The sequence below is a fragment of the Rattus norvegicus genome, chromosome 10 (genome assembly GCF_036323735.1).
Source record: "Rattus norvegicus strain BN/NHsdMcwi chromosome 10, GRCr8, whole genome shotgun sequence".
Lineage (NCBI taxonomy): Eukaryota > Metazoa > Chordata > Mammalia > Rodentia > Muridae > Rattus > Rattus norvegicus.
This window is the reverse complement of record NC_086028.1, coordinates 95871846-96016024: the sequence shown is the minus strand read 5'-3', so window position 1 is coordinate 96016024 and position 144179 is coordinate 95871846. Positions and strand designations below refer to the sequence as shown.

The window sequence follows — 144179 nt, the reverse complement described above, 5'->3', positions numbered from 1 at the left end:
CTTTCCTCTCCCCCTGCCCTGGAACTCCGAAGTCACAGTGGATGACTAACATGGATCCTGTGTCCAGTGTATTGTGTGTGCAAACGAGCACGTGTAGACATCGCTTGTATCGAAACGATCCCAAGGAAAAGAGCAGAGGGCCAGTGTCAGAGTTAACTTCCAATCAGGATATCCCACCTGGAAGGAAGCCAGCTTCTGTGCCTTTGAATAAAGCAAGAAAGACATGACCTTTCTTTTAACTGAACAATACCGTTGGCATGACCGCTTCTGTGGGCTTCTTCTGCACTGCATCTGGCTTCAAGTCATTTGGGAATGAGTGAATTTAGCATTAGAGTCTTACTCTCTTTTGCTTTCTGTTGTGGGAGCTCAGGCAACAACAAAGGGGGCCAGGGCACTGCTTACTGGCTTGCTTGCTCCGCTAGCTTTCTCATCCAGTCCAGGCCCACCTGCCTAGGGGTGGTGCCACCCATGGTGGGCTGGACTCTCCTTCACCAATACATCAAGAGAATCCCACACAGGCAAATCCGATCCAGGCAGTTCTTCAGCTGAGACTCCTGTTCAGAGGTGACTCTAGACTGTAGTACCTTGACACCTGAAGCTAAGAAGAAACCCGGAAATTAGGAAAAGCTAGAGCACAGTAATTCATCACTTTTTGGTTTTAAATCCATGTTTGAGATGTTTCAGGAAGAGTAAGGACCTGAGCAGTTTATACGTTGCTGATTGGAAAATATGCAGTGAAGACCTTTTGGTATCTGGGTATATTTTAAAGGAAAAGCTTCCAAAATGTTCTGACACTTCCACACGGAGGCCCAGCTTCAAGTGTATCCTAAACGGACATTGGCACTGGTATAAAAACTGTCCCAGCCGAGACAAGTTGGCCCAGAGTCACTGTGGGGTTCTGTTGGGTCTTTCCTCTTCTCTCCTGTCTTTGCCGTTTAGATGCTGGCCAGAGCCTGAGTGTGCTTTCTCTGGTACTTTGGGCTTTCTCACCTTCTCTCCGATGCTCCCTTCCCAGCCATAGGGCTATCTCTCCCCACCTGACTCTCACCTCCATGCCTGACTCAAACAGCGCCGCTCCCTCTCTTTCTCTTCTCCTTCTTCCTCTTCTGGACAGCTGCTGGAGCTTACATCTTGCCGGCCCTGGGCTTTCTCCTTGAAACCCTAATAGAATAGTCCTAGAGCTTCCCAACAGTGAACGTAAGACCATTTTTAATGTTATTTATTTATTTATTTATTTATTTTGATTGGAATACAATTACATCATTTCCTTCTCCTGTCCCTTCCTCCAACTTCTCCCATATCTCTTCTCCTCATCTCCATGTCACTCCCTCCTATCAAATTGGTGGCCTCTTTTCCCTTGAACGTTATTGTTACATAACCCATATATATATAAAGCGAAAGAATTATAAAGTACCTCACATCCAATAACAGTCAATTAACACATACATGATGTCACAGACTTCCTGATTTGTTTGTACGTGTCTGTCACACGGTCTCACTGTGCAGTTGAAAGTGATCTTGATTTGTTATTTAGCCTAAGCTGACTTGAAGTTATGATTCTCCGGCCTTGGCCTCTTCCGTGCTGGCATTATAAACATACGGTGCTATGCCTGCCTACTTTCTAGTTCTTAAAAGATGATGGGTCTGCCGGGCACAGTGGCGCACACCTTTAATCCCAGCGCTCGGGAAGCAGGGATGGGCAAATCTCTGAGTTCTATGCCTCATCTAGAGAGTGAGTTTCAGGTTAGCAGGGAGCTACGAGGACGAACCCTGTCTCAGGGGCAAAGTGGGTGGTGGGCTGCCAAGATGGTTCAATAGCTAAAAAAAAAAAATCACTTAGGATGTGATGATGATGATGATGATGATGATGATATGATGATGATGATAATGGTGATGATGATGATGATGATGATATGATGATAATGATGGTGGTGATGATGATGATGATGGTGGTGGTGGTGATGATGATGATATGATGATAATGATGGTGGTGGTGATGATGATGGTGGTGGTGGTGGTGATGATGGTGATGGTGATGATGATGGTGGTGATGATGGTGATGATGGTGGTGATGGTGTGATGATGGTGGTGGTGATGATGATGGTGATGATGATGGTGATGATGATGATGGTGATGATGATGGTGATGGTGATAATTGTACTAGCATTAATAAATAATTTTAGAATAGTAAGGAATGCCTATTCAGAAGAACAAAAGCAAAAACCATTTCTATTCTGTAATTTGTATTCAATTACGTTGAATGTGTGTAGATGATAATAGCGCAGACAGACAGACGGACGGACATATATTGAACATCTACACCCCAAAATGTTCATAGCTAACCCTGAATGATAGAATTGAATGTGAGTTTCATTTTCTTCTCTTTGCTTCTCTGCATATTTTATATAGGTAGACTTCTTTTTTTTTTTTTTTTTTGGTTCTTTTTTTCGGAGCTGGGGACCGAACCCAGGGCCTTGCGCTTCCTAGGTAAGCGCTCTACCACTGAGCTAAATCCCCAGCCCCTATAGGTAGACTTCTTAAAGCCGTGCTAAGTCTTGCCTCCTGAGACACAGCGGCTGGTTTGGGATCTGGGTTGATTTGGCCGCCATCAACATTGATGGGGTTTTTTTTTCTTTGTCTTCCTGTCATTTACTTTTGTTTGATGTTCACAGGTCAGGCCTCAATGATATGTTCAACTCTTGGGCCAAAGGCGTTCCTCCCAGGACGTCCAGATTATCCTGTTGTGTATTTCTTCTCCGGTGGCCTGACGAGGTGCTCCTTGCCTTCGGTGAATACAGAAGGCCACCAAAGGAGGGAGAATCTAAGCAACACAGCCATGTCTGAAGCCTGAAGGTCTCGGCAAACTCGCTGACGTGCCAGGCTGCTGGGCAGTCACCATGCATCCCTCTGGTTCCATAATTACACCTCCTTATGCTGGTCCTTAAATCCAAGCAGGCCCATGCCATCCCCCATGATGTGCACACAACCATTAGTAACCTTCACCAGAGTCACTACTCAAAAACCCCGGCTCTCATCAAGTTGGAAGTGACCTATTCTAACCTTTCGCCTTCTTATTTCACCCCGTTTTTTTTTTCCTTTTACGTCATCCCCGAAGGAGAGGGTGAATGCATGTTTTGGATCACCTGTGGCCTTGTCTTAAATGAAATCATTTCTTAAAGAGGGGAGGAGGGGTTGGGGATTTAGCTCAGTGGTAGAGTGCTTGCCTAGCAAGTGCAAGGCCCTGGGTTTGGTCTCCAGCTCCAAAAAAAAAAGAAAAAAAAAGAGGGGAGGAGATGCAGCAGGTAGAGGAATGGTTGAAAAGAACAAGAGAAGATGACATGGAAAGACAACAGAAGAGGAAGAGGAGGGGAGGAAAGAACGTCTGAGCCTATTTTCTGGTTCTCTACCAACTGATGGTTCACTTGACAGGGGGACTTTACCATGTGGGACAGGCTAGTGTGTCCTTTCTGTAATTTTTTTAAAGATTTATTTTATTTATTCCATGTATGTAAGTATACTGTTGCTGTCTTCAGACACACCTGAAGGGGACATCAGATCCCATTACAGATGGTTGTGAGCCACCATGTGGTTGCTGGGATTTGAACTCAGGATCTCTGGAAGAGCAGTCAGTGCTCTTAACCACTGAACCATCTCTCCAGCCCATCATTCTAATAATTTGAGGGAGGGGATTATACAGGTAAATTTCCAATTGAACAAATAAATGCCTTTCTGGATTTATTCACTCTCCGTGAACATGTCCCTACATTGAATTTTCACCTAAGGATCTTGCTTATAAAAATGGAGTGATTGCTTCTCGGCCTTTTGGCTAAGATCAAGTGTGTAAAAATGGAGCGAGCTAGGAGCTGGAGAGATGGCTTAATGGATAAAAGTACTTGCTGCTTTCCCAGAGGAGATCTGGTGCCCTCTTCTGGCCTCCTCTGCACACACAGCCCGCACTTGGACACACATGCTCATAGATCAATAATAAAAATAAGTCTCACAGGCTGAAATAGCAAGCAGACGGTGGGGAGCAGGGGACGTTGGGGGGAAGGGGAGACGGTTCGATAAGTAAAATCACTTGCTGTGTAAGTGCAAGGACCTGAGTTTGGATTCCCCAGCACTCACATCAAAAAGCCAAGCACGGCCACACGTGTCTGTGATCTCAGGAGTGGGGGCAGAGATAGGCGGATCCCAGGAGCTCAGGGTCCAGCCAGTATTTGCCTCCTTCAACGAAGAGAAGAAGCTTACATCACACTACATCAAGACTGGGTGAAGCAAGCTCTATGCATCTACTGTGTAGACACCAAGACCCCAGGAACACACACTGATTCTAGACGCCCATGTAATGTCTTCACAGTAGATGACGAGCCTAGTGACTCCAACAGTCTCTTGTTCCTGTAGGCAAGGATTCCTGGGGTCAGGGAGAGGGGCTTGGAGGAGACATCTACATGAAGAGGCTTATCCACGTATAAAGTACATGGTCTGGGATTGTTTTCCAGTAGAGGCTGGTTTAGAATTGGAATACTTGAATAGCTCCTGCTTACTCCCAGTCGACAGAAAGCCCACCTCCTCCCTCCCTGCATCCTCTATTGAGTTTGGTAGGAGTGTAGGAAAAGCCATCGGATCGCATCCACTACTGTCCTTATCAAACTACAGAATCATTATTAAGGCTCATCATCAGGTTCAAACGACGTTAGAAGTTACCGGAAGTGTGTATGTTGAGGGAAGGGTGGCAGACGGTAGGCTATGTACCCAAATGTGGTTGAAAGAACACCAGGGAGCAGGCAGAAACCCACGGGTTCAAATCACGGCCTTTTTGAAATTCAATGTTCTTATCTATGAAAAGGGATGGAAATTTAAAAAAAAAAAATAAAGAAGATTAAAAAAAAAAAACTCTCACGCTGGCTATGAGGATTAAATGAAAGCACCCACTAGCCACCAAGAAATAATAGCTGAGATTACCTATGCCAGTTGGTTATTGTAACAGTTTAATGGCTGCCATGTTTGCTGAAGTCTTACCTAAAGAAAGACATTGAGTTAAGTCGGTGATGAACTATTGCTTCAGTTGACGTAAAAACAGCCTATTGTCTCCTTGCTAGGAGAACAGCTAAGGTTCCTAAGAGGTGAAGAGAGACTCTCAAGGCTGTGCAGCCTCGCAGCAGAAAGTCCAACAATATCGTCCAAGTCACCCAGTACCCTGGACTCTATCAGCATTTTTGTAATACTTCCTCTTTAAAAGTGACCCGTAGCTGTGATTCGTGAGTAACTGCAGCGTCTTGCTCAAGCCTGTTTCCTGTTTTTCGAACGTTAAATCTGATCGACTTTGACCCTGTTATTATTTCCCAGTAAATATACCGAAATTCTAACCGGAGGAGGAGGAAGAAGGACTTAAAATTTGATCCACTAGAAAACAGAACGATTAACGTCAAGTTTGAGCCCTCCTAGGGTATATAGATCCCTGGTGGACCTTCTTTTAAAGATTTATTTTTATTTCGCTAGCATGACTGGCTTTCTGAAAATAATGTAGGTGCACCAAACACACATGTCTGGTTTCAGACCCTCCCAGACTGGAGTTCTAGATACTTGTGAACCTCCATGTGAATGCTAGGAATAGAATCTGAAAGGCTAACTAATGCCAACTCTCCAGCCCCCAGTATCTCTGCCAAAGACACTTGAAAAGCTGGTGTCTCCCAGACTCAGTTATCTTAGGACATAAAGTGCGCGCGCGCGCGCGCGCGCGCACACACACACACACACACACACACACACACACACACACACACACACACACACACACACACACACACACACACACACACCACAGCCCCACTGTATTTGGCATTTCTGTTCCTTCATTAGCTGCCTTAGCCGGATTTTACCGAAGTTCTTGCCGAGACCCATAAAGAGAATCCAGTGTGTTTTGCTGCCCCCTTGTGGTCACTTTAAATGGGATTGAAATTTTCCAATTGAAACGCCTCCCGGTCAATGCATTCTGTTCAACTTTATCACCCATGGAAAATGTGTGTATACACTACCAGACTGTCACAATGAGCACTATGACACTCAAATAATTTCAAAAGACTAAATTCTTTTTTTTTTCGGAGCTGAAGACCGAACCCAGGGCCTTGCGCTTGCTAGGCAAGCGCTCTACCACTGAGCTAAATCCCCAACCCAAGACTAAATTCTTAACTGCATTTGAAAGAGGCCTTCTAATGGAAACTTCCAAAATAAAATGGCGCTTCATTTCTCCAAAATGTAGTATCAGACATGGCAGTATAATCACAGAATATGAGTTGTCGACATAAATTTGGCCTTATTTGGAAAACAGAGAACTGTAAATGTTTTCTTGTGTTACCTGCTACTTAAAGGAATTCAGATGGCACAGACATTTTGAATAAACGATTAAGATGTTCTACTTTTAAAAAGGGAGAGGCGGCCTATGAGAATCTAGGAGTCATTTTAAAAGAGCTCATTTATCCGCACGAAAGAAATGTTAGAGTTTGCAGCTGTAACTGAGATATTGATCAGAGAAAAAAGGAACCGAAAAGAAATAAAACCCCCACTAATTGTGTGGATTGATCAAAATACACATGGAAATGTCCAAGAGACATTTTTTTTAAAACTAGGAAGTTTAAAATAAAGTTAATGAATGTAAATGGTTTCTCAGCCTCTACTGTGCTAGCATTTGGGGCTTATTCCGATCTACAACCATACACAACATTAATATAAATTTTTTCAAAACTATAAAAATGATAAACGTTTTAAGATATAAATATAAAATAATAATAAATATTTGAAAACATGTCCTGCTGTTGGTTTTCTTTTTTTCCTCTTCTGTCAAATTTTACTCCTTGCAGCCCTGGAGAATTGGAGAGCTAAGTGGTCATGAGCACAGGCTGCTCTTCCAGAGGACCTGGGCTTCGTTCCCAGACTCTAGCTGGTGGTTTGCAACTGTAATTCCAGCCCAGAGGAATCTGATGTCCTCTTCTGGCCTGTTTGGGAACTGCATGCACATGGTGCAAAAAAAACACACTTGCAACCAAAACATCCATACACATAAAATAAAGATAAATAAATCTTTTCAAACTCCTAACTCTTCTCTACCTTCACTTACATCAGCATGCTATATATTATTACATATTAAGCAAATAGTGATACATCAGTATATACAATACAAGCCCTATGTGAACCACAGTAATATATTTATCATAAGGTACAATCTTATATAATATGAATTATGCGGGATGAATAGCGAGTATATAATTGTTGCATTATGTAATGCAAGCATTTTATAAAACAATTCCTGTTAATATAAATTACATATCAAACGTATTAAGTGTGTGAAACATTAAATTATCATGTGTTAGTATGCTATGTGAAAATACAGTATAAAATAGTAATAGGGACATAAGCCATAGGGACTATTTAGGCAGTGAGTAAAAATCTTTTTCTTTGTGGAGAAGTTGTTATAGATGCTTACATATTAGTAGGCCATGTAATCAGTATACAAGATCGAACATGTTAATAAAATGTATAAATAGTAAAAAAAAAAAAAGTCACGGATTTGAGCCTTTTAAATGAACTGCAAGATCTTACCCCCAACAGGTTCTCTAATAAAACAGCTGGACACACAAACTGCACAACATTCACTTAACTTTGTGAGGCCACAGCCCCTTTGAAGCTAGAGATGAGTCACAAGACTGTGGCAGCCCCCCTCATCTGAATGATCCCCAGGGCTGTGTACTCAACACCAGCCAGAACTCCCTTAGGGAATGAGCTTAGGGACACCAACGCTGAGGACAGCATATATCTCAGTGAGTGCCACATAACAGGGCATGCGCAAAGCTGGGAGCCTGCAAAAGGGCATGCGCAAAGACGGGGACCTGCAAAAGGGCATGCGCAAAGACGGGGACCTGCAAAAGGGCATGCGCAAAGATGGGGACCTGCAAAGTGATTCTATGGATGATGAATTTGAATATTCATTGTTGTTTGAGGTGAAGATGGTCCGAAAAAAATGGTGTATACAACTGTTCCATTGTATCCATGATCGCTAGCCCTGCTGCCTAGTTCCTACGGATGTGCTACACTCTCAGTGTGATTTCAATGAAAGGACAGCTTACAAGTGACAATTCTACAATCTGACGTGGAAGGAGCTGTTTAATAAACAAGATATAGAGGCGGCTGTCCATCTCCTATGAATTCAGGCATTTCTTTCCTCAAAACGTATAAGCCTCTGAGTGGCCGGGGGTTGGGGGACGCTTTGCCAAAGGGGCTGAATTGTTAGCAAAAGGGTAAGATTATCAACCATCTGATGTGCGACAGACCAGAACCTTGGAAATCTAACGAGAAGAGCCAAGGCACAGGAAATCAGGCAGCCGATTCTCGAGCTTCTAGAAAATGTCACATAAATGCCATTTCACCTTGCAATTTTTGCTGACCTAGGAAAGTTAACGCGGAAACCTGCATGTTTGCCCCTGTGCGGAAAGTGGAAATTCATGTTACAGGCCCACGTATTATATATCATAAAATATTTCCATCTGCTTCTGAACTTTCCATAGGAGAATGCCCAACCTCCTTTTATGGATTACCATGGAGTAAATGGAGAGTTTGTATGGAGTTTTGCCCATCCCCAGCTTCCCATCTCTCCCTGCCTTCAGCCCTCCCCCTACCCCACCCCCACCACATACACACACCCCTATGAACATTTGGCATCGTTTAACTCTGAATGAGCTGGCTACACACATGCAAAAGATATTAACTTTACATTTCCACTAACTTCCTCTGACCAGGAGAGATGTTTGTTAACTTACTGCCAGACCCGTCTGAGACTTCGAAACTGTCTCCCCTTGTTCCCCAGGACAAGACTGTGCCCTTAGCAGACCGAGCCCCACCTCCCACCACCACTGCCTCAGCCCCCAGATTTTCCAGTCAGCTGTTGGACAATTTGGATGCATCATGACAGCCATTGAAACGTGTTAAAGGAACTGAGAAGGCGCAGATGTCCCCATGCACATTTATATGTAGGGGAAACTCCAGTGAATGCCTGTTGCTGTAGTAGTATAGATCAAACCCTATATATAATGTTTCTTCCTACATCCGTATACACATAGTAAGCCTATCTTATAAATTAAATTTACAAAACATCAACTAGTTATTATTAATAACTTAGAATATAACACAGACAGCAATGTACTGTAATAAAAATGAAGCGAACATGCTCACATTCTCTTGAAATATAACACAATCCTACAGTAACTCTTCTTGTGCTGAAGCCTATCTTTGTAGGTCGTCAGGTGGCTAAGTTACAATGCCCCTATGACATCAGGCTACTTCTAAAGATGCAGACCCCGAGCTGAGCCTGATCCCTCAGGCAATTGCTAAATGCCTCCAAGTGGATCCACGCCACAGACGCGCACTGGATAAACTTCCAACTCGTGGATCCAACGGGACGGAAAACTGGAGTTTTATAATGCTACTTTGAAGAATAGCTTGGGGCATAAATGTGTTCCATTTTACTTCTGCGGGCTTCTGTGTGATGTTTGTAGGCCACCACGAATGGTGCGCAACTGGAACCACCAAAGAGAGTACGGGTAAGGGGGGCTACCATATCAAGTATCCTGATATTCAGTATACTTGCATTTCTGAATGCTGGTGAGTTGGTATTTGACATGTCCTTAAAGAATAAAGCTCCCTCCCATGACCACCGGGCCTGGTTCTTTCAGCTGCTGCTTCTCGGGCTTCACTTCATGTGGTCACTGTCTGATCCTGTCTCCCCAGCTCGGCAATAAAACCAATGCCTGTCTCTCTGTGTCTCTCTCTTGTCTGCCTGCCTGTGTATTGGCAGGCTCGCGCTCACTCTCTCTCTCTCCGTCTCCTTCCCCCTACCCCTACCCCTCTCCCCTCCCCTTCCCCCGCTTCCTCCCCCTCCCTCTCCCCCCTTTTGCCTCCCGCATGTGGATCAGTGCCATGCATGCCTCATGCCTACCTGTCTGCCTTCATGCACATTCACATGCTTCATTCACAACAATCATGGACTCGCCCTCTGTAAGCAAGCCCCCAATTAAATGCTTTCTTTTCTAAATTGCCACGGTCATGGTGTTTCTCCACAGTAATAAAACAGTAACTAAGACACCCACATTTTTGTTTTACCACAGTCCTCGAATAATACCAAGCATGCACAGGTACAGACAGGTTGCCGGAACTGCCTGCCCCTCCCCCTGCTCTCTTATTGGTCCACCATCCATGCCCTATTCGGACTCCGGTCATGACCAAGCCTCGATTCTTTCTGACCTTAACTGAGCAAAACGAGGTGCCACTCTAAAGCCTGCCCAGACCTGAAGCCCTGGTGATCTTCCCCCGTGGCCCCTAGAATGCACCTGACCATCACGTGACACTCAGAACCCCATGCCTGTACAGTTTTGCTGGTGAGGATAGGCCAGACCATCCTAGAATCTGCTGGGTGATTTACTCTGCAGCATGGGATCGCCCCAAAGTACCAGTACTCGGTGATCCCCTAAAACATCAGTTTCTGGGGCTAGAAATGGCTCAGTGGTTAAGACACTGACTGCTCTTCCAGAGGTCCTGAGTTCCCAGCAACCACATGGTGGCTCACAACCATCTGTAATAGGATCTGATGCCCTCTTCTAGTGTGTCTGAAGACAGAAGACAGCTACAGTATACTCATATAAATAAAAATAAATAATAATAAAAAAATAAGCCGAGACCCAGAAGATATGGAAAAATGTATCCACAACCCCAGAGACGAACAGGGAGTAAAACCGAGACACTTACCTATGTCTGATGGCACCAAACAGCCTCTGCTTCACTTGAACATATACTCACATCCTTCTCTTAAAGTAGAAAAACAACGGGAATATGGCTTTTTAAGTCTCAAATCCACGTGGCTTAGTTTCTCTAGCATTTGATAAATTAGAAGGATTTTTCATTTAAAATTGCTTGAGTGCTTGGAGAGATGGCTCGGCTGTTAAGGACGCTACTGTTCTTGCAATGAGCCACAGCTGGATCCCAGGAGCCACTGGGTGGCTCGCGACCACCTAACTCTAATTCCCAGAGATCTGTACCTTCTCCTGGCCTCAAATACTGAAAGATCGCCTTGGTTTCTGCAGCCCGGCCTAGTTAAAAGCCACGTCACCTGCCCTTTATTTGCCTCAAGTAGCATACTTCGAGCCCAACACACGTGATCGAAATGTTTGCACATGCGCGGTGTTTGCTGTTTTGTGGCGGCTGTGTCTTCAACTCCTAAAACAAGGTGTGCAGAGGTAAAATGTCGGCTTTTCCATTTACATGAATAAGAGAAGAAGACTTGTGGTCTAATACCCAACTGGAAACTAGAAGCACTGTGGACTTTAAGATTTGGTTCAATTTTACACTCCTACACATTCAGCCGATCAAAGGACAAGCTTTGCTGTGACACAAAGGGCTGGATGGTCTGAAGTGAAAAGCCTTCCTATCTGAAGCTGCTATTTGTACTTTATGTGCATTTTAAATCTAATTATAGCTGCTGGAAAAAGCATTCAAGTAACCGAAAGACAATATTTAGATAAGCACGTTGTCGTCGTATGGGATATTTATATTTATGGACATGTAATCTAATACAAGGTCTCTAAATAGCTATAGTATTATTATCCTGACACCCGGTGGTACGGTAACCCAATCCAGCAAATCCCTTTTGGTATGCGCTCGTGCTGAGTTCTGTTGCCCCGGAGAACCCTAGAGAACCCTAATACTGCGTGTGTCTGAGATCATGCTGCTGGTAGCTACTGGTGACAAAGAGTTTTGCCCAGCCTCCACGGCTCCGAAGTAGAACCTGTTTTCTGGTATCCATGCTGACACCTGCTCAGTTTATTTCATCTGCTTTCACTGTTTTGAAATAACTACCCATTTTTTTTTGTTACCATTACCAAGTTATATTTCAACTGATGTTATCCCACAATAGTGTGCAATGAATCATGGGTATTTTGTGTTCAAGCACAGATAAGCCAAAAATAAAACTCACGAGCTCTTTTTTTTTTTTTTTTTGCAAAATTTTTATTAATTCTTTGAGAATTTCATGTGATTTATTTTGAGCACACCCCACTCTCATTCCCACTTCTCTGGATCCTCCCACACTTTCCCATACCAACTTTGAGATTATTTTTTCCTTCTTTCTCCACAGGTTTCCTTGACCCTCTGTTTTGGGGACTGGGACCTCTGTTTTGGGGACTGGGACCTCTGTTTTGGGGATTGGGACCTACTGTAGTGTGTAGTCAGCCAATCAGTGTCACACCATGAAAGGAAGCTATCGAATGCTGATGGTTCCTTGGTAGTGGGGGGTGACTGACCACTTTCTCTGTTGTCTGTTGGAACTCTGGCTGGAGGTTGTGGAGATCTTGTGTGTACTACCACAAGCGTCGGGAGATCATGGTGCCCAGGAAACAGTGTTTCCTTAACATTACCAACCACCCCCTTTATTCTCAAAACATTACTTCCATAAATAAAGGGGATCCGTGTTCCTCTTCAGTAGCAAACTGACATCACCATTTGCCCTCGGGTTTGGTTGGAACCAACTACACTGCTTTCTGGGCTGCTTTAGGGAGCTCTAGGGTCTGTCAAGTCACTATTTCAAGTTCATCCCTGGCAGATGACTCACTGGATTCAGCAAAGGAGTCCTAAAAGCCAGTTGGTCAGCTCAAGGAGAGGATAAACATCCAAAGGCCATATCTGCCCAGTGAGACTGACTTAGTCACTTTATGGTAGAAGTTGTGAACTGGCGAGAGGTTTTCATCTAAAGCACACGGTGTTACCAGCTTGACATTCCTGGCTGCCAATTGGGGAGAGTGGGGGCAGGGGTGGGAGATCCAGAAAGATGCCTCACTCCCGATAAACATCTGTGCATCTGTTGAAAAGGTCAAGTGGTCAAGCAAGTTCTTGCCTAATTTTCTGCCTCCCTCTTGGCTGGTGTTTTTGGTCATAGGAAAACTGAGTGCTCTGAGATGGTTTGACTACTCTCGGGCAGATAGCGCTAGGCTCTGAGTCAACCCCTTGTCCCTCCTTGGATGACAGGGAGACTGCACTTGCCAAGGAGGTTTCTGGCCAAGGCAACATCCTTTGAGGTCTTGCTCTGAGCCACGTAGACACCCTCTCCTAGACCTCCTTTGCTTTGAGGCTGGCTCCATGTTCTGGATCCTTCACTAACTTTCCACTTGGAATCTGGGGAGTAACTTTCTTTACCTACAATGGGCACAACTATGTTTTCAAGAGGGGGGGTCTTTCTCCCTACCCCTTGTTTCTCAAGATTCCAAAATTTGTACCACATGGACTGGAGAAACACTTCAGTTGGAAAGATGCTTGCCTTGCAAAGATGGACACATACATTCATGTCCCAGAACTGCCATCTAAAAAGGCCTGGTGTGGTGATGCACGGTTATATTCCCAGAGCTGGAGGATTGGAGACAGAAGGAACACAGGGGCTCTCTGACCAGTCAGCCCAGCCAAACTGGCAATCCGAGGTCCCAGGAGGTGAGAGCCTGTCTCAAAACAAACTGAGGATGGCTACTGAGGCATGATACCTCTTCTTTAATCATCACATGCACAAACACACACACACACACACACACACACACACGACAACAAGAAGCCAAGAAGAAACTGTGTATAACCAGATCTAGGAGTACCAATAGATTTAAACATGCCTGAACACACATATCCCCTCTGTCTGATATACTTTACATCCATCTGACCAATATAGTTACTGTATTTTATGTCTCAGAATCATTCTAGAGGCATCTTCTTCTCTCTGTAGAGATCAAAAGCACTACAGTAACATTCTATATCGGACCTCTGCACTTTGGTCTGATAAACAGATGGATGCTTCTTCAACAATGATTCGGATAGGAATCCCTGCAGGATAGTGTTAACGCCACGGCCTTGAGTGTGTTGCTGACAGGCTCCCAGGTGATGGAGCAATCAGCTGATGAGCAGGGGCACAGAGGACAAACTCCAGGACAGTGCCCTTGGACACAGTTTCTACTGACACAGTCAAGGCAGACAACTGCAGGTGACCACTGACCACTCATTCATTGTGTCTGTAAGTGTTGTCCTAAGTGCAGGGTTTTATCTGTAGCATTATTAAGAGCTTTGTGGACTTGGAGCTGGGTAGATGGTTAAGTGGGTGAGACGTTTGCTGCACACACATGAGGAGCTGGGTTCGAATCCCCAGGACCCACCAAAAAAAACCAAAAAACAAAAAACAAAACAGCCCGATAACACACATCTGTAAGTCTATCATCCTGTGGTGAGAAGGAAAGTGGGAGACAGGACAAAGTTTGAAACAGGGTGCGTTTATCAGTATTAAAGTGACATTCATTATAAAAATCTTAAAAAAGCCTTTTCCTCTTAGAAGCAGACTTCAATTCCGTGTTTCTATGCCCTGTGCTTATTAAAAGGCTTTTCCTTAACAGTGTTCTCCTCTGAGGTGAACATTTTCCTGAACCCCATCCCACTTGTTCCATTTTGTTTTGGAGAGAGACCCATAGGACCACCAAGACATCATCAAGCAAGCAGGTTCCAGGAGCACAAAGCCCTAATTTTGGCAACTCTTAGCCTGGAGCTGGAGGTGGAGTCAAGGTGGGTGGGGATGTGACAAGAATGGAAAGAGAGGGCTGTGCTGAGACAAGTAAGTAAAACTATGCTGATGTTCAGCCCTGAAGAAAAGTGAGGAGATCCTTTGGGTCTTCCAAACATCTCTATAGCCCTATAAAATATAAGAATATGACCATTACAAAAATGGAATAGTCAAATTTTTCATTAATACAGGAATGGTTAAACATATATATGGACACATGTGTCTATTGGAATATTATTCAGCCACTAAAAATGACTTGACAAAAGCATATAATGTAATTAGGAATTCAAGGCAGGTGTGGTAGCTAATCTTTATTGTTAGGTTGGTAGAAGTTGATATAATTACGGAAGCAAACCTCTGGGTGTGCATTTCCCAAAGGCTTTAGCAGAGAAGAGAGGAGCCACCCACATTCAGGGCGGAGTCCTGGACTGAATTCCCATTCAGTAGAAAGAGAGCTGAGTACCTGCACCCTCCCCTCCCTCAGATTCCTAACAGAGGATACAATGTAACCAGCTGCCTCCTGTGCCTGCCGCCTTGACTTCCCTACCATGATGGATTGAACCCTCAAGCTGTGAGCCAAAATAAACCTTCCCGTGAGCTGTTCCCTCAGTTATCTTGTCACAGCAGTGAGGAAAAGTAGCTAATACAGCCAGCAACAACAATGTAAGTCCGCAAAGATTTGTAATACCCGTGGCTCTTCTGAGTGTGTAGGTGTGGAGGCCAATTGCAGAACAATGTACTTTTAAAATTCATGAACAATTAACTCAGAATAGGAGGTGGTATCTATTTTCCCCACGTGTGTTCTCAAACTCTTCTCAAAATATATTATTTTTAAAATACAAAATAAATAAATAAATAAATAAATAAATAAATAAAGCTATTTCCACTCGAGGAGAAAACGCCTACTCAGCAAGTATTTATGAACCCCGGCCATCTGGGGTGGTGGGGAAACACAGACAGTTATGTGAGTCACTCCTGTCGACGGTTCACTCTCTCCCCTGTCAGTTTAACTCCAGTTATGGCTTGACTTCACAAAGCGGTGGCTAACTCACCCTCAATCAGATCGCATTGTCTGGATTGTGTGAGGTCATGGATTATAATTAAATAGAAACTACTTTTATCACGCATTTTAATAAACTCTTCTCGGTGTCTTTTGGCTGGGGATTTAGCAAAAGAGAGACAGTAAGCGTCACAGAGAGCACTCGTTCAGAGGGGCATTTGCCTTGTCTGCACGAGGTCCTGCGTGTCCCTACCATCACCTGAGAACTCATGTAAGAAAGGCAGTCCCAACATGGCTCAGTGGGAAGATGCTTGCCTAGTAAGTGTCTGCCACCAAGCCTGAAGACAGTTCAATTCCCAGGCCACGAATGGTGGCTGGCAGGGGAGAACTAATTCATGCAGTTACCTGCTGTCCACGGGCATAGCATGGCACACCTGCCCACTGCCCTCAAAACAAATAAATAAAACACAATAAAAATATTGTTTTTAAGTCAGGAATAGTAGCACATGCTCTGGGGAGCCAGAAGTTGATGAATCCCTAGCACTCAGTGACTGATGAGTTCCAAGTCAATAAAAGACCCTGTCTCTGCCCCTCCTGGGGATCCATCCCATATGCAGCCACCAAACCCAGTCACTATTGCTGATGCCAAGAAGTGCTTACTGACAGGAGCCAGATACGGTTGTCTCCTGAGAGGCTCTGTCAGAGTCCTACTGGTACAGATGAGGATGGTTGCAGCTAACCATTGGACTGAACAAGGGGACCCCAATGGAGGAGTTAAAGACTGAAGGAGCTGAAGGGGAGAACAATAATATCAAACAACCAGACCCGACCAGAGCTCCCAGGGACTAAACCACCAACCCAATGAGTACACATGGAGGGACCCATGGCTCCAGCCACATATGTGGCATAGGATGGCTTTGTCCAGCATCAATGGGAGGAAAAGCCCTTGGTCCTATGAAGGTTTGTTTCCCCAATGTAAGGCAATGCCAGGGCATTGAGGTTGAAATGAGTGGGTGGGAGTGGGAGCACCCTCATAAAAGCAGGAGGAGGAGGAAGGGGGTATGGGAGAGAGGGGAAGGGGAAAACATTTGAAATGTAAATAAGGAAAATATCCAATAAAAGAAGAGGAAAAAAGGGGTTGGGGATTTAGCTCAGTGGTAGAGGGCTTGCCTAGGAAGCGCAAGGCCCTGGGTTCGGTCCCCAGCTCCGAAAAAAAGAAAAAGAAAAAAAAAAGAAGAGGAAAAAAAAAGAAGAAAGGTATGTTACACCCTTCAGAAGTAGTCTCAGATCTGAAGAGTTCTTAGTGTGAAGGTGAGGAAGGCTGTGAGTAAGGGATAAAATAGAGACCCTGGAAGATGGTGCCTGAGAATCTTAAGCTTGACTATGCCCTCAATGACACTCAAAGACAATCGTCAACTTGACTGGATGTATTAAAAAAAAAATCTCCAAGGAAAAAACCCTCATGGCTTGTCTGGGAGGGATTGTCTAGCTTAGATTATCTAAATTGGGGAAACCTACCCACTAAGTGAGTAGTACCTCTCCATGGACTGGGTCAGAGTGAAGAAAAAGGAGAAAGACAGCTGAGAACCAGTGTCCTTGATGGTAGGAAGGCAGCTGGGTGAATACCAGAAACATCTGAGGGTCTTCCTTGCTGTTTGCCTAGAGGCAGACATGATGGGACCAGGTACCTCCTGTTCTTGCCTTCATGTTTTCCTCTCCATGGTGGACTGTGTCTTGGGATTGTGACCCTAAACAAACCTTCCCTCCCTTAAATCTCCCCTTGATGGGTATTTAGTGATCACAATGAGAAAAGGAATCAAAACCCCTACCCCATCCACACATCTCTCTCTACTTCTGGAGTCGAAGGTCTATCTGGTAAGGATAACGGGTTCTATCTTAAAGCAGTCTGTTGGGAGAAAGATTGTAAAGTTTAGGTGGGTCATCAGAAAGTCATTTGGGCGACATGTGTGAGCACAGAGAACCCTCCACCTTGGAATCTAATTTCTGGAAGGATGTACTTCTACGGTTCAATTTGAAGTGCATTTAAGTCTGTCAACCCTGATTTCACATTGACACATTTAACCAAGAGACAAGTTAGAAGTGGATGTCTACTTACTGACACAGTGACCGGTTTGTTCTAACTGTTCATCCTGGCCATTCTCCTCAAACCACATTAAGGTGAATATAAATCAAATAGGGCTTAGACTCTAAGACCAATCAGAAAAGTTTGCAGACCCAACCAGTTATTATAAGTTAGTTACTTATACTAATGTTCTCTTCTTCGTCTCTCTGACCAGCTCACTCGTGGTACTGCCACATCTCACAACAGAAATATCCTAATACCAAAGGCATCAGGAACATGGAGAAAAGAAAAGAGAGTAGGTCTTAAGTCTTTTCATTGAAGCCGTTTGATTTTAATCATGAGATCATGGCCCTTTCTTCTAACCAAGGCTGTCTACAAGAATATTGAGCATGAAGTACATTATGAATGGAATGGGTTCTTTTTTCCCCCTCTATTGTGTAGTTTATGCTGTGTTCTGGTCTGCTTAGAGAGTGGGATGTGTCCTGGTTAATTTTTACTATCAACTTGACACAACCTAGAGTCACCAGGAAAGAGGTAACATTAATTGAATTACACAGATCAGATTGGTCTGTGTGAGAGGCCATCTTGATTTATGATTGATGTGAGAGAGCCTAGCTCACTGTGTTGATTTATGATTGATGTGGGAGAGCCCACCCCACCGTGGGTGGCACCATTCCCTAGGCAGGTGGTCTTAGGCTGTATAAGAAAGCCAACGGAGCATGGGCCAGTGAACAAGCCAGTCAGCAGAATCTCTCCATGTTTCTGCCTTGGATCCCAGCCCTGACTTCCTTCACTGAAGGACTCTGACCTGGAACTATGAGCCCAATGAGACTTTTCCTTCCTTACATCGCTTTTGGTTGTGGTAAAAATCAGAGAAAGAAAAATCAAAACGACAGCGGCATGGTAGGACCAGACGAAGGATGGGGGAGGGTGTTAAAGTACGCAGGCAATACTCTCACCTCAGGGTTTTGCTCGGTTTTGCTTCTTGTTGTGGTGGCTTACACCCAGAGCCTCGATCAGGCTACACAGGGGCCCTCACCCTGAGTTACATCTGCACTCCCCCAGGTCATTTCCTAAGGACCGCATTCCTAGAGCACATCTCATGAGCAATTCAAGGATTACACTGACCCACTGCACTTTTTTAAATGCCTTTTATTAGTTGTACATTTCCTTATGAGCTAACACACCATTTCGTTCCAGGGCATCCCTCCTGAACGCTGATATTATTCGTCCCAGCTTTGGAAGCACAGTTAGCACTGTGATAGAACAAAGTGGTTAGGCAGTTGCTTTCCGCCCTTCTCACTGTCTTCTCCACTGTTCGAGTCAGTTCACAAATTGACGAGACATTGAGCACAACACTCGGGGTGTGAAGTTTTACACACACATACACACACATACACACACACACACACACACACACACACACACACACTCATCCAGAGAAAAGTGACAATATCAGCAGCTCACACCATCCGCCATCCTCCTGGGCACCAGTGAGGAACTAAAGAACATCCTGAGATGGGAAATTAGAGAGACCACCATTCCTCCTTAGCACAAAAATTCAAGTTTGACTTCATCTCTCTGGTTTTTTTTTTTTTTTTGTTTTTGTTTTTGTTTTTTTTTTTTTTTTGAGGTGGTAAGAGAGGAGCTGGGAGAGCCACATAACTCCCACTGGCCTAACGTCGCTGCCATTCCCTTGGTCCAGTGCATGGATTCCAAGAAATTCTTCATAGCATATCACAAAAAAAAAAAAAAAAACAAAAAAAAACATACACTTCATGTGCTCTTAGATCAGAAAGAAAGGGGAAGATGATGTTCCACATTTTAGATCTGGCGATAGGAATTCCACCATACTATGACCTTTACACAAGACAAAACACCCAACTTTGGCAAATTATTCCTGTCTTGATGACTGACAGAAGCCAGTCAGTCACCTAGGCTATTACACAGCCCTTATCAATGGTATTTGCAGTGAAATATAGATTTCTCCAGAATACAACCCAGGCTATTTGGCTATTTCAAATGTTACAAACATACATGACGTCTTTAAGGCCACATCATCCTTCAAGTAGGTATACTCCTGGAAGTTTTGTAAGCATCTATCATCTATCAACATCAATGAATATATCTATATCTACCTCAGGTCCTACACATGAACTACTTATTGCCTTGATTTGGAGATAATATTACCAGTTTCAACAAGCTGTTAAATTAAAAAAAAAAAAGAACAAAAAAAAAAAACCCAACCACTATGTCCAACTTGGATGACAAGAAAGCTAAGCTAACACAAGAATATATTAGGCCACCTCGGACATGAGGCAAAGAAAAGAGTAATGGACTGTACAACAAAATGGCCATTTGTAACACACAATCCCAAGGCTATGCGGAAGTCATTACTTGATATTCCTACCTTCCTTTCCTTTCCCCATACATTAATGAGGGGCGGGGGAAATAATCAGCCCTGCCTGTTTCCACTGAGGAAAAAACAACGTGAAGCCTACACCCACAACTCCATCACTTTTGAAGATCATAGGTGAGAACAGAGGGCCCAGACTTAAATCGAACACTTACCTCAAAGGCATGAAACGTTCCAGGAGGCCCTTCCTGCAAAGAAACTCTTAGTGAATTCTATGTTCTATGATTCAGCCTGCCTCATGTAAAGAAAATGATCCTGGAACCCACAAAGAGAAAAAGGTGATTCTAGCCCAGGATAGTCAGCAGCGTAGGGAATGTGGCAGAAAGATGGGAGTCTACGTCGGGAGGCCAGCACGGTCTCATCTTCTAAACTCTCCACACACGAAATTTAAGGGGGCTGGAATTGGGAATTCAAAGGCAGGGGTGGACCTCTAGTATCTCCTGTCACTGTTTTTGGGTGGGTACCAAGAACAGTCGTCCACACGTAGGCATTCTTACACCAAGTCATGTTTGCTTTGGCCCCGAGAGCTTCCTCTAGAACACACACGCTTTGCAAATAAAGTTGGCTTCGTGACATAGGAAAAGAAACAATCGTAGTTATGGAACGAAATGCGCCGCCCATAAAATTCACAGGATGTAAGGACGGGTGCTGATACATAATACTTAAGGGGACTGAATGCCTAATCCGGTGGCTCCTTTTGAAAGAATGAGGGTGAGCAAAGGACTCTTCATCCCTCCACAGAGGCACCTGCCCATCCGTGCTAACTGCTGCTGGGATCACGGTAGTAAGGATCCGGAATCAGCCATCGACTAGTGAAGAAAAAATGAACGGTGGTACACATGTGAATGGGATTTGGGTCAGCCATAGTGAAAAACGAAATGTATAGGGAAATGGATGGAACTCGAAAACATTTAGTGAGAGAACCTGGGCAAATAAGTTGAGAGAGATATCTCACATTCCCTCTCCTGTGTGCACCCTGGTTCCTCGTTTTCTATACGTGTGAATGAGGGAGTGCGTGTAGATGCTAGGAAACTAGAAATGGGCACATGAGAGGACGAAAAAGAGGCTTTAGGGTAAGGGATGGAAATGATGATAGAAAACAAATAATACAAAAGTAAAAGGGGAAACACTGGGGGATAGAAGGGCTTAAGCAACAGTGGGGAACAGGGAGATGGGGGAGAGGAGGTTCAACCAGAACATAGCACATTTCAATACGGCAGAAGTCCACCCGCTCCTTTGAGAGCTAGCTAAAGATTCTCTGGGATACTTTTAAGAGCTTAGAGTGACGGGGCTCACTGCTGCAGAACTGTCCTGACTTATGGTATGTAAAAGCGCTCACACAAGAATGCAGCCAGCCTGGGTCATCTATGACACACCAAGGCAGAGTGACAAGAGACACATGAGGAAAGAAAGACATAGAACGTGGTCTCAGCCTTAATCTGCAGATGACACAGACGGCCGTGTCAGGGACAAGTTAGTACACGCACTTGTCCTTGCTCTCCATGCCACAAAAGGCTCGTCTGTGGAATGAGACCCTGAGCCTCAGACAGACACAAGTATCGACTACAGGAAGGGAAGGAGCATGATGGGCTTACTGCTCACAAAAGCAAGACTCTGCCCATACTGACAACTATAAGAACGAAAACCAGTGGGGATCTCTAAAATTATAATGATTAAGCACCCCTCAAAAGGGGGGCCCAATTGCCAAGTTCAAATGAAGACACCCATGGTCACGAATTTCTGAGAGTCCCAATAGTAGGCTATGTACATGTAAATTCTTTTAAAGAACTATTTTTTGAATGGGTACGTGTGTTTATTTGCGTAAGTTGTATGCACCACATGCATGCTCACGCTGGGGCCTGAGGAGTCTGAGAAAAGGCCTGAGAAAAGAACATCAGATTCCCTGCAAGGGGAGTTAGAGGCAGTTGTGAGCTCTCCATCCCATGTGGGTGTTGGGGACCTGATGTACTCTTCCTGTTGAGCCATCTCTCCGATCACTGAAATGTGCAAACTCCATCAGCACATTTGCATTAAAACACAAACAAAACACAACTTCCTTACTATAAAGTCCTTGAATTTGACTTCTGTATCTTTTTAAACTAGACCCCTCCTAGTTTTGAATAGGAAGATATTTCTATGGGAATTTTGCCTGAAGAGTGAAGTCTGGGTCAGGAACTGCAAAGAAAACCACCAACCAAGGCCCTGTCTCCAAAAATATGGCTGTGGGAGGAGGATATTTGCATAGCTGTTAAGAGCAGAGACTCAGAAAAGGTCCTCTCTGGATTCGGTGGAGAGATGCTTCCCATGAAAAGAGAGCTGTGCTCTGAAAGTTCTTGAAGACAGGTTTTGTTTTCCCAGTGTAACAAAAAAAGTTCTTTTCGATAGACTACCTGATCAAACATTTCAATAGGTCCTCTTAATGGGTCACTGAGATTTAGATGATACAGATAATGTAGATATCATGTAGATAATAAAGACACTATAACTTCCAAATGTGTCCAGTTCTGATGATGATAAAAGAAATAGCAAAGATCTCTGGATGACCACTGTCTTAGAGCAAATGGTAAAAAGACAGCGACAGACGATGACATAGCTTTCTGGGTACACAGGGACCCAACAGACTCTAAGGTTCAGAAATTCACTGGGGTTTGGGGGGGGCAACCCAAGAGAAATCACATCAGAAAGGTGGTATTTTGCACAGGTCCCTTGAATCAGCAATATACTAATGGGTCAGTAAGAAAAGTGCCCCACCCAAGTTCAGAGGCAGAACTCTGAAATGGTCAGCTCAAGTTTAATCACAGTGAAAACAGGAAGTCTCTAAGGTCACCACTCACGGGAGGACTTTAGACCCTAAGCTACCTCAGATTACGCTCAGGGAAACAGACAAACAAACCAGTATATGGGTGAGCTGGGCACACTTCTGAAGAGGTTGGACTGCTGATGTAGCCTAGTGGGTAAGAGTGGTAATGGCAATGTAACACAGCAGGTAAAGTGATTGTCTAATATGCATAGAGCTCTGGGTTCAATTCTCAGCACCACATAAAACCAGATGTGATAGTGTACTCCATAATCCCAGCACTTGGCAGATGGAGGAAATAGGGTTGTAAGTTCAAGGGCATCCTCAACTACATAACAAATTTGAGGTCAGTCTGGGATACATAAGTTCTGTCTCAAAAACACCAATAAAATAAAATAAAATAGGATCAAGAGATGACTTAGTAGTTAAGAGCACTTACAGATCTCCCAGAGGACGTTGAGTTTAGCTCCCAGCACCCACAACAACCAACTCATATTGCTTAGTATCTCAAGCTCCAGGAGATCCAATCCACACATACTTATACACATAGAGATGCATGTTCACAGACATAGACATAAATTTAAAGTAGAATAAAAGAATCATGTCTGCCTTCTATTTCTAACGCCAACTTTGGTCTCACGAGTCCACTGTAGTTCTGAAAACAAAAGAGAAACAAAAGAGCTAGCATCTGGGTTTATGATTTGTCTTGCTTGAACAGTCCACTGCAGAGAAAAAGAAAATGTAAAGAGGCTAAGAGACAAGGATACAAATAATATCTAAGAATGAGCCTTTCCCAAACTAACCTAAGTCATGATGTCAACTATGTAGTAATGAAGAGAGTATCACTTAACCTTGAGGAAACTGTTCCGTCGCCTTCTAGAATAATAAATACTTCCCTGGAGAAATGAACAGATAACATTCATAGTACTAAATAAAGTCCTCCCGTGTTTTCTGATTTTATTTTCCTGTATTTGTCTTCCTAACAGGCCTCAGGAGCTAGTCCAAATATGGAGCTGAAAACCCCAATCATACAGTTAATTAATTAGAATGTTGTGTTTGACCGTCTAAGACAGGCATTGGCAAACCATGGCCTGTGAGCTAAATACAACCCCTGGATTGGTTTTGTAAGGTTTAATTGTAGCACAGGCACCAGTTTTGCTCATTTAGGCATTTTCTGATGTCTTCAGATTTCAACAGAAGAGCTGAGAAGATACTACAATAACAACCAAAGAAACAGAAAGCCAAAAATATGTACTATCTGGGCCTTTATCGACACAGTCCTACATTCTATAACATTGATTGATCTACATTCTATAGTAGTCTACTGATTTATAAGGCCCATAAACTTCCATCCCTCCCCCAACAAAGAAGTGCTTTCAAAATTGATAGTTCTTACATGCCATATGTTGTCCTAGAGAAAAAGTTCTAGTTTTCAATATATTTCCAAGGTAATTATAATTCAACCAATTAAGGCCATAGAAAACTTCCAGGTACTGGTGCCACACACCTCAGATCCCAGCACTCAATAGACAGAGGTAGGTGGATCTCTGTGAGTTCATAGCCAGCCGGATCTACACTGTGAGTTCAAGGCCAGCCAGGTCTACAGGGCAAGTTCCAAACCAGCCAGGGCTACACAGAGAAACCCTGTCTCAAGAAAAGAAAAGGAGGGGAGTGGAAGAGAGGAAAGGGAGGGGAGGAGGGAGGAAAGGAAAGGAGGAAGAAGAGGGGAGGGGAGGGGAGGAGAGGAAAACCAAAGACTATCTTTGCCTGTCAGTACATTCAACAGTGTTTTAAATGAACAGAGATCCCAGGAAAGAGAACCATGGCATCTCCAGAATAAAACAAATGAAATGTTTGTCTGCTCATCTGGTGTGGTAACTGTTTCTTCAGAGATTCACTGTGTGGCATTCTTCAACCACAATGTCTATCTATCTTCAACAGCCTGACAGAAAAGTGTCTCTTCCTTTTTGAAAAGTTTGAAAAAAAAAAAAAAAGACCATGAAGGTGACATTTATCCAAGTATCATTTCACTTGCTACCTCCGTAAAAGTAGGAGATTCCTTGAACCAGCAAATCCCCTTAAACTCAGGCTTTCTGACAAACACTCAGTGTGTGGTGTAATAGAAACTCTCTTCAGTTGGCTAGCAGAATATCAACTCTGACGAATTGTGTGAATACACAAATCTGATTGTCAAAGTCAGAGAAAGTAACAACTACACCAAGCCCCAAAAAAGTAAAAAGGGAATTAAGAACTAGATATCCATTCTTTTAAAACAGAAGAAACTTGTTTTTCCTAAACACTCCTGGAAGTGATTACTCTGAACAGAGGTAATGAAACCCTGTGGTTAATGAAGACCTTTTGGGGTTTAAACCATGACATCCTAGCCCCTCTCCACGTCTTCTGTGATTATATAAGACACTAGGTCAAGTCTATTAGGAGAATGGAGAAAAGTGATTGTCTTGGTACCAGTCTCCTCTACTGCACAGACTGTTTCTGACTGTTGCATTAAAAAAATTGTGGGGGTTGGGGATTTAGCTCAGTGGTAGAGCACTTGCCTAGCATGTGCAAGGCCCTGGGTTCAGTCCCCAGCTCTGGAAGAAAAAAAATGTGTATGTGTGAAGTGTGTGTGTTGTGTGTGTATTGTATGTACTTTTTGGTGTGGGTATGAGCACATGTGTGTGAATGAGTGCATATGTATGTGGCTGTGTGGAAACTAAAGGTCAGTGTGAGGGGTCTCTCTTCAATCTCTCTCCAAGTTTGTATTTTGTTTTGTTGTTTTGTTTTGAGGTAAGTTCCTTCTTTGAACTTGAGACTAATAGCTTTGCTACAATGGTTGGCCAATGAGCTTCAGGGATCTTCCAGGCTGCCCTTACCTTCTAAGCATCTCCCTAGCTCTATCTGTTTTGTTTCTAGACTATGAAATCTATTAGCACACAGCTAAGGAACACCCAAGAATGGCTTCGATCTTTACCTTCATAAGTAAGGAGGCAGGCAAACGCAGATGACCAACAAGAAAGAGAAGGAAACAATACGGAGCGGAAGGGCTCGGTGACTGAGAACTCAGTTTTCAAAGTCGCTGGTCAAAGACTGAGCAAATCTCAGCATTGCATATGCCCAGCATCCACAAGCCTTGTGCTAAAATAACTCTGTAGGCTGGCTGATATAGTATGAGTTGTCAGGAGAAATACTGATGTCTGAGTGATAGTCTTCAAAGGACTGCTGCAAAGCATCTTGGGCCTAATTGTTTGATATGCTGAAGTATTCACTATCCTGGTCTACAGCATCACACACACACACACACACACACACACACACACACACACACACAAAAGGGGGAGGGGGTGCTAAGACAACCCATCAAAGGCACCATAAATAAGGAAACTTTGGCATAGGCAAATTCTTGTTAGGTTTAGAAGATAGACAAGGACTAGGAACAACGACCCATTTTGACTACATCTATCTGTACTCTCTTCTATCTCAGGGGACCATTTCAGTCTGACTTTTAATTAAGTGCCCTCAACCCTGGTGTGCATTAGGAACACATGAGGACCCTCCCTTTTCTTTCGCTCGCTCTTTCTTTCTTTCTTTCTTTCTTTCTTTCTTTCTTTCTTACCTTCAAGTACTACTTCCCCATCTCGACCTGGACCAATCAATTCCAAGTCTCTGTACCCACACAGGCACCTAAATGGCTCCAAAGTGTACCAAGCTTGAACTAGCAGCTCTTCCCACTACGGGTTCCTGCCCTGGGCTCCCGGACCTAACAGCCCAGGCACACAGGCACACAACCGGCTCTTGGTTAGAAGTGACTCAAAGTAGGCAAGTGATTAAGAGTAATCGGATCCAGACCAGAAAGACCAGAAGTTTCACTAGAAGTTGTAAGAAGGCTCCCCAGGGGGTTGGGGGATTTAGCTCAGTGGTAGAGCGCTTGCCTAGAAAGGGCAAGGCCCTGGGTTCAGTCCCCAGCTCCGGGAAAAAAAAGAAAAAAGAAAAAAAAAAGAAGGCGCCCCAGGCAGGAAGACAGATGTGACTTCTCTCTATGTCAAAGAAAGGAAACTGTCAGACTTAGAGAGGTGGGTGGGAAACTGGATGGGCAGTATCAAAAGGATAATAATACCACCTTTCTGGTAAGAAATAAATAAAACAGATGTGTCTTTAGAGCAGAGGAAGCTGTGCTTGGACCGGTACCAGGTGGAGGGGTGTTTGGAGGGATGGAGACACTGTAACCATTCACAACACACTTGGAAAGGTCATCTGTCATCAGGAGCGACCCACCTTTTGTTGGCGACAGGGTCTCCCACAGGCCTGGAATGTCAACATGTAGGCCAGGCTAACCCATCCATAGGCTTCCAGAGATCTCTCTGTCTCCCCCTCGGACCTCGCCATCACTGGTTTTATAGGCCTGCGCCACAAGGTCAGGCTTCTGTGGGTTCCAGGAATCTGAATGCAGGTCCTCACGCCTGAGACACCAGTGTTTTTGCTGACAGCCATCTCCTCAGCCCTGCCAATGGGTATCCCTCAAAACAGGCCATAAAAGAGATGCTGGAGTGTCCTGTGGAAGAGAGTCCTGAAGATACCAGTAACACAATGGAAACGGTACTGTTAATGCTTCCACAACCAGACGGGATGGAAGGGAGAATTCCAAGAGGTCAGGGAAGGGAATGGAAAAAAAAAAAAAGCAGTGTTATTTTTTTCCTCCCCCTTTTTAGCAAATATCTACCTTTTCCCTGCCACTCGGACCACATAATTTTAAACTAGAGAACTCACGATGCCTTGAATCACAAGAATTCGGTCAACCTGCAAGAGCTTGAGAGTGGAACGAGCTATTCCACATTGCTAGAAAAATACGTGGTCTGAGCCCACGCCAGCTCGGCAGTCTGTCGCAAGGCGCTGCTCTTCATTCAGTTTTCGTTTCATCAAAGACTGCTGCCCTTTCTCTTCTCGTATCACAGCCCTTCTAACAGGTAAGGCCTCTTTCTTCCTGGGACGTGAGAACGAACCAGCAAAGCAGGACAGTACGCGCATGACAGAAGCAGGCCTTGGGGCGTGTCCATTGAGGAGAAAGCTGAAAGCCTCATTTCCCTCTGCGAGCTTCCTCTCAGGACTCCTCTCAGGACTGACAGGTGACCTTCCAACTAATACAGGTGTTCCTAGACGCCACTCAGTAGGACTTGGTCTAACAAATGTACTCACACCCATAAAAATAGACACACACACACAACACACACACACACACACACACACACACACACACACACACACACACATACACAGAGAGAGATAGGTAAATAGAAAAAGCATATTACTTCTCATTAATTTCATTTTTCCACTAATACTATACCACGAATTTGAAGAGAACCATTGTTTTTTGTTTTTTTTTTTTTTTTACTCTTTGAGCCATGAAACAAGTGACTTTCAAATTTTCCAACGTTGGGGGAGGTGGGGTGAGGAGCATTAACTTTGACAGTTCATTCAAAAGATTCGGTGATCACCCACGGTGGAGTTGACGGTCGGGAGCAGCCGCCATGACAGCCGCAAGCCACAGTGCATAGGAAGAGCCCCTTTGCTTGAGATTTTTTTTTTATAATATTCTTAAAGATGCATATTAAATAACTTCCTCTGGACCACAGACATGATTGAACTTAAAAAATAAAAGCCCTATAAACACTGCCAAGTCAGCCTTGTCTCTGTATCTCCCTTCTTGCATAAAAATGGAATATTTCCAACCAAGCACTGAAACATAAATATTAAAATAAGTGGGATACGCTACGAACCTACTTTACAATCTCGTCAACTACTGTAGCACCTTGTTACCAGGGCCAATGCATTCATTTTGTAAAGAACACGAGAGATCCCAGAGGCTTGAGGACTCCTCGTATGCCTCGCCATTAAATATTTTATCACCTTTTCGAGTCCTAAGCCTCTATCATATTTCATCCATATAGAGAGCTCAGCCTACGCTAGAGATTCCAAGGCCCCCTTCGGAGAGGAAAAAGAAAAACAGGGAGAGGAAGCCCCTCAGAGAGGCAGGGTTCAATGATCTCAAGATGACTTTCTGTTGGCGCTGTGGTGAACTCACTTCGCCCTGTAAACCCACCAATCCACAGTAGGGTCAACCAGTCAAGTCCGTGGCTTTTTAGTCCCCGAGTATCAGTTTTACGAAAGACGCCACATCTGCTGCTTTGGCTTCATGGACGGTGAAAAATGGATGTTGCTAGGGAAGAGAAGACAAATACGTGTCGTCAATTCTGGGCACTGATAATATATAAAATTAGCAAATTAATATATCTGTTTAGTAAAGGGGTTAATAGGTCTATCAAGGCAAACTGGATTTCTCATAGTCCTTGTGAAATCAAGTGCACGTTTATTGACGGGCTTACCTCAAGGCTATCTCTTTATTGTCTCCTATTTTGATAAGTCTAGGTTTCCAATACAAAGAAATCTATAGTTTAAGTAACATAGGCCAAGTATGCTACATAATTCCACCCATAGGGAAACACAAAGATCGGCTAAGACCATTTCTCTAAAAAATTATCTCAGACAGCTGCAGTGGTAAAATGATTAAAACGCGACAGACTTAGCTTCCTCCACATCATGGGACAAGGAGCGTGGTGGCAGAACAAGATACCAACGTAAATAAATGAGCAGGGGAGGCATCCGGGCCCTTGACATTGGAAAACTGGTTTGAACTAAAACAGCCTAGGCCATTTTCCAAGGCCACGTTCCCAGTGAAGACTAAGACTACATCTGTCCTGAAGAGTTTGAGCCATTTATAGACTATAAAGTAGACTGCCAGGCTATACTGGTCAATTCAGAAGAAAACTCCACTCAAAGATTAAAGGTTGAAAAAAGAAAAAAGAAAAGTTCTTTGTGTGTCGGGTTAAGTCAACTTAACGAGGTCATGTCTTACACCTTGTAGAGAAAAGGTAAGGCACGCCTCGAGAGCCCCCCATGTTCCAAAGCAAGTCCAACGACCAAGCCATTTCTTCTGTGTACCAGAACAATGCCTCGGTATCGCTCAGCTGGGCTAATAAGTGTTGGGCTGTAGCGCCTTCAACCTCCAGCTACAGAGAGAGATTAGGTCATGTTGTTCAGCAATTCTCGTGGGGAGAGAAAGAAGCAAAGAAACTGAAGAAGAAGCCCCTGAGGTACCCACACCGCACGCCCCTCCACCTCACCTGCCACACCCAGGTCTCTGACTAGCCAGGGGTACTACCTTTAGTGGCCACTGGGAACGGCTCCAGACGACCGTTTTCTCATGCAGTCATGACTCACTCTGCTTCTCTGATGAGGGGTTTCAGCTTGCAACCTTCGCTCTGCCTACCAGTAGGTTTTCTAATTATATTTGTTTGAAACCTGACAGCGGAGGGCCAGATGAGTCAGCTCTGTGGGGAACTGAGTGCCCACCCATGCAAGTCTTAGGAAACAATGCAGCGGGGGAAGGGAACAAAGGTATAAAAACCCCAAAGGTAGTGGGTGGTCACCGTGGAGCACTGTGACTCAGAACATGGAAAGTTCTTCTGTTTCTGCCCATTAGCGAGTGTGAGCTGAGTGCTGGCTCAGAGCCTTATGCCCAGCGTGAAGCTCTAGACTCCCCCATCTGCCACATACTGACACCCCTTTCGATGGCTGACCACTTACCAAGGTCTTGTTTTTGACCACTGTATTCATTAGCTTTCCCACATCCCCTTGACATTTGGGGAATCTTTTAGCGTGCTTGAAAAGCTCCTGAGTATCAAAACAGGACACGCCAAGCCTCCGATGGTCTGGATGGCTGAGTCCAGTGCCTATCTGCTCTACCTAGAGTCTTATTCTGTGGTCACTAGCTCAGTACATGGGGGCTCCAGTCCATGAATGGATTAAGTAATATGATCTTAAATCCTTAACTTGGAACAAGTCCTTTAGATGTCTTTTAGTTTATCCCACATTAAGAAAATACTGTGAGGGCCCGAGGACAAGAGATGAGAGTGTTGGGGGGTTTGGAGTCGAAGAGAGTTGAGAGCTTGATTCCTTCTATAAACGACTAAGAATAGGAAGGACAGCAACTTGGAGGTGGGCAAATGGGGTCCCAAAAACAATCTCCAGGCTCAGGCTCGAGCGTAAGCCTCTCTCCCTAAACAGGTCCAAGAGGGAGGACCCTGTACCATTTAGGAGTCCTGTGGTGCCAGGAAGAAACATGGAGGTTCATGGACATGCTGCCAGGAAGCAGAGTCAAGCCACATCACTAACAGGCCCCCAAAACATTCCAGGTACATACCTCAACCCCTAGGGCTGTGGGTTCAGTTCTTGTTTTGTACCGCAATCCAAATCTAGAACTTTCTCAGATATTTGGAGAGGACAATCACTCCACTGAGAAATCATCTGAACAGCCTGGCCACTATTTCTGGTGGCAAATATTTAAGACGGGGGTCATCAAACTATAATCCACAGACCAAGTCTAACTCCTTGTCTGTGGTGGTTTGAATGAGAAATGTCCCCATACAATCAGATGCTTGAATACTTGGTCCCCCACTTGGTGGCGCTGTCTGGGGAGGTTTAGGAGGTGTGGCCTTGCTGAAGGGAGTACATCACTGGGGGCAGCTTTGAGGTTTCAAAGACTCAAACCATTCTCAATTGGCACTCCCTGCTTCCTACTTCCTGCTTCAAGACTTGAAACCCTCAGCCCCACCTCCACCCCCCACCTCCACCCCCCACCTCCACCCCCGCTCCTGCCACCGCCACCTTGCCTCCACCATCAAAGGGTCTAACCTTCTGGAACTACTTGCCTAAATAAACCCTTCTTTCTCTAGGTGGACTTCGTAGTGTTTCATCGCCAGAATAGAAAAGTTACGATAGAGTGTCTGACTTTTAAATAAAGTTTTATTGGCACACAGCCACATGCTCACTTTGCTTTCCTACGCTAAAAATGGCTACTTTCGGCTTAGTTCATTTGCTTTAACAGCAACTACATGGCTCATTAACCTAAAATACTATCTAGACCATTACCAAAAAAGTGTTGGTTAATATCTGCTGTTGGAAAAAAAAAATGCTACAAAACAGACGTTTGAGGAGATGAGCCAATAAGATGGGGCTTGCGGCACGTATAGCCCTCCATCTGAATTAGGGTGAAAATTATGGGGGATTCCGTAAAAAGTATATATCTGGGTTGGGGCCTTGATGATAATAATATTCCTTTATTTGGGGAAAAAAAATCTTTTTTTTTTTCCCTCTTCCTACCTCTTCACAAATTCCTAAAACTGAAACAATAGCCTCCCAGCACGTGTTGCCCAGTGCTGAAGTCAGGGAGTTCCGACTCAGAATTTCCATTTCAAAACCTCAATTCCACAGGAAAGCAGGGAATAGTTACGGTCTTAAAAGGCTCTCCATTTCCAGTACCACAAAGACTCTTGCCACAAAAGGTGGGGGCGAGGGCCGCCCACACAATCTTACATTACTAGACATGCCAACCCCCGTCCCCTTTTAGTGTTTGCTAGATTGTATCAGGAAGGCAGATGTCAACACCAGATGCCAATGTATAGGAAACCTTTTTTTTCTTTTCCTCAAATGTTTTCCGATGAAAGTTTTGATAAGAGGCCACTTAGATTGAAGAAAAAAAAAAAAAAAGGATGGTCGGCACTAGCTGAACTACAGAGAAAATGTTATTGTATCAGAAATTAGTTATGAAACAGAGACTTCAGGATTCCAACATCCACAGGGTCCTATAGGAGTCATTCCCTGTCTATCACACCTTATGTGATATTATCTGTTAAATGTCCATGCATACCACAAAAGGGAAGTAGGGCCTGGAAGGGCCTTCAGTTGGTCACTTCTAAAAAATAATAATTCAAGAACAGATTTTCAACTCAAGCATGTAGATATACCCTCAAAGAGCACACATCTGTTGGGGTTTTCTTTCTTTTTTTTTTTTTTTTGTTTTTTTTTTGTTTCTTTTTTTCGGAGCTGGGGACCGAACCAGGGCCTTGCGCTTCCTAGGCAAGCGCTCTACCACTGAGCTAAATCCCCAACCCCGGGGTTTTCTTTTTTAGATATTTATTTTAAGTCTGTGAGTACACTGCCACTGTCTTCAGACACACCAGACGAGGGCATGGGATCTCATTACAGACGGTTGTGAGCCACCGTGGGGTTGCTGGGAATTGAACTCAGGACCTCTGGAAGAGCAGCCAGTGCTCTTAACTTCTGAGCCATCACTCCAGCCCCCCACACATCTGTTTTCATAATAGCTGTTGACTGGTGAACACTAGACACTGCTCTTCTAAAGGAGGACAATGGAAGCTCAAGGAGATGGCCTGACTCCAATTCTTCTAATCAGAGAATGGCTCAGGGTTCAAGAAACCAAAGTCTATCCCCAGAACTCAAACAACACATGTCTGAGATGGCCACATCGGTCATCTTTTGATAACTCTTTTTTGATATTTTATTTTTTATTTTTATTTATGTACATACATGTGGGGAAGTGGAATGTTTATATACTCACGAAGACCTGAAGCAGACATCCAAATCCCTGAGGCTGTTGCTACAGGGCCCAGCATGGGTGCTAGGAAGTGAATTTAGGTCCAGTTCCTCTACAGCACATGCTTTTAACCACTAAGCTATTCTATAACTTTTATGAATATTTCCAAATGATTCTTGCTCTGTGTCTCAGCTACCCCAGAACACTGTCTAATAGGAGATACCGGGAGCATGTGCCTCTATGAAGCACTCAGCTGATCCAGACAGACAGTGGGGTTGTGGGTAGGATAAAAGAAAGCACTCTGTGACTGCTGTTGGCAGGTCCACTAACAAGGATCTCAAACTTTGCTCTTCCCACTCTTGGGATTGAACAACATCATAATTCTCCCGTGGTGGTTAGCGCTTTAACTGTCAACTTGGCACAACCCAAAAACCATCTGGGAAGAGAGTCTCAGTGAGGAATCATCTACACTGGGTTGGCCCGTGGGTATGCCACGGGAGACTGTCTGAACTGAGTTAACGGATGTGAGAAGATCCAGCTCACTGTGGGCGGCACCATTCCCTAGGCAGAGAGAGGGTCCTAACCTGGAGTGGTGAAGCAGAGCTAAATGCAAGCAGGCAAGCTAACATGTATTTATTTACTTCTGCTCTGATTTCCTGGCACTGGTAGAATAATCTGAAACCGTGAACCAGAATAACCCCATTCTCTTCTGATTTGCCCTTTGCCAGGATAGTTTATCACACAGCAACAGAAACAAAACTAGAACATCTCCTTCCCACTGTTAAAATTATAACCTTGATCATTGAGATAAACCTGAGAGGTGGGCCATAAGCACACACTCACGTGTGGTCTAAATTCTTTCTCTCCAGAATGCACTTGTCCCACATCCTACATCTATTTAGGCAGAGGTGCTGTCCCAGAGCAACAGTGTTGAGGCTTTGTTCTCGTCCTGTTACTGATGGGAAGGACGATACATTCAGGATCATCTTTATTCCTGTAAAGGGACTTCTTTCCGCCAAAATGAAGACCAAAAATTAGAGAGGAAGAAGATCACTACTTCATCCAAGATTTGTTAACGAAAAATCGATGGGCCATATGGCTTGTCCCATCGAAGTCTCTGAACTCACATAACGAGCACATTTATAGTGGGAATCTTCCAGATTGGAAAGCACCAGATTCATGGACGTAAACATTTTCTAGGTTTACCAACATGGCAAACATCACTGGGAACGATGACCTATTCTGAGCTTGCACCAAAAACAAACAAACAAACAAACAAACAAACAAGTATGAATGGGGCCGGCAAGATGGCTCAGTGAATAAAAGTACTTGCTGCCAAGCCTGAGGACCTGAGTTCAATCCTCAGGACCCACACATGGTGGAAGGGGAGAACTGACTCACTCCAGCAAGGCGTCCTCTGATCTCTACATGTGCACCATGATACGTGTGCCCATAAATATACAAGTACATGCACATAGAATACATAAAATATTTGTAAAGGGTAAATATGAGTGATGAAGGGCCCTTAACTCTGTCTTATGTTCAGTTCGCAGGAATCAATCATATCTCAATGGATCCACTCCTCCCTAAGTGTTTATTTACACGCCATTTTAGCCACGGCTACGTCACGAGCTGTTTATTTGTTAACACGCACCAAAGTGTTTGCACTCACCATAAGCTCTGGATACGTGGGCCGTTCTTTGGAATTTTTCTTCAAGCTTAAAGAAAAAAAAATCACATTAAAAAATCTAACAACCATTTTTTTTTCACTGTTAGGACTTTAGAACCAGTGTAAAACCATAACTAATTTTTTTTAATGCACAAAGAAAAAGGTCTCCTATACTGGCTTCCATTGTGAATTGTAAACTCTTAGAAATTATGTTTTAAACTATGTTGGGCTTGCTTTAACATGAATAAGTATATATGTGGAGAGAGAGAGAGAGAGAGAGAGAGAGAGAGAGAGAGAGTGTGTGTGTGTGTGTGTGTGTGTGTGTGTGTGTGTATTTTCCTTTAATACATCGTGGGTGCCGTTCAGTCTAATTTTCTTACCTATAGCCATTGCATTTCCAAACCTATCTGTTCTTTCTTTCAAGGTAGCTTTTTATTCCCACCTCCTGGAAACAAAACCAGCAAATGTTCCTTCCAGGACACTAAGTATTCCTCACTGCCTTCAATGCGTGCCCCTCCCTGTTTGTGGTTCCCTTTTGCTTTTGTATGTTCCAAACCTGCCCTGAGACGGAAGCCACAAACCTCTATTTTACCGAGGAGGTGCTTCTTGTTCACTGTCTTGGTGGATAAGAAAGGAAAAGCATACTCAGTCAGCAAATTAGCAATGATTCTTAGAAATATTTTTGTGGTCATGCACTGCTGTCTAGCGGTCATTCGGTTCTCCAAATAGTCCAACACTTAACAACATTTGATACCAGAGGCAGTCCTCATAAAACAACGTGAAAGAGACCGGCCCATCGCCCCTGTCCTCAACCCACCCCTATCCTCTTTCCACTCCTGGGTCTAAAACGGAAAAGAAACAGTTTACTCCACATTAGAGTTCCTGGCTATAAAATGAAGGAAAGAATGCCCTTGAAAGCGAAGATGTACAAAATAACCGATAGCTTCCTGTAGTCACTGGGCCAGAAGATCATACATGAACGGGAAGAGAATCAGCGATAAAGTTTGAGAACCACAGTGTGACAGCTTATTAGCTTCCTGGGATTTGTGTTGCTAGGTCCTTTAGAGCAAGTGAGATCTTGAGCATCTGACAGGAGCTCTGCTACACCCACAGGAGTGAACCCCCTACGAGGGGTGCAAAGTACAAAACCGTGGGAGAGTGACGTCACTGGGCGACGCTGAACTATAGGTTTAAGCAAAATGAACTCCTCTTTAAAAATTAAAAGCTTTTGAACCAAAACAACTTAAAAGCAGCCTACCGGTTTATTCCAGGCAATGGTGTGGGTGGGAGCCAGGGAACCTGAGACAGGCTACAGGCAGAGGTGAGGACAGAAGTGTCAACCTGGAACTGAGGGTAGACCTAGGACCTAGTGGCCTCAGGGACCAGACAACCTATGAGAGAAAGTTCATCTCAACCGGGAATAAAAATAAGAATGCGTTAGAGAGAATGATCAACTGTCAGCATGGGGCTGATATGAGGATGTGTGCCTGGGTGGAATGAATGAACTTTTAACCCACCTGCTGGTGGCTTTGCATATGCCTACATCCTGTGGGTCAATGTTGGTGGTTCCCAATGGTGGCTATTCTGTACCTTCACCCCACGGGACATTTCTCAATGGCATCTCTGGTTGTCACAACGAGTTGTCAGTATCTGACAGGGGCAGAAGATGTTGCTAAGCAACCTTCAATGTGCAAACCTGCCACACCAAAGACAATCCAGTTGAAAATGTCACCGGTACAGACATCAAGAGGTCAAGAATACATGGACTGTGTGTAATTGGCTGGCCCTCTTTCTAAAAAAACAAAACAAAAACAAAAACAAAAAAACTTGCTACACCCTTCTCCGAATTGGAATGCAGTTTTAAGAACCTTCTCCAATTGGTCTACGTGCCACTTGCTTATAGTCTCATCGTGACTCCCTCACGCCTATCTCTCTCTCTCTCCTGTCTTCCTAGAAACAAAACGTTGTCTAAATTCAAGTACTAGTTCATCTGGGAAATAGTACAGAAGAAGAAATATCCTCTGGGGACACAGGTGCCTCCTTCAAAGATCCTAGATTTTATATTTAAATATATACAGAAGCCCCAAATATCCGGCTATTATTCAAATCTAAACCCAGAAATTCTCCTCCATTGGTTAAACAATTTAACTTAAGTCAATAAAAGTAACACAAATACAACATCAAAACTGCACTTGATAATCAAGGGACTAAATAGGAAATCTGAGGGGCCAGCAAGATGGTTCAAGGGGCAACGGGCACTTGCTGCCAAGCCTGGGAATCTGAGTTTGAATCTTGGAGCCCACACAGTAGGGGAAAAGACTTCTATAAGTTATCCTCCGACCTATATGTGCGCATCAGGGCAGCATGCACCCCACACATATCGGGGAGGGAGAAAAGAGTGGGGGGAGGGGTCAAGGGAGGAGGGAGGGAGTGAAGGAGGTGGAAGGAGAGAAGGGAGGGATGAAAAAATAAAAATGTTTAAAATACATTAAATCTATAACGCTCTATGGCCCTTCCCATGACTAACTGTTTACTCAACAGCAGAACGAAGAGATTGGTTAGTCAAGAGGAATACCTTGACCTTGAAGTGCTAACATAAAGAATTCTCCTTGCAACCAGCCAGTGCTGGTGTCTGGCTCCGTTTATTGTGCCACAAAAGGGTTCTCTCTTCCCGGTTGGCTAAAGGCCTTAAAGATCCATTGTGACTTTACAGAAAGAATCCGGGACCTTGCACAGATTAGGCAAGCACTCTGTCACCAAGCTACATCCTCAGCCTCTGGGCTTTCAAGTTTTAAGTAAAAGTGACCGTGAGACAGGACACTTTCCTCCCCAGAACAGTTTATAAAACTTCCTCTCTTGCTTGAATCCATTTTCTTTTTAATGTGGGTAAAGTCATCCCCTGGTTGACCAGGCACAAAGTATGTAAGATCCTTCAGACCTCACAGGCTATTGCTCAACTGCCATTAAGTTACCTCTTAACCTCCCTAATCAGAAGGGAAAGTTTACCCCCAACTACAGAATTCTAATGAAAAGGTCTTTCACAGTGGCCGGCCTTCATAATGATGTCTGCAATTCCAGTACTCGGGAGGTTGGAGCAGGAGGATTACAGAATCAAGGCCAGCCTGGGCTACACAGGGACTTTTAGGACAGCCTAGTGTATACAGTAAAACTCTATCGAAAAAGAAAGGAATAACAGAGAAAGAGTTAGAGGCAGAGAAATAGAGAGAGAGAGAGAGAGAGAGAGAGAGAGAGAGAGAGAAAGAGAGACAGAGAGACAGAGAGACAGAGAAAGAGACAGAGACAAAGCTACAGAAAGAGAGAGACAAGAGGGAGGGAGGGAGGTGGAGGAAGAAGGAAGGAGGAGAGGGAGGTGTGGAGGGAGGGAGGGTGAGAAGAAGGAAGAAAAGAAAGAAAGCAAAGTAAGACTATTTGGTGAAAGAGTGAAATAATATAGCCTCTTCTTTCCATCTTTTCAATCAAAATCACTTCCAAAGAGGCACTAGGAGTAATAGTAAAATACCCAAGATAAAGTTGGGGTGGAAGCAAACTTTCCATGTTTAGTAGAAAATGCTTGAAACTCAATATAAAATAACAACCTTGGAGTTCAAAGGTACACCACTTTCTTCTTGAATGGAAGTCTGGCTTTTGAATGTCCGAGTGGCTTGTCATTTTCAAGTGTACAATTAGCTGATTTCTCTAATTCCCCTTCCAAAGGGTGCATCTCCTGACCATGGCTGACACTACAAACCCGATCCTCGCTGTCTTGAGGATTGCTAGCTTGAAGTTCATGCTGACCAGGAGCTTTCTGCCTATCTGAGCTCCCCCTGATCATTTCCAAGAAGGGCTATTTGGTGTGTCCACGGAATAAAAACACACGGTGTGCCTCCGAAGCCATACATTCATCAAAAGATAAATAATACCCACTGCCCCTTTTACTCTCCTGCTCTGAACAAACAGACTGTGCTTAATCGACTGTTTGATTTTAGCTACTCTGAGTCAGACAGTATTGACATCTGGATGAGCCTCCAACACACTTGGGTATGGCAACAGGCTAGCCGGCTGGGCACCAAGACTACAGAGTCAGCCCTGAGGAAATACAAACGTAAGTCTAACTATTTCAGCAGCAGGCAGCTTATTCCAGAGACCTCCCTGTGTCAACACGGGTGAAAAGGTTAGAGTGAGAACTGTCGGGCCAGAGAACAGGTTCAGTACATAAACTGCTCCTCACCCAAGAAGCATGAAGACCCAAGGTTGATCCCAAAACCCACATAAAAAGCCAAGAGCAGCAGCACACACTGCTAATCTTAGCACTGGGGAGGTAGGGACAGAAGGATCCTTGGGCTTCATGGCCAGGCAGCCTAATTGAATAAAAGACCCCTCCTCAAAATACAAAGTGGTCGTACCCACGAAATGATGCCTGAGGTTGACCTCAGCTCCCCTCACGTGCACACACACCATCTATATACCCACGAAACCATACACAACATATGTATATGAACACATATATACCCAAACACGTGCATGATATATATACATATATACATATATAAGTATATGTGTGTATGTGTGTGTATATATGTGTGTTGTGTGTCTGTGTGTGTGTGTGTGTGTGTGTGTGTGTGTGTATGTGTGTATGGTCTCTCTGCTAAGATCTCATTTTTAAAATAAAACAATATTAAATCTTCTACAAGACTAGACTGTAAGGATTTTCTATTACAAACATCCAAAAGCAAGTTCTCTGGTCATGTGCTGGTTTGAATGAGAAAGGTATACACACACACACACACCATAGTCTCCCACGTTCAAATAGTTGGGCCCCATTTGATGGCACTGTTTGGGGTGGTTAGAAAGTGGGGTCTTACCGGAGGAAGTATGTTACAGGGGGATGGCGTCAAGAACTTACTATCTTAGCCTACTCCCTGTTCACTCTCTGCTTCCTGCTTGAGATTTAGACATGAGCCCTTAGCTTTTGCTCCAGGTGCCAAGCCTGCTGCCTGCTGCTATGCCTCCCTGTGATGATCAACTTATCCCACTGAAACCATAAACTCTTCCACATGTCTCCTTAAGTGTGGTCTTATATGTAACGTGTAACTAATACCGGTTATTACCGCCCACCTTAGAAGTTCTTTAAGATCGATCTCAATGATAAAAACATATATTGGGAAAAAGGAGCAGCCTTCAGTTGTGCTGTTTTTAAATAAATACATAAAGGAGGTATTTTTAAATCACTGTTTCTTTGTTTCCTTCTGAAATACTTCAAGATATCGACATAGGCAAAAACTTAAAAATAAACAAAAACAAAAACAAAAAACAGGACTCCAAAACCACAGAAAATAATCCCAAGAACTGATGAGTGGGATTGGGTTGACATTTAAAAGTTTCTGTGCAACAAAAAGAAATCATTCTCAGAGTGAAAAGGACTATCTATACTACATAATGACAAGTCTTAAATGCCCAGAGAATAAATCTTCCAACCAATAAACGGGCTAAGGGACCAAATCAGAAGAAGCACAAATAGCCTTCTTGAAACTTGAGGTTTTCGGCATGCTTAGCTATTCCAGAACTCCAGATCAGCAGTACTTTGAAATTCCATCTCATCTCAGCCACGGTGGCTCTCACCTAGAGAAGGAGCAGAAAGAATGTGCAAGCCAGAAAACCAAAGGTTGGAAGGAACGCCGTGAGGCGTCACGTTCTGCACACGACACGGCCTTTGCACACATCCACTTACAGCAGCAGCCAGAAGACCTGACGAACAAGACATTCCAGCATGGATGTGGATTCTCCCTGGAGACCCCACCGCTGATGGGGGATCTGTGTGGTTGATGGCGGCTTGACAAGAGAATGTCTCTCTCGTTTGACGACCAATGGCACTGGCTGGACTTAGAGGATTATTAATGATCATTTTTAAAGGACGTAAGGCCGGGAGGCAGAAAACATGGAAATGAGAAGTGGGGTAGTGGTGTACAGATAAAATACACTGTGTATTACATGTGTGAAATTTTCAAACAATAAAACAAACTTCCGGTGAGGGTGTGGGAGAGAGAGGGGCCTTTAGCCACTGCTGCTGGAGAAGGAAGCTTCTACAGCTACTTTGGAAATCTGTGTGGAGATTCTGAAGGAAAAATCAAGACTAAAACTAAAATTACCACAGAATCCAGATCTATCACCACCAGTGCCATCACCCCTCTTTCCAGGGAAGGAACCCTTAGCCCATCCGGAAGAGGTGACAAGAGAGCACATTCTGGTGCCAGTTATAACTAAAAGGTCCAACACCCATGTGGATGGAAAAAGAAAATGTGTGTGTGTGTGTGTAGGTGTATGCATTTATATGTGTATGTAAGACTGTGTGTAAGTGTGTAGGTGTATGTGTTTGTATGAATGTGTATTGTTAATATATACACATGTAAGACTCTGTGTGTGTGTGTGTTTGTGTGTGTGTGCAGGAGTATGTTTGTATTTATATGTAGGACTGTGTGTAAGTGTGTAGGTGCATGTGTTTATCTAAATGCGTAAGAGTGTGTGTGTGTGTGTGTGTGTGTGTGTGAAGGGGTATATGCATGTGTGCAAGTGTGATGGTTATTCAAGGTTGTCAACTTGACTCCATCTGGAATTAACTAAAACCCAGGGGGCTGCTTACCCTTAAAAGGGCTCTTTCTCTTTTTTTCTTAATTAAATCATTTAAAGTGGAAAGACCCACTTATATTCCAGATTGAGGCGAGAAGATAGATCTTTAAGCCAGATCTTTTGAGGTGGAACGATCCACCTGTAGTCAGGGCCACACCTGCTGGTGGCAGCCTACGTAAAGGACATGGGAGGAGGAAGCTGGCTCCCCTTGCCTGCTTGCTCTCGCTCTCACTGGCAAGTCTGTTCCTTCTCTGGCATTAGAGCCTACTTCTTCAGGATTCAGAATCTCTCTCTCTCACTCTCTTTCTCTCTTATATATGAATAAGAATGAATCAGTTCTGTTCATCTAAAGAAGCCTGACTAATACAGTAGGAATGCAGTAAGGTGTGTGTGTGTGTGTGTGTGTGTGTGTGTGTGTGTGTGTGTAGGTATGTGTTGGGGGGGTCATGATGTAAAAAGGGACCATGAGAAGAGAGGCATCTGACAGGGAGGGAGGGAAGGAGAGCATGTGACACGGAAGGAGAGACACTCTTGTGGGGAGCAAACAGACCAATAACGGTAAGAGAGTGCAGAAGGGGGCTGGAGAAGGAAACACTAAGAACAAAGTGTGTGAGAATACACCCCCCCCCAAAAAAAAACAAGTATTCCACGTGTTAAAGACTAATTGTGAAGAAGGAAAACAGATCAACATCATGAGGAGTAAGTACCCACACTTCCCTTCCTTCATCCAACGTGCTATTTGCTCTGATGCTGCTGAAGAAAAGGGAAAGAGAAACACTCAGTACCTAGCCCTCTGGGCTTGAGTTAGCTGGGTACCGTGACGGTGCCTTTCTCGAGAACCCCGTCTGCCTCACAGAAGGTCTTTTTCTCTGTGTCGGTTGCCCGTGTGTGTTCCCAACTGCTGTTTCGCTGTGCAGCGCATGAGGCGTCTCTGTTGCTATCCATTGCACTTCCGATTCTTTCCTGCCCTTTAATTTTTCTTTAACTTTCAGAGAAAACAAATCCAACCTGGACCTCCAGACTGTATCACTTCCAGTCTGTACCACTTCTGAAATCCACGACCCCCTTTCTCTGCTTGACACAGAGATCTAGGGCCACCGGGAAAGGTCATAGCATGACTGAGTTGCATCTGTTTAATGACAGCACTTGAAAAGAAGAGAGCTTTCTGTGAAAAACGCACCAGCAGGACAGCTACATGATTAGGAAATGGAAATCACGGGTAAGAGCTAGGGGCAAAAAGTAAGCTTCCTTCAGGGATACGCACTTTCCCGAGAGTTCTTTCTACAACATCAAGCTCCGTTCTAAACTGTCAATAGCAAAGCTAATGAAATGATGCTGGCCCTAAGCACGGAATGGACTCACACGGTGATATAAATGAAAAATAAAATGTTATCTATCGTGGTGGTTTGAATATGCTTGGCTCAGGGAGTGGCACTATTAGGAGGCGTGGCCTTGTTAGAATAGGTGTGGCCTTGTGGTAGGAAGTCTGTCATTGTGGGCATGGGCTTTAAGACCCTCATCCTACCTGCCTGGAAGCTAGTCTTTCCCCTAGCAGCCTTCAGATGAAGATGTAGAACTCTCAGCTCCTCCTGTACCATGCCTGCCTGGATGCTGCCATGTTCCTACCTTGATGATGCTGGACTGAATCTCTGAACCTGTAAGCCAGCCCCAATTAAATGTTGTCCTTATGAGACTTGCCTTGGTCATGGTGCCTGTTCACAGCAGCAAAACCCTAACTAAGACATCTATAAAGGCTGGAGCCACTCTAGTATATAAAAGGTGTGTGTATGTGGTGGGTGGGCGGGGGGCGGGGGGGGGTCACTGCAAAAACTCAGATAGTTTCAACCCAATTTTATGTTCATTCTCAGCATCACAGCAAACACTGTGGTGGTTTACAGCATAGTGGGCGAAAGCCTTACTAACCAAGCCACTACAGATGATCCTACCAAGGATCTGAAGTCCAACCAAGGACACACGAGGATGCTCAGAGCTGCCAAGCTGGTTCTCTTCTGGTGTTACCCAATCTCCACAATGATAAAGAAAATCCCTCCTTTACATGGTCAATTCCTGAGAACGCAATTCCAAAAACAAGCAATACTGAACTATCTGAGGAGATCTGTGGGGCCAGAGGGATGGCTCAGTGGTTAAAAGCACTGACTGCTCTCACAGAGGACCTAGGTTCAGTTCCCAGCACCCACACAGTAGGGCACAACAGCCTGTAAACATAATTTTGAAGAATCAGTCTCTTCTGGCTCCCATGGGCTCCTGCAAACATACACTCAGGTACACATGCATACCCATAAAAACAAACAAATAAAACCTTTTGTAACTTTCAAAGAGACCTGTCCTGTGACAGCTTCTAGGCTGACATGTTTTTAACGAACTCCACAAAAGAGCCAAGCTGCTATGAAGTCACATAGAGTTACCAAGGTTCGCTGGCTTCCACCAGTTACAGCAAAGCCAGAACTTGTCAATAGCCCAAAATAGTTACATAAATAAAATACGGTGTCTGGGAGCTGAAATTCATAGAAAAAGATCAAGAGATCCCAGAGGAGCAGCCACGAGCATTCTGAGAGTCATGGGGGAGGGAAGGTATAGCAAGGTCATTATAGAAAGATCAATAACATGGGTAACCTCAACTCTCCCCACATGGGCGCATACATTAACATTAGAACACGTGCTTGTCTCTCAAGGTCTTGTGTTTTGTATACTGGGGCCAGAACGCAGAGCCTCCGACACACCAGGAAGTTGTTCTACTCTCCTCAGCCCCAACACTATTTTTAATAAATATTGGCAAAATGTTTCAATGCTTCGATTCTTTGCAAAAGTAAAATAAATAAGTAAATAGCTGAGCAAAACGAAGTCTGACACGGGAAAGTAACGAATGATGTTACCACTTATGTCTGAGGAGCACTCAGGAAGACTCAGAAGCTGACAGCAGGTTCACAGAACTGACAGCTAACCCTGGGTTCTCACCACATGCGGAGAGATTGCATGGGAAGTTTGCTAGTAGGGCTCAGGGGTCAGCACCTGGGCAAACTTTGCCAGTGACTGACCCATGAATGAGGAAGACTACGGGAATCACAGAGGAAGAGTCTGCATTTTACAATCATTCACGCCTGCCTTCTGCTTCACAAAGCTTCATGAAATACCCAGAATCCTTAGAGCAGGGGTCCCGGAGGGGAAGAGAAATAGAAAGGGAAGCCTGAAGACACTTCCTTACACGGGTTCCTCTCCTGAGAACTCTTGGAGCCAACCGTGCACCGTGACTCATGGCTTTTCCTACGTGACCTTTAAACACTTGAGGATAAAAGGGGGAAAAAGTGAAGCAAGATAAAAACACGAACGGTCAAGTTTTTTAATCTAAAAAGCAAAATCGTGACCCAGTTTCAAAGTGGCAGATGCATCGCCTCGCCCACACAAAAATCACTCAAGGGAAACAGGAGGCGCTTCAGGGGAACGAAGAGGGGGGAGGACGCATTTTTATTAAAGATGCCCAATAACACTGTCCTAGAGCCCAGTATTCCAGCTCTCTCTGGTCTTTCCGCCAAAATGAAAACTCACAATAAGGCGCTATGGTAGCCTTGTAAAACTCTAAAGGGACGCCAGGATGGGGAAGAGGGTGGGTGAGCACCAAGTACGGGTCCAAGGAGCCTTAGGCAAAACAGCATTGCCCTGTCTCACCGTGGTCCCCAGTAAAAGCTGTACTTAGAACTTCTTGCTTCTACCGCAAGACCAAAGGTTCCTTCAGTATCCTCTGTACCTCAAGGCGTCTTCCCAGGTCTAGGTCAACCCACAGTGGCAAGTATGGTTGGGAAACGGCTTGCTCCAAGAGACACAGGACCAGCGCTAGCTCTGACCCACCCACACCCTCTCAGCTTCCCATCTGCTTTCCCAGGATCGCCATCTACACTGACTCGGTTCCACTTCGGGCTGTGGACTGGGCCTCCTGCTCCCAGCTGCCGCTACGCTAGGACGCTAAGCATCATGGCCGTCGTGTAGACAGAAATCGTGTGAGTATCTGGAAGGTGTTATGTCCTCTTTTAAACCCCTCGGAACTATAGTAGTCATTTCCCTCTCTCTCCGTGCTCCAGCCCTCTTTGGGTTTGCCTCCAAGCCCCCGGCAGTACTGTTATACCTACCCTGACAAGTGCATCCCCAGTCAACATGGGCTCTGAACAAGGCAAAGTTCTGCCGGACTTGGAAGCACCCAGGAGACATCCTTGAATGGCCCACAATCTTCTCAGTCAGTCCCAGGGAATCTTTATCCCCCACCCCTAGCCTTCCCGTATGCCTTGCTAAACTTTGGTCCTATGCTGTAATCGATATCAAACTCCTTGAGGCTGTAACTGGAATAAAATACCCTGATAGAACATGGCTTAAAGGGGAAATGATTTATCTCAGCTCACAGCTCTAGGCTAAAGGCCAGCATAGCAGGAAGATGTGGCAGTGGGAACTTAAACCCTGCCACACCACATTCACGGTCAAGAGCAGAGAGAAACAGACCCATCCCTGTTTCGAATCCGTAGCTCCGTTTCTCCCTCGTACAGTCCCGGAGCCAAACCCAGGGAATGGCACCGTTCCCTTTTAGGCTGGATCCTTGCACATCGATTAGCAGAATCAGAACAATGCCCCACAGATTGCCCACCAGCCAACCTGTCCTAAACAACAGAGACTCCAGATTGGGTGAAGGTGAAAATTAAACTGGCCGTCACAGGGTCTGGGAGAGTGCTTTCTTGCTTTGGTGATACAATGAGGTACAATCCTTCCGATGGGAACACCTCTCCTTCCTTACTCACCTCAGTTAGGGAAATACCTCTCCCATGGCCTCAGCTCTGGATTTATTTCCTCCGACACACACACACAAAAAAAAAATCCCATGGGAATTTGTACCCTCCAGATACCTATGCAATCACCCTCCCCAGGTCACGCTGATCCCCAATGCTTTCAAATAAATACTGGCTCGTACTAGCCTTGGAACTGGGAGCAGAGGCAAGGACTATCTATGTTCTGCAGCGCGCAGAGGACATACCCCAAGGATGCTTCTGGAATGAGCGTGTGTGATGGATCAGACTCCACGGAGGAGAGTCGTGAGAGTGACTTGTCGTCTCTGGCATAGATATGTGGGTGCAGGGGCTCTCTTACCACTGTGAGGTAAAGTCAACGAAGTCAGCAGAGAACTTGTCCGCTGGGAGTTGTGGAGACGGCTCTTCTACCACCTGTTTTAGCTGCTGGAAGGGCGTTCCCCAAGAATCATAGGGAAACCGGAGGATGGCCAGCTCAATCTAAAAGGAGGGAAGGGGGGAGGCAACCATTTAATGAACGCTCATTAGGAAGCAGCTGTGTTTCCCTTTAGGAGGACTAGAGACGAAGATCAAGTACAATTAGGGAAGAAAAACAAGCTAATAATCTGTTCTCACAAAATCGTAGTGCTGACTGCTCCTTTAAATATTATCTTACCAGTGACGAATAGTTACACCTACCTAAATAAATGAGTCCCTTGATAACACCCGGACCTATTTCATAAAAAAAACTTATCAGCCAACAGCATTAAAGTTCAACACAGGAAAGAACCAGTTTTTCAAACTTCTGGCCCAAATGGGAATTCTTAGACTTTGGCAGCACTGTGCCTCTGGTGCCACCTACAGGTCTCTTGGTGAAATGGAACATTAAAAAAAAAAAAAAAAAAAAAAAGTTACCCAGGACCCAATGACTGACTGATCTTTTTTTGGACTTGAGTGAAGGCCACTCAAGAATCATTACAGAATCACATGTTTTCTGGGCAGGGACATGGAATAACTCACTGGGCAGTAGCCAGGACCGCAGTGGGTAATTCCAGACCTCAGCGATATACTAAAAAGGTACAGTCACAGAGGTTACAGATAAGGCACTGGCTGTGTGGCCGTGCTGGGGAAAGTACGGTATCCCTTATCGTGTTCCGAGGATAGATCTAAAACTTCAACAGCCAAAACTTCCACCCGGACAGTGTTCCGTGCAGAGTTTGGGACCTTGCCCAGCTGGCAGAGTGTTTGAATAGCAGCCGTGAATCCGGGGGTCAACCCCTAGCGTGATAGCAAACTATGCATGATGGTGCGTGCCTGCAATGCCAGGACTTTGGGAGTGGAGAGACGAGGGTCGGAAGTTCAATTTTGCCTGGGCAACGTGAGATCTGGCCTCAAAATATTAAAATGAAGTACATGACCTAGTGCTTGGCTTATCAGAGGCCAGACACGTTAGCAGGGTGGGGTTGGTTTTTTTGTTTTGTTTTGTTTTGTTTTGTTTTGTTTTGTTGTTGTCCTGGTTTTGGAACCTAAGCTTCTTGTCTTGATCCTGATCCTTTCATTTAAACTACCAAAAAAAAAAAAAAACTATTAATCCCTTTTCGATCAGGAAGATCGCCAGTGAGAATACGTGAGTCTTTGAAGGTCATATGACTGGTAAAAGTCAGAAAAGGAGGAAAATTTGGACTGCCAGACCTCACTGTACGGTTTCCACTGTACAGCACTGCCAACAATCAGCCCTGGAAATCAGCCCGCTCTCTCAGACAGGAGAGGGTGCTCGAGTGTGGTATCAGGAGCATTTGTTTCTGGGTCCCCAAAGCCCACCCCGTCTGTGGGTTTGCACTCAGAACCTTGTGGCCCGCAATGATGATATAGGTTACCATGGTGATGCCCAGACTCCAAATGTCAGACTTCACACTGTACCCCTTCTGGTTGAGCTCTGGATTTATTCGTTCAGGCTGGAAAAGAGACAGACAGCTAAGAAACGGAAAAATGATTTGTAACACCATGTAGCTCAGTAAAGACTCGGGAGGAGACAGTACCATTGCCACATGAGTTATTTGATTCTGTTAACGTGCCTCCAGGGCCAAAAGACTGGCTAATCTCAATGAAATGTCTCCACAGGGCTTCCCTCTTTTATACTGCCTCTTTTTTTTTCAGAGGCAGCAATGAACTCGGATCCACGCGCCCCCCCCCCAAAAATTTTAATTGCCCTAAGAAGAACAAAGATACACATTCAAAAGCCTTCTCTATCCATTACAATTATTCCTGGTAAAAATATCAACAGCTCAAAACGCACACTAGCCTGCCGAAGTTCGTAGCTACCGTCTGATGTTAAGAGACCTCGGGGATTTTACTCAAACACAAACAAGAAATTTCCAACCCCAAACACAAGTCCCTTCCAAGATAAATGTGTTCCTCCAGTTGGACGTTCTGTCATGACCAGAACTGCCTTGTGTGGGTAATTTAAGTTTCCCCATCCTTAGCAATCAAGTTAATACTCGGGTGTGACACTGAGTATGACACCGAGTGGCAATGCACAGTACTTACATGCTTTTTCAAATAATATGCCCTTGGGAGCTAATTCTGAAAGCCCATATATATGCTATGGTTTGCGTCTCTGTGCCATCCCGAAATGCACGTGTTAAAACTATATCCCACTGGGGCTGGAGAGATGGCTTAGCAGTTAAAACCACTGACTGCTCTTCCAGAGGTCCGGAGTTCAAATCCCAGCAACCACATGGTGGCTCACAACCATCTGTAATGGGAACCAATGCCCTCTTCTGGTGGGTCTGAAAATAGCTACAGTGTACTCACATACAATAAAATAAATATTCTTCTAACAAATAGAAAAAAAAAACCTTGTCCCATCTGTGACCATGACAGAAAGCCTTATCTCTATAAGATGGCTATGGATTTGTCTAAGTTCCTCATGAATGAGGTTAGTATCCTCATAAAAGAAGCCTTAGAGAGATCCCCTGCTCCCTTCACCACTTGAGGACACAAGGAGCCTCAAATAAGAAAGAGAAGCAGGCCCTCTCCACACACTGAGTCCAATATCTTGATCTTGGACTTCCCAGAGCAAAAAACTAATTTAAAAAATTAAAACTGTGTTCTGTAAGGTGTCCAGTTTATGATATTTTGATACTGCAACCTCAAAGGATGAAGACAATATTTGGAGCAAGTGTTAATGATTTCTGACATAAGACCTTCAAGAAAATGACACGAGGCAGGATTTTTCTCAGACCTGAGATTCACCCCAATTCTCCATCCTAGGCACGCATTTCGTATTTTCTAGCCCGGTTTTGCCAGCAGGTGCATTTCCCAGACACGTGCGAGCACCCACGCAGCCATGCATGCTGCGTGCAGGTACTTACAGCCATGTATGGTTTGCAACCGGCATCGATCGTTTTCGCAACAGAGTCTACCAGGTAGCCGCTGATTCCAAAGTCACACATCTTCACTTGGCCCAGCGTGTTAATGAGCACATTTGAAGGCTTGACATCTGAAGGAAAGAATGAAGAGTTACCTCTTCACCACTAGAGGGCGCTAGACTTCCCACTTGCCTTGCCGGGCTGTCTTCGCCAAGCTACCGGAACACAAACGTCACCACTGATCCTGACTCACAGGGGCACGCGGCTTGTTCCTCTCCAGTTGGGTTTTATTTTATTCTTCACACTTTGTCTGTGTCTTTCAGGACCGTGAATCTCAAAATGGGAAAACCTGTCTCCTCTGCTTATCTTTGCACATTGCTTCCATATGTGGCGTAAGAATTTAAACAACAACAACAGCAAAAAAAAAAATTATTACCAAACCAAAGTGATCTATAAGGGCTGGGGACATGATGGTTCAATGGGTAAAAAAAAAAAAAAATCATTTGTCATCCAAGCATTGTGACCTGAGTTCAAATACTCAGCACCCATGTAAAAATATGTAGTGTGTGTACCCGCGGGCATGCGTGTGTGTGTGTGTGTGTGTGTGTGTGTGTGTGTGTGTGTGTGGTGTGTGTGTGTGTAGCTTGGGGGTCAGCTAACACGATGTACAGAGGAATGACCGACGCAGTACTATCTCAAATGAGGTAGAAGGCAAGGACTAACATCTGATCCACACTCCATATCAGGTACAACACACACACACCACACACACACCACACACACACACCACACACACACACACACACACACGCACACACACACACACACACTTTGCTCTACTGAATGCATAGTGTGAAACTCCGAGGTTGAAGAAAGAAAAAGGCAGAGAGGAACAGTACTCCAAGTGCAGTCACAGCAACCCCTATGGATTGAAACCTAAGAGATTCATCAGAGGCCACCGTAGCGTAAAACCTTATAAATCCAGGCATGGGCAGGTCACTGAAGAAGGTGATAAATGAACGACCATTCGAGTTAGGAAAACAACCTGCCCATTGATGTGCCCCCAGAGATGAACTGTTGCTCCCTAGAGGTGATAGAACTTGAAAGTCCACTTAATGTGTGCCCTCTGAGACTCTTTCCACAAATGACATCGAATAAAAAGAATAGGTTTACTCTAAAGTTAGTCCGTTAGCAGGACATGGTGGCACAGGCCTGCAATCCCAGTACTTCAGAGACAGAGGCAGGAGGGTCCTTTAGCTACACAGAAAGTCTGAGAGCATCCTGGGCTACAGGAAACCCTGTCTCAAAAATAAAATAAAATAATAATATATCTTAAGTTATCCCCTTGTTATTTTTCTCTTAAACTGGATGGCATGCCAAATATCATTCCACTATTTCCATAGCTTCATATATGCTGTAGTAAAAAAAAATATTTCAATATCTTGAAGAGAAAAAGTTCAAATGACTTCCGCACCTACAGATAATCTGTACGCTTGGTCTTATCTCTAGCCCACTTCCTACTTATACTCCCCGCTCCTATTTTTCCTAGCTTCACTGGTACCAAATAATGCTCACGGTGGCAGGTATGCTGTACAGGGCTTTTTATATAATATCCAAGTTCACAGTTTAAGAAATACCCCAAGCACAGTCCTTGATCCCCAGAAGTATTTCCTCAACAACACACTTAAAGTACAAAGTATAAGCTGCCCCTGTCTAGAACCTTCCAGCAATAATGAGCTCCTCTTTTTTTCTTGATACTATTTTTATTTATGGTGCTTTCCTATTTCCAGAATGTTGGTTTGGAGTTTTTCTAGTTATCTATTACTGAGAATCCTTACATAGAATTTTTACAGGATAGATTTTCCTAGATGACTCTTAGGTCTTCTTAATGTTATTAAAAACATGTATACGAAACATGACTTTAGAGGCCACAGAGAAGCCTCAGCAGCTGGAGAAGCTGCTGCTCTTCTAGAGGATGCAAGCTCAGACCCCAGCATCCTCATCCCGCAGTTCACAACAGCCTGGAGCTCTAGCTCCAGGAGATCCATCGCCCTCTTCTGGCCTCTGTGGGCACTGCACTAATGTGGCATAGACATGTACATACATAAGCACACATATACACCTAAAAACAAAACTGAAAACAATGATTTTATGAGATAAATGGATAGAAAAGGGTGGGCGAATAGATTAAATTGATGAGGAACTGGATGGAGATATAACAGACAGAGTTGAGGATGACTGGGCACCCCCCCACACACACACACACATATACACACACACACACACATACACATACATACACATGCACACATACACATACATACACACACATACACACATATACACATACACACACAAACATACACACACATACACATACATACACACATACACACAAACATACACACACACAAACTCAAATACACATATTACACACACACATACCCACGCACACACACACATACACACACATACACACATACACACACACATACACACATACACAAACTCAAATACACATATTACACACACATACACACAAACACACACATACCCACACATAAACACATACATACACAAACACACACACACACACAAACACACACACACACTGTACAAGCATGAGGGACCTGAGCTCAATCCCTAGAACCCACGTTAAAAGTCAGCCATGGTCATGCACACCACTGACCCGTTCTGTGAGAAGACAGTGGGATCACTGGAGTTTGCCTGTTGCTTCTGTGCAAGATCCTGTCTCAGAGAAATGAGGCAGGGAGTGAGAGAACCTGACATCCTTCTCTACATGTGTGCACAGTGAACACACCCACACAGCTGTGTGCATGAGAAAGACACACGCGCGCGCACTCACATAGATAAAAATAAATGAAAATTAAGAGCTAACAGGAAAAGAGGAAGTGTAGGAAGAGGAAGTGCTTTGTTCTGGAGATTTCCACAATACACCTGCGCAGACCCATCTGGGGATCACGTGACTATGCTTTTCTAATCATCTCTTCCTGCCGGATGTCCAGTACAAGCTGGAAATTTCTCTCGGGTGCTCTCAAGTTCTCATAGCTCTCCTTGATGAATTTCTATTCAATTTAGGTATGATACAAAATTCATTTGTTCTTATAGTCTCAGCCGAGGCTAAGAATGGCCCCGGCTTACAACTTGAATCTTAAACAGCTTCCAAAAAACCCATGTGCTGCTCAGGCTTAGTCCTCGGCCTAGCCCTCCTGGGTGAGGCTGAAGCCTTTGACAGGTGAGGCTTGGAGGGATGTTTTAGGTCACTGGAGACTGCCTTTGAAGGGGATTATGGGATATCTATCTCATCATCTCTGTTCCTTTCCTGGCCATAAGATGAACGTGCTTCCGCTACAACATGGTCCCACCATCTTGTGCCTCCTCATCTCTGGCCAAAAGGCAACAAGGCCAGGAAACCCCAGACTGATCCAAGATAAACTTTCCTTTTCATCAGTTGATTGTGTCGAGTGATTTGTTACAGCAATAGAAAATTAACGCAACTACTTACATTTTTTTTTCTACAATTCTAAAGGAAACCCGTTTAGTTCTTCTGCCTAACTCATCCCCCTACCCCCATACACTCAGGGAAGAGTGGGAGAGGAAAGGAGAAGGGGAGAGGGGGGACGAACAAAAGCAACTGCCAAGAGAGCTCTACACATGCTTACCTCGATGGATAACAGAGAGCTTACTGTGTAAATGTTCTAATGCTTTTACAATCTGCAAGAGAAACAGAGTGGATTTATTGAGCCATCACTAGAAAGAAGCTGAATGCTAAGTGTATTCAATTTTATTAAGGCTCCCTGCTTAAGGTTGCTGAATGAGTGCTTTTTCTCAAGTAGTAGTGGCCCTAATGGGGAAAACAAAAGGAAGTTACCTAAATTGTTTGCCTCCACGAAGGAGGATTGTATCTTAGAATGGATACAATTGTAAGATTGTATCTTAAAGCAGCCACTTCAGCTCTCTTAACCGTCATTGTCCTCCACCTTCCCAAACCTTGGCAGCCATTAAGGTTGCCTTGTCTTCTAATTCTTTTTACACCTTAGTGTTAAGAAAACATTAGGGCTGGAGAGATGGCTCAGTGGTTAAGAGCACTCACTGCCTGCTCTTCCAGAGGTCCTGAGTTCAATTCCCAGCAACCACATGGTGGCTCACAACTATAATGGGATCTGATTCTGTAATGGGATCTGATTCTGTAATGGGATCTGATTCTGTAATGGGATCTGATAGTCTCTGAAGACAGATGTTTTTATTTATGAAATGGATAAATCTTGAACTACAGTCTGTACTCAGCTAGGTCAAAGATGATGAATACAGGTGTGGAGGCCATGGTGGTGAGTTTTAATTGTCAACACGACGCAATCCAGAATCACTTTGAAGGAGAGTCTAAAGAGAGATTGGTCTGTGGAAGATTGTCTTGACCCTGTCCACAGGTTCCATTTCTCTAGGAGATTCTGGATTGTATAAGAATATAGAAAGCAAAATGCATGTGAGTGCTGTGTGCCCTTAACTATAGATGCACTATGACTAGCTACTTAGACTTCCTCACGCCTTGACTTCTCTATAATGGTCTGTAACCTGGAATTGTGAGCTAAAGAAACCCTTTCTACCTTAAGGTGGCTCTTGTCAGGGTCTTGTTATTGTTTTGTGTTTGTTTTGTTTGAGGTTTTGGGGTTTCAAAGAAACAAAATTAAGACAGAAGCATTGGACATGGTTTATCAAACCAGGTCAATGGCTGCATGTACTGCCCAGAGACTGGTAAGAAAAGCATTTGCTCAGCCTCCCGCTGAAACAGTACCCAACAGATATGTGTTAGGTGGTAGTTACTAGGCAAAAACACGAAGCCTGACTTCTCCCATTCTCCTTGAGGAAGTGGGGTCTTCATGATATACTCACAGAAACTGCTATCTTCCCTAAGATATCTTCTGGAATTGTTTGGCCTTTATCAATAACTTGTTTGTAGAATTTATCTAGTGACGTATCCATGAGCTCCATGCAGATCCACACATCGCCCTGGAGACCAAGAATTGTTAGTGAGGAGGGAAATGGGGAAAAAAGGAAAGATAACCAACAATTTTCCCCAAAGGGCTATTTCTTATTTGAACTTTTGGAAGAAAAGGATGGTTTCTTCTCAAGACTTGAAACCATTTAAAAGCAAACATGAATATTTCCGAAGAGTAGCCCACTTGGCAGAGAGTAGTGAGGCTATGAGATCTGAGACTCTTACGTTGCTGTTCTCCTTGGACACTCACTGGCCTGAAGGATCACCTACCTCCCGGAAGAGTGCACCATAGAAGGTCACGGTAAACGGACAGTCCACTGTCCTCATAGAAACATCCAGATCCATCAGTAGCCGTTTCTGCTCCTGGCTATTAACTGTGGCCCGTATCCGCTGAATGGAAACACATATTAAACAACAGATGGTTACTACTCTGAGGAACAGTCACCTGAAAAACCAGGGCGCCACCAAAGCCCCATTCTAATGACAGAATCAAACATCACACTGTTCTCAGAAACCTAACCCTCAGCATCTCTGAACATGAATAAATGATAAGACAACAGAAGATGGCTGACCATTTGACTTCCTGACCAGCCCCTGCTTAGAAGCAAACAACAACAGTGCAGGTCAGAGAACGGGCAAGAATGTGGAAAAGCATTTCAAAGCTGCAAAAGCAGCCTGGTTGAATGTTTATGTCTGTTTGATGCACAACGTGATACCCTTGATTACTCTCTGATTACCTCTGTCCCAATAGTTTAGAAAAAGAGAACGGCTAGGATTGGAGAGACAGCTCAGCAATTAAGAGCACTGGCTGCTCTTCTAGGGGACCCGGGTTCAATTCCTAGCACCCACATGGCTGCTCACAACTGCCTGTAACTTCAGTTCCAGGAGGTTGGATGCCCTCTCCTGGCCTCTGTAGGCACTGCACACACACGGTGCACATACATGCAGTCAGGCACACGCATATATATACACATATAATAAAGATAAATAAACCTTTAAGAGAAAAATAAAATAGCAGGAAAGGTGAAAAATCCCCACTTTGGGGGACCCTTGAAGTACTGTAGCTATAGTCACCCTTAGGGATGACTTAGGAATTCATTCTGGGATGAATCTGGATGACAAAAGATATAGATGATTGTGTCTCTAACATAAATTGCTGTCATTTGGACACACAGCTTCCCGTGTTCTATGAGTCACCCCTGGACTGGTCAGAATCCACTTAAGCCATGTAGGCTGACTCCAAACATCTGCCCATAGCTCAAAATCTACGTAATCAACACTAGACACATTTTACCTTCCTTTCCCTACAAATTGCTTCTTGATTTTCGAGGGATGTTTCTTTCAAACCAGCACACTATGCAATTAAAGAACCTTTTGTTTAGGATCTGATTTTATTAAAAAAAAAAAAACAGCAGAAATAACTACACTTTGATATAATCAAGAAAATTTTATTCGGACTAGTATTAGATGAGGTTTTTAAAATACTATAAATAATTTAAAGTGTAATCAGTTACACAGTAACAGGGACTAAAGAGAAGTCTCCATGGTTATCAGCACATACTATCATACTATGCTTGTAGAAAATGAGCAATTTTCAATTCCTGGCCCCAAATCAAAGTGGTTCACAATTGCCTATCATTCCAGCTCCAGGGGATCTTATGCCTCCAAGTGTGCCTGTATCTGTGGGCATATAGTGTCTGTCTGTCTGTCTGTCTGTCTGCCCCCCCTTCTCTCTCTCTCTCAAAAAAAATTCTTTAAAAACTTAAAAGTGGGAGACAAGGAAGACTTAGAAAATAAATATAAAGTTGATATGCCTCGGGGCTGGAGAGATGGCTCAGTGGTTAAGAGCACTGACTCTTCCAGAGGTCCTGAGTTCAAATCCCAGCAACCACATCGTGTCTCACAACCATCTGTAATGGGATTCAATGTCCTCTTCTGGTGTGTCTGAAGAGCTGCAGTGTACTCATATATATAAAATAAATAATTTTAAAAAAAGTTGATATGACTCAGGCCAACAGAACACCTTCCTCAAAGCTCAAGATCCACAAAAAGAGTACTTCTTTGTTTTTTGTTTTTTGTTTTGTTTTTTTTTTGTAGTCTATTGTGGGTTGTTTTGCTTCTGGAATAAAAAATAAACGGCCATTCACAGTCGAGATGGGCAAGCACACACACTGAAGACATAGAACGCTTTGCGGAATGTCAACTCTACCTTCACCGCCATGATCTGCCCGCTGGGCACGTGACGCATCTTCTCCACCACCCCGTACGCACCTCGTCCCAGCTCCACTATAGGCTCCAAGTCATCGGCCTTCACCTCAAAGTTCTGCGAGGAGGGAAAGTAGTGACACAAGAGGAAAGTGAGTACGACACAGGACACCACCAAGTAGGCTACCCCCATATCCGTACGTTTCCTTCTGGTGTCCTTGGGGTGATATCTCGGCCGCAAGTCCTTTCAAGGGGCCACTCAAAGCCAGGAGTACCAGGAAATGTTCAGGATCCCGTGGTAGATGACCTGCTTGTCCCCAGTAACAGACGGGACGCCACCCAACTCGTCTTTCTTTCTTTTTTTTTTTTTTTCTTTTCTTTTTTTCGGAGCTGGGGACCGAACCTAGGGCCTTGTGCTTGCTAGGCAAGCGCTCTACCACTGAGCTAAATCCCCTACCCCAACTCGTCTTTCAAACTGTGCCTTTCCATCTATCTACACGGCAGCCCCTTAGAATCTCTACTGGATAACAGCAACTAGACCTGTGTGGCTTTGAGAAACACCATCCCAAGAGAAGCATCAGCTGCACTCAGATGCCTTCCTTGCAGATCACAACTGCTTGATGGCGATTCACCATTCGAAACAGCAAAAGTACCGTTCAGTCCTTTCCCTTGTAACTCAACATCCTTTCTTAGCCCATCCCCCGACTCTCCGTCATGAGGAACGGATTTTTCAGTGTCCAGTGGGGAAGCGGTGCGTGCATACAAAGAGATCAAAGGGCCAATGGGTGCGCCGTGACTTTTCTCACCTGGTTTCCAATAGAAATGCAAGCCTTGGAGTCTAAATCCCGAGGCGGCCTAAGAAAGATAAGGGATAAAAGAAGCAGTGTGAGATGTTTGGTCAACTGTGTCCTTCCCAAACAGGGCAGCTGATAAATTTGCTCTCAGGTAACTGGTGCAAGCTCACAGTCAAGCAGAGGGACAGAGGGAAGAGCCCTTCCCAGGGACTGAAATAAAATGCATTTGGGTTTCACTCGTCTCACCTCTCTGCATACGTATCTAACGCTTCTTTAACTTGGGACAGTAACACATACACTTAGCGGCGTAGGGATCAGTACTAATTGAGATACTCCAAGTAAACTCCTACAGTAAACGTTCAATAAACAAAGAGCCTTGAGCTTCACATAGAGCAACGCTTTTGAAACCATGGCTTCTGACCCCGTGCGCTGTATAACCGTGGTGATTATGAAGTCAATTCAAAATCAAAGCCGAAAACGAAAAGAAACGGATTGGTTTCTGGTGGCGCTCACCTGAGCTGCACGGGGCGGCGTCTCTGTAGCCTGGGTTCTGAACACGCAACGCGCATCCTTGGTATAGCATGTGCGGTCACATGCCATGACACAGACGTCAATGAGCAGTGCCTGAAGGGCCTTGGATGCGATTACAGACTACTATTGTACATTACTGCTGATGTGATTTCCCTAGGCATACAAACCTCTCCGCTTCCTGATGGCTCTGTGGTGGGGAACAAGGCCTTTAACACGGCCCTGCTAACATCCCTTAGTGTTTAAGTGTCCGAGTGGTATGCGTTGCATGGAATGTTTAATTTTGAACAACGCTGTTTGATGTGCTGTCTTAAGTTTCATTCCACGATTGCTAAGCGTACCTTGACTTGGGATGAGGACATAATTTTAAGAAATGTCTGAAAGGGCCCTCACAAGAGCCTTGCTGCTTTGCAACACCTCGCTGTATCGAGTGGCATTCTCAGTATTGACAGTTATGACATAAAGACACTGATCAACCCTGAGAAAGGCTGAAGGCACCCTACATACTGCAGGATCACATGTTCCGCCACCATTCGATTGTTTATGTAAAAACAAGCAACGTGCCTGTTTCATTAACATGCAAATTTGCCTTAATCATTCATGAATGGCTAAGTTTTATACATGTGCCAAGGAATGACTTTAAAATAGAGTTATTTAGGATTTCCTATCAGTAGATGTCTGATATGTATTCATCTTAAGAATCTATATATGAGATTATATTTTAAAATTTGTTGACCAAAAGACAGGTCATGAGTGGAAAAAGCATTTGTTTTCATCGTGTGTTTTTTAAAAACTGGAATGTTGCCTTGTTAACTTACAAAATTCACGGAAAACAAGAACTCCAAAGTACTATGTCACCCCCTCCCTGCTTCGTTGGGTCACCAAAAGGTCTAGGGAGGCCAAGTGACTTGTTCCCAACCACCAAAGAACTCAGGTCTCCTGACTACCATCTCAGCATACTTTCGTATCTACAGGCCCAAGTCCAGTGACATTTCTTCTGTACATAGGGAACATTCTATTCCGGGATTGTCTCAGGAGCCAGAGGCTTGCTGACTTTGTGTTTCCATGGTCTCTTTCTGGGCATCAGTGTTTATTATCTGTGGTCTTGGTTAGTAGAAATCAACTGAAGGAAACAGTGTTTGGCTCTGGCTGGGAACCCCACCGGGAACTGAGAAGGGTACCTTCTCAAAATAAAAGCACCAAGACGCATGTGCTTTGCATGACCAAGCGAACAGAGCAAGTAGCAGATGAAGGCAGGCAATGTTGGTGCTACTCTTACAAAGAACAAACGGCCTAGCAATTCCCGTCTCCTTGGATGCATGTTTGTGCCAGACCTGTCTACAGAACGAAATAAGGGAAAATGGCGAGAAGGGGAGAAGAGGAGAAGGTGAAAGGGGGGAGAGTAAGGATCATTGCCACCCTCGTTAGATGGAACTGTGAACGTGACAAGCCTGTCATCTGACTAGAGAACGTAGATTTGGGAATAACGTAGATCTGATTGGCCTGTGAGCATGCCTGTGAAGAACTGTCTTCATTATCAATGAACTCAGGAGGGTCCAGCCCACCATGGGCGGTGTCATTCCTATTCAATGTAGACCTGGGTTATATGCTGTGGCTGAGCCAAGACTGAACCAGAGAGCAGAATTCCTCTATAATTTCTGCTTTCAAGTTCCTAATTCAGTTCTTATCCTGACTTCCGTCATCGTTGGACCATAACCTAGAAGTATAATCCAAATAAATAATATTAAATAATATTGATAAATAATAATAATTTATAGACAAAGAAAATAATGAAGGTGAAGGAGGAATGAAGGATAGAAACATAAAGGTGACTGTCAATCTAAGACTTTCATGGCAAGCCCTCCCTTACTTCAAACATCCTTTTAACTTAGCAGGACACTTGAAACCTTTCCTAGGCTAACCTGAAGCATGAGACAGACAGGGAGAGGAGAGAAGGCAACTGACCTGTCGCACACATGTCAGGATGCCCACGTGTGTACTGTTTCCAAGCAGGCGATTTGTCTTCAGAAAAACCTTCCAGAAGAATCAGGTTTCCACAACCTAATTTCTCTTTCTCTTTTAAGATTTATTTGTATTTTGTTTAAGGTGTGTGTGTGTGTGTGTGTGTGTGTGTGTACATCTGTGTGTGGGTATGCTCATGTGGCTGTAGGTGCCTGTAGAGGCCAGTAGAGGGCGTCAGATCCCCCAGGACTGGAATTACAGGTGGTTGTGGGCCACCCAACATGTGTGCTGGGAACAAAATTCAGGTCCTCTGCTAGAGAATTAAGCACCCATACCATGTCTACTCCCTAATTTTGCATTCTTCAAACAGTCAAAGCTGTTTTTCCTTAGTTATTACAATTTTTTTGCACTAATTTTAATAACCCTTGAAAAGGCAGACAAATGTAACTTGAAATACATGCCTAATTATAAAATCTTTGACATCTTCCCTTGGTAAAGCCATGGAGGAAAAAGAAAGGTCACTGGATATTTATGCTACCTCCATTTCCTTGCCAACCAGTGAGATCACTGGCTAGGACCTCTTCCAGATCAAATCTATTTGAAACTGTGGCTCACAAACTACCACCTAAGGTACAGCTACAAAAGACTTTCGTAAATTTAATGGTTGCACAGTATTCTATAAGAATAACCAACAAAGAACACACAATCGATGGCCCATTGCAGCACAGAAGACTGAACTCTCCAGCTTTTCCAAACGTTTGCTACCCCTGACTCTCATCTCTGTCTTTATTTCATGGCGGCATCAGAGGGTTGGGTGCCCTTTTCTAAATGAAGAAAACTGCACACCGGAGAAGTCTGGTGATTTTAGGAAGAAACATCATTGACGACTACACTGAGTATGAGACTCGTGTCACCCGATCCTCAGCCTTGACCAAAGGAAAAGGAAGAGGAGAAAGACGTTAAAAAGCTGGACAAAGTGCTTGACCCCCTCCATGAGGCAAATCAGACTGAATCAAAGGAAGGGTTCCCAATTCTAACGAAAATGACTAATCCACCCAAGCCTTGGGGCCTCTGGGTTCATCAGGTCTGCCAAAAGCATCCAAGGATGGGCCAAGTCTGACAGCTCAGGCTGGATCAGCTGACACTGTGCTCCCCCCCCCCCCCGTCCAGGGTTGGACATATTCGTTTGCCTACAGTAGCCACAGTTAGCCACAGGAGGCTAACACTCTGGGTGGATATTCTTGTCAGTTAGTCAATATTTTATTCCTCTGGGGAAAGAATCAAACTTAGTAGAAAATCCTTCCCCCTGGAAGACCAAAGGTACCCATCCCAAAGGTTGCCTAAGGCAGGCAGTTCATAGTAACACCAGCGACAGCCTAGTTTGATAATTATTTATTTATCTACAACTGTATACAAGGAAACAGCTCGTTGATAACTACTCATTTATTTTATTAAACACCCACCTGCTATGCTCCCTGGATACTATTGCATGCATTGTTGGTTTGTTTTAATAAGTACCCACCTGGGTCAGAAACATTAGATCGTTTTCATAAAACCACTTCTTGACCTCTTGTGATATTCAAGGTGCCCGGCCTCCACTTTGGTGGGAAGAATTAACATCGAAAGACATGAAATGACTTAAGAATCTTCACGAAGATAATGACACGAGAACCCAGGGCTAGACCATGAGGGATTCTCTCTATAGAGGTCAAGGATTCTCGTTCACTAACCGAGAACCATTAGGTCTGACCTCACATAGAACTAAGAAGGTAACTCAGCCTCCGGTGTCCCTAGCTTTATATGTCAGCTTTGTATGCCTAGAAGCTAAGCCATCAAACTAAACAGTGTGCAGGGACCTTTCACCCACCAGGCAGCTATTATGATAGACCAAGATCTGGGCCACAGATGAGGGTTTCTAATCTCAGTTGTGATCTCCTCATTTGATCCTCATCTTTTAAAGAAGAAACTTAAGCTTCCTGCAACCAAGGAATCCTGTCTAAATTAAGGTATCTGAACAGAGAAGTTTAGAGCCCAAACGTGAGCTGTGTTGAAGGACTCTGCACACAGCACCCAACCCTTGAACAGTCCACCGTTTCACGGAAGTGAATAAGAACAACTTCACACACACACACACACACACACACACACACACACACACACACACACACACCCAGGGACTTGTCAAAGGTTAAATGAACTGCCAATTATTGGCATAGCATTGAATGTGAACTAGTTACTACCAGTCAAGGAAGGCAACAACTCAGAAACCACGGGCAAAGAGAACGACTCCAGAATGAGGATTCGACGAATCCACACAGGGTGAGCTAAGGAATGGTAGGCACTCCAAGCTCTCTGCTCTACCCCAGCACGACAGGAAGGGAATAAATGGTACTTGTCTCTATTTGATATCAGATCCACCTAGAAAATTACAAAACGCAGAAGCTCTATACGTTTGGAGGTAAATTGAAGCCTCGGCATTAATAAGACTCTAGGAGCTAAAAATGCTGAAATCTATCGAAACGAGGTTCCAGAGTGTACTCAGTGGAACAAAACCATGTGTTCAAAGTGTGCTCTGGGGCTGGAGAGATGGCTCAGTGGTTAGAGCACTGACTGCTCTTCCAGAGGTCCTGAGTTCAATTCCCAGCAACCACATGGTGGCTCACAACCATCTGTAATGGGATCCGATGCCCTCTTCTGGTGTGTCTGAAGACAGCTACAGTGTCCTCATACATAAAATAAATAAATTTTTTTTTTAAAATAAAGCATGCTCTACTCCCAGAAGAAACAGACTAGACACCACTTCTGTCCTTGGGTTCTATCTTCTTTATACCTAGGAATGTTTTAAAAAAAAAATCCATAAAATTGGCAAACGTTAGGAAAGGGTAAAAAATAAAAGATTCAAAGAAAAGTATTATAAGACAGTTGCATGGTTGATATAAGAATATATGTGTATATATTTATGTATATAACACATGTACATATATACATATGTATGTGTGTCTGTGTGTATATATATAAAATCTAAAGTCAAGCCTCACTTGCTAGGCAAGTACTTTATCATTGAATTAAATGCTCAACTCAATAAAGAATATAGGTTTAGGAGCTGGGCACGGTAGTGCGCACCTTAAATCCTAGCACTACATGGGGAGAGGCAGTTGGGTCTCCATAAGTTTAAAGCCAACGTAGTGTATATAGCAAGTTCCAGGTCAAGTGAGTGAATATGTCAGACCAAAAGAAAAGGCAAAGGCTATAGCTTCGGGAAAACGTATTTTAAAACGGAGGAAAACAACATCGAAAGCAAAAGAAAAGCAATGAAACAAATTGTGTTAAGGAAGTCAACCAACTGTCTGGGCCTGGTGGTGCATATCTTTCATCCCACACACAGGAAGCAGAGGGAAGAAGAGCTCAATACCCAGAGAAATGTGTTGCACTCCTGCCCTAGCAGCTCGGTGTAAAAGAGATATCAACTCTGACTCCGTTGACTTCTGGGTTAAACTTAACTCCTAAGAAAATGTCAGCCAGTAGCTTTGTGAATGAGGACAGTGTATTCTAAAGCTAACAAGAAAAGACAAGACTCTTTCGAGGGCCAGTGTAGCTTTGAAATACATGTTTGTGTATGCATGTGCATGTGTGTGTGCATGTATACATATATGTATGCATATATACACACACATACATATATGTGTGTACTATATATTACAAAGGACTAAAAAATAATAAAATTAATTTTCAGGAAGAGCAAAATAGGAGAAACCACATCCCCTGTGGCCATAATAAGATGCTGTGAGCCCAGAGGAAGAACAGACCCAAAAGTCAAGAGAACAGAATAGAAAGTTCAGAAATAGCTCCAAGTGAACGTGCCTAATTACTATTAGACAAAGGAAAACGGCAGACCAACAGGGAAGGGGCAGTTTACAGCACACTGAACTACGTCAACCGGAAGTGTGTCAACAAAACAAACCAGAAAACCCTCAGTGCAATAAATGGAGTTCAAAGCCTTAGCTCCGAATGGATCTTGGGTTTCAAAGTTAAGGTAATATTTCTAAGCAGGGTCATTGAGAATCCTCAGGATCCCAGGTAACAAGAGTTCTTAGGTAGCAGAGGCATAATCTGAAGGAAGAATAGCAACTAATAAATAATATTCCGGGGCTGGAGAGATGGCTCAGCGGTTAAGAGCACTGACTGCTCTTCCAGAGGTCTTGAGTTCAATTCCCAGCAACCACATGGTGGCTCACGACCATCTGTGATGGGATCTGATGCCCTCTTCTGATGTGTCTGAAGACAGCAACAGTGTGCTCATATACATAAAATAAATAAACACATCAAAATGAATAAATGAATAATATTCCATCAAAATCAATTTTTTTCTGCCCTGTAAAAGAATCCTGATGAAAGACTAGAGAGGATGAATTGCCCACTGGAAGCAGTACTTTCAAGTGAGAGAACTGGGAAAGTCCTTGTGCCCAGAATACATAAATGACTCAACAGCCAATCACAGGGAGGCAGGGTAGTTCAGTGGGGAACGATCTCAGCTTTGCCAAGCCTGGGGTTCTGAGTTCAATGTCTGGGACCCTCATGGAGGAAAGAGAGAACTGAATCCCTCTGACCTCACCACAGGCAAGTACAAAGACACACACACAACACACACACACACACACACACACACACACACACACAGAGGGAGAGAGAGAGAGAGAGAGAGGTAATAAAAAGAGAAAGGTGGATCACAGAGGGTAATGAGGGTGGTGAGAAAAATAAACAGATAATGATATATTTATATGTATACACACATATATACGTATATGAAAGTTTTGCAGAGAAACCCATTTCTTTGAAATGCTAGTAAAAAAAATTAAACTCAAAATAAAAACAACTCTCTAATAAGATGTGGGAAGGAGCGGGAAAGAGGCTTCAACAGTTAAGAAAGTGTACTGTTCTTATGGGTGTAGGGACCCTACAAACTGGCTCACAACCACCTGTAAGCCCAGTTCCAGGTGATGCTGTGCTCCCTACCTGAGTCTACAGACTTAGCACTCGTGTGTATGGCCTCATCGACACATAAGTAAAATACATTTTGTTGTAGATTAAAGATATGCCCAGACCTTGAACCAGAGAAAACATGTGGATGGAAAAGGTGTGTCTAAAGTATTTCTACATAATTCCCCATTAGAGATATTCAAGGTAAAGCTAGAGTTCTCTATTACTACACAAAAAGCCTTTTGAGATGGCTCGGCGGTTAAGAGCACGGACTGCGCTTCCAGAGGTCTTGAGTTCAATTCCCAGCAACCACATGGTGGCTCACAACCATCTGTAATGAGATCTGATGCCCTCTTCTGGTGTGTCTGAAGATAGCTACGGTGTACTTATATACATAAAATAAATAAATCACTTTTAAAAAACTTATTAACAATGGCAACTCTAAATGCTGGCAGAGATACAGAGAAACTATATATGCTTCATATATAATTGGTCAGAATATAAAATAGTGCTGTCATTCAAGAAAGCATACACACGGGCTGGAGAGATGGCTCAGTGGTTAAGAGCACTGACTGCTCTTCCAGAGGTCCTGAGTTCAAATCCCAGCAACCACATGGTGGCTCACAACCATCTATAATGAGATATGATGCCTTCTTCTGGTGTGTCTGAAGACAGCTACAGTGTACTCACATATAATAAATAAATAAATCTTAAAAAGAGAAAGAAAGAAAGCACACACACACACCACACCACACACACAGGGGTGATTGTATGGCTAGTGAAAACAAATAAGTTCTCTCATGTGTATCAGGGTGGCTTCCTGGGTTATGAGAACACTGCACAGTTGTGTAAGTTGTTAACAAGCACGCAAGCAGGTGTGCAGACTCGGGCAGGAGCACGCTGGATTCTCACATGCATTCCTTTGCAACTCCCTCTAACTATCACCATGTCTAAGGTCATTCCCATAAAGTCCTCTACAGATAGCACAAGAAAACGTCGGGTTTTACTGCAAGCTCTCTATAAGTCAGAGAGAAATGCTAAAGAAATAGAATCATGTTTTGTTTTGTTTTGTTTTGTTTTACTGTAAACAGTTGGAGAGAACCGCAAACTATGCAGATGAAAAATCCCCTTCAGACAAACCCGATATTTATGTAGGTAGGGGAAGAATTTCCTCCCACACATCTTCATGAAAGGAATATTCCAACTGAATTCAGTCTCTCAGCCACCCTAGAAAGTCTCTCTTTGCTGCTGTATGGAGTACGAGGGCCTCTCTATCCTGGGCAATCTCTTGGTCATTTTCATGAACACGTGCCAATGCTAGGGGGCGCTCTTTCTGATAAGATGGGTCACAGCTAAGGTCAAATTGCCTTTACAGGGAAGCTTAATGAATAGAGGCCCTACAGATTCAGGGATCGGCTCTCTGCACTTGCTCTGCCACTCCAGCACTCCTGTTGTGGTTTACAGTCTCCGATTCCCCACTCCTCCGAGGCAGACACATTGATTCTTAAGACCTCCAGCTGCATGGGCGATATCCAGCCAACCTCACAGACATACAAGAGCTCACTTAGGGCTTTGGACCAAAAGCTTCAGCTAATCAAGAGGGATTCCTTTGGCTTATTTTGCATTCTGTATCTATGGACTGGATCAGGTGTCAAAATGCCATGAATACCATCAAATAACACCCTACCCTTTCGACTCAATTTTAAAAGTATTGCTCCCCACGGAAATACATGGACTTGTCTGTTCATTGGTATCTACAAGGAAGAGTCAGGCAGTTCACACCTGGGGAACTTGCTATATATATATGTGTGTGTGTGTGTGTGTGTGTGTGTGTGTGTGTGTGTCTGTGTCTGTGTGTGTATACATATGTGTATATATATACACACACACATATATACACATATGTATATATATATGTGTGTAGATAGATAGATAGATAGATAGATAGATAGATAGATAGATAGATAGTTAAAGATAGATATGACCTCAACTCCCATGTGGTATATAGCTCTCACACAGCCAGTAGTTTGAGACACTGACTTCAAAGCTGTGAGTCAGTGTAGACAAACAGGCTGTTTCAAAGCTCAGAAAAGTGGGCAAAGACTTTCCTCTCAAGGGGCTGTATTTTCTAACAACCATGTGCAAACTGAAGACCTTGCTCACTAGTCCCAAAGTGACGCCCCAGCCCCCAAGCCCCCTGCAGCAAGCACGTGGTAAAATACAAGTGTTTGGGACAGAACCATCATCTGGCCAACTTACGTGGAACTGGTCTGAGGTTGTTCAAACGCTTCCCTTGGAATCTTAAGGCCGGGGTTTCGCTTCTTGCCTATGGGGAAGGACATAAGGAAAAAGTTAAAGCCCACCCTTACTGCAAGAGAGCAAGGGGAAGAGACTCCCAAGCAAAGGCAGAAAGTCGTCAAAGGTACCTGCCCTCATCTCCCGGCTCAGAACCTGACTTGCTAAGGGAGCAGTCAGTCAGGGACAGAGGCCAGGACATCACACGGCTTCTCAAATGCAAGCTGGGGCCAGAAATAGCAATGCCTTAGGCCCAGGTGAGCATATCATGGTGAAAATGTTAATTCTTGCTGGGAGTATGCCAGCAAACCCCTTGCCTACAATGAGGAAGACCAGGACTTAAATCGTCAGCACTGAAGAGGAAACGTCAGTTCTTTTGCTAAGGAGGTAGAACCTTAGTACCCACTGAGATGCTGTCACAATAACTTCTTTGGTCGTTCTTGTACACAGCAGCTATGGCGGCAGATGACACTGGGTCTAAGGTGGGACATTTTGGTTATTCATTTGTTTTTGTTTTAACTTCACTGTAGTAAAATGCAGTCACCCTGATCTTGATCTCCTATTGCTTTCTATATGGGAGAGAAGTTGTTAGACGTGACGTTGGAAGTGAACACAAAATACTTCTTGAAGCTGAGTCATGGTGGTGCATGCCTTCGATCCCAGCACTCGGACAGAGGCAGGTGGATCTAGGAGCTCGAGGCCAGCCTGGTCTACAGAGTGAGTTCCAGGACAGCCAGAGCTACACAGAGAAACCCTGTCTCAAAAATAAACAAACAAACGAAAACCCACCCCTCCACCATCCTATCTGTACTCATTCTTCAGCTATCGCTGAGAGGCTGAAACACGGAAGAGAAAGGGTCTGACAGACTCCCAGGAGTGTGCAAATGATACATTTACTCTGCTCTGAAAAGGATTAGAAGAACAGCCGGGATCGTGCCTGGAGGTTATCACTTCTTCTGGGAGTCTGTCAGAAATCGCTATTTAAAAAGCTTAACACATCAAGAGCCATTCTTAAGTGAGCAACCAGTTACGACACCATAACACAATAAATCGTCAAAATATCTATCTGAAGACAGAAAGACTGGGAGGAAGCAGTAAGAAATGGAGGGGGAGAAGGAGCTGGGGAGAGATCTTTGGGGACAGAAACTGATGGAATAGATGACCAAAACAATAATACAGCCTGCCCTTGGTTCTCCCCCAAGTTCCCAAGTATATCCAGCACCACACCACCCCTCTACCCCTGAATTGGCAACCCCCAGTGTCCTCTGATAGCTCACTCTCTACAAGTTAGAGATTTTCACGGTGTTCAAAGTTTTCACAAGGAGAAAACCTCAAACCATTCAACTCCTTACAGCAACAGGAATAAACCTCAGGAGACACAGACCCCAGCCGAACGAACATCACTTAGAAACGTGTCCTCTTTTCTTGGAAGACGTAAACCATGTAACCTGAAAACCAAACACATCTCTCCCACCTTCCAGAACTTACTTGACCATCTCCGAGAGCTTCCCTGGCTCCCAGGGGGTCTGCAAAGCTGCAAACTTGAGGCGGGCAGAAGGAACCCCAGTAGAAGCCATCCTTCACTAAGCTCCAAAGCCTGCACCCTTCAGCTGGAGGCAAGGAACAGGGCAGGCTCCGCCCCCTGCTCCTGAGTGGTACTAAAGCTCCACAGAATTCATTGTTCCAGGGCAGTGGAAGCCACTCAGGGAGGCAGAAGGTTAGCACGCCCATTCAAACACCCAGGGGTGGCATTGATCATTAACCATCCCGCAGTTATCAATCCCTGAAGTAACTCTGGGAGGCCAGTGCTCTAAGGCCTTTGATAAATGGGTCTTTCATTTCCTCACAGAAAGAAAAACAATAGGTGGTCGGTTCCAGCTGTGTTTATTTCAGGGCAATCTGTTCCCTCAAGGAGGCTGCCAACACCTTGTGCACACATTTAATACTGTGCTGGAGGGGTTGGGGGGGAACGAATGGGAAGGAGAGAGATGACTAACAGTTCAGTGGCCAAGAACGTTAATCGACCTTTCCTTTGATAATCCAAACCAGAAATTGTTTAAAGTCAGAAAACAGGCTTCACCTTAGGGGAGAACAGAAAAAAACAAGGATTCTCAGGGAACCTTGTCTGTTTCTTGTATGCCCTCTCCTTGGTACAGACTGGAAAAGGGGAGCCAGGCTGACACACACACACACACACACACTCTCTCTCTCTCTCTCTCTCTCTCTCTCTCTCTCTCTCTCTCTCCCCCTCTTCCTCTCTCTCTCCCTCTCTCTCTCTCTCTCACACGCACACACATGCATACACACACACATGCATGCACACACACATATGCACACGCACACAGTATGTTTTATCAGTATGCACACACAAATGTGTTTTTGTGTGTATGTACGTGTGTGTGCGTGTTTCGTGGGGGAAAAAATGGTTTCTCTGAATACAGTGCCCTCCCAGCGCACCCTGAGACTCAGCTACACTCATCTTTCATCTTTAAACCAACCCCAGGTCATGAGAATTCAGAAGCAAAATAGTACTGTGCTGAGAAAGAAATTTTTAGAGAGAAGAAAAAAAAATTACTAGGCCACATAGAAACGTCCTAGCTTTGAGTGTACATGAAATGGCGGGGTACAAATGAGGTCTCACGCAGTGCCTGCTCCAAGGGTGAGCACAAAGGCCTCTCCTGATGTGTATTACATAAAACAGACGGCTGTGCTCTGGTGCCAACCCAAACAGCACGCAGCCCCACAAGGCTGGCAGAAGGTGCCACCCCGAGATAAGCGGGTGTCTCAGAATTTGTCAGCTCCAATGAAGGCTGGCCAGCGCAATCCTGGGGGGGTCTGTGACTACCGTCATGGCTTCCCAAGAGGAAGAACCGTGGGTCGCCTCCGCCAAGTTTATTTTTTCTAGTGTGTCTCCTGGTGTGAATGGGGCTTCCAGCCAAGTTCCTGGGGACCTGGAGGCCTTGGCTGCCCTCTCCCTACAACATGCATCTGGCCTCATGTTCCAAGTGTAGCTGGCGGCAAAGCTCACCGGAAAGTGTCATTAGATGCCATTAAACTACAAGGATCATATGCAAAGCAGCTAATGGAGCTCAGGGGAGGCAGGAGGCGCAGAGATAAAGATGCTGGCTTTACAAAAGCCACTAGGAAGGAGACAAGGTGCCTCTACCACAGCTCCACAAACCACAGGCTATTACTGCACATCACTAAGGCTCGCACAGAGTGCAAAATCTTGGGGCGGGGGGGGGGTTACACCAGGGCTAGAAAAGAGAAATTGGAAACCTCATTTGAAAACTTAGAATCAGGTTAATTAAGAAGGCAGAATGAATCTCTTAGCAGCTTGCCTGTCCCTACATGGTCCCCTCTACAGGGAGTGTTCCGGCCCATTCAACCTTCCGAATTCAGCACACAACAGTGGAAAACCCACAGAACCTCCCAAGCCCTTCCTGCATTGGATTAAAACAGCTCCCATGACCATCATCCGTTTAGGGTCCACATCATACCTAATCTTGGTGCTTTTAAGTTCACATTTGCTTATTACTGACTTCCTGTCTTCCCCTCGAGAATGTAAGTTCCGCAACGGCAAAAAACTTTGTCGAGTGTTTCTCATTGTAAATATCTTTACTGAATGTTCGTTGTCCTTTTTTGTGGTTGTTTGAATGGAGCAAACCACAGAGAGGCATGGGAGGAGGAAGGAAGGAAGGAAGGAAGGAAGGAAGGAAGGAAGGAAGGAAGGAAGGAAGGAAGGAAGGAAGGAAGGTAAAGGGAGGGAGAGAGGGAGGGTGGGGGGAGATGGAGGGGAAGGGAGAGAAGGGAGGGAGGGAGAAAGAAAGGGATGAAGGGAGGGGAGGGAGGAAAGAAGGAAGAAAAGGATTGAGGGAGTAAGAAAAGGAAGGAGGAAGGGAAGTAGGGAGGGAGGGAAGGAAGATGAAGATGGTAAGGGAGAGGCAGAGGCGGGGACGGAAGGCTCCTTTGAGCACCAGTCTACACCCCCACTGATGGAGTTCTTTAAGTACAATGTGTCAGTTGAGTCTGTGGGTGGCCTGGAGTGGCTGTCTATCGGCTCCAGTTTTGTTTACCATGAGGAATGTTCTTTAAGAGCACACTGCAAATGAGTAGCAGAGCTGGTGTCTGGGTTTATTTTCCTGTTGCTGTGATAGCATAGCAGGACCGGAGCAAATTAAGAGAAAGATCTTGCATTAGCCCAGTGCAAAGTACAGCGCACAGTGATGGGGAAGTCCGGACAGTGGGAGCCTGCAGCAGCTGGCCACATTGTAGCAGTTAGAAGAGAGCCAGGAAGACATGCGTGCCGCTGCTGGCCTACTGTCTCTGTTTTTGCTTTACAGGTTCTCTTGCCCAGGCAATAGTCAGATCCACAATTAGAATGGTTCTTCCCACAGCTATATGACGGAATCAAGACAGTCCCTTAATAGAATACCCAGAGGTCCATTTCCCAGGGACTCTGGATCATGTTACGTTGACAGTCAACCACAAACCATCACAAGTAGGATTTGAAATGTACACTCTTTTTTTTTTAAGTCTCCATTAATTTCTTTATTTATTCACTTTAATCTCAACAACAGCCCTCCCCTCCTCCCAGTCCCTGCCTCACATAGCCCCTCCCCCACCTTCCCCTTCCCTTCTACAATCTTAAAGATGATTCCACTTCATTTGAGGGTTTTTTTTTCTTTTCATATTTCCCTCCCTGCCTTCCATGTTTGCACTTTTGAAAAAAATGTATTATCTTAAAATATGACGTTCACAGAATGTGTTGTCATAGGCACCGTGTGACTTCCAAGGACATCCTCTGAGCTCCTGCCTTGTGTGACTTATGCTAAAATTGCATTTCTCAACAGCTCACACATCTTGAACCACACAGTGTGTGGAACTATGGAAATAAGTCCAGCTGTACAGACTGAGGGTGTCTAAAAGTGTGCCCTCAAAACACTCCTCCCTCTCTCTCTCTCTCTCTCTCTCTCTCTCTCTCTCACACACACACACACACACACACACACACACACACACACACACACACACAAGCTCCACGGTAATTTAGAGTCCAACCAGGGTCAAGAACTACTTGACCAGCACAGAGTATGTCAGATAAAGTTTTTCAGACACACCAGAAGAGGGCATCCGATCCCATTACAGATGGCTGTGAGCCACCATGTGGTTGCTTGGAATTGAACTCAGGACCTCTGGAAGATCAGTCAGTGCTCTTACCCGCTGAGCCACCTCTTCAGCCCAGATAAAGTTTTTCAATCTCACCATTTCCCACCTAATAATAATAAAACCCTGTCCTTCTAGGCACCGGATACTTCCCCTTCGACAGGTTATAACTGCCTTCAAAGACTTAAATTCCAGGAGGCTGGAGAGATGATTCGGGTGGTTTAAGTGCACACACAGCTCTTCTAGAAGACCAAAGTTCATAGCAAGGCAATGATGGTGCACACCTTTAATGCTAGAGAGAAGAAATCCTGTCTGGGAATAGAGAAGAAGGAAAGGAGGGAGGGAGGGAGGGGGGAGGGAGGGAAAAAAAGAAGCCTAGAGAGTTCAATTCTCACACCCACATCAGCCAGCTCACAACTGCCTATAATTCAGTCTCCAGGGCAAATAACACCCTCTTCCGGACTCTTTGGCCACAGCCCTCATAGGCACATACCTACCCACGGGCGTGCTCATTACAATTGAAAACAATAAAATAAATATTTTTAAATGATTAAATTCAAAGTTAAGTTCCCCCACTGTGCCAACTGAGTCACTGAACCAAAACTGGCAATAATTTCCTAAAGTAGACATTACAAGGTGTAAAATCCATTACTATACAAATTCTGCTTCGAAGGGGTTGGCATATATGAAATTGCTATGACTATGATAGCCGCGAATTTATGTGGTGGGTGATACCAACATCTGAAAGTCGGACGCGGAGAAGGCGGTGCTATCGGTAGCCTTTAATAACTGATTTGACGGTACAGGAGAGTCAACTCACTTCTGTGATGGTGAATCTAGGGAGTCCTCCCGACTGGATCTGTTATCAACTAAAAGAGGCATCTCAGGTGGGTCTGTGAGGGCATTTCCTGGAGGACCCCTCTCCTTTCCCCTCCCCTTTCCCCTCCCCTTTCCCCTCCCCTTTCCCCCACACCCACAGTCGGCAAGTATGAAGAGATTTGGAGGGGAAAGCAGAGCAGAGCTCCTTTTGCCCTCTCGCTTTCCCTCCTGGCTGGTGAGCAGATCAACTCTGCTATTGCCATAGACGTTTCTGCTGTCCTTAGCTTACATCAGAACCTAGCTTCTTGGGTGAAATGGAGGACCAGAAACTCTCCAGTAGTCCTCCAGATCTCCGCTGCAATCCAGGGTACCACACTACCTTGTTCTCAGCCTCTCCAGCACGAAGGCAGCTGGACTACTTACTCAGCCCACCTCATGTGAGCCAATCTAATAATAACTACGCCTGTGAGGTATTTGTATTCTGTGGGTTCTGCTCCTCTAGAGAACCCTGACTGATCAACATCTTCACCACCCCTGACCCTCGCTGGGATAATCTTCTTGTGCTCTGTGTAAAGGTTGTCTTTGTATTATTCAAATGATTTCCGTACCAGCAGAGTGCTAAGTACTCTTCGGTAGTGTTATCCTAATTGCTCAGCACCTGCACCGGATTTTGTAAACACTCTTCTCCATCACCTTTTCTGATTGGTTTAATAAAGATCTGATGGCCTATAGCAGGACAGGAGAGGAAAGGTGGGACATCCAGGCAGAGATAGGAACTCTGGGAAAGATCAGGCATGGGGAGATTCACCAGCCAGAACCGAAGGAAGTCAGATATACTGGGAAGAAGGAGACTTAACCGGCGGTGTGTCGCTGTGGAGTAGTATGAACGGGTTATTAAGTTATACAAGCTAGTTGGGAGCAAGTCTAAGCAGTCATAAATATGTCTCTGTGTCATTATTCAGAGACAGGGTGTCAAGAGAGACTATCAATGCTACACCACTACCACCACCATCACACTACTACCACCACAATCTCCATTACTACCATATCACCATAACCACCATTATGACTCTTACCACCACCACCATCACCATCATCACCATCATCATCATCACCATCATCATCATCACCATCATCACCACCATCAGCATCCCCATCCCCATCATCCCCATCCCCATCATCACCATCACCACAGTATGTCCCATAAACAAGCATGTAATTAATACCGTGAGTTTCAACTCAGAGGTACTAAATGAAAAAATACTGGAAGAACATCGGACAGATAGACAGTGGGCAAACGAAGCTCGGCCGTGCGTGGCAGGAAAATGGTAAGATCGGACAGTAGAGAAGACAAACAAGGTAAACAAGGAAACAAGAAAACTGAGGGAAAAGAAGGTAGCCAGGTGTGTCCAGGACTTGCTGTGGTGGGAGAACTTGGTTCTGAAGATGCCAAGTAGCCTTGGCTTCTGTTGCTTAGGTTCTCGAACTTGCCTCTCGCCATCTGGTTATCTCTAGTGTCAGCAGGTCTCGCTGTCTCTGACAGTGGCTTGGCCCTCCCGTAAGTCCTGGATGTCCGCACTCCTAGGAGACCAGCTCTCCCCCGGCGGGATTTGGGTACCAAGAGCTGTGGCACAGGGTCAGCTCTGGGCGCAGACAAAAAAACCTGAAGGATTCTGTCCCAGACTGTTCCTCGGTTCCTGTGTCATGAGGGCTCTAGGCGGGTCCCTCAGAGCAGGAGTGATGGTCTCACCTGTGCTCTTGGGTGTGGCAGCACTCCTCGGACACCAGCTCTCTCCCGCAGGATCGGGCACAGTATATATAATGAAAAAGGTGTTCCTGATCTCTGCATGAGGTGTCTACTCAACACATCTATATAATTAATGAAAAAGGTGTGTTCCCGGAGGGATGAAAAAAGAAGAAGGTAGCCAGGCAAGAACCCCTGGAGGGAGAATGAAGAGCCGCTGGTAGACAGGGAATCACGGTCCGGTCACAGAGTATGTCAGAATGTGAGCACCCAGAATGCGTCTCCTACAGCTCCGTGTGCTGGAGCACTGTTTTTAGACTTGTTGTATTTAAAGTATTTTCTGTCCTGTCGGCAATTTGGTTGCTGACTACAGGCTCTCGAAACAGCCCAAGTGTGAATCCCAGCAAGGCTCTCTCTACTTGTGGTCTAGACTCAGTGTGAAGGGAGGAGAATGGCAGGGGCCATCACCCCGCTACCTCTTCCTTATTTATGGGCGACTCCATTCATGAGCCATTATCAAAAGGAAGTGTGTGAAAAACAGCGCTCTGAAAAAAGAAAAAAAAAAAAAAACAGATTGCAAAGAAATTTAGAAATTTAGAGATTGAGAGATTTACCTTCTCAAAATACACACCGAGTTTTGAAAGAGTTTTAAAAGGGTTTGTTTTTTAGATATAAACACTGAACTCTGCAACGGTGTGATTCTAGGGTTTGCTTCAAAATAGTACGGAGGACGGACCAGAACTGCAAACTGGAGATTAAAGTGGAAAAGGGTTACCCCTGAGCTAGTAACTTGGAAGCCTGGTGACTACGACTCATTAGATTATGTTACTTTTGAGTATATCTGAAATGTATCAAAATGTAAATAACAATGAAATTGCACTCCCTTGTGTCATCTTCATTTCCATAGGCAGAAGCAGGCTTTCCCTCTCCCTCCATGATTAGGTCAGTACCTCAATGCCCAGCACACTTATTCTGTGCTGGGGCAAAGTCGGGGAAGCTGGCCTCCTTCCAGATCTTTCTAATTCAAAGCTACATGGGCAGAAAAACCATAAGATGACATCTAACCCTTTCTCTGGGTCTTTGGTACACTCTGCAATACCTCATGGTCCCAGACAATGAGAAAACAACGGTAAAGAAATAGTAGCCAGAGAATAGGGCAGCATCTTTTGTTCTGTAACTCAAACTCTCCAGCTAAGAAAAACAAGCAAGCAAACGCAGTGTAATCCTTTGCCCTGCTGTGATTTGTAGAGAGAGGCCAGGCATTGGTAAAAGTCTGGTTTTCAAAGTGCATCCTGGTAACGAACCACAGCAGCTTGTCTCAATCTGCTTCACATTCCCTGGCTTCGTGTGTCACTTAATGGTGACATGTTTACTTAGGGGTCCACGATGTCCAATTTCACAGCAAAGACAGGAATGGCTCCTGGAAAGGCACAGAACTGAAATATAAGATTCTCTGGGAGGAGAAAGTTCATCTATAAAAGCAAATTTCTTATCTTCAACACAGTTCAGTTTGTACTAGTGAACGAATATTTCAATAGGACTTCAGATCCTCACGTAGCCCTTAATGGGAACATTCCTCCGAGTCCTATAGAAAAACAGAAGCACCCAGTCTATACTCCTGAATGAGTCATGGTCACTGTAATTAACAAATATCACTTCAGGCAATGTCATGGCTCAGTGTGTCAGAAGAAGTCGAGGTCTCTAGTCTTGGGCAATAAGTCTAGAAACTGTTTTGGGTAATCACCCTCAGACATGTAAACCAGTTCATCTCCAAGACTGAACACAAGCAGAAAACACACTGTAAGAACTGTGATCTACTCTCTATATGATCCTAGGGCTGAGTCAATGGTATAGATAGGTTCATATATGCTCCACATACATACTGTTACCTAAAGTATTCCCAATATGGTTACAATGTCTTCTCAAAAACAGAGTAGGTGGAGAGATGGCTCATTTGTAAAGAGTGGTTCCCAGCAGCCACATGGTGGCTCAGAGCCATCTGTAACTCCAGTTCCAGGGGTTATACTATGTCCACTTCTAGCCTTCAAGGGCACTGCATTCACAATGCACAGATATACAGAGACACAAAATAACGATACATACAAATTTTATTTTTAAATTTTAAATATATTTGCACATACAAAGTATATGTATATTTTAAACACATATGCATATATATATATGCAGATGGTTTGTAATTTTTCCTGGATATAATAATCTTATGTAAGATTTCCTCTACAGTGTGAGTTTTTCATTAAATGTTTTTTGGTTTTTTTTTTTTAATCTCAGGTATATGGGAGTTTTGTCTGAATGCCTGCCTGGTTCCTGCAGAGGTCAGAAGAGAGCATCAGAGCCCCTACGACTAGAGTTACAGGTATGCGTGAGCCACTGTGTGTGGTCTGAGAACTGAACCCAGGTCCGATAGCTTCAGGAGCAGCTAGTGCTCTTGGCCAGTCAGTCATCTCCTAGCACCATAACGCACATCGGCAACGTATTGACTATCACTGATGTTACGAATGGGAAGCTAGACATTCTTATTATTAGAGAGCAGGAGGAAGGGAGGTACCCCAGACTTATGTGGGGAGCGATGATTTTTAAATCTTCAACAAAGTTGTTGTTAATGGGAAACTAAACAGTCTTATTATTAGAGAGAGCAGAAGGAAAGTTTGAGGGAGGTACCCCAGATGGGGCTGGGGTGGGGTTAAATCTTCCACAGAGTTGTTATATACAGTAAATGGGAATAGACTTAACAAGACCCTGTTTTAAAAAGGTGGGGGTGGGTTGGATGGGGCCAATAGCAAAGGACTCTAGAGCTGAGAACTTGAGAGCTTCGTCCTTAAAATGGGAATAGCGTGGGTCAGGTTGAAGGCAGCTTTAAGCAGCCTCTGTACTGACACTAGATAAACAGAAGGGCGGGGGGGGGGAGCTGAATTACCAAGCTACACCTCTGTTTCGTGGTTGGCACTGTGTTATGAACAAATGGTTGCTCCTGAGAAAGCATGATTAAAACTTGAATTTCTTAGAAATTCATTATACGTAACATGGTGTCTTCAGTAGTCCCCATGACTTATTTAATGATCACAGCAGCTCCCTGAGGGGTTATTTCTACTCTTTCAAGGACTCCATCCAGGTCCATGAGCTTCGACACATACAGCCAGTTCCCATAGAGCACAATTGCACTTAGTGTTTCAAATGAAATCGCTCTTCGTCACGTGTCTACTGTGGGAGGATGGTGGCTGAACTGTGTCCACACTATATTTAAATTCCAGGATCTACAGAAAACTGTTGTGGACAAGGTCCACAGTGTCGGTGTTCTGCTTCTCTGACGTGGCTTCTCCAGATACCACACGCAGGTCATAAAGATGTTTGCCAGGTGGAGGCATGACCAGTTGAGGCTCTGGACTCAATAATAAAAAAAAAAAAAAAATTAAGCTATCTACTGCCGTGGGCTATGCTCAAGATATCTTAACCTTTCTAGAACTTTAGTGTGTCCCGTCCCATCCTCCCTCACCCCCCACGAAAGAATGGAAAACATTCGGTCAATCAACCAGGTAATTGGCTCAGTAATTGATGCTCTGGTATTTAAGAGGAGTACTTTATCAGCTTCTCAGATAAGGTCACGAGGACGGCTGCTCCTGAGAAGCCCTGTGACATCCCTACTGGACACCACACCCTTCTCACCAGAGGGTGTTCTGATGACACTGATAAGCCTGCTGGTCTGTATCACAGAAATTACTTTAGCAGGGAAGTAGGTGGATATTTGAAAGCTGGGGCTGTGATGTGATTGCAAGTTGCTGTGTGTCCGTGCGCCCTGTGTGCTCAGAGTCCCAAGGGGCTCTGGTGTCTGTCTGTCTGTCTCTCTCTCTCTCTCTCTCTCTCTCTCTCTCTCTCTCTCTCTCTCTGTGTGTGTGTGTGTCTCTTTCTTTTCTTTTCTTTTTTTTTCCAGAGCAGAGGACCGAACCCAGGGCCTTGTGCTTGCTAAGCAAGCACTCTACTACTGAGCTAAATCCCCAACCGCCTGGTCTCTCAATAGAGAGGAAGACGGCCTTATCCTGCAGCAATCTCCCTCTGGACCACTACCTGGACCCTCTGGGTTCCTGTCAGTGGAGCCAATTGTCACAGAACAGACTAAACACCAAGGGTCACTATCAGTATGACCACACATCTGGCTTCGGGGTGGACATTCAGAATAAAATAAACAGGCTAAACAAAAGGGAGTTCAGTAGCCATTCACCTTCTCAGTGCAATTCTAGGAAGATTGCCTAATTCTCCCTAAGAAGTTTCCCCATTCCTCAAAACAAACAAACACACCCTCTCCTCAATTAACATTCTCGCTGTTCCCAGCAACCACTGTAGTTTGGGGGCTCCAAGTTAGTGCCCTGGAAAACTGAAAAAAAAAATCACTCTTTCAGGGCGGTTCCCTCGTCATATATATACATGTCAGCCGCATACAGACGGGACACATTCTCGACTTAAGTTTAACACAGGCTCTTTGTCAGCGACTTCACTGTGGCTTCATAGAAGTAAAAAGGGGGAAATCTGTAGGCCTGCCAAAACCACAAATTACATACAAGAAATCAGAGGACACAGTAGATGAAGGAAAAAAAAATAAAGATATAAGGAGAGTTTAGATGTTTGACCTTTTTTGGTATGTGTGTTATTACTTGATATGTATATATATGAATGCATAAGAGATATAAATATATGTATAACAATAACTAAATAAAATATATAGAGTATATAAATATATTTATATATAATCGAAGCATTGTATATATGATATAGATCATGAATATATATATATGAATATATATTAAATTTGAGTAAGAGTCAAAGAAAGAATCCATTGGAGGGAAAGGTCAAAAGAGGCCACACAGATGCTGTTCACAGTAGACAAATCAGAGAACCAGCCTAGCGTCCACAGAGGATAGTGAAATGTGGTAAATACACACAGCAGAGTACTACTCGATCCTAAAGAATGGAGTCCTGTCACTTTCAGGAAAACGGACAGACCTAGAGACCGTGTTACATGGGACAGAGCAGACTCAGACAAGCACCACGCTTCCTGTCATACGCAGTCAAATGTTTAAAATGACCTGAGGTAGGAGACCAAGGGTTGAAGGGGAGAGGAGGGTAAAAGCGGGGAATGGGAAGATAATTACATAAGCAGGAGAAACGTTATACCGAAACTTACTATCTAAGTGCAGTTAAAAGGAGTATATAGAAATGAAATTAAAAATCGGAAATAAAAAGAAAATTGGAGTGGGGAATACCAATCGCCCAGTCAGTAAAGAACTTGGGAAAGACACTCAGTTCCTGCACCTGCATGAACACCAGACGCAGATACACTGTAGCAAGCATCTCTAATCCTAACTCTTAGGAAGCAGAGGCAGGAGGATGCCTGGGGCTCTCTGGTCAGCTGGGCCAGAAAAATGCGTGTATGTGCATGGGTGTGTGTGGGGGGGTACATGTGTGGATAAATGTGTGGGTGCGCACATGTGTACGTGTGTGTTTATGTGTGTGCTTGTGTGTGCATGCGTGTATACATGGGTACATGTGTGGGTGGGTGCATGTGTGTTGCGTGCATGTGTGTGCATGTGTGTGTGTGTGTGTGTGTGTGTGTGTAGATATTTGTTTGCATGTTCACTAGTGTGCAGGTACATGTGTGTGCATGTGTGCAGAGGCAAGAAGACAAACCCGGATATTGTTCCTCAGGCTCTATCCACCTGGCCTGGTTCACCCGTCAGGCTAGATTAGCTGTCCAGGAAGCTCCAGGGAGCCACCACTCTGCCTCCCCCATCATACTATCATGCCATTTTTTTTTTAATGAAACATGAGTCTTGGGGCTCAAACTCAGACCGTCAAGCTCACAAGGCAAATACTTAAATGACAGAGCCTTTCCAGCCCAAAAATGAACATTGTTTTTTAATTAATTTTTTCCTATTACCTCCCAGTTCAGATTGTCTTCGATTCTTTTTGTTTCCAATAATCATGCCCCTCATTGAACTCTCAGAACTATAAGTGTTCTTTAAACGACTTCTCTCACCTGTCCATATCTACACACACACACACACACACACACACACACACACACACACACACACTCTCTTCCTATGGTTTCTCATTGCAAGATCCAAAGGAAGGAAGGAGTAAAATGGAATTTTACAAGCCAGGCATGGTAGCCACACTTTTAATCCTTCAAGGCTGATGAATCTCTGTGATTTGGAGGCCAATCTGGCCTATGTCGTGAGTTGCAGGATAGCTAGGGCTATGTAGATTAAATTATGTTTTTCTCTATGTAAAGAAAAGCTATGTAGGGGGGAGAGAGACAAGAGAGAGAGAGGAGGGAGGGGGAAAGGAGGAGGGGAGGGGAGGGAAGGGAAGGGAAGGGAAGGGAAGGGAAGGGAAGGGGAGGGGAGGGGACGGGAGGGGAGGAAAAGGAAGGGGAGGGGAGGGGAGGGGAGGGGAGGGAAGGGAAGGGAAGGGAAGGGAAAGGAAGGGGAGGGGAGGGGAGGAAAAGGAAGGGGAGGGGAGGGGAGGGGAGGGGAGGGGAGGGGAGGGGAGGGGAGGGGAGGGAAATGACCTAGCATCTCTGCTGAGCATTACCGAGTCAGCGCGACCTTCTTCTGTATCAAAGAGCACTCTCTGAACTTGCATACATTGCTTAGTCTTTGCTGTATCTACACCCCAAAGCCCCTGGCCTCTGGACATAGAGGCTGCCATGGATGGTAGGTGTCATGCCCACAGGACTTCTCAAGCTGGGAATGAAAGCAGACACCATGGAGGAGTTGAGGGGAGAAATGCAGCGTCCCAGAAGAACATTGCGTCTTTTAATTAAAAAAACCCAGATAGCTAAACCATTAAAAATATAGACTTCTATGCCTTAAGTCTTACAAACGAATAAGGAAATATTCCACCCGGAAGCATCAGGTTTTAGCTATCCAAACACCTCTGTGATTGGAGAAACAGTGCAGGCGGAGAGAGGATGGGCTTAGCTCCCCGAGTCGTTTCATGCTAAGTCCGGAATGGTTACATAAGATGACTCCAAGGAACTGCTGTGGTTCCGTGGTGGTCCTGAGCCTCCCCCCTCCCCTCCATGGTGCTCGGAAGAAGCCTTCGCTGATGCCAGGGCATTTCTCAAACAAAACGAATAGCCACTGATGGTGTCTCTCTACTAAATCCAAAAGCACTTCCTGTTCTGGATACAACGTCAGAGGCCATCCTTGCTGGTCATACCAGGGTCCCTTCTGTTTGTTTGTTTTGTTTTTTCTTTTCTTTTTTTCGGAGCTGGGGACCGAACCCAGGGCCTTGTGCTTCCTAGGCAAGACTCTACCACTGAGCTAAATCCCCAACCCACCAGGGTCCCTTCTACATGTTTACTCACCCACATTATTTCCAGATTTTTGAGTAATTGTGCAAATGCAGGCTGAAACCTAGCTCGATCTGAGGTCGGAAGGAGAATGGAGACACTGACATTCGGCATCGACGTAAGTTTAAAACCTGCCAGGACTTACCAGGGAGGACTCCACTGGTGGAAGCCAGGAAGCAGACTTGCTGATATGGGAGGAACTGTAAGCTAACAATGCCACCAAAAGAAACCGGAAGAAATTACCTTATCCTCCGCTGAGTTTCTCGTTGATTTCTACTCTACGTCAGCAGTGAGCTGAGCGGGGCTGTGAAATACAACATTATATATCACTCTGCCGCCTCACCCATAGTTCCAAGATCTCTCTCCTAAAGTTTGGATTAATTTATAGTGTTCAGGTGATGCTCCCAGAGGCTTCTGGGAGGACAAACGGAGTAGCCAACTTCCCTCATGGCCTAAATGGGCTACAAGGGAGAAAAAAAAAAAAAAAAAAAAAAACCCTTGGATTGAAAGATTGAATTCCAGGTCTCTTCTCTGCAAAATATATCCACACTTCCCTTCGAACTGCCTGCCACCTACAATTTACATTCTTCTCATGCAGTTGAAGGAGGGGAGGAGGAGGGAGATGTGGGGAGGTGAATCAGTGATTAAGAGCACTTGACTTGCTCTTGTAGAGGGTCTGTGTTTAGTTCTCAGCACCAACCTAGTGGCTCACAGACATCCAGACTTCCACTTTCAGGGGTTTTTCAGCTATTGGCACAGTTTTGGAATGTTGTAGAACCTTGGAAAAATGGGTGCCATTTGGCTGATGTAGCAACACAGGGGTGGCACCTGGGATTTTAGGCTAACCCCACTTCTGACTCAAACTCTCTTCTTATTTGTCTATGCAGATCCGGCGTCCCTGTGCCAGGCCTTCCCTATCAGGAACCTGTGAGCTGGAACAAATCTTTCCCTCCCTTGAGCGGTGAGAAATATAACTAATACAGACTCCTGAGGAATAACCAAGGGGCGGGTAGATGGAAGCCCTCCTTCCCAAACACACTTGTCTTGCCTTCTTTTCCATGGGTGTGATAAAATAGCCTGACAACAAAGAACAGCAGAGGAGGAGGGATTGATGGCGCTTCCCAGATCCATCACTGTGGGGAAGCCACAGCGGGAGGAACATGAGACAGCTGGTCATATCCCACTCACAGTCAGAGGCAGAGATCCGAATGCATGCACGCTGAGAACTCAGCCAGCTTTCTCAACTCTCATAAGGCCCAGAGTGGCACGCCAGGGACCACTGCTGTCTGTTTTCAGTCTGAGTCTTCCCAATCTATTAAGGCATTCAAGACAATCCCCCACAGACATGCCCACAGGCCAACCTGATCTAGACTCTTCCCCAAGGAATTCTACCTTGTGTCAAGCCGGCAAGTAGCATCAACCAATCACACACCTAACTTTAGTCTGGGCTGTATTCCTTTGGGCCAGGCTGTGCCTACAACCTTTAATGTTCTGGAATATCTTAATTTGTTTCCTCTGCAACACACACACACACACACACACACACACACACACACACACACACAATTTAGCCTGGTTCTTCCTCCCAGCCCACCATGCTCCCAGAAATAAGACTCAGATTCAAAATATAATATATTTACAAACACCTTGACACCTTGCCCACATAGCTAGACTCTTCTCTAACTAGACCATAACCTAAATTAACCCATTGACTATAATCTATCTTCTGCCACATGACTGGTTACCTGTGTTCAGGTACTATGTGTCTGTCTCCTCCTATCTTCCTGGATAATCTCCCATGCCTTGCTCTCTCCCGGAATTCCGTTATTCGTTCTCCTCCCTGTTGTCTTTTTGATTGACAAGTCATGAATCCATACAATCCCCAGGATCGATCTCTCTCTCTATCTCTCTCTCTCTCCCTCCCTCCCTCCCTCCCTCCCTCTCTCTTCCCACACCCCCTCTCACATGCACACACAGAGACAGACAGACACAAAGACAGACAGACAGACACAAAGACAGACAGACTGACTTCTGTCATTTTTTTTTCTTTTCTTTTTTTTTTCAGAGCTGGGGACCGAACCCAGGGCCCTAGCAAGCGCTCTACCACTGAGCGAAATCCCCAACCCCAACTTCTGGCATTTTAACACTATTATATTCTCACAAACTGTCCCTCATCTCTTATCTCCTCTGTTCTCCCTCCCTCTTACAAGACTGCAGAGTTATCTCTGTATGTATTTGCTACTGTGCACAAGCTGGGGATTGGTCAGTACCCTTAATGCAAAGCCCAAAGCAAGGCCTGGACAGAAACGCCCGGTGCTAACCCCTCGGTTGCATGCTAAGTTGTAATTCCCACTGCGCAGCTGAGAAACTGAATGAGCAAGTAAATAGGCTACCACATTCCAGTGAGATCAGAGGGGAGCGAGTCTGGGTCCTAATCCGTACTCCCCTCACTGGGCTGTGTGAAGTGTAGCATGTGTGTGGATGTCATCTGAGTAGCTTTCCCGATGTCTTTCTGCTTGCCTCCTCCTTCAGAACCCAAGGGAGAGTTCCGATCAAGTGGGTATTAATCAGCTTCCATAGAAGTGCGACTTGAGAAGGCCTCACCTCTGGCTACAGCGCGTACCTCCTCTGTCTCTAGAAACCCGTTCTACGGGGTCCCCGACCCCTGAAAGCAATAGTGGGGCCTGATACATGCATGTCTTAACTGCTGAAGTATGCAGGGTCCCCCAGAATCAATGAAAAAAATAACAGACGGGACTGATGAACAGTCCTGCTAGCCTTCTGGGGTTCTTCTGTTTGGGGTGGAGGGGTTGAATTTTTAGATTTTATTTATATGAGTACACTGTAACTGTCCTCAGACACAAATCAGATCCCATTACAGATGGTTGTGAGCCGCCATGTGGTTGCTGGGAATTGAACTCAGGACCTCTGGAAGAGCAGCCAGTGCCTCTAACCACTGAGCCACCTCAGCAGCTCCCTGTTAGTCTTCTGGACACACAGGTTTATAAGATACTTCCCAACAGGCTCCTGTACCTAATGGGAACAAAAGTTTTGGCCCTAGCAGTGACCACAGCACCAACTTTCCCTCCTTTCCCATTTCAATCACATTATCCCTCCCACTTCTTGGGCCTTGATTGTCATTTGGAGATCTGGAGGGAGTGGATGACAGAAATGGGAACTGAGCGGCAATCTGGGCGCTGGTGCAGTAATATGCCTTGTCACTCAGACCCTATGAATCAGCAGATTCAATGGTGACTGGCAGAAAAACAAACAAGCAAAAACCTAACCCACCATGGATATCAGCCACCTTCAATGCCTCAGTCTCCCAGCCCTCCCACAACAAAGCTACAATGGTGGACTCAGGGATAGAGGCTGGACATGCGTGCGGTGCTACGGAGCCCTCTAATCCATGGTCAAGCAACAGCAGATAACATGGACTCTTCTACAAGGAGATGAGCTGGCTCTTGGGGGGAAGGTCGCTCCCAATGCTATCTCCATCCAGAAGAGCAGACAGCCATTCGCGTTACTGCAATTGACACCTACGTCAGACATGAGTGTACGGTCTCTGCCCATGCTACCTCTTTAAGCACCACTCTCTGAGAACACAAGAGTGCCTAATCCACTGCTTTATAACATTTACTTCAGACCAGGAGGTTGACAAACCAAGGAAGAGGAACACCAATGAGCGTATGGCTGGGCCCACCATAGATAACTACTACTAGAAATTAGGCAACCAATTGAAACTATCGTAAGTTACAAAATACCTTTAACACACCTAACCTACAACACCTCACAGCCTACCAGCACACTACACGGCTAGAGCATTGGCTGTGGCTGTTCTGTATCAAAGTCACATAGTGAGGGTGGGGGGAAATGGCTCATATGAAAGAAAATCGGACCTAGTAATGTCTGCCTATAACCCAGCCCCGGGGAGAGAGAGGAGGACCCCTGGCGCTGTATGGCCATCCAATCTGGCTGAAGCAGCAAGCTCTAAGTTCAGCAGAAGAACCTGTCTCAAGTCATGGGGTGGAGAGCGACTGAGGCTGTCAATTGAAGTCGACCTCCTACCCGACCTCCTACCCTACATATGCACCCATACGTAGGACCGTGGGACATGCGGACATGTCCACATACATGTGCATATGTACACACACACACACACACACACACACACACAAAGTATTTCATTTTACAATGATGACTGAGGAAAACTTAAAAAGTTCAAAATTCGAAGTGCTATTTCTAAGGACTGTATACGATTTGTCTCAATTAATCACTAATTAAGTTGAAAAATCACTAGTCAAGCCATCGTCTGCCGACGGTTATTTTATCTGTAAATTTATATATGCCTGCCATTCAAAAGCATCCAGCTGAATGAAAGAATGAAGTATTCTGGTCAAGGCTCTGACCAAGAGCCGGTTCAGGAAAACAACAGCCTACCATTCCGATGTCCCTGACCCGACTCTGGTATTTCCGCATGAAGGCTAACTTCCCGAGAGAGAAGAGAGGCGTCAAGATCTGAATGCCAGGTGTTCTCATTGTTCTCTTCTTAGTCCCTTCACGAATCCAGGCTCGGGGACACATGACTGCATGCGCACAGGGTGGCATTTCATCCCAGTTGTCAACTCGATTGACTCTGGAATCATCTGGGAGATGCACCCTTGGAAATGTCTTTCAAGGTACCACCAGAGAAATTTAAGAGAGACTCCACTTGAATGAGGGCTTTCCCAGACGGAATGAATAGTAAGGCGAAATGGAGAAAGCTAAGCAGATCTCCTCCCTTCCCCCCATGCTTCCTGATCCACTCAGACATAAGGAAGTTTCTACTACTGTGGCTACGAGGTAGTGATCTTCACCTGCCACCTGCCATCAAGTTACAAAGGGCCGTGTTGCTGGAAATGTGGGGTCAAAATAAAACCTATCTTCCTTAGACAGCTTCTTGTCAGGTCACAGCCGTGAGTAGAGCAACAACAGGCAAACATTTATAAATAGACCTATAGCCACCAGTAACACAAACATCCTGACGACCATGCACACTTTAGAACCCAGGAGCTCACTCTTAGAAGCAGTAGGGCAACGAAATGAGATCGGGAGGAAACTTGCATTTTTTTTTTTTTTCTGGAGTAGGGTTTGAGTTCCTGGAAAATCTCTGGGGCTTTATAAACCGGAGCTAGAAGACTGTTAAATTGGATGAGGGAGGCTCTAAATTTTCCCTGGGTCACACAGTGTGCTCCAAGACAATGATGATCTTCACACAACCCCAGTTCACCTCCCAGGGTGCTTGTGGGGTTTGTGTTTTTATTTCTGTTTAGCCTTCTCTGGAGATTTTCACGTCCACGATGCTACATGCCCTCCTTTTTAAGAGTGAGGAAACCTTCCTTCGCCCCTCCTGAGAGGGTCACCTGAATACTCATATCTTAACGTAGAGCCTACAAAGAAGAGGCATGCTTCACGGATAATCGATGCCCTTATCGCTCCTCACCAGCATGACTGCAGGGGTTTCTAATGGGAAGCGACAGAATCCCGGAGCTTCACCAAGGGGGAAGTTTGCACTAGCTACCGAGTTAACCCACATCGTAATGCTATGTTGTGGACAGCACAACACAAAACTCCTGAACGTAGACGCTAAAACTTTCCCTCTGTCCTCCACCACCGGCATTGACTCAGAGCACACTGTGACCCAGGGGAAGTTTAGAGGCTCCCTCCTGCAAATTTAACACAGTTTTCTATCTTCGGTTTATACAGCAAAAGAGATTTTCCAAGAACTCAAACCCTAATTCAGAAAATTCAAGTGTTCTCCCAATCTCATTTATTGTACTTTTGCTTCCAAGACCTTGGCCCAAACACAAATATTTATCTCCATTTGAGGCCTTGCGCTGCCTCCCAGACACTGACTTTCAAGCTTCTTAGGCAATCAAGGGTCACTAAATTCCGAATTAGACACGCTGCCCTCTCAGCTCTCCCTCCTTGCAAAGAAAGGGAGTCTGAGTAAGAGACCCTGCAGGAGGAAAGGAAACAGACACACCAGCTGCCAGGAAGAAGAAATAAATAAATCTGTGGCTTAGAAGCCAAGGAGTAAAGATCAAGACAAAACCTGTCACTTCAGTGTGCTCCTGAGATCTCACCCCCATCCAACCAAACACAGCACTCAGAGCCCAAGGAGTTTTACCACCATCTCGAACAGCTGTGACAATAGAGATGGGCCTGCAGAGCACTTTAATGCACGAGGGCTCCTTTAACAGCTCTATTTACTACGTATCTGTAAAGGCTTACCACAGCCATTCTCAACCCCAGTGGGTCCCAACCCTTTGGGGTCCAACAACCCTTTCACGGGGTCCCCATATCAGATGCCCTGCACATCAGATATTTACAGTACAATTCACAACAGTAGCAAAATTACAGTCATGAAGCACCAATGGAGATAATTTTATGGTTGGAGGGGGAGGTCACCGCAGCATGAGGTACTTACCGTATTAAAGGGTCACAGCATAAGGAAGGTGGAGAGCCACTGCCTTAATACAAAGGCATTGATTGCAGTCAAATTCAAGAGCAACCACAGGGTCTGGGGCAGCCTAACTCATGTGCCCCTGGGTGTGGCTCTCATAGCTTTGCCAGGCAGACATGAAATCAATACTCCAGGTCTGACTTCGAACCCCAGTCAAAGGTTGACTCTGTGGTCAACCCAAGGAGCTCTCTTTTGACCGTAGATACGGGCACTGTTGATTCCAGAGCAGAGCATGGCGGTGTAGCATTGGCCTAGCATTCAGAAGCACAAGGTTCAGTCCTCAGCGCCGTTTTAAAAAAGGGGGGGAGAGGAGTAAGGGAGTTCGGGGGAGCAGAAAAAAATCAAACGGCTGCAAGAACTAAGAGCCAAAGAAACGCCAGTCAACCAGATGATCGCGCCCCACTCAGTACAGTCTATAATACTATGTTCTGCCCTGATCTTTTTCATTTGTGCAGTGTTTTGTACGTGCTCAACGTTATCCAAGATCATGGCCAGCATAAAAAACGATTTAAAGTTCCGTAACATACCATACCATGTGTTCCTTGGCCCCCTCTCTTCATTCTAATGTCACTCTGACTTCTCGTTCAGAGAACACCATTCTGCGTGCATTCAACCAACGTTCACATGTGTGCTCTGAGTCAGGATTTTATGCCTGGTTCTTAAATCCGACTCAGAATCATCTATTTCTGTCTTGAGACTTAAGCCGCACTCAGAAAGTCTTCCTGCTATTACACAATGGAGAAATGAGGGACACCCTCCTCATAAACCACCGGACCACCTGCCAGAGATGGAGAATCAGACAGATCACGGATTGAGGAGGAGAAGAATACGTCTTCTGAATGCCTTGATGTGGGGATGGCAGGATGGCTCAGTGGGTAGAGGTGCTTACTGCCACGCCTGACGTCCTGAGTTCCAACCCAAGAACCTAAGTGTTGGAAGGAGAGAACCACTCCCCCAGGTTGTCTTCTGAACTTTACACGCATGCTGTGGTAAACACCGCACACACACACACACACACACACACACACACACACACACACACACACGAGAGAGAGAGAGAGAGAGAGAGAGAGAGAGAGAGCTTAATATCTAAAGCCATGATCACATTTTGTGTTTTAAAACATCTTCAATTCGTTCCTGACCAATATTTATTTGTAAATATGCTCTACCATCCTCTAGTCCTCGTGTCTAAAATATATTTCATGTCTAGGACTCCAGATTTCTTACTGAAGGGAAAAAAAAAAAAAGAAAAATTATACCACCCACTGATGCTTAAAAAAAAAAAAAAAAAAAAGCATTGCCTTTAAAAATAAATGTAGAAGGTTGAACCGGAAGTGAGACCAGCCGCGACGTCCGCGTTCACGGTTGGGAAGATGGTGTCTGTCGCGGAGAGACCGGCCTCAGGTTCTTCGTGGGGGAACCGACGGGCTGAGGAACCAGAAGTCGGACGGACGGACGGACGGAGGGAGACCTATGGACCCTACAGGGGACCCGACTTCCGGAGCCGTTGGGTTTTAATATTTTTAACATTAAAAGCTGGAGAGGTGGGTCAAAAAAAATGTAAACTTCCTGAGTTCAAAAGGTAAAAATACTATGATGCGGGTTTCGTAACACATGCCTACAATCCCAGTGGCTGGGACACTGAGGCGGGAAGACCTTGAGTGTTGATGTCAGCCTGAGCTACAGAGAGCTTTCAAGATTGGCCTGGGTTACTTAGCAAAACACTGTTTCAAAACAAAACCAAAAAACAAAACGTGACGCCAAAAAAAAAAAAAAAAATTGCAACTCTTCAGGGAAAAATAGTTATTTAAAATTTAGAAAATCAGGGGTTGGGGATTTAGCTCAGTGATAGAGCGCTTGCCTAGCGAGTGCAAGGCCCTGAGTTCGGTCCCCAGCTCCAAAAAAAAAAAAAAAAAAAAAAAAGAAAGAAAATTTAGAAAATCAGGCTGGAGGATAGCTTCGTGGTAGGAGAACTTGCCCATCATGTGCAAAGCCCCAAGTTCAAATCCCAATGTCATCATAAGGATGATTGATGATGATGATAATGATGATGATGGTAACAGTAATAATAATAAATAAAAATTACGAAAATAAATAAAAACATAAGGAGGAAAATTAAATTTACCCAAATTTCACAACGCGGGCAAAACCGATGTGACAATTTTGGCACAGTAAAAAATTTTGGCTGTGCCAAAATTTTCACACACGAACTTGTGACCATGTTTGCTGACACAGATATAGAATGCTCTAGAATCACAACCATATACGATTGCCCACACAGTGCTCTTAACCCTTAGCCTTTTGGTCATCAATAATTTCTATAGACATCCGTTTTCTTTCTATAATGTTTTTCCAGTTGCAAAATAGTCCACAGTGCTACAAAAAAAAAAAAAAAAAAGTTAGGAAGAAGCATATTTGTCTGTGCTCGTTAAGTAACCACCTTACATGTTCCGTGTGCACGAGTGATGTCTGAATTACATGCATTAGCAATGTGTGAAATATGTCTGGCACCTTAAAGAAACAAGTGGAAGAGTGAAATAATTCTCAGCCACTCAGTTCACACAACCGAAGGCCAACTGACTTCAGCAACGTTCTGACTGAAACAGAGAAAGACATCACAACCTGGGCTGCAGCTGGCTGCTCCCCTCTAAAGCACGTCGGAGAATAGAGGACCCCTCTGGACAGGAAGACCCGCTAGTCTCTAGAGAAACAGACCGTGATCATTTTCAAGACATACAAAATCATGTAGCTAAGTGTTTCATTGTTCTCTGAGGGCTTTGCCTCCTGTGATGCCCCAGTGACAAAACCACACTCTTACTCTTTAAAGGACTTGAAGGGCTCGCTCTCCATGTGATTCAGAAGTCAGACTCAACGATGACACTCTGACTGCTTGAATCCGTCAAACTTTGTGTGGGGACCAGGACATGACAAAGGCATAAAAGTCATCATCATCATCATCATCATCATCATCATCATCATCACAATCACCATCACTACCGTCATTATCAACAATATCACCACCATCCCCATCCCCATCCCCATCCCCATCCCCATCCCCATCCCCATCAGCAGCATCATCTTTTTCCTGGATTTCTACACCATCCTTTTAATTGGTCTCTTCGCCTCCTCTTCCATCATCTTCCGCCCTGTGCATCACAGCACAAGAGTAATAGTCGAGTGGGAACTGTGAAAAGCCATCCGTGTGTTGACCTCCCACTGATGTTGAAGTGAAATATCCCTCCTCCCATCAGGCTAGAAAGACCTTTGCGATGTCCTCATCGGTTTCCCTGACTCCAAGTCCCTCTTAGTTGCTCTGTCTGTTAGTCATTCTCTCAGTCTGAGCTCCCTTAATCCAAAGAGCTGATGTGTCTCTAGAACTCGGAGCAAACTGTTTACCTGAAACACTTGTTCCTTCCCATCTTTCCTTCCTAATCCCTCCTCATCCTTCCGGCTTCAGCTAAATGTCATCATCAGCAAGAATCTTACTCATCAGCACAGGGTGTCTGTGTACAATGTCTGTGTACAGTGTGTCTGTATTCCAGTGTGTCTGCACAGTGTGTCTGTGTGCAGTGCTTGTGCACAGGGTGTGTACACAGTGTCTGTGCTCAGTGTGTCTGTGCACAGTGTGCCTGTGCACGGTGTGCCTGTGCAGTGTCTATGCACAGTGTGCCTGTGCCTGGTGTGCCTGTGCACAGTGTGTCTGTGTACAGTGTGCCTGTGCACATTGTGTCTGTACAGTGTGTCTGTGTGCAGTGCTTGTGCAGTGTATATACACAGTGTATGTGCACAGTGTGTCTGTGCACAGTGGTGTCTGTGCACAGCAGTATGTCTATGCACAGCAGTGTGTCTGTGCACAGTGTGTCTGTATTCCATGTGTCTGTGCACAGTGTGTCTTTATACAGTGTGTCTGTGTACAGTGCCTGTGGATAGTGTGTCTATCCACATTGTGTCTGTGCAGAGTGTGCCTGCCCTTCTATTCTCCACACCTTGTTTGTTCCCTCAGTTACACAACAGCTTGTAAGCAGGTTAGTTCTCTGTCTGTGCAGATGCTCTGATGGTCGTCAGCCCTGGGAAAATAAGTCTTGTGGAAGCACATGCAGTGATTCGCTGACTTTTATTCTCCATCCTGACATTTCATGGTGGCCCGTGGATGGATGCCAAATTCCTTCAGGTGGCAAGATGGTACATCGAAACGGGAGGACAAGATTGGCCATTGGGAGAGATCGATAGATTCTGGCAGAGGTGGAAGAGAGGCCAGTAAGGACCCCAAACTTAATCAGTAACAGCAGAGATTGGGGGGGAAAAACTTCAAGTTATACAGAAAAGGTCTTTCTAAGAAAACCAAGCAAACAACATCACAGGAGAGGCAAATCTGGAGATGGAGAAGGACGATTCAGACAGAAGCGGGGTGAACCGGAAGGACCAACCACCTAAAGAGACACAACAAGCCACTCTCCAGTCTAGCTGTAAGCTTCAACGAAAGGGTTTGACACACAAACAAAAGTTTGTAGTCTATGACTATTGATTTTGCTACAGATATACGTATTAACATTTTTATAGTATAGAGCTTCCAGAAAGTCAAAAAGACCTAATCTAAATCCACTGTTCAATAGTTAACTCGGCAGGCATAGCCCTCCTGTTCGTTCGTATGCAGATCAATACACAATGGAAGGAAACACACCACAATGGGACAGCAAGCTCCGTGGAGGTCACCATTCTCCGCTTTCCATCCAGGTTATATCAATCCTTCCTGGATACAGATAGCTCACTTCCTAACAAACACAAGCCCGTGAGCTCCCCGAGGCTGGGATCTTCACAAAGCTGACTGATCTGTTTTAAACGTTCGATGCAGCACCCATTCAGGATTTCTCCCAGAAAAGTATCAAAACACAGACAAACGTTGCCAAACTTCTTCCCGAGAATGTATACCACGGATGGAGAGATCTCATATCCCCCCCCCCTTATAGGGCAACCCCTTTTTTGTCTAGTATGCAGACAGGAAGAGATAACTGCCTGCAGAAGTTAACTGAGCAGCATTTAAATCCAAGTAAAGCAAAAGGCCGGAAAGCCAGGAGGGAACAGCAGTTTGAGTTTTTATCTACTTGTATTATAATCCATGAAAATGCCAGCATGTGTGGACGTCCCTACTGTGTTGAGATTATCCCACAGCGGAGTCCACTTTACTAAGTAAGTAGGTGGCGAGTCAGAGTTCGCCCGCTAATAGGAAGGTCTCAAACTAAATGTTTTCGCATAGTTCAATGGAGTTTCGTCCTAGTTAGCTTTCTATTGCTCTGCTAAACATCACGACCAACGGCAGCTGAGAGTGGGGTATTTCATCTTACCAAGCATAGCCTGACAGCAAGCATTGTCAAGGCAGGAATTCAGGGCAGGAACCCTGGGATGGGGACTGAAGCAGATGCTAAGAAAGTGACAGTTTACCAGAGTGCTCCCCAGGCTCACTTCAGGTACCTTTGATAGTCCTCTTGTCCAACTGCCCAGCGGTGGCACCTCTCACGATGGGCTGGAAGCGTCACATCAATCATTCATCAGGAAAATGCGTCCCACAGACTTATTGAAGCTCCCTCTTTCCAAACAATCCCAGTTCACGTCAAGTTGACCAAAAAATAAAACACACCAACCAGTACCTGGCATTCCCTGTCCCAGCCCAGGTGTGTGGAAAGGGCAGGGGACAGGGAGACAGTTAACTATGATAACTATGATAAAAAAAAAAAAAAAAAAAAAAAGCCCAGTGTGCGAGCTAGGGAGAGAGCTCAGTGGGTGGGGCGTTTGCTATACAAATACGACCTGAGTTCAGATACTCATCAGCCACGGAAAAAGCCAAAAGCCACATCTGTAACCTGGGCACCAAGGAGGTGGAGACAGGAAGACACCTAGCCAATCAGGCAAGCCAAATCAATGAACTCCATGTTAGGAGAGACTCTGATTCAAAACATTAGAGCAGAGGACTAGGGAAGTTACATGACATTATCAACCTCTGACCTACACACACGCGCGCACACACACACACACACACGCACACACACAGCTCTGGGTTCAAGATGATTATTTCATTAGCTCAGCAGCCATGCAAATGCAGACAGGAAGAAGCAGCCTCCCTGCCTGAGCATGACCCTGTCAGTCTCACATACACAGACCATAACCTGACTCATTCCACACGGCTAACCTCTGCAACATCAGGCTATCGTTCACTCATTTGAGGACTCAACCACTCAACAAATATAATTGGAGCTGCTGTGCTCCTGACTCTGTGGAAGTCTGCAAACACTAGGCAAAACATTTCCTTTCTCTTGAAGTAATAAGACATGCTCTCAATATATATATATATGATATATATATATCATATAAAGTAATAATAAGCAATGATAAAAGGCTTATAATGGGAAAGCACTATACCAAATACCCAGGCAATAACTCATTTGAGCTTTGTGAAAATTATGTGATCAACTACCACTTGATATAGTGTATGGAGGAGAAAACAAAGGCAGAAACAGTATCTCTGAGAGGGAGATGTTCTAGAATCAAAGAATGGTTGAAAATCCCAGCTAAGGAAAGCAGTCACGTGCTGCTTCATCATCCAAACAAACATACTTTTGTAAAGAAAAGATGATATGAAAAATCGTCTTGGTTGCATTGCATCTAAAATATTTAGCAGTCAACAGTATCGGGGAACATAGGCAGTTCAAATGTTTTCAGAGTTATTCTAAAAGTGAATTTTTAATAGATGCTTTTGCATATGCCTTGCACAGAATACACATCGCTCAGTGGTGGAAAGTAGAAATGTAGTGGGGGGGACTTCCTGTCAGTTATCAGCAGAACATTATAAAATAACACAAACTGAATGATTTTTCTTGGCACCCATTCACATCCTTTAAGTCACTGTAGAGCTTCTAAACACTGAGCCTCACAGAGCTCGGCTTGGAACTCTGCCCAAACAGCTGGTGCAACTGGCAGTCCCCAGGGACGGCGGGTGTCAAATACTTCTCCCCGTTGCTACCTAAGACATGAATGGCTCAGCCAACCTTGACCACACAGATTTAATCAGCCAGCAGGCGCCCTGTACACTGCTGGTGAAAAGCAAGAAAAAGTCTGGCGCATCCTTGCCTGCTTCTTTTCCAGATGTGACCACACACTGAAGAGAGATTCTGTTCGCTGTGCTTTGTGTCATACGCACGCAGGATGCTGGGCGTCTACGGAGTTGTTCCCCACGACCCTGCTGCTATTAGTGTAATGGGTTCTATAGGAAGGGGCCCTAGCTCTGCAAACAGGAGGAGCTGAGTTTAGATCTCTAGCATGCACAAGACAGTCCAGTGTGATCGGGCATATAACCTCAGCACCATGTGGGGTGGAGACAGGAGGATTGTTGTGAGTGGGTTGGTGGCTATCAGCCTTGTTCTGTGTTCAGTGGAGACAGTGTCTCAAGAGACTAGAGTAGACAATGGTAGAATAGGACACCAGATCTCTCTCTCTCTCTCTCTCTCTCTCTCTCTCTCTCTCTCTCTCTCTCTCTCTGTGTGTGTGTGTGTGTGTGTGTCTCCCCCCCTCTGTGTGTGTGTCTGTCTGCCTCTCTCTGTCTCTGTCTGCGCCTCTCTCTCTCTCTCTCTCTCTCTCTCTCTCTCTCTCTCTCTCTCTCTCTCTCTGTGTGTGTGTGTGTGTGTGTGTTTGTCTCTCTGTCTGCCTCTCTCTCTCTCTCTCTCTCTCTCTCTCTCTCTCTCAGAAGGGGGGATGTTTTAAAAATCTACAGTAATTGCAGAACATGGATACAGGAGTGTTCCAACTCTGACTTCGCCAGGATGCATGGTAATCTAATGACTAACTGAGCTATAGACTTGATTGTCAGCAACTGTAACAGGAAGCAGATGTCAAAAAAAAAAAAAAAACAACACAAAAAACAAAAAGAAAACCCCAAAACCAAAAACCCAGAAACAAACAAAACAAACAAACAAAAGCTTCAAACGCCTATGGGAGAGATCACCTCTAGTTTGGTTAATAAAGAAAACATTTTCGGTGATCATCCATTCATTAGGAGAAATCTCAAACCCACAGGAGAACCATGTAAAGAACCTTTCTACACCTAAGATTCCCATTTAAAAACATCAGTCCATGGGTGTTCTGGCTTCACGCACACCCCCACGCACACACTTGTAGTAGTCCTTTGAAGCAAATCCCAGACATAGCATGATTTCATCCGCACATGTTCCAACACGCATTCCTAAGTGGTAAGAAATCTTTGAAGACGCTACATATGTGATCTCAAACCCATGACTTCTTAGGGGCAGGAATGCGGTGCAGATGAGGTGGAGAGGTGGGAGGGACTTGAGGAAAGCCTGGGTGAAGCCTGGAAAGCCCAGGGTGAAGAAAGATTGACCCAGAAATGAGGCTGAGGCTTAGCCGCCCACAGAGTCACAAATGCAGACAAAAACAAAAACAAACAAACAAACAAAAAACCAAGACTGGAACTGTGAGGCTGGAGTCTCAAGGTCTTAAGACGATGGTCTGGAGTCCACCTAAAGAATCCACCTTTGCCACGACCCTACAGAAAAGAGGGATGGCTAAAGACAATTGCTTCCGCACCGGAGAGCACACTGTGTTCCCCCTGTCAGTCCACAGAGGAACTGTATGTGCTGGAACCCACAGAGACTAGCCAAGCACCTCTTCACCGCCAGAACATCCTGGCCACACCGATCAACTGACCACAGTCCTATCCCGAGGTAAGAGGAGACGCAAACTCAGTCAGCTCCCTGCTGACTAAGGTAGAAGTCCTCCCAGTCTCCCTTGCCAACGTCCCTGGTGGCTGCACGCAAAACCAGCCTGCTGAAGGTTTCAGCGGGTGCCCAGGGTCACGAATGGCGTGGCCAGGCTTGAGCTGAAGACTCGGCTTCATGTCTGTAGGTTATAATCTCCAGTGTGGTGTGATTCATCCCAAATGTGAACGGAAACCCTCACTCTGTTCACCTTTCAAATCTCTATGCATAAATTCTTGCAAAAATTGACATGAACGCCCTGAGGAGGAGGGCAGTGTGAATGGTAACAACGAAAGAGACGTTATGGAATTGGCATTTACCCTCTCTCTTCCCCTCGGCTCAGGGGGCGGGGCTTAATTGTGATTGGCCATTGAAATGGAACCCTGGCTCCTGGCTGGCTCCTGAAGTCCCTAAAGTTTCCTCTATCAGAATCAAGGATGCAGAGGCCTCAGATGACCCCAGCGGATAAGGAATGGCTTTTGGGATGCTAACTCACAACTCTGTAGGGGAGCCTTGGAGATCGCCCCAGAGGGAAGCGGAACCCCTGGCTTTCTCAGCAGCTGGCAAGCCAGCTCTCCCCAGAACAAAAACAACCCTGTCAGAAACCATAAACAGTCAGGAAAACACTGAGCCAGACAAAGCGAGGCCATTCAGTGGTCCCAGCACGGTCTCCTCCACCCCTCAGGATCATTGACCCCACAAGTCAGAATCTGTCTTAAAAAAAAGAAACTGGCAGGAAGAAATCTCAGCAGAAGGATGAGGGAACAATGAGGCGAAGCCCCAAGCATCATCTTTTCCTTTTCATCAGGACCACTTGTGGCTGGATATAGCAGCATAGCAGGTAAGACCAGAGTACACAGAGTAGACATGACAACACATGCCTTTAATCCCAGCACTCAAGAGACAGAGGCAGGTGGGTCTCTATAAGTTACAAGACAGCCAGGTCAACTCAGGCAGCTTGGCTCGCCAGGGCTGCAGAGTCAAAAATATGACATCTTGGGAAAAGAAAATCAAAGGAAACTATTCCAGTCGGTCCTGTAGAAAGGGAGTTATTCCGGGAGGCAAAGAAATAAGGAAGTTCGAGTCAAGTCTCCATTTAGGACTCCTCCCAACCCCCAGGTGAGTAGGATCTCTGTAAATTTGAGGCCAGCCTAGTCTACAGGGTGAGTTCCAGGAGAGCCCATGTTACACAGAGAAACCCTGTGGGGGGAGGGGGCGCACTTTCCAGGCTAGGCGTGTGGCTCAGCTGGTAGAGCATGTGTGAACTCTGAACCCTGGGTTAGATCCCCAGAACCACACAGCTGTGATCCCAGCTCTAGAGAAACAGAGGCAGGGGGATGGGAAATCAGGGTCATCCTGACTACTTTAAAGTAAGCCTGAGGTACTTAAGATTCAATCAACCAGCCGACCAACCAGTCAATAGGACTTTTCTTCACAACTACTGGTCCCAAAGGGTGTGGAGTGTTTTAAATTCATCAAAGAGTCTTCCTCCTTCCTTTAAGTGGCTCTTCCTTCACTATTCTACAGAGGCTGCTATATCCTAGGTGTTCTCTCTCTCTCTCTCTCTCTCTCTCTCTCTCTCCCTCCGTCCCTCCCTCCCCACCCTCTCTCTCTGGGGGAGATAGCTCTGTGTGTGTGTGTGTGTGTGTGTGTGTGTGTGTGTGTGTGAGAGAGAGAGAGAGAGAGAAAGAGAGAGAGAGAGAGAACAGTCAGGAGCATCTATCTGGAAGAGTCCAGAGCAGAGAGAAAAAGAGGAAAGGAGACCTCGTGAACATGGCCAGCAGACTAGAGATGGCTTGGCAATCTTCGAGAGAGGAGAGAACAGCCAAGGGATAGCGAATCAAGAGGGCGTTCAGAAACCAGGAGGAACCTAGAGAATAGCCGAGCTATTAGAAGGATGAGGAGCTCAGAGGAGGGAAGCCTGTGTGCTGGATGGAGTCTGGGTAAGGGAGGGGTGAGGAAGGCTAAGATACCAGCGTAGATTTGAAATGTGTAACTGGTGCTTGTGGTACTGAGGGAGCCTGCGGACCCACATGAGCTTTGATATTGGGAATTGACTCCCTTTGGTAGAATGACCTGCACGGGCTTCACGAGTTCCTGAAGAATGCTGGCTTCTCACTGAGTGCTATAAATCTTCCCATGGTGCGGGTGGAGCTCATTTTTAGATACTTGGGCTGCCTTTTGGAGCTTGGGGATTGGAATTCCCTTTGGACCTGACACCTCTCATTTCGTGTTGGTCACCCCCTTCCCTCCACCACTGGGACCTGAATTTCCCTCTACATCATTAGCGATCTGCCATACCGTTTGGAAGTTATGGCTGCCCCCACGTAAGCTGGGAGCGCCTTGGAGGCAAGGGACCCAGTTTGTTTTATCGTACAACTGCCAGAGCCTGGGGGACAAGTGAAATGTGTTTGCTGAATATGTAAAAAGTCTGAAGGGCGGGGAGGAAAAGCAGGAAAGGAAAGGGGAAGGAGGGGCCAGGAAAGGAGAGAGGGAGAGAGGAGACATGAGAGGGGGAGGGGAGGGAGGGAGGGGAGAGGAAGAGGAGGAGAGAGGGAAGAGGGGGGTGGAAAGGGGGAGGGAAAGGGAGAGAGGGTGAAGAAAGAAGAGGGAGTAAGGAGAGGGAAAGAAGGAAGAGAGAGGAGGGAGAGGGGAGATAGAGAGGGGAGGGAGAGAGGGAAATGAGGGGAGGGAGAGAGGGAAATGAGGGGAGGGAGAGAAGGAAATGAGGGGAGGGAGAGAGGGAAATGAGGGGAGGGAGAGAAGGAAATGAGGGGAGGGAGAGAGGGAAATGAGGGGAGGGAGAGAAGGAAATGAGGGGAGGGAGAGAGGGAAATGAGGGGAGGGAGAGAGGGAAATGAGGGGAGGGAGAGAAGGAAATGAGGGGAGGGAGAGAGGGAAATGAGGGGAGGGAGAGAAGGAAATGAGGGGAGGGAGAGAGGGAAATGAGAGGGGGGATAGAGGGGAGACGGGGATGGAGAGAGAAGGGAAGGGGAATGAGAGGAAGAGAGAGAAGAGAGGGGAGGGACAGGGGAGATGGAGTGGGGAGGGAGGAGAGGGAGAGAGGGGAGGGAAAGAGAGGTGACTGAAGAGGTCTCTCAGAAGATACCCTAAATTCTATTTCCTTCAATCTAACTATTTTCCCTTTCTCAAAGTTTAAGATTTACCTTACAGGCTCTTTTTCCAATTGTATTTTATTGTATATACTTGGGTGTTTGGTCCGTATGCGAATCTGTGTACCACACACATGCAGGCCAGTCCTGCAGAGGCAAGAAGAGGGGAACTCCCTGAAGCCAGAACTACAGACAGTTGCGAACCACCATGTGGGTGCTAGGAATCAAATCCAGGTCCCCTAGAAAAGCAGCCAGTGTTCTTAGCCGCTGTGCCACCCTACCCAGCCTTCCCTTTCCATGTTTTTAAAGGAATAATTACTTATTTAGTGACCCTAGATAAAGGTACTATGATGGTTGGTGCTGTCAACTTGACAAAACATAGAACTACAAGACACATCCGTAAGGGATTATTGCTATTGGAAGACTCATCTTAAGTGAGCACAGCCATTCCCAAAGCTGGGGATCTTGTGCTGCCTGAAAGAAGAAGGTGAGTGGATCAGGAGCGTGCGTGCGTGCTGCGTGCGTGCTGCGTGCGTGCTGCGTGCGTGCTGCGTGCGTGCTGCGTGCGTGCTGCGTGCGTGCTGCGTGCGTGCTGCGTGCGTGCTGCGTGCGTGCTGCGTGCGTGCTGCGTGCGTGCTGCGTGCGTGCTGCGTGCGTGCTGCGTGCGTGCTGCGTGCGTGCTGCGTGCGTGCTGCGTGCGTGCTGCGTGCGTGCTGCGTGCGTGCTGCGTGCGTGCTGCGTGCGTGCTGCGTGCGTGCTGCGTGCGTGCTGCGTGCGTGCTGCGTGCGTGCTGCGTGCGTGCTGCGTGCGTGCTGCGTGCGTGCTGCGTGCGTGCTGCGTGCGTGCTGCGTGCGTGCTGCGTGCGTGCTGCGTGCGTGCTGCGTGCATTGCTCTCTGCTCTTCATTGGGGATGAGATTTAACCACTGGCTGCTAGTTCTTACTGTGTTGACTTCCTTGCAGGGTGGGCCATTGCTTTGACTTCCCTGCAGAATGGAGAGTTGCCTTGGATTGTGAGCCAAACAAACCCTTTCCTCCTCAAGTTGCTCTTATCGGGGCATTTTATCACCACAACAGGAAAAGACACTAAGCTAGGTGCATCTTACATAACAGAGGAAGATGCCGTCTGAATCAACTACAAAACGTACGCACCATAAGGAAAATGAATTCATCTGAGGGAATTCTGCGGGTAAAGGAAATTGGGAATAAAATAGCTTAGCTTAATGATTAAAAAGAAAATAAATTAACGATAAAAAGGAAAACAAAATGGTAGTAGATTCAATTTTGTACAACGTGTTTTTAATGTAAAAATGTTCAGGGGGGGGGCTGGGAATTTAGCTCAGTGGTAGAGCGCTTGCCTAGGAAGCGCAAGGCCCTGGGTTCGGTCCCCAGCTCCGAAAAAAAGAACCAAAAAAAAAAAAAAAAAAAATGTTCAGGGGCTGGCTACTTTGCTGCCTGAAGGTTGGCAAACAAAAGAAGAGTAAAGTCCAAGTCTCCCTGGCACAGGCACAGTTGTTCATACTCAGCATTGCACACCAACGAGGGAGCTCAGAACCAAACGCAGAGCTCTTAATGGAAGGTTGCCAGCCTCTACAGGGTTAAAGGGCTTCAAAGGGTCAGTGATTTTAAAAAATAAGGAAGGCCCTGGGGATCTCTGAAAGAAGATGGGGTTTTGTTTTGTTATGTTTATTTCTAGGCTTACTATGTGAATTGTGTGTGTGTGTGTGTGTGTGTGTGTGTGTGTGTGTGTGTGTGTGTGTGTAGATAATAGATAGATAGATGATGGATAGATACATAGATAGATAAATATTCTTCCCTTAATAGGTCTAGGGTATTTATTGTAGATATATTTTGTTTATATGTTTTTTTTTTTACATTTATTCCTTTACTTGTGTTTGGGGAGGGAGGAAAAAGAAGGGAGGAAGGAAAGAAGGAGGAAGGAAGCAAAGAAGAAGGGAAAGAAGGAAAGAAGACAAGATACCCAGGGCAAAACTGGGCATGGAAGTATACGACTGCAATTCTAGCACTCTGGAGGGGAAGGCAAGAAAATCAGAAGTTCAAGGCCACAAGAGAAAAGAAGAAAAGAGGGAAGAGAGCAGAAGATGTGGGGGGGGGGGGGGAGATGACACTTAGGGAATAAACGTAGCACACCTCTGAATATGTCTGTTGGGAATTCTTTAGAAAGGGTTAACTAAGGAGAAGGTGAACAGTACCATCCCATAGTCTATGGATCTGAAGCTGAATAAGAAATAGAAAGGGGAAAAGTCAGCTAAGTGATGGTGTCCATCTCTCTTCCCCTGACTGGGGACTTGTGACCCAATGCCTCAGGCTTCTGCTGGTAAGCCTTGTCCACCACGATGGGGAGGGTCCCTCAACCATGAGCCAAAACGCTTCCTCCTTAAATTCTTCTGCTCAGGCAGATCAGATCGGGTCACAGAAACAGCAAAAGTAACTAACACAACCCCATAATGAGAAACTAGGCTTTGGCCGGACTTATGCATTCAACAAGTCCTAGGTGACTCCACCTCTGTGGCTCGGTGACAGGGCCACTGGGTGAGGCTCCAGTTGTCTGACCGTTGATTGGACTGAGGCTGCAGGAGGTTGTATATTAAATTAATATTTATATAGATGTGGATCATTTCTTTCTGATAGCAAAGATCGCCCCAGTCATCACAGCCTCAGTAGCCCTGATGAGTCTTGACCAGCTTTGCACCTAATATGGCTCTGAAGCCAATATTCTTTCCTTTGCGCCAATTAACTTCGTACATTATCCAATTTATTTGTTATTTTTTCCTCCTTGCTGTAACAAAATGCCTGATCAAAATAATAATAATAATAATAATAATAATAATAATAATAATAATAAAGAAAGAAGGACTTATTTCGTCTCATAGTTTAAGGGTGCCGCCCATCGTGGTAGGGAGTCCCGATGGCAGCAGGCTGAGGTCGGCCATGCTGCATCTGCACTCAGGAAGCTAAGGGAGATGAATGCTGGCGCTTAGCTCACTGTCTCCTGTTTATTAGGTTTGAGGACCCAGCTCACGCTCAGGGTGGGTCTTCCCTCCTCAGTTAAGCCTTTCTGGAAATGCCTCAGAGATACAACCAGACACATATCTCCTGGGTTGACTCTAAATCCCATTAAACTGACAATATTCAGCATTATCTTCAATTACCTTGTTTACAAATTAGACTCAGAACCAAAATCTGTTGGCTCTCTGTGGGGCAGTAGGCCTGGCCACAAGACAGAGAATCTGGTAAGGTCTAAGGTCGAGTTCAGGAAGCCAGGCAATTCTCATCATTGAGAACGGTAGGCATTCACATCTACGCCTGCCCAGATTCCTGTCCTAGAACTCATGACCACAACACCTCCATTGAGAAGACTGTGACACTTGGTCACTTAGGGACAACACCTGAAGTCCTTCCACATGCAGATGAGGCATCCCTAACCTCTCAGACCGACCAAGCCAATGGAGAACATCAGGTCCTATCCACAAGGAATAAAGTACTTGAGTTATTTCACCAAAGATCTTCTGAGAGTGCCTGTCTGGTTGAGCTTGAACACTCCACAGTAGAGTTTTCTTTCCTGAAGCTTTCGTTGCTGGACCTCGACCTGTACCAACCAGCAGGATACTCTGTAACCACTTCCTGCACCTAGCCTGACCTTGCCGCCAGTCTCGACATGGACTCTGGGGCAGGGATCAAGGAGTTGGGGGGGTTGTATCTTCCCAGGGTTAAGGGTATGTGTCAAGTGGACGAAATCTAACCAGCACGCCATGCAGCAGAAACCATAGGTGACCCAGAAAGTCTAGAGCATGTATAATGTGATCCTTTGTAGGAAAAGCTTATTAACCCCCACGCCAAACACAATGACTCCCCCACTTCGAGCAAAGGGTTGAACAGCTGGAACAAGAGCTGGAGCCTTTTAGCTGTGGATTTGAAACCTGCGGAAGGAGTCGCTGGGAACACCTGGGAAAGACATTCTCTCCCGGTTTAGAGAAATGTAACAAGAATCAAAAGAGAAGAGCTCCAGTTCCAGCCTGCTTTGGGTTCTTACCATGATGTTACGATCTATAGGGCTAAAGTGGCATCCTACGGTCAGAAAGAAAAGCTAAGGGAATCGGGAAATCGGGGAATCGGGACAACCAGTGACGCCATCCAGAGCCAGGGCATTGATGAACAGCTAAACTAGTCAGCTCTGGAATTGCGACAGGTCAGGTGTCTTCACAAAAACATTACTAAAAATTGATCAGCATGACTGTTTCCGTCAATATCCAGTTATATGCACTAGACCAAAGCCTAAGGGATGGGGACTAAAGAGATGACTCGGGTTGAAAGCTTTGCTGCTCTTGTAGAGGACTCAGGTTAGAGTCCCAGAACCAACACCACGGCAGCTCACAACCATGTGCAACTCCCAAGTCTAGGGAATCTGATGCCCTCTTCAGGCCACCAGGGGCACTGCATGCACATGGTACATACACACATGCAGGCACACATTGCACATACAATTAAATTATAAAATAAAACTTAAATCTCAAAAAAAAACAAACAAACAAATCTAAAGTCTATCCATCGTCCCTTACCAAAGAACCTTCATAGCTCTGGTATTATGGGAGCTGAGAAGGTAAGATGGTTCTTTACATGGTTGTACCTGCTTGGGCCCACTATGCATACACCAAATAGCACTCATGACTAAACCTTGGTTAAGATTTTTTTTTTTTTTAACAAACACAAGGTGTTTGAAGTGGGGCCTACTAAAAGCTTCGGTGATCTGGTGTCATCAGATTGAAACCTCAGATTCCACCCCACCCCACCCCCGGGAGAGTCTCCTGTTGCACAGCTGGCCTTAAACTCACCGGTCAACTCGGATGACCTTGAACCTTTGGGCCTCCCGCCTCCGTTTCCCCACTGTCAGGGCTACAGGCAGGTGATACCACACCAGTTTAGGGGCTTTCTGTCAGGGGATTTCATGGAGATAAGTGAGCGTTATGCTAACTGAGCTATATTTCAGCCCATGAACATAACATGAAGAGCCCCTTCTCGACAACACGCCACTGAGAATCCCCGTAAAAATACCTCACTCGCAGCATGCAACACTTCCTACCGTATTTTCAAATCAATCTCAGTTTATTTCATAAATCGATTCAATGTATTTTTATAAACATTCCCTGGGATTTGCATGTTGCCCTGAACAGAAATCGCCCCACCCCCTGCCCTCCACTGAACTTGTCAGCTAGGAGCTTCTTAAGAAAGCTCATCGGACAGGCACGAGCCCAGAACACTATAAAGCCCCTCTCTCTGCCAGGGGCCCGTCTGTCCCTGTCATTTCCTCTGACAAAGTTGGCTTCCGTGAGTAACACATTAATCACTGGAACCCGGACGCTTTTGCCAGCCTCAAAGGCTGTCATGCACAGACTTGGTGATAGGAAAGTGCTTCTGGCTAGAAATATCAGCCGTGTCACAAAAGCGTCCCCATATTTTTTTTATTGACTCTGCCGGACCACAGGGGGCAAAAAAGTTTCCATTTTGTCTCTAAGAAATAAGAAATGCGTGAAAACAGCCCTTAAAGCTGACAATATCCTGTTTTCATTTCTATAACTGTGTGGCCCTAACCATTACCTACACAGAATTTCCTTCTTTACTTCAACAGCGAAGGAAAGTGTTTTTAAAAATGTCTTTTTGTCTTCTTTAAATACCAGGAAGTGACTATCAACCTGGGCTACACAGAGAAACTCCACCCCCCACAGCCTCTGATACCCCAGGGGAGCTTTAAAACTTAAGGATGCCCGGGGTCAGTCCCTAGAGTTCTGATTAATAGCTTCACATGGGTCTGGGCATTCTGAGATCTAAAATTTTCCCCCAGGCAATTCTAATGCACAGTCAGGGCTGAGAACTGACCCCAGGGTCAAAGGCAAATAGTAGAAAATGTGACTAAGAGCCATACCCAGGAGAAAAAGATCTAATTGTATTTAGAGAGGTAAGAGAGCTTAGGGAAGGTTCTACGGTTCAACACCACCCCCTAAAACAATAGGAAATCAATTATCAACCAATAAGCAATGCAAATGTATAACTCTATATATAGGAAAGCACATATAGACGCTGGAGTAATGGCTCAGTGGTTAAGTGCACTGGCTGCTCTTGCAAAGGACCCAGGTTTCAATTCCTCGCACCTACAGGGCAGTTTACAATCATCTGTAACTCTAATCCCAAGAGACTGAGCATCCTCTTCCTGGCCTCTGTGGGAATGTACACGGTGCAACATACATATATGCAGGCAAAAGGCTTATATACAAGACCAAATAATTTTAATGTACATATGTCTTAGGGTTACTATCGCTGTGATAAAACACCATGACCAGAACAACTGGAAGAGTGAAGGCTTTACGAGGTTCACGCTTCTCCATTCTAGTTCTTCACCAAGGGGAAGTCCGGACAGGAACTCGGAGAGTTGATGCAGAGGCCTAAGAGGAGTGCTGCTTTCTGGTTTGCTCCTCCTGGCTTGTTCAACCTGCTTTCTTCTAGAAAGAACTCAGGACCACCATGCCAGGGGAAGCCCAGCCCACATCAACCACTAATTAAGAAAATGCCCTACAGGCTTGCTTATAGCCAAGTCTTAGGGAGGCATTTTCTCAGAAGAGGCTCCCTCCGTTTACAACGACTCTAGCTGACGTCAAAGTGAAAAGACAGAGACAAGGAGTCGATGCGACTGATCTCCTTGACTATAAACCTTACCCTAGAATTCCCACCCCCACCCCACCCCAGTCCCCATTCCCACCCCCCACCCCCCCTGCACACCCCCCACAGGCAGTAGCGCCTATCAGTTTTGAAAGCACACTCTTTTTCTCATAACTTTGGCCCCGGCTTCACCAAGTACCACTGAGAGACAAATCCAGCCCGCCACTTCTTTTGCAAAGTAAAGATGTATCGGAATTAAAGCGGCCAAATTCACGTACAGGTCATCAGCCTGCTTTCACATTACAGCATAGGAAGTGCAGCCCCAGACCCTCTGGCCTCCAGAGCCGGCAGCATTTCCTGTGCAGTCCTGTAGAGAAAAGGTTGTCCGGTCCCTTCTAGCCTGAAACGTGTAGTTTCTGGTCAAGCCATTACTGCACTGGTCTCTGTCCCAGACATCTGTGCCTTGGCCCCTGCCAAACATCTCCTCACTCTCGAAGTCCCAACAGTGGCATTCTCAGGGTCTCAAGGAGCCATCTCAGTGTCTCTGGCTTAAGCCTATCACGCAGAAATAACCAGCTTTCCTCAGAACGAAAGGCAGCATAAAACATATTTGTTCGACCGTGTTAAGAAGCACACAGTGTGGGGAAGGGGTGAGTGGGTGGGTGGGGAAAAATGAAAGAAGCAGACAGCGTGAGCTTTGTGCACAGTGCTTCCGCAGGACCTCAATTCCAGCTTCCCATTCACCTTCTGGGATTACCAAACCTCATTGGCCTGTTCCCTACCCTGATAAAGCTTTTTCAATGGTTTCTTTGTCTACTCATTTGGGGCTGCAGTGCGCACTCAGGGGATGGGGAGGTGCTTTCTGTGTGCTAAGCACTCACTGGACACTGACCAAGACCTCAGCCCCAGTGGTGTCTTTTAAAATGTATCCTTTTACTTCTATTTCTTTAAAAAAAAAAAAAAAAACTGCCCTATGGTAGTGGGAGTGAATTCAGAGCTCCCCTTCCTTACTATTTGCTTTTATCTACTTCCAAAACATCATTTCTTAATTGGGCGTGCACGAGTGTACACACACACACACACACACACACACACACACACACACACACACACTCTGAGGGAGAGAGAGAGAGTTGACAGTTCATGGGTTTAATGTCCATGAATAGGTTTCGTCCCCATTACCTCTCTCATCTCTCACTGTCTAAACCCCTGCCGCTGCCGCTGCTGCTGCTGCTGCTGCTGCTGCTGCTGCTGCTGCTGCTGCTGCTTCTTCTTCTTCTTCTTCTTCTTCTTCTTCTTCTTCTTCTTCTTCTTCTTCTTCTTCTTCTTCCTCCTCCTCCTCCTCCTTCCTCCTCTTCCTCCTCCTCCTCTTCTTCTTCCTCCTCCTCCTCTTCCTCCTCCTCCTCCTTCCTTTCCTCCTCCTCCTTTTTCTTCTTCCTCCTCTTCCTCCTCCTCCTTTCTCTTCCTCCTCCTCCTTCCTTTCCTCCTCCTCCTTTTTCTTCTTCCTCCTCTTCCTCCTCCTCCTTTCTCTTCCTCCTCCTCCTCCTCCTCTCCTCCTCCTCTTTTTCCCCACAACGCCCCCCTCCTGCTCTCCTATCATTTTTTTTTGTTTGTAGCCCATTGAGGTTAATGAGGGTTGTTGGCACGAACATGGACGGAGCTTTATTTACAGGAGTGTGGGCAACTTCCCAATGACTGGACCACTGAACAAAAAACGACCTCCCCTCCCCCCAGTAACTGTTAACTAATAGGAACGAAACTCCCCGTCAGGTCTCCAGACATTGCCTAATATACCCTGGGGGCAACCCTGTACTCTCAGTTGAGAGCCACTGCAATATGGAAACCAGTCCAAATGCTGACTCTACCTTCCCCCAGTTACACCGCCCCGACCTTCTGAATCCCCACCACGGTCTTGGGGCTCAGGCCTGTACCTTCATCACAGTTTATTATACCCAAGGGTCTCACATCTCTTCACTCATAGCAGATGTGGGGATAACTGCCCCCCCCCCCAACCCCCAAGGATATCCTTTAACCCGATCATTCGCTCCTCTGGGTCTCCTCCAGGAACCCTGGATGGAGAGAGAAACTCCACTATCATTCCACTACCCCTCCCCCACAAAGGCAGCCTATGTGCAGAACTGGGCTCTGATGGCCTGTGGAGCTATCTGGAGGGATTTGTCACAGCTGCATCATTGTTCAACCTCCTGCTAGCAGATCTTCCTCAGTGGGGTCTATTTTCTGAAGAGCAGGGCGCAGAACACAGAGGTGGCTTCCTTATTGGCAAACCTGTCCATGTTGCTTACCAGCCATTCTGTGCTAACTGCCCATCCCCTACGGGGAGGGGCCCTGGGAAAGCATTTCATACTGGGGTGGCCATGCATGCCATACCTCCCCTTTGGGAGGAGGCAAGACTGCACTGAATGTAGACTCTCCCGATTGCCGTGATGTAAATGTTGCCTTCATTGTACATTCGAGCTGCCAATGGTTTAACTACCAGCTTCCAAAATTACTGGCTATTTAATAACTGACTCCCTAGAACCAGCCGGGAGCCAGCACCAGCACGCTGTTGTCAGGCCTCTGTCATTGTTCTCACTTCAGCCAGGACAGACTCTCGCAGTTCTCCAGTGCCAGCCTGTTTGGAGAGCCTGCCCTTATTGTTACATTGTTTCATTGTTTCCCACTGGCTTCCTTTGGTCTGACCACTAAAGACCTACTCAATGCTCTGGAGTCTGTTCCAAAGAAGCTCTCTGAACTTCAGGACTCACCTCTACCTGGCGGGTTTCTCTGAAAGGTTAGATGGAGCTGTCTTCCCTCCATGCTCAGGTGTGTTCAAAATATTGTTTCCACTGCCCTGTATTGAAATCCCATCATCTTGACCATAAGTAAATTTGTTTCTATATTTAGAATCTACCACGGATTTTGCTGGTTGTTGTTGTTGTTGTTGCTCCTGATGTTCGTCTGTGGAGGGCTGGAGAGATGGCCCAGTAGCTAAGAGCACTGGCTGCTCTTCCAGAGAACTCCGTTTAGATTTCTAGCACACATCTAAAAGCTCACAATCATCTGTAACTCCAGTCTCAGGAAAGGGGACTCGGCTATTAAAATGCTTACCACACAAGCAAGAGGACCAGAGTTCAAGTCTCCAGAACGAATATAAATGCTGAGTGGACTTGGCGTGAGTGGGTTTCACTTGTAATTCTAGTCTTGGAAGGTAGACATGGGATCTCCAGGGCAGGCTGGCTCAGTAGACTGGCCCTGTATGTGATCTCTTAGAGACCCTGACTCAGAGAATAAACTGAAAGACCAAATGAGAACGATTCCTGACATGAACTTCAGGCCTCTTCATGCACACATAAAAATATGTGCACCAACACATACATATACACGTTCACACATTTGAACATGCATGCACACCATACACATACATGTAACATTAACAACAACAGCAACAAAGAAGTGACCCAAAAATGTGTCAAACCTAGAGGGCTGGCTCAACAGCTAACCTGCTTACCTCACAAGAGAGAAGAATGGAGTTTGGAGCCCCATTACCACATAAAAGTAGGGGGACACAGCAACCCACCGATAAGCCCAGCACTTGCAGACAGGGGAATTCAGGAACAAACTGGCTAGCTAGATCGAATTGGTGAGCTGCAGGTTCATGAGGAAAGTGGAGAGCGATGTGGGGAAACACTCGGTACCAACTTTCTGCCTCCATCCATGTGTGCACACATGTGACACCTACATGCACACATGCTCACACAGAGAGAGACACACGAGGTGTCTGGTATCCTGGCCGTACTGTTTTTTTAATTGGCCTCACCTCCTCCCTTTTGTCATGGGATGCAGAATTTTTACACACATACCCGAGGACATGCTTTACACATACAGGCTTGAGCTACCACGCTCTACTTCCAGAATATGCATAGAGGCAAGACTCGAGGGATGGCTGAGGCATCCAAGGGCCCTCATAGTCAGAGAGGTCCAGGAAGAAGAGTGGTTTCTGCAGCCCTGGGAGAGGGCACAGGTACACACACACACACACACACACACACACACACACACACACACACCCTCTTATCTCCCAGCCAGGTATTCTGGAAAGCAACCTTCTTAAATGCTAATAACCCCATGTCACGCGAGGAACGGAATAGCTTCTACGTAAGCCAAATGAACACACTGGGTACCTCCTACTTGTAAATTCCTGCATCTTTAAAATAAGCCCAGATACAGCGTGTGCCATCACGGGCCTCTGGGAAATGTTAACCAGGCTTGCTTCCCATTCGAAAACAAAGGTGTGCAGGACAAGAAGGAAGAGGAGAGCAAATTGAGGGGTGAATATGATCAACGTGCACGATATACCTGAATGAAGTAGGAGGAGAAGAACCCGGGGCCCTATAACAGTCCCTCCGTACCACAGTCTGAAGAGTCTAGATGAGGGCAGGCACCCAGAGGACACCAAGCTCTGCATAGCCTCAGCTCACCCTGGAAGAAAGGAGGTTGGCTACAAATGTTCCTCGCAGAGGTCCAGAGGAAGCTCCTACTGAGACAGAAGCGTAGAAAGTTAATACTAGAGAGGACAAAGGGTAACAGAGAGCAGGTCCAGGGTGGGCGTGGTAGCTCTTCTGACTGGGATGAGGAGATCTGTGGTGGTACAACAGACACCCAAGCCTAGGCTGGGAACAGAAAGACCTGCTCATCCTCAAAATTTAACAGGGTCTCTGGGCACTGTGGACCAGCAAAATAATAAAGTGTCTTGGGCCAGGAAGATGGCTCCGTGATTAAAGCACTTTCATGGGGTCCCTAGCTCAGATCCCCAGAGCCCAATAAACACTGGATGGCCCTGGGGACCTGCCTGCAATTCTAGCTTTGGAAGAGACAGCAAAACTGATCCACAGGATGAGGGGCGTGGGTCTGGTTTGGATTGAGAGACCCTGCCTCAAGGAATAAAGCGGGGGAACCATCAAGGATAATTCCTACCATCAGCGTAGCACACATATGCAAGCATACATATATATGTACACCATGCACTCATGGCGGGAAAAGAGGGGGAAAATGTTATTTCTGAAGTAATCAACTGAATTACCTGACAAGAAGAATAAATATCTTTCAGAAAGAGTATCAGGAAAAGCGAATTGCTCAAAGAAAGCCTTCGAGTTTAGAGAGCCAAATCTGAATTTGGAAACAATTCTATCGGGCTATTTGCCCTATGGGCTGAGGTAACAGAGTCATTGCTTGATTTGAAAGGAAAATAGGGAGACCTGGGGGCGTCACAACACTAAGGGCAGCTTGTGAAGACTCCATCCTAGTCTCCTTCTCTGAGAGTTGCCTGTCCTCTATCAGCCGTGTTGCTCCAGATGCAGCCGCAATATGGGATTGAAACAGGCTGGTCAGCCAAGTGACCTCAACCATCTGGTAATTCTTTATTTCCTGGCTAGGACATTGGCTCCACTTCAGCAAAACTTCTTCACCTGGGAGCCCTGTGCAACGTGTCTCCCAGCTCCTGCTTGTCCCTGCTGTGCTGGGATTAACAGCCTTCCCCTTCGGACCACAGATGCTCACCCTGCAGAAGGCTTCCCAGGAGACCCCAAGTAAACCCTCGGCTTTAATTCACCCTCTGTTCACCTCCTCCCTCTTTTTATCACCTGTCCCTTTACTACAACGGCCCTCCACGATACAATTCCAATTCCCCCAAACCTGTCCTCACAGAAGACTCCTCTCTAGGTAGGAAACAAAGAGTCCATGAAAGAAGTTTATATGTATCTCCCGACGTCATCACACCTGTTACAACATGGCATTGGGAAGTGCTTCAGAGAGTTACACGATTCAGTATCTCTGAGGAAAATGTCCTTGGGAAGGCCACCAACTGTGTTTGTGAAGCACCCATTCCCCCTCTAAACACCCAATGCTGTAACTGTGGCAATGTGTGTGGGGGGACGGGGGGTTCATAAGTGTGTTGGTGTCTGGAGGAAATGGGTAAAACTAAACTGACAGATAAGAACGGTAGATAGTCAGAGGCAACATGTCTCCCCCACCTCAGTTGGTGCCCATGCTACTATTGCCTAGCCCTGGATCGGCAAGAGAATTCCTCAGCCCCCTAAGCTGTGGCTTGCTCCTCTGTAAAAAAGGGGGAAACGACGCATCCCTAAGGGTTTACTCAGGAAGGAATCACGAGCTCACGCAGCTGACGAGAGTAGGACACCTAACAGCTAACGTTGGACTGTGTAGGACTGCGTAGGACACCTAACAGTGGGGGCGAGGCCTCACTGGAGAAACTGAGGTCCAGAAAACGGCTCAGCCCCATCAGCCCCGCTGCCATTGACTTAGCCCCTGTTATGGGAGTGTGAATCCAGCAATTCAATATCTCCAAATTTAGCCTAAGTTCAGGTTTCTCATGTGTCACTCGGGGAAAAAAAAAAAAATGTTGACTAACGTAAATCAAGGCTGTCTCCTCGGACTGGCACTCTTGTTCCTTAAGAGAAGGCTTTGGCCTGTCGCTTAACAGCCAATTGCCAATTGTTGGCCGGATTATATAAACCTGATATTCTTAAAGTGATAGATCCACTTCCTGCACCCCGGCTTCTGTTGATCCCCGACAGAGACAAGGCAATGAAGGTAAATATGACAGCCAAGGAGGAGCAGCTGGCAAAGCAACGTGCTCAGTACCCAAAATACCTTTGTTGCAGGGTAGAAAAAAAAGGATGGGTTTTTTTTTTTTCCTGGCTTAAACTCTCCACTCCTTAGGTATATCAGTACCTATGTCATTTCTTACACAATGCGACCTGGCCCTCTTAATAATATGAAATAAATCTGAACTAAACCTACTATCAATATATTAATAAGTGAAACCAATCATATCAGTTCTTCAAGCTATGGAAAGGAAGCCTTGGCCAGATTTACTTCTTGTAAAAATGTAAAGTGTCACTCGTCTAGACAGCCATTCCCGAAAAGGAAGGCCCCAGTGCTCATCACCTCAGGACCATTACCACAGAACAGGCCCTTTTAGCATCATCCCTTACAACTCGGGCTTCAGGCATATTACATAAAGGAAGGGGGATGTTTATGGGGAAGTATGCATGACACAATGAGAACAAAAACGTTGAATGAGACAACTGAAAGACAGGGTCCTAACCTTGGGTTACCACCTGGGAGTCGTGCAACTCCCAAACCGTCTACTTTCATACCAGCATGTAACAGTCTTCACCTCCATACAGCAAAACAAAAAAAAAAGATACATAGTTATATAGATAGATACATAGACACATAGATGGATACATAGATAGACAGATACATACATAGATACATGTATATGATAGACACATACACAAGATAGATAGATACATACATATACATACAATAGATAGATTGATAGATACATACATATACATATACATACACACATACAATAGATGATAGATAGACAGATACATACATATATACATACAATAGATGGTAGGTAGATAGATAGATAGATAGATAGATAGATAGATAGATAGATAACAGATTACCTAGATAGATAGGTAGGTAGATAGATAGATAGATAGATAGATAGATAGATAGATAGATAGATAGATAGATAACAGATTACCTAGATAGATAGGTAGGTAGGTAGGTAGATAGATAGATAGATAGATAGATAGATAGATAGATAGATAGATAGATAACAGATTACCTAGATAGATAGGTAGGTAGATAGATAGATAGATAGATAGATAGATAGATAGATAGATAACAGATTACCTAGATAGATAGGTAGGTAGGTAGGTAGATAGATAGATAGATAGATAGATAGATAGATAGATAGATAGATAGATAGAGAACAGATTACCTATATAGGTAGGTAGATAGATAGATAGATAGATAGATAGATAGATAGATAGATAGATAGATAGATAGACAGACAGACAGACAGACGAAGGGAGGGCAAGCATGACCCTGTTTCAACTGGTTTGTAACAGGGAGCAAAGATGCCCGTAGGATTTTCCCCCACAGTCTCTGCACACTGCTCACAAATCAAGGCAATGGACTCCACACTCCATTTTCACTTTTGCTAAGTGAGTCAGAATTAGCTCTCTGACAGAGCCAGCTAAGGCTGAGCCAGCCCTTTTGCTTTTGAGGTCAGTAAGTAACCTAAGCTCGAAGAGATTTTCTCTCCACTGCCTGCCTCTCCTGAGTCAAGTTTCCCTCCTCCACCTCAGGGAGCTGGCGAGAGTTTTTCCTCATGCACAGGTACTTTGGCTCTCCCAAGAGACTCCAGAGAGAGAGAGCTGGTGGCTGACAAGGGACAGACGGCTTTGTGATCACTGAACTGGACATGGGAGTCCCCTTCTGTGTTTGGGAGATCCCCCCACTTTTTGAGGCAGACAGTCCGCCACCTATTATAGGATCTAACATTCCAGATCTGCACTTTCCCACCATCCTTTGAGGGAGAACAGGAACCCAGAGTAACCAGTGTAAAGTCAAAAGCAGCCCTTAATGACGAGATCCTGGGAGGGACCACAGCATTTTAGCACCTCACAAAGATGTCTGTACCTCAATCTGGTCAGGGGAAACTCTTGGAAGCATTTCTGGTGTGGTGACATCCCATGTCTCCTGGCAGGGGCCACAAACAGAGAGTGCACCCTCCAGGACAGCAGTGGAATCTGCACCAGACCCCTTAAGTCTGCATGTTCCCAGACTTGATTCTAGTTCAGCTACTGAATGTCCTCCCCCACCACCACCCCAATCAGAAAAGCTCGTTTTCTGTCGTCTCTCACAGGGGGCTTTCATTGGCCCGGGGAATCATTCTGAATGCCACAAGGTCGATCAGGACCAGCCGGGCACTCTGCTGGGACAGAGATGTCCAAATGAGCTGTCACGAAAATCTCATGGCACAGTTCAGCTTCTCCATTCACAATTTATATCAGAAAACCACAGAGACAGAAGTAGGGGTGGGGATTGCAAGTAACTAAGTTGGAGTTCGATAGCTCAGAAAGACAAATCTAAAACTGGGGTTAAAAACACAGTTTGGGGCCAGCTCTACTAAGACGTTGTTGTCTGTAGCAGTGGGATTGGATGTTACAAGATGTTTTGGGGCTTTCTAGTCCAAAAAGTGTTATGAGCTTTTGTCATGTCCCCAGTACTTCTCCTCCCTCTATGTACTGAGGGCAGCACACCGCAGATCCATCTCCCCGAAACCCCAAGGAATTCGGAAAGCGTCTAGAACATGTCTCTGCCTCCTTTGAGCTTCCCAAGCTTTTCACTCTGATTAAAATGCATTCCCTTCCGCAAACTCTTCGAGGGGAAACTGGGGGGGGGGGGGAGCATTTGGGATGTAATTAATTAATTTTTAAAATGCATTCACTTTGTTGATGGACTCTCATCCCTCATCCTCCAAGCTCCAAGACCGCCATCTCCCCCCCTCCCCAATCATGGATTTATGTGTGTGAGAGAGAGATGGATGGAGGGAGGGAGGACAGATCAGAGGAGAACTCAGAGGAGTCAGTCCTCTCCTTTCCCCTTGTGGTTGGGGCCCTCAGTCGAATGCATACTGACAGACTCCGGAGCAAGAGCCTTTCCCTACTGGAGCCATCTTGCCAGCCCCCTAGTGAAGTTTTCATATGCCCCTCCCCCAGCCACCCCAACTACTACTTTCTTGGATCCCAACTGTGGTTACTGCGATGTCTGATGTCTTTGCACTCTCTGACCCCCTCTCTCCCATTCACAATAGTTTGTGACCTCCGGGTCACGACTGAAGTCTCATTCCAAGTTAAGGTAAGCCAAGTGAGGGTCTGGGGAGCCTCAGTCTGAAGTCACAGACCAAGTCACAGACGTGGTCTTTACCCATCTTCCTTCCATTACTATCTCAGAGCCTCCCAGGGTTAAGCACTCAGAGGTAAACAGTGCAGAGTCTACAAATTTCAGAGATCGATATGCTATAGAGCAGGCAGGGTCTGATACTGACCTAATGAACTATCATTCAAGGAACAAGAAAAAAATATAAGGAGGGATAGATGATAGATAGATAGATAGATAGATAGATAGATAGATAGATAGATAAATGAAATAAAATATTTTTTTAAAGAAGAGTTCTGGAGAGATGGCTCATCTATTAAGAACACTAGCTGCTACAGCAGAGGATGGGGGTTCAGCTCCCGACACCCACATCGCGCTGCTTACAACAGTTGTAAACCCCAATTCCAGGGAACGCAATGTCCTCTTCTGGGCTCCAAGGGCACCGCCCTGCATGCTTGTGGTGTGCATGCGTGCGGGTAGGACAACAGTTCCACGCACAGAATAAAAATAAAGAAACCGTTTTCAAAGAAAGGCACAAAACACATCGATAGTGCAAGTTAGGGAGCAGAAAAGCGAGCTCTTGAACCGGATGCTTTGGAAAGGAAAAGACGGGGGCACTGAACTCAGAAAACCAAGCAGGGAAACCCCAAGGTCAGGATCAAGCAGTAGGATAAGGAAAAGCGTCGCGTCGCGCATTAGTAGACGCCCCTGGAGCTGCGATCGTCGAATCTTCACAAGGTTTCAAGGACGTATGGATGGGGCATACAAGGGACCTCATCCTTGAATCAAGGCTCTGTAGTGGCTGTGATCTTCATTGCCAATTCACAAAAAGAGAAGCTGGATTTCATAAATCTTCCAAGGCCGCACCGCTTGTACAAGTAGCAGACGCATAGTTAATGTGCGATGTTCGTCCTCGATACAAGGGTGGGGACAGATGAATGAGGCCAAGTAAAAGCACCGGATGGTTTCAAGTGCACAGGCTTAGAAGAATTATGGACAGAGGTTAAGAAACAGGTGACAAAGCGGAACTGGAGGGGACCGGAAGGCAAGAGGAAACACACATTGTATGCGGGAGTGGTGAAGAGTGGTGTCAGAGAAGCAGAGGCATAAATGCTACTCAAGGAGGAAGACTGCCAGCCTAGAACTTCAAGGAGAGGGAGGATCTCCCGGGACAGCTCTAGCAGCCACATGATGAGAGAGATTATTCAACGAAGTGCTCATGGGCAAAGTCCAGCCTCCGGGGAAAACCCTTTCTGGAAAAAAAGTCCACATTTGGGAAGGGGGGGGGCACGGAACGACAATCAAATACATTAGAAAAAGAAGAGTGTTCTCTAATAACTAAGTGGATTTCCAATAAGTTAGGGTAGTCGGTACAATCCGAAGAACTGATTAAATTTTTTAAAGCGTCACTTCCTCTTCCACTAATAAGTGTATTAGACAAGGTCCTATGAAGCCAGGCAAAGTGGCAGCAGGGCTATTTCCCCTATAGCCCCATAAAGACCATGTTGGACATAGCAACCAGGCGTCCCTCTAAACCATGAAGGCATCAGGTAAAAGCTATTAGGGAGTCTGGACAAACGTCACTCAACAGTAACCATCACTCCGGGCATCGGGAAAGCCAAGGGGAAAATCCGTACTTTGACCCTCCCCTGACAGTAACAAGGAAATACCCTCTTCTACCCACTGTCTTGGTTTGTTTTTCTGTTCCTATGATAAAATATTAACCAAAAGCAACCTAGGGAAGGGAAGAGTTTACTTCATACCACACCCATCCCTGAGGGAAGTCAAGGGGGGGGGGGGATTGAGGCAGGACCGTGGAGGCAGAAACAGAGGCTATAGAGGAATGCTGCTTGCTGGCTCGCTCTTCATGGCTTGTTCAGCTTGCTTTCTTATGCAACCCAGAGCCACCGGCTAGGGGTGGGGGGCCACCACTCACAGTGGGCTGATCCCTCCCACTACAATCACTAATCAAGAAAATGCCCCCCTAGACAGACGCACAGGCTAATCTGAAGGAGACGATTCCTTGGTTGAGGTTGCCTCTTCCCAGTTGATTCTATGATTCTAGTCTGTGTCAAGCTGAGAAAAAGCGCACACACAGACACACACACAGAGACACACAGACACACACACACACACACACACAGACACACACACACACAGACACACACACACTAGGAGGCAGAAGCAAGAAAATCACATGGGTAAGGCCAGCTTGGACTAAACAGCAAGATTTGCTCAAAATGAGGGGGTGGTAAAGTCCATGGAGAATAAAGAAGGCAGAAACAGGAAAACAAGAGGTAAAGATGCTTGTATCATGGCAGGATGAAAGGACAGATGGCCTCAGCTTGTTAACTGTCCTCCACGGGCAAACAGAACAGAACAGGGTGTGGGGTAGAGAGATAGATCAGGCACACAGAGTACAAAGGAAACGCCAAAGAACTCATCTCATCTCCATTGTGGGAAATCCTGGGGTTCAAACATTATCACCCCAAATTACAGCAGTATCTTAGAGAAGCACTCTAACCACATCAAGCATTAACCCACTTATCCCCGAAATGGAACGCCATGTCATCTTTGAGAAATCTTCAAAATCACGGTTGAATGCTTCCATAGAGGCATCCATAAGTTATAATTTTGTTCTTACTCAAAACAAATGATTAGGGTCATCGAAGTAGCACAGCTGTAAAAAGCACTTTCCAGGGGTTGGGGATTTAGCTCAGTGGTAGAGCGCTTGCCTAGCAAGCGCAAGGCCCTGGGTTCGGTTCCCAGCTCCGAAAAAAAAGAAAAGAAAAAAAAAAGCTCCACAGGAGCCTTAATACCTGAGTTCCATCCCCCAGGACACACATTAAAAGGAGAAAAACCAAGTCCCAAAAGTTGTCCTCTGACCTCCACATAGACCTAGAGGTGCGCGCGCACACACACACACACACACAAACACATATATATACATGCACACATAAACACATATACACACATGCACACACATACACACAAAAATATGTAAATAATAACTTATTAAATAATAAACTTAATAAAAATAGATCAACATTTCTTTTGACCTCCTGTGCATAGAGCATATAAATTCCGACTAAGTTTCTACCTCATGCTTTACTAGGGAGGAAACATCCCCTGGAATATTTAGTGTTTTACACCTCTCATCTGCACAATTTTATCTTTTTTTCCTCTGTGAATCTGGTAGGAATGAAATGAAGCAATGCATGTAAAATAAACTTGACAGAAGGTCAGAGACAGAGTCAAACTCACAGAGCCCATGTAAGAAGCAGAAGTATGGGGACAAGGGGAATGAGGCCACAGGGCCAGCTACCAGATAAACTGTGCACTTGTCTACTGAGTCCAGGCTTCCTCTAGTCCCACGGCTACTAGAAGTCTTTTAACTTCTCAAGAAGACTATCTAATTCCATGGGAAACCCTGCCCACCTGAAAAATATCCCTCCATCCCAGAGGCACTGTTGCTGTTTGAGACAAGGTCTTCCAGGCCTGGAACTTGCTATGCAGACCAGGCCAGCCTTGAACTCATAAAGGTCCACCTGCTTCTGCCTCTTCAGCACTGGGACTAAAGATTTATACCAACACACCTGGTTCATCCTGAGATTTAAAATGTATTACTTTATTGGGGCTATTTTCCACTTCAATGGTGAAAATTCTTACAGGTGGGCTCTTCGTTTCAGAGGTACTAGCTACACTCATATATATTTATGAGTTGCCTCTGCCAAAATTCTCTAGATACTAGGTGATTATCGGGAAATATAAAGAGAAGAAATGTGGTTTATCGACATAGTAGAATGTTATGGAGCCTTCGAACGAAATGAAACGTTGATCCATGCTTGAGCATACGTGAACGCCCTCAAAACCGTTTGCTAAGAGAAGCCAGATGCAATGGGTAACTTGTCCCAGGGTTTACATTCATCAAGAATATTGAGAAGAGGGGTTGGGGATTTAGCTCAGTGGTAGAGCACTTGCCTACCAAGCGCAAGGCCCTGGGTTCGGTCCCCAGCTCCGGAAAAAAAAGAAAAGAAAAAAAAAAAAAGGAATATTGAGAAGAGGCAATCCCACAGAGACAGGGAAAGCAGACCCATGGTTTCCAGACCAAGGAAGGAAGACAGGGAAGGCCTACTCAACAGACACAGGGTCTCCTTTGTCTCTGGTCAAAACGTTTTGAAGCTCAAAAGTGAAAATGCTTACAGACCTTCTGCATTACTAGAAATGATCAGATTCTACACTTGAGAATTACTACAAAGGGTCTTATGACATATAAGTTCATGATGATGAAATACACATATGTAGAGAGGGCATGGGAGGGATTCTACTCATGCGGCAAGAGGTTCACATATGGGAATGGACAGACTAGAAACAGGAAGTGGGTTTCCCCAAAGCAGGATTGCAAACTCACATAAATACTGACAGGAATGTAGACCCAAGGTATTGCTGGCCACTACTTTACGCCAGTTATAGAGGGGGGAAATTGTTAGGGTGTATGGCTGAAGGGTGGAGGGGTAAAGACATTGTACCATGGAAAATCAGGTCTAGTGGAGTTCACTCTACAGCCCAGGCTCACTCTACCTCTTGGTGATTCTCCTTACTCATTCTTATGAGGGCTGGGATTATACGTATTAGCTACCATGCCCAGTAGATACCAGTGTGCAGGTAAACTGAAATTGTAAACCAGATAAAAATAGAATAGTTCCTTAAATTCTTTAATAAGTAGATGGTGGCATTTTTCTCATTAATGCTCCTCCGACATTCCTGAATTATAACAATCATTCTAACACTAACCCAGACACTGACAGGAACTCTAACATCCAAGCATGACTCCTGACCCTGAGCCCTAACCCTAACTATAACCCCTAATTCCTAACCTTAACACCAATCCTAACCCACTCAACCTAACATTAATCCTAACACTAACCCTCTAACCCAAACCCTATCCCCTAACTCTAATCCTAACCCTCTAACGCTAACCCTATCCCCTAAGCCTCATCCTAAGCCTTAGCCAATCCTCTAACCCCTAACCGCAATCCTAACCTTCTAACACAACCATAACCCTAACATCAACTCTTATCCTAACCTTATCCTAACCCTAACCCTAACCCTAACCCTAACCCTAACCCTAATCCTCTAACCCTAACCCTCTAACCCTAACCCTAACCCTAACCCTAACCCTCTAACCCTCTAACCCTCTAACCCTCTAACCCTCTAACCCTCTAACCCTCTAACCCTAACCCTAACCCTAACCCTAACCCTAACCCTAACCCTAACCCTAACCCTATACATGAAAGAAAAGCAGAGTCCCCTGGAGAAAGAGAGAGAGTGTAAAAGCTCTCCTCTTGAAGGGGAGCTGGGAGGGCAGAAGCTCCAGGAAAGAAGGACAGACTCTGGATGAGATCTGCTCATTTGCAACTGTCTCTTGGAAGTTCAGTCCCCGAGAGGAGAGGGAAGGCTGACAGCTGCTCGCTTCTTTTAAAGAGTTGTTTGCTGTCTTGGGATCTAAGGCTGTTGGCAGCGCTTGCTTCTGTTTTACTCCCTTGAAATCAATTCCAAAGACTGAAATACATTTTAGATCATTATTCTTTAACCTTTTGGAAGATCAGAGGGAAGCCAACTCCTGGAGGGACGCTGCCCTTTTTTGAAGACTACACACACACACACACACACACACACACACACACACACACACACACACACTCCTTTTGGGTTAGATTATAGACACCGTTGTCCTGTTAAATCCAAGGTTCATCCTCTATCTCAGCAGAATGGAAACAGATAGAGTATCATCTGCTTTGAAAGCCGACCAAATTCAGTTGTGTACAAACCCAGGTTGCCAGTAGACTGTGATGTGAGTAGCTCGTGTTTTTCCAAACTTCAACCAAAAATGAGAGAAATGGAAGTGACTTCCTCGAGTCAAACTGGAAGGAAAGAGAGGTGAGATGGGCGCCATATTTCACCCACTAGCATTCTGCGCATACACGGGATTCCAGCGTGCTCTTCATGCCTTTTAGTTTCCGTGTGTCCTCCCAAAGCAAGCATTTCTTTAGAACCAGAGAATAAGAGACCTCCTGGTTACAGAGGAGGACACCAAAGCCCAAGAAAGTCATCGGATGACACTAGAGATCCAGTTAAGAGAACATACTCTTGCAGAGGGGCACAGGTTCGAGTCTCAGCACCTGGAATGGTGGCTCACAACCATCCACAAAGCTTCCATACCCATTTCTGAGTCCCATGAGCACCAGATAGAAATATGGTACACACGTGTACACACATACACGCAGCCAATAGTCAGACACATGAAATAAATAAATCTAAAAAATGAACTTTAAAAATGCAGGCAACTAGTCAATTTGGGGAAGGTGGGGGGTGGTCTGGGTTGCTAAGTTCGTTGCTAAGAACTAAGCCAAGCTATGGATACCAATTTTGGAAACTTCTAGTTGCAAAACAGAAACACAAAATTAATTTCCAATGCATTATGAAATGGGGAAGAGATCATCTTACATCTGGTTTTGCATTGGATTGTCACCCTAAGGGTACATCCTGCACAGAGAACCAGAGACTAGAAACAGCCTCCCCCCCCCCGCCCCCACAATAAGAGGGATTTCAAATGGTCCAGAAGGGTCCCTAGAACACATAGACTAGGTTTCTGCTTCATGAAACCTCCAGAATGGCAGACATTCAAATGAGGCCATCAATGTGACCATCACTGTGACCTCATGGAGGAAGCACACAGCAGAAAGCCAGCAAACTCCCGGGCTCTTGGCAAGCAGAAATGTCAAGTCAGTTCACCGAAAAACAGAACCGCGGGTGGGAGACGTGCCCATATAAATGAAAGCAGCATAATCGGGCCCCAAGGCATGCCCCGTGAACAAGGGCAAGTGCGAATTGGTGAGATGCCAGCAAAGTGTCATTACGAGTTGAATCATCAAACGCTGGTTAAGGAAAGCCACTTCCAACACCCAGGGGCCCCAACAAACTCCTCCCTCTCAAGGCCGGTATTCTTCTTGATCTCTTGATAAAGTTAGCTGTGGACTTGTCCAGAGAAAGCTCCTCAAAGCCAGTTTGGCTCCCTGCTCCTTACTGAACTCAGAATACTAAACAAAACCCTGTTGCTAAGGGATGTAGAGGAATAATTGGGTCCAAAATACTAAATCACGCCGAGCTGTTGGAAGAAACCCTGTCAGTCACACCTGATGGCACAGTTCAGCCCTGCAATGAATCTTTCCCTTGGTCTACATCCACTGTGCCTGTCTCATCTCTGACTGCATTACCTGGTGGCCCCTCCATTCCAAGCAGGCAGAACATCAGGATTTTCTAGACCCTGGTGCTGTTTTATCCTGTCTAGGTACCCCAAGTGGGTCTCTTCCCTTCCAGGCCTCTTTCTGGCATTGGTATCCAAAGATCCATACAGTTAATTGGGTCTTTGGAGGTACTGTGAAATCACAAATGCCAGTAGATACATCTGTTGTCCTATGGAATGTGACGTTCAGTGAGATACTCTGTCTCAAAATATAAAATGTGAAGTTTTAACCATCAGCTTTGACCTCTGGCCTTTGCACATCTACACACTCATATATGCATGCACACACGCACACATGCACACACAGAGAGAAGGACAGAGACAGAAACAGACAGAGACAGAGAGACAGACAGATGGAGACAGAGACAGAGAGAGAGAGAGGAGAGAGAGAGATTCTCTTTACACTCTCTCCAAGTTCCTCTCTCTCCAAGAACCACCCAGGGACCCAGATAATTACTGTCCCTGGATGAATGGCTCTGTGCATTACAGAACAACAGAACAGGCCCATTCAATTATCTGATGCTTCAGTCAAAAGAGATCCTGATCTCCACTGGGCTTGATGCTCTCTTCCTTCTTTTCCTTTAAGCCCAATGAGTTAGTTTCTGCTTTTACAGGAGGAATGCAAGGGTTCCCCCAACGCCACGAGTCAAAGTCAGTTCCACATCAAAACGCTCCTGAGAGGCTACCAGCCATCCAGATATGAACTTCAGAGGACCTGTTTTCCTGCCTTTGGGGCCTCACCAATAACCTGGCATCTCTCCTTAATTCCTTTTGGCTAGAATGTCCTCATCGTCTCTAAAACAAGGTGTCCAGCCTACATAGTCTCTAAGATATACGTATATGTACGATTCCTGATTGTGTTGTCTTGTCTTTACATTTTGTCTGGTACTTAGGGGGCAGATGATTCAGACAACTGTCACACAGTCAGACAGCCTTGGACTTGCCCCTTGGGCATCAGAAAACACCAGTAAGACTTTCTGTTTTATTTCCTTTGATCAAGGGCATGGCTTTAGTTGACTAATCAGACTACATTATAGACATATGCATGCATATATATGGGTATACATGTAGGCACATGCATATGTGTGCATGCAGAAGCCACTGAGGAGCCTTGGGTATCATTCTTCGGGCACGACCATTGATGGTTTTTGAAAACAGCATCTCTCATGGACCTGGACCTTGCCAAGCAGGCAAAGGCATCTGGCCAGCAAGCCTTAGAGAACTCCTGTCTCTGCCTCCCCATCAGTGGGATTACAAACACTTGCCACCAGGCCTGGCTCTGTTATCCAGGCTCCAGGGCTCAAACTCAGGACCTTGCTCATGCATTCAAGGCAAGCCATCTCCTCGGCCTTATTAACATTCATTTTGTGACCTGAATAGACTCTTCACAAAGGCGACTGGTGACAGAATAAATGATTGTCTGTACCCAGAGTCTCTTCTACACACAGTAAACGTGAGCCGATCTAAGGAAATACACCTATTATATATATATTCAACTCCACAAGTAAGTGAAGTAACTCTTAATTCCAGGGAAGCTGATGCCTTATTCAAACACCTCAGGCTCAATGCACACACACAAAGTGCATACACATGTGCACACAAAGCACACACGTAAAATAAAGAAACTTAAAAGCAACTTTAATAAAATGAATAAGGGGCTGGGGATTTAGCTCAGTGGTAGAGCGCTTACCTAGGAAGCGCAAGGCCCTGGGTTCGGTCCCCAGCTCCGAAAAAGAGAACCAAAATAAATAAATAAATAAATAAAATGAATAAATAAATTTTCTCCTTTTTGATTATTCTGCGCATACGGTGTTTTGCCTACCGCATGCCTGCCTGGTGATGACAGCCAGAAGAGGGCATCAGAGAGATGCCCCTGGAAGTGCAGTTGAGACAGACAGTTGAGAGCTACGGTGTTGGTAGCTAGAAAGCAAACCCAGGTCCTCTGGAGAAAGAAACAGAGCTCTTCACCACCAAGTATCTCTCCAGCCTGACACCTAGACACCTAGCCTGATTTCTTGGACTCTCTCACTCTCTGCTCAATGCTCTGTATTGGCTTCTCCATTCTGTCTTCCTTTCCGTCCACCATGACTTACTTCATTCCTAACTTCCTGCCTGTCTTCTTTGGTTGTTAGGTTCACCTCTCCTAAGACCACCTCGCACTACACATTACAGCTAATTGAAATATAAGTCTAACTAGGCATACTAGTTGCTTGGTTGGTTGGTTGGTTGGTTGGTTGGTTGGCTGGTTAGCTGGTTGGTTGGTTGGTTGGTTGGTTGACTGGTTGGTTGGCTGGCTGGTTGGTTGGTTGGTTGGCTGGTTGGTTGGTTGGCTGGTTGGTTGGTTGGTTGGTTGGCTGGCTGGTTGGTTGGTTGGCTGGTTGGTTGGTTGGCTGGTTGGTTGGTTGGTTGGTTGGTTGGTTGGCTGGTTGGTTGGCTGGCTGGTTGGTTGGTTGATTGGTTGGCTGGTTGGTTGGTTGGCTGGCTGGCTGGTTGGTTGGTTGGCTGGCTGGTTGGTTGGTTGGTTGGTTGGCTGGTTGGTTGGTTGGCTGGCTGGTTGGTTGGTTGGCTAGCTGGTTGGCTGGTTAGTTGGTTGGTTGATTGGTTGGTTCCTTCCTTCCTCCCTTCCTTCCCTTTCCTTTTCCATGCATTTCCTCCCAGCTTTCTTATTATATCAGTTCATTCTATAGCACCCTTAAGTGCAAAGACACGGGTGATGGTTTTATGAGCTTTGGGCTTAATCTTCACCTACACGCATGTGTGCACATGCGCACACACACACACACACACACACACACACACACACACACAGACACGCCCATGACATTCTCCAGGTTACCTGCCTGGCCTCCAGACTCTCCATTAGCTGCCAGTGGGACAGTAGACACATGATAAACACTTATTCCAAAGCAAAAGAGCTATTTCCCAGTGACTAACCATCAACACATCACAAGCCATAACCAACCACTTCTTTCCTCATTGTCTCTTCTCATGACGTAGCTCCTGGCATTCTAAGGTGTAACTTTTAAGCTGGTTGTCCAGATCACGTTACAAGGATGAAGACGCTCATTAGTTTACATATACGTACACATACATGCAACTTAAAAGGCCTTTTGTTAGTAACCAAGGGCTGTGGATGCACGTCAACGGAGGTCTATTTGCCTCATGCATGCGAGGTCACAGGTTCTGTCCCCAGTATCACCACAAAAAGAAAAGAAATCAATATTGCAAAAGCTTGGTAACACGTGTGCAGCCCTTTTTTACTTTTATTATTAAGGTTCACAGTCATTTTCTAAAAATAAGTTTCTCTTGGCTACAGATGCTGAGACCTAACTCTCACTTCCCAAGCTCTGCTCCACTGAGACTCTGACTACTTGTTACAATGGGAAAGAAGCCTTTCCCCTCAACCCCTAAAACCCCCACATCTGTGTCTATACCTCAGAGTTGCCCATAGCAACCACAGAGAGCGATTCACTAGTCTCACTACTGATAAATGGTCAGTTTGGGGAATCGATAGCAACGCTGTTTTGTGTTCACACGTGCTTGTACACATTCGTTCTCCAATTCAACACACCCCACTTTAGAAGCTCTCAACCGCCAGCGAGCAAGGCTCTTGTTTTACCTCCCTATTCTCTCCTGGGAAGCACACTTTAAGCTCTACTATGCCAGAAAAATACCTTCCCTTGCGGACAGGCTTCCCGGTCTCCCACATGCCTTAAAGCATTCTGTCCTTACCTTACCTGCTTATCACGCGGGCTAGCATAGGTTTGCTGCATTTTTGTCCCCCCCCCCCAAGTCATAGGCTGAGCCACGTCCTCCAAGATTTAATGCTCTGAAACCCGAACTACTAACACCTCAGAATGTGACCTAACTGGAAAACAGGGTGGTTACATGTCATTACTTGAGATGATGTCACCCTGGAATCGGGTGGGCCCCTGTTGCAGTATGACTAGTTCCCTTATTTAAAAAAGGGGGGGGGAGGACATTTTGAATCCAGACACACAGACAGGGTAGAATGCCATGTGACTTGGAGGGTAAAGATCTGGGTGGTGAGTCTACATAGGAAGGGCCTTTGGAGGCTTGCCAATAAACCACCAGAAGCTAGGAGAGAAACACAGACAGCCACCCTATCCCTCAGAAGACGCAAAACTACCACCAGCTTGACTTCAGACTTCCAACCTCCAGATCTAGGAAACATTAAATATCTGGGATTCAAGCCACACCAACATGTGATACTTTGTCCCGGCAGCCTCAACATGCAAATGCACCCCACAAGACAGCAGGCTTCTAGAGGGCAGACATAGGACTCTGTCTTTGTATCCACAAAGCACTATGCAAGGTGCACAGGATCAGGCTAAGCTGGTCAGGAATGCTCTAACCAAGAAAGACCCAGCCTTCCAAGCCTTGCCACCTCAATGCTGACCAGAAACTTTCTCTTAGACACATAACATCAGAAAGACTGAAATCCAAGAATTGAAAAGGTGGTTACCACGCAAGTGTGAAGACCAAGGCTCGATCCCCAGAGCCCACACAAAGAAGCCGACTGTAGTGGTTCATGCTTGTAATACCAGTGCTGGGGAGGAGGAGACACACTGGTCTCTGGAGCTTCTGGGCCAGCCAGTCTAGCCAGATCAGTGAGCCCCAGGACAGTAAAAGCCATTGTCTCTAGAAACTAGATAGGTGACTTTTCTCTTACCAAAGTTTTTTTCTTTTTTAAGAAGTATGTGATTTTTTTTTAATTATGTGCACATGCATGCACATTAAAGTGCAGGAGTGCAGGTGTTCAAGGAGACTGGAGGCACCAGATTCCCTGAAGCTGGAAGCTGTGAGTCACCCAACGTGCGCGCGCACACAACCATGCACATGCCCAGACCTACTCACGTGCATACAACATACACACAGATGCACATTCACACAGAGAGAAACACAAAAGCACTCACCAAAAAAAAAAAAAAAAAAAAAAAAAAAAAAGATTGAATTTCAGGATGGAGAAAATATTCTAACTCAAACACATCAAAACATCTCAATTCTTTTCTGAAACCACTTCCAAAATTGTAATCTGCAGCCTCTCCTACTTCCCCTATATAAACAGAAGCTCGCCCAAGAACAAAATCTCACAGATCACTGGGCAAGCAACCTGAAAGAAACACTATGGTTCGCGTGTCCTCTGCACCTGGCTGCATTTGACATTTTCTGTAACTGCTCAGCAAGATGAGGCGAACCAGCCCTGAGGTTGGCACACCTCCTCCTGGGAGTGGTTCACCTCACCCCTTACGCACTCTTCTAACTTTGAACAGAGTCAGGGAAGAGAAAGGATGCTGACTAAGTGCAGGGTTCTTGGACAAAAAAAGCCCATTTCGAGTCTGAGAGCAGAAGGTCACTTGGGTTTTGAAGCTGAACTAGCGAAAGGAAACAATTTAATCTATCAGTTCTACAAAATATCATCTATTTTCCAAACTGTACTCTTTTTTTTAGAAACTATGTCACTAGATGTGCCATTATAATATGTACCGGTAACCCCCAGAAAATACAGTTTAAGAGATAAATGATATGCACGCGCATATGACTGTCTCGATAAGGTCAGTAAGAGAAAGAAGCTTCTAGAACTCCACTCTAAAGTGAGAATTCGGAAGTATAGTGTATGACTTCGCTCCTCCGGCAAACGGCTCTGGAAAAAGAGAAAGGTACAAAGAAATTGAAGCTCGCATGTGAGTAGGTTATAAAAAATGAAAATTGTACCGGCAACCGTGCTCTGGAAAATGTTCCCTGACCCAGCAAGACGCTGATTATTGAACCAACAGTTTGCTTATATAATTACAGAGCGCCTATAAACCTGGCTGATACGACAGACTTGCTCAACTATTAACCTCTAGACTTCCTGGATTTCCTACAATGCAAAAGCCCATCTAGAAGCAAGATACAGGACGCATGCCACTTACAAACAGAACCCCGTTTACCTTGCTGCGGACAAGGAAGTGCTTCAAAAAGACACAGGGGGTCTTTACCCAGGTATTTTCCTGGTCATTTTTCTCTTTTGCACTTTCCTTTGCCTGAGTATTCTTCTGAGCAAGTGCCCTGCCTATACCAGCATTCGGTCGCTGCCCCTGGATATTAGAGTCAAGATTCCTCCTCTCTTTTACTTTTGGATCAGGGACTCAAATCCTCATCGACTCCGAAGATCACGTGACCACTCCCATACCAATTAGGAGGGCTTTCCTAGCCTCCTTGTTATCCACCCGGCACCCGAGCGCTAGACGAACTTAACTGTGAACATTTTTTATCTCCTCCTGCGTGAGAATGCCTTTAAGGGCTGAGGGGCATGGAAGAGTGGGACAAATGTGATTATGGAGTGATGGTTGATTCTAGTGGAGTACCTCAAACACAGACGTGCCCTCAGTGAGCGCTTGCAAAATGACAGCGGGTCAAACACGGAGAGCACTGTATATAGCGTGCACGACCTTGTTTAATCTCCCTGACAGCTCCATGAATTAGTGTCAGGAGCCACTTGGGGTTAAAGTGGATTTTTTCAAGGCTTCCTAGTGAATAACGAGAAAAGTAGAATCAAGTGTATTTTCTCCACTTCCGCCCTGCACGGTATTTTTTTAAAAAGATTTATTATTATGTGCAGGGTGTTTTGTATGGGCACCGTATGCATGACCGGTGTTCGTGGGAGCCTGAAGAAGGCAGGAAATAGACTGGAGCTGGAGATAATGAGTCATGGTGTGACTGCTGGGAACTGAACCCAGGTCCTTCTCAAGAGCAGCAAATGCTCCTACCTGCTGAGCCATCTCCCCAGCATCACACTTACCCAGCCACACCTCTCCCGCCAGCTTTTCAAAAGTCTGTATGTGGATTCGGTCCAAACAAATTCAATACCGGAGCCTCCCTTTTAGATCGGTCCAGTCTGTGGGACTTGACTGCTCTGGGTTTTGCTCTGCTTGTCAAATGGCAACGTGGGTATGGAGTTTGGAAAGGGGTAAATTAAAAGGGAAGTAAGTGCGCAATGCATCCTTTTCAAACGCCCCAGAAGAGCTATTTCTGTGTATCCACTGGCTCTTATGAGCCTGCTCCCAATGGTCCCTCAGAGCCTTGCTTCTTATGCCTAAGACCTCCTGCCTCATGTGTGGTTAGAAGAGAGAGGATAAGAGAAGAGGCTAAATATCTACATGGGCATGGCTACTCAGCTTCAGCTGTGAGAAAAGACCAGAAGGCAGTCATTGGGCGATGCATAGCTGGCATGCACTTAGCGCTGCCACCCCAGCACTTAGCGCCGTGGGTGCAGAAGGATCACCACAAGTTCAATGCTAGCCCATTGGAGTCCAAAAGTATTTCTTGTTCATAGCTAGCTCAAAAGTAGCTTGGGCTATATAATGAAAGTGTGTCTCAAATAATAAAGTAAATAAAAAAAAATAAGTAGTCATTCCCAGCTCCTTCTAGCTTCTCAGCTACACAGATGTAATCTCATGTTTCTTCACACTGTCCAATACAAGAGGAAGACAGGCTTATTCATAATTTCAAGGAAATTGCAGTTGATAAATTTCTATAGAAATAACCAGGAAGAAAAGGAAATAGCTAAGCTAAAAGGGAACCGGGGCTGGCTATGTTCTGGTTTAAAGCATTGTCATTTACACACACACACACACACACACACACACACACACACACAAGGTTTGAGTCGATTCAGTTTCTTGATGGTACAACCTACGAACAGCGAAGGAAACCATCTGTTACCAATGTTTTAACATAAACTTCCAGGAGATACTCATCAATACCAGTCAGCTGATCGATTGTAATCAGCCTCTTTCAACCAAAGAGAAGTGTATGTTGGAGTTCAACATGTAGAATCAGAATGAGTCAGACTCAGCATTCTCCACTCAACAGACACTTAGAGTCATGTCTAAAAGAACTTATAAAAAGCCACAGAACACCCCTCTTAACTACCAAACTGGACCCAGGCATGCACAAATCCATCTGAGCCCCTATGGAGTCAGGTCAAATTTTCTATCTGCAACCATTGCTTTTGTGCATGGGGTTTTGCAAATTGACTTTGGAGGTGCAGTTCCAAAGCGGAATAGATCGGAGCTCAGGTTCGGGACTTCCGTTGACCTTGACTACAACCTCCGCTCTGCTACTGTCAGTCTAACATCTGAGTTCTTAGCCTCTCTGGCCTCGGTCTGCCCATCTACAAAATGGGATATCACCTCACTGAGCAAGAATCGATATAATTCACAGGCATCATGAAGCACAGTGTCTGAAACGGAGAGAACTCACAGCAGCGCCCCCTTCTGGACTCCTGAAAACTAGTTCCTTCCCTGTATGTCTCTTAATCAAGGCACGTTAAAAAATATCTAGTCTCGTCCTGCCAAAATGTCTCTCTTTCACCTTCCTTCCCTCTCAGAACCTTTATGACAATCATGCCTCTTAAATACAGAGCGCACATGACTTGAGTAACTCTTTTTTTTTTTTTTCTTTTTTTTCCGGAGCTGGGGACCGAACCCAGGGCCTTGCGCTTGCTAGGCAAGCGCTCTACCACTGAGCTAAATCCCCAACCCCGACTTGAGTAACTCTTATAAGCAAAGGGACACTCACAGCATAACCAAGAAGCTGCCATTACACAAGCCACAGGTTTTAGGGATAATCGTAAGCAAACTTTCCAGCATTTTCAGAAGACGAGAACCTGAAAACTCTCCATGTAGCAAGGAGAATGTTCGAGCGTGGAAGAAGGCTTTCATCACCACACAAAGGAATCGATGGAGCCTCTGGGCCACGTCGTGAGGAAAATCAACTAAGCCCAGACGTCTGGGCGAGAGCGTGAAACTTTGGACGCACTTTCTAACAAACCACGGGATCGAGGAAAGGATGGAGACCACGGGGAGGAAAATGAATGGGCGACTTCTCAAGGCTGCAAAGCCAACAGGAAGCGCGCCGCACAGGGAAGGGGAAAGGACCCCCGAACGGGCTAAAGGAAATGCGTGGCTGCTTTGGGCAGAAATGAGCATCGACCTACATTCTCATCGCTAGGAGAAAGGCCACTCAGACATTTCCTGTGAGCTGGGCCCAAGAGGTCGCCAGAGGAATGGCAGGCCAGGATGATCCAGGTTAACAATGTCCCATCAAAGTCAAGGAGGAATGCGGCGGCCTGTGAGCCTTGTCATAACGAGACCCCACTGACGCCACCCACCTGAGTGAAGTCGGCGGAGCAAACGTTTTCAGACCAGGACAAATGGCCAATATTTTCTACTTCGTGGGCCACAGAATCTCTGTTAGAACTACTCCATCCCAATACTGGGGTGCTAACACCAGCCACAGGAACTAATCAATCATAACTATAAAACTTTACTTGTGGGCACTGAATTTGGATGTTATATCCCCTTCACTTGCCACAAAATAATCATTTTGTGGTTATTTGCAATTGTTGAAAACTGGTAATAAGAAGTAAAATATAGTATAATGCAAGCAGTTATCCCCTCTTCTTGACGTTTGTTTCCTATCTATCATCTATGTATCTATGTATCTATCTATCTATCTATCTATCTATCATCTATCATCTATCTATCATCTATCATCTATCATCTATCTATCTACCATCTATCATCTATCTATGTATATCTATGTATCATCTATGTATCATCTATGTATCATCTATGTATCATCTATCTATCTATCATCCATCATCTATCTATAATCTGTCTATTTTCTATCATCTATCTTTGAAATTCAGTTTCATATAGCTCAGGCTAGTCTCCAACTTTCTATGTAGCCAAGGAAGACCTTGAATTTCCGATGCACCTGCCTCGACCTCCTAAGCGATAGAATTACAGGTGTGCACCCCCAAGCCCCTTTTAGGCAGTGCTGGAGATCAAACTCGGGCCCTTGTGCATGATAACCAAGCACTCTATCAATAGAGCTTCAATCCCTAGCCCAGGAAGAATGACTTGCACTGTCCTGACCCGAGGTAGGGCACGTACAGTTGAAAAGAAATTATACATCTCAAAATAACCAGCCAAGCAGAGTGTAAAGGTCCTCAGTACACAGAAATGGAGAGGAAAGACAATTACTTGAACTTCATCAGCGCTCCTTGTATGTATTTATTGAATTATTATACCGCACCCTACATGTGAGGTGTCAGTTTAAAAAATTTAAATTAGAGCCGGGATAAAGCTCAGCAGGGCAGGCATAGAGGGCAGGGAGCCCTGGGTTACATTCTTGGCACTACCAAAAATGAACAGGGAATCGGTTTAGCTCATAGGATGTGCCACAGCGGTCGTAGTTTTCTGGCTGCCGGTTAAAGCATGGGAAATGGCCTTATTTATTTATTTATTTATTTATTTATTTATTTATTTATCGTCTCCTGCTTCCTGCCCCCTCCACTTCCCATCAGCCGCATGAGGGAAAACATAGAGTCAATTTGCTCATTTGTAAAGTAAGGCTTCTAGCATCTGACCCTGGGACTTATGTGATATTTCCAAACGTGACACATGAAAAGGGACCACAGCAAAAAGTGACATAGAGAGGATGGTGGAGTTGGTTAGGGGTGACAGCATTTCGAAACGCTGTGCACGGAGGGATCCACCTCTAAGACTGAGCCCAAGGCGCTTACAGAGGTAAGGCGTACATCCTAAAAAGCACAGCTGCCCATTTAGTACTCGACTCGGAGCACAGCGAACAGAGTAACAAGAGCTTGTGATCGACTTCCCTGACTCTCCTCTTCAAAGTGGAAAGGGCAGGCGAGTTGTCTAGACATCAAACTTCACAGACAAGTTTAGGGACGGAAGGTCCTCTGAGGGAACACAATCCAGGCAGGCAGGGGTGGCCAATGGCCTCGGTGGCAGTCAAGGCGGAAGTGAGGAATCACAGGATTGAGCGGCTGTGCTCGCAGATCTGTTTTATTGGAGGGAAGCCTACTGCTAACATTTTCTCAATTGCTTCTAATAACCCTTCAAAAGCTCCATAGAAAACGAAAGCAGCGAGGGACGACGGAGACACTCATTTCTGTCCCACCAACTATCTCCTTTGGGCCGTTCATCTTGGGGCCGCTTACTAAGCACCTCCTTCACCACCGAGCAACATCCTCGGCGTGTCACTTTTCCCATTTGCTTTGTTCGTGCGTGCTTGTGTCTGCATGGGTTGTATATGTGTGCGCTACCCAAGCGTGACACGTCCGTAAGCGCGCAGGTACATACCCAGGCACGTACTCAACGTAGACGCGGAGGACTATCGGCTTGTCACCTTATTGCCTTGAGACAAGATCTTTCTTTCACTGGACCAGAAGGCAGCATTCAGTCTAGGCTCTCTGGCCACGGAGCGCTGAAGTTCACCTGTCTCCCTCTACCAAGCGATGCTAGGGACACGGGGACTTATAATCCTGCACAGTTTGTATGTGGGTGCTGGAGGCTTGAAACAAGAGCTGGAGGCAGAATAAGCGCTCTTTAACTACTGATCCATCGTCCCCAACCTCTCAAGTTTTTAAAACAAGAAGTTGATAAAGGACCACGCAACCTTTAAACCTGTTTAAAGGGCTCTCTAGGAAGGACCCGGTCTTCAGTCACTATCCTTTTGCTATCTTTGCAGCTTCCAAATGATCAAGCAAAGAGATAATGAGACTTTGAATGCAAACAAGGAAGAGAAAAGGCAACTGTGTTTACAGCTTAATTACCCCAAACCTTTTAGGGGAGGGAATGACAACCACCCTTACTGATGAAAAAAATAACTTCAGAATGCATTTGCCTACCACCGATCACCAGTTATTGGATAAACGAAACAGAACATTGAAAGAGTTACAGAAGCACAAACATATGAGAAGGTTACCTACCCAGCCAGATCTTTTAAAAGGAGCTAGTTCATAAAAGGCAAACAGTAATTACAGAGCTTAAAGCTCACGGCCCTACTCGGTAAGCAACGGGAGCATTTGCAAAATATATCTTTTAGCAGAGAACTGGTAAGAAATCCAACCACCATAATTCATGGATCACCATTTCTTGGGCGAAGAGTAAAAGCTCTGATGATTTTATCACCAGTCCCCCACCCCCCAGTCTGCTCCCCACAAAGTAAACAAATGGGAAAAAAAAACCGTAAAGTACACTAAATTCTGAGGGAGCAGGGAGGAGTTCAAACGTGGATGAACCACGTCGCTCTGTAGCTCAGAGAAAAGAACTTTGGACCAAGAATCACAAGTCACCTTTACCTGTGCTGCTGTAATCACCAAACTCATTCTAAGGCCTTGGCCTGCTCAGTGACAAACCCGTTCAGGTGACTCTTTTCCTGTTCTTTTTTTTTTTTTTTTTGGTTCTTTTTTTTTTCGGAGCTGGGGACCGAACCCAGGGCCTTGCCCTTCCTAGGTAAGCGCTCTACCACTGAGCTAAATCCCCAGCCCCCTGTTCTTAAATCTTATCAGGTCATCCCAGAATGCGCAAGCAGGCAGGCTTCCTCAGGATTAGCTAAAGAATCTGTCACACCTGCCTGACTCCTAACTTGGGTGCTCACCAATTTCAACTGTAGCCTTAATTGTTTTAACAGTGTAAATTGAAATCAACTGTTCCCCGGAATTAGCCTTGTAATTAAAACTGAAACAACTCATTATTTTCGCTCAAGGTCCACAGGTGCTGCATAAAAATTACTTACAAAACTAGGGAAAAGCTATTTTTCTCTGTAGAGGTCGTTAGAACTCGACACGCCCAGAAATAAGAGTATTTTTCAGTCTGGAAATCAGAGTCGATCGTTATAATTTATCTTCGTTATTTCCCCGTGGGTCTGGACAGCAATGGACAGTGTAAACACACTGAGTTTACATTGTAAAATATGTGATGTGTACACGAGACACTATGGTCAAAAAAATAAAATTAGAACTTATCAAGGACTGAAACCATTCACTTGTACAGAACCGAAGTTCCAACATATGATTATCTAACCTCTACAGTCTTGAGGTTTTAAAGCCTAACTATAAAAGTAATTTTACCTTTATGTGAAATGTTAAAGATATATTTTATGAGGGGGGAAAAACCAAATGAAACAGAAATGTCAAGAAAAATGAACATTTTCAACTTACTACTTCAAAAAATGTAAGTAGGAATCAAATATAAATACCATTTATCAAGTTGCAAAAAGTAGTTGGTCAGCACAAAACAGACACCATGGGGTGCATATGTGGGGTGTGTTTGTGTGTGTGTGTGTGTGTGTGTGTGTATGTGTGTGTGTATGTGTGTATGTATATGTGTGTATGTATATGTGTGTGTATGTCTTGTGTGTGTGTGTTCTGCTTTTTGTTTTGCTCCTTTTTTTTGGTTCTTTTTTTTTTTTTTTTTTTTTTTTGGTTCTTGTTTTGCTCCTTTTTTTGTTTTATTTTATTGATTTTTTTTTTTTTGTACTTTGCCCATCTTGATTTTGTTTTGTTTCTGTTTTTGTTTTCAGAGAGAGAAAGAACCTGAAGTTGAATGGTGGGGACGATCTGAGAGGGGTTGGGGGAGGTGAAAAATACCATCACAAAGATATCATATGGGGTTGGGGATTTAGCTCAGTGGTAGAGTGCTTGCCTAGCAAGCGCAAGGCCCTGGGTTCGGTCCTCAGTTCCGGGGGGGAAAAAAAAAAAGATACCATATGAGAATGTTTCTAATACAAACTTTAAAAAAAGAAAGAATGAATGATTTTTAAATATGAATGAATGAATGAATGAATGAATGAATTGGGCTTCTGTGCAATAATCTAATTCCAAAGAATTCCTTGCAATGCCACTTATGCCCGCAAATAGGATGGCAACTGTGTGAAAGTTCACGGAAGACTTGAGTGTATGGCTGTGCCCTTACAAGTTAAAATACACAACTGTGACAAAGAATGAGGCCACTGTTTGTGTGCTAATGTTGGAAGACAGCCAAGTGTCATGGGAGGCTTTAAGAAAAATATCCCATACAGTAAAATAACACATGTAAGACTGTGTATACAAAGTTAGTCATCAAAAATGAACAGTAATTATCCCTGAGAAGTTTGAGGTGAAGTTGTGTGTGTGTGTGTGTGTGTGTGTGTGTGTGTGTGTGTGTGTGTGTGTGTTTTGATATACTCACTATACAGCCCTGGCTGACCTAGAACCCACTACGTGGACCAGGATGCTCTTGAACTCACAGAGACCCACTTGCCCCTGCCTACCTAGTTCTAGGAGTAAAGACGCACAGCATCAAAAGTTGGCTCAGGTTCAGTCTTCTTATCATGAATTTTCTCTTCGGTTTAAATTTTTCAACGACCATGGACCATTTCTATAATAATGATAATCAAAGCCTAGTTTTGAAATAGAGAGAAAATATTGGGGGATAAAGGAGAATCAGACACTCACAATCTGCAGTTGACTTCCTGGAATTTAGTCTCTTGCCATCGTCTGCCCAGGAACATGTGGCAATGTGCGCTATTGAGGTAAACAGGTACTCAAATTCCTTTAATTCTATTTAAGCAAATGAAGTGGAACTGAATATTGCAATGTAAAGAGACGTGGACTCAGACATAATTCATAGTACATTGGGGAAATAAAAAGCAGTCTAGTAGCCACTCGTGGGCTACATAGTTTGCATTTTTTCCGACACATAGGCACAGCCCAAAAGCCTAAAGAGTGCATGTCACAATGTACTCTACAGCAATTAGACATTTTTGTTTTCCTTTTCTATCAAATATTCCTATAATAAAAGAAGTACTATTCATAAATATTTTAAGTTTTAAAACTACTCCATGTAGATTTTTTTAGGTTTTAATAGATTGAGGGGGGGGGGTAAAAAAAAAAAAAAAGGCATTAGTCTGTGAAAAACAGAGGAATGAGAATCTCAACCCTCGTGTCCAGAAACTGCATCACCAACACACACATACGCACATGCACACCATGCTAGAAAGGACAGAAAGCAACACCAACACAAAACAAACAGGAGGCCCAAGGTGCCAATTCTGCCTGGGTGTCCTGAGACCGACAGAGTTATAAAACACACCGGCTCAGATTACAGGCCAAGCATGACAAGTCTGCCTGATATGACCCAACAAAGGCATGTACACTGAATGAGCAGTGTACACATCTGGTGCCCCCCTGGGGGGAGTGAATTACAGGAGCAGAGATTAACGCAGGAGGGTTGAGATGGCCCCTGCCATTTTCCAAGTACGCCTTGGGAGCATATCTTACATGACTTACTTATGACTACATTCAACTAAAATAAGATCATATTGTTTTGTGGGGCTTTTTTTTTTTTCCCAAGGTGAATAGAAAACGAAGCAAGAAAGACTGGTTTCTAAAGGGGTCAAGTTTATATATTTTCAGGTAAACCAGGAGATGCTAGACCTCCCTCTCTTCCTCAGAAGACCATTCTGGCCGATCACAATAGCTTTCTCTCCCGGGTAGTGTAGATGACACATTTTTCCTGTGGCTTGCCTTCCTGTAATATTCAGGAATTCCGGCACTCTCTTGGACCCTTCCTGTTAACTTACATTTCAGATTTCCTCAAAAGGCACACTACTGCTTTAATATTTGAAAAAGAAAAAGCTCAACCCCAGACAGCTAACACAAACAAGCTGAGAAACATACCACCTAAACTTACAACTGTGGAAAACAGAATCTCTTTTTAAGAAAATTCTTTCTCGGAATCTCACTGTTGGTAAAAAGGCTAGGGAGAAGGAGCCCAGTCCTTCCAGCTCCTGGGCAGTCTGTAATTCTTTGCCTCTGCTATGCCTTAAATTAGAGGTCTGTAAAAACCGAATTATAGTGATCTGAAAAGTTCGTAAAGGTTCGCGAATTGAACACGCTGTTAAATTCTTCAATACTGGGAGACTGTGCCCACCTCTCACTGTTCCTCCCATTTCTTCTGGCTAGAGTATTAGAAGTCTGGAACTGAGTAGAAAAAAAGAAGAATTAAAAAAAAAAAAAAAGAAAGAAAGAGTGCTTTTGGCTATTTGAAGACAGCCCTGCTAAGCCAGGCGTAGTCCACATAAAAAGACCAGGCCAAGGCTCCTTGGCCATTTCTGAAATGATTGCCCACATCTTTCCACCAATAATTTTCCTTTTGGACAAAAGGCCTCATGTTCAGACCAGATAGAGTTTGCAAGCAAGGTCTGGTTGGGAAAGCTCATCTGCATAAATTACTTGAAGGACCACCCACCCCTGGTCCATGATCAAGAGTGGATACCTCCCTGTTAGCTTCCAAAGGGGGAAAAAAAGACCTGCTGAGAAAGGAATTATCTTACAAGTAAGCCCAAAAACTATGGCAAGAGGAAGTTAATGTATAGCCCAAGGTTCAAATTGGGTGATGGTGAGGTGTCCTCCGGATCATAGGACATATAACCTTCTTCCCGCAGTGTCCTTACAACTCCCCAAATAAAAGACTCATTGTGGCCTCTGAACCATGGTAGCCCTGTGCCTCTTCAATAGCTGGGCTTTTAAATTTTGTTTTATAATTCCGTTTACTTATTCTGTGTGTCTGGGGTGTGCATGGTGCACATGTGGAGGTCAAGGGACAACTTGGAGGAGTTTCTTTCCACCGTTTGGCTTTGGAGGATGGAAGTAAGGTTGGCTTGGCAACCTTTACGTCCTGGGCCATCTCGCTGCCCAATCCCTACTGCTGTCTGTGTCACAAAAATGTCCTCACATTCTCACTTTCTCAAACCAGACGGTAATTCTTGAAGAAAAAGACTTCATTTTAAATATTCTCGTGTACCCCCCCAAACTCTATGCACATAACACATGCATGCAAATATACATGTGTATGTATGTATAATTATGCATACATGTATACAGACATAAACATGGATATCATACATACATATATTAAGCTGAGTTGAATGAATGAGTGAATGTTTACCAAATACAAAGTAACTAGGAGTTATTTCTTTAGTATTGCTACCGCATGGACTGACTCTTGTACACTCTGATTTCTCTGCTCAAGATTTTGAGATTCTCCTAGCTAAGGAATATCCACACCTTTAAAAAAGAAATGCCAATTCCCAGGTTCATCTGCACATTTCTGAAACAGTTAAAATATTTCCTCCTCCCCTGACCTGGAACACGAAACAAACGACCATAAACAGTCTTCCTTTAAATTCTGAAGAACAATCCCTTCTGTCACGGGATTAGATACGTCATGTTCATCAGGTAGAATTAAATGGTATCACAACTCCAAACGCAGTGTGGCAAAAAGCTTACTGGATACTTTAATATCCCCAGATCTTGCTCTAGTGGTGTTCTTAGGTAACCTAGCAGACCTCTTCATTTTGGGGCATTTCTCAGATACCACCAGATTTCTCTATGTCAAGGAAGATTGCTCTTGAAACAAGTCATTAAAGGTCTCACGGGCGCCTACGCATCTCTTCAGTGACACCATGCAGGACTCTTTTATTTTTTAATCCAGCTACAGAACATCAGTAAGTTTGCAAAATACAGCCTTACAAAACATTTTTTTAATTAATTAAATTTGAAAAAGAAAAAGGCAACCACAGTCCTGAACTTCTGACCTATTATAGAACTTCCTACCAAGTCTAAGCAGTTACACACTTACAAAATTTCACTGTAGTTGCCAATGAAACAGTGTAGTCGGCTCAGGTTTGATACAATGCGCACAAATAACGCTGCTCACCCCCTAAAGTCCTCCCCCAGGCGCAAAAGCATCTTCCAAAGGGCCAAACACATTTTGAGTCTTCACCTCTGCAAGCAGTTGACACAAAGTACAAAATCTCGGAAAAGCAAGACTTTTTTTTTTTTTAAATAATACACTGCTCTCCACACTTCACCTTTACTTCCCTTAAAAATCAAAAGTTGCCTAATGTCCAAAGCGAAATCAATAAAAATGTAAGCTGAACGCTGGCACCGCAGTGGTTCCTTCCCCCAAAGAATATAAGATCACAGAAATTTCCTACTAGTTTAGGGCGAGTTTTGCCTTTCATCTTCACCTCGAGACTTTTCAAAAGTTTGGATTCCTGTTGCACACAAAATGACTTTGAATATGCGTGCATACTAAAGAAATGAACTATTATATAAAGCATTGCACACTTAGACGCTACCAACCTGCTATATCCCTCCTGACTGTGCAAAAGGCAAAAAGGCTCGGTAATCCTAGCAGAAGAATGCAAATAATGTCAATGCACAGCTGAGCTGCAAGCCCTGCCTTACAGGAACTCTCTGTGTCTGCAAAAAAAAAAAAAAAAAAAAAAAAAAAAAAGAAGAAGAAGAAGAAGAAAAGAAAAAAAAAAGACTCACACTAAACAGGAAATGCAACTGAGCTGTGGCAAACCTCAAACTTAAAAATGCAATCGCCGGGCGAAAATTGCATCCATGCATTCATGAATGCATGCATAAGCCTTTGCATTTTTTGCAACTAATGCAAACAGGCTCTTACCTTTCGACTGAGACATTTTCCCCTTTCCTTTGATGGGGGAGGGGAGCACAAAAGACTTTGCCTTGCTTCTCTTCTGTAGCTAGTTTTGCAACAAAGATGCAAGCTGCAGGCGTGCAATCTTCATGCAAGTGGAGTTTCTCTTGACCGATGCAGCAGATGGACTTTCAGGGAGTCAAGATGGAATTGCACACCTTGCAAAACAGTCTGGAAAGTGATTTTTCCCCCAATTGCAACGTTAGGGAAGGCTGTGCTGCAGCTACATGATGGGCCAGGGCTGGCAGCTAAAAGCTCCAAACTTGGAACTGAGTATCTTAGTGCGCAGACGTCCTTCCTGCGAAAGGCGCGAGGCCTGCTGGGTAATGTAGTTCTCCTGTAGAGTCCACGCGTCTCTGATTTAAGGAAACGTGCTCCTGTAGGTGGCTGAGCCAGATGACTGACTAAGCGCGACAGAGATCTCAGATAAACATCAGACATACACTCTTTAGTAAGGGAAGGGTGACAAACAGCACGGTTCACGAAAGAAGGCTTTTTGTTTGTTTGTTCTAGAAAAAACCCTGAATCAACAGTTTAGAGAACACAGGGGTAGCTAAGGCGCTTTTGACACCCCAGACTAAGGTCTAATTGGGGGTTCGACGTGTTAATTTTTTTTAACCGGCTCAGTGTCTGTGAACTGTTCTGCCTATAGAACCGTTCACCCTGACGCCTCATTTCACAACAAACATTTTTCTTGAATGGAGATTCTGGTGGTGATCTGGCCCTTGGAACAGCATACAAAGTTTTATTTATTAAGAAGCGATCCGGGTCAATTCTTTTCAAGAAAACTGAAATCCAATGCTGGATAGGGCCGAGGGAGAGAGATTTAGGAAGTTTCTCATTTCTTACAGGGTTAGACAGGAAATTTTGTTTCTTTTTTTTTTTTTTTTTTTTTTTTTTTTTTGGTTCTTTTTTTCGGAGCTGGGGACCGAACCCAGGGCCTTGGAAATTTTGTTTCTTATATATCAAAGCCAATTTTAATCAAAATTAA

The 144179-nt window shown here is 45.0% G+C and overlaps 1 protein-coding gene and 1 long non-coding RNA gene across 4 annotated transcripts in view; one reads left to right on the top strand and one right to left on the bottom strand.

The window, feature by feature from the left end:
- Positions 1-3144, top strand: part of LOC102551705 (uncharacterized) — a 14167-nt gene extending 11023 nt beyond the window's left edge. The window contains exon 2 of the long non-coding RNA XR_001840310.3: positions 2673-3144. This is a non-coding gene — a long non-coding RNA (uncharacterized LOC102551705). The remainder of the gene's footprint in view (positions 1-2672) is intronic.
- Positions 3145-28277: 25133 nt separating this feature from the next.
- On the bottom strand, positions 28278-143278 carry Map2k6 (mitogen-activated protein kinase kinase 6). Of its 3 annotated transcripts, none has more exons than XM_039085034.2 (12): positions 130769-142988; positions 67557-67623; positions 57843-57891; positions 57041-57154; positions 55102-55221; positions 54726-54842; positions 53498-53549; positions 49818-49945; positions 48321-48398; positions 46805-46944; positions 35039-35084; positions 28278-29130 (listed from the first exon to the last, which is right to left on the bottom strand). In XM_039085034.2, the coding sequence occupies exons 4-12, from the start codon at positions 57077-57079 to the stop codon at positions 29053-29055; spliced, it is 798 nt and encodes a 265-aa protein (XP_038940962.1). In that variant the 5' UTR covers positions 57080-57154; positions 57843-57891; positions 67557-67623; positions 130769-142988; the 3' UTR covers positions 28278-29052. The 3 variants fall into 3 exon arrangements, with proteins under 3 accessions (XP_038940962.1, XP_038940961.1, NP_446155.1); XM_039085033.2 differs by lacking the exon at positions 130769-142988 and adding an exon at positions 69081-69179; NM_053703.3 differs by lacking the exon at positions 130769-142988 and adding an exon at positions 143156-143278 and having other exon boundaries at positions 28475-29130.
- Between the last annotated feature and the right edge of the window lie 901 nt (positions 143279-144179).

Excerpts from the sequence above, each read along its gene's own strand:
- Map2k6 (NM_053703.3), bottom strand. Across the intron at positions 57,892-67,556 it reads CAACCTCAGACCAGTTCCAC|GCCGCCTCGGGATTTAGACT; the intron begins GTAAGTTGGCCA and ends TATCTTTCTTAG. Across the intron at positions 48,399-49,817 it reads GTTGCAAACCATACATGGCT|CCTGAACGAATAAATCCAGA; the intron begins GTAAGTACCTGC and ends TCTCTTTTCCAG.